The following is a 144,179-nucleotide window of genomic DNA, read 5'->3' on the forward strand; positions in this document are numbered from 1 at the left end:
CTCTTTCTCTCTCTCTCTCTCTCTTCTCTCTTTCTTTCTTTCTTTCTTTCTTTCTTTCTTTCTTTCTTTCTTTCTTTCTTTCTTTCTTTCTCTCTCTCTCTCTTTTCTTTCTTTCTTTCTTTCTTTCTTTCTTTCTTTCTTTCTTTCTTTCTTTCTTTCTTTCTTTCTTTCTTTCTTTCTTTCTTTCTTCTTTCTTTCTTTCCTTTCCTCACCTGAGAATATGTTTCCATTGATGTTTAGAGAGCATGGAAGAGAAAGGGAAAGACAGAGAGAAACACCAATGTGAGAGGGACACTTCAATTGGTTGCCTCCTGCATGAGCCCTGACCTGGGCCCCGGCCAGGGAGGAGCCTGCAACCTAGGTACATGCCCTTGATAAGAATTGAACCCGAACCCTGTGGTCCATAGGCTGTGGTTCTATCCACTGAGCCAAACCAGCTAGGGCAGGATATGACATTTCTAAGCCCCTCCAGCAACGGACCTTCGTTTTTTCCTCCAGGAGTGTGGTGGAAAAACCCTAGATCACCTTCTTGGATTCTTATTGCCCAAGTTACCAAGAACACTACAAGTGGCAGAGTACAGGAGCTTAGCCAATGAGCGGTCAGAAAAGGTGTTTCCTCTGCAGCTCAGGCACAGAGGCGGAACTGCTGGCGAAGGCTTGCCCTTGGCCACTAGCGGACCCTCTCCCTCTCCCTCTCCCTCCCCCTCTCCCTCCCCCTCTCCCTCCCCCTCTCCCTCTCCCTCTCCCTCTCCCTCTCCCTCTCCCTCTCCCTCTCCCTCTCCCTCCCCCTCTCCCTCTCCCTCTCCCTCCCCCTCTCCCTCTCCCTCTCCCTCCAGTCCACTCTCTCTAAAAAGCAGTGAAAAAATATCCTCTGGTGAATATTAAAAAACAAAACCAAACACAGAATAACAGGCCTCCTCCTTGGAGATGCTGAATATGTAGGCCTGAAAGAGAGAATTCTTGGCTCTGTGAAGATCCCTACATGAATTTTATTAACCATATTTGGAAAATTAGCCTAGCCACACCAATGATTCAAGTTTGTGCTTTTCTGTGTTCCAGGGAAGAATCAAATGATCTTTTGTTTTATTGTGTCAAAACAAAATTTTGCATGTGTTAAATACATAATTCTTATTCAAATACATAACAGCAGATGCAAAAGTTCTGTTTAACTCAGTAAAGAAACTGGCAGGATGATAATGCCATTCAAAGGAGATTGCCAAAGATGAAAGCCTGAAGTAAAACTGCTAAATTAGATAAAATCTGGCTAATGTCCTATAGGACAATAAAACCATCACTTTTTGAATTGGTTTGTCTTCTAGACATAAATTAGTTACATCTTTAAAAGCCTAAAAATTCTTTTCATCTTCTCACTTTGCTGATCATTATATGTAACTTCCCAGGGCTGTAAAATGTTAAAATATATGGAACTTATTTAATTGTAAATAGTGTGTCAGAGCTATGTGTTTCATAGAAAAGGAAATGATCATTCTGTGGCCTCTAATACCCCAATTATACTGAAAGGACTTGCTGTCAATGTTTTACTCTGGGCCTGTGCTCGGCCATGAAGGCTGCGGGCCAGCCCCCCTGTCCCTGTCTGTGTCTGCTCTGGCTCCATAAGGCCTGCCCAAGCCACGGTGTGGCAGCTCAGGCCAGCCCCCATCTCTGTCAACATCTCAGCTCCAGGCCTCACCTGCGTGCACAACTTCCTCCTGTCTGGTCGTGACTGTTAAGGCATCCCAGACAAATTTTCATATTACCTCTTCATATATATAGATTGCCAGACTAATTGCTACCTTGATGTGTATTCTTTTATAAACAATAAATAAAATCAAATGTTAATTATATTTTTAGGACTTGGGGAAAAAAACCACACTTTCTTTACTTTCAATTACAAATGTTGAATATAGATCTGGATTTTCTCTTCCTGACATTCGTATTTTCACTAAATGCCATCATCTGAGCTGTCACATGTGTATGATTTATTTTAGAGGAAAATGCATTTAAGAAAGCAACTTTGATGGCAAACTGGCAAAATCAAGGAATGGAGTAACAAGTATCTAAAGCATTTTCTTTTAAGCACAAAGTTAGCATTTATTTTAACAGGCACTTTTCTAAAATTGATTGTACTTTTTTGTGTCTTCATAGAAAGAATTTTCTAATGAAACCCTTATCTTGATGCTTGAGGATTATAATTAGGGATGTTATTCTATTCTTTTAAATAGACTACCCTAAAATTACTGGATTATATTACACTAAAATCCCTAAGCATCTATGATTTGCAAATACTGTACTAGTTTTTCAGAATCTCTGCAATTTCCTTAGTGAGTCAATGCCTAAGTAACTTCTTTCTTTTTTTAAAATATATTTTATTGATTTTTTACAGAGAGGAAGAGAGAGGGATAGAGAGTTAGAAACATCGATGAGAGAGAAACATCGATCAGCTGCCTCTTGCACACCCCCTACTGGGGATGTGCCCACAACCAAGGTACATGCCCTTGACCGGAATCGAACCTGGGACCCTTCAGGCTGCAAGCCGACGCTCTATCTACTGAGCCAAACTGGTTTCGGCTGTAACTTCTTTCTTGTAACTGCAAGTGAATGTCCAGAAGTCATTAATACAACACAAGCTTTACTTCTGAAAAAAACATGGGGTTTGAGCACAGGTTATATACCATGGAACTTCAGTAAATTAATAAAACCTCAGTTTTATCATCAGTAAAATGACTACAATAAGAAAATAAGAGAATCTAACATATAGTGTTGTACTGAATTTAACTTAAATAGAGCATGTAAAACTACTAGAGTAATAATTGGCAGTCAATAAATGTCATCTATTGCTAATACTATGACTTTAAAAACAGTGTTTATTAGATTGCATATTTGAGCTGCAATCTGATTTGAAAAGTCTACCATGCAAAGACTGATGTAAAAAATTTCTGCAAAAAGTTGCAACTGAAAAATCCTTGAGTTAACAAGAACATTTTTTAGTCACAGAGATGAATTCAGTAAAAATCTGAGATAAATTTGGAGATTTATTATGAGGATCATTCATATAGGGCCTGTAGAACATGGTAGGAAACCTGATCTCCCTCCCCCACACCCCTTAGTGTGACAAGAAACCATTACATGAATTTTAAGTAGTGGAATGGTCATGATTTGGTTTAGGATTTTTTTTTTTTAAATTACTCTCAGTGCTCTTTGCATAAGTGAAAGTAGATTTTAGGGGTAAAATTGGCAGGTTTAGGGAGTTTTAGGAATTAGGAGGTCCATGGGGGAGAACTGCCAAAAGGCATACTTTCACAAAGAACTAAAGGCACCACAGCCTAGAGGGAGAGGAAGATACCCATTCACAGAAGATAAGGGGAAAGCCACAGGGAGTAGAAAACCAAAAGGGAGAAAGAGGAAAACAGATTTTTACAGAGAATAGAGAATTCTACCACAGGAGGAGGAGAAAAAGAGGGGAACCCCACGTGAGGCTTGAGCTCTGAAGCTGCTTAGTGACCAATCAGAGGGGATATCAGGACACAAAGAACTGCAGGCTTTAAAAACCTTAGTAAAGAGGGACTTACTGGGTGTCTCCTCCGCCCCGTGTGGTAGTCTGTACTTATCCTACCTAATAAAAGAGTAATATGCAAATTAACCATCACTCATCTACACCCACAAGCCACGCCCACTAGCCATGCCCACCAGCCAATCAGGAGCAGATATGTAAATAAACCCAACCAAGATGGCTACAGCCATAGAGAGCAAGGTTTCCCAGGCAACGGAGGAAGCCAAGCTTTCCACCTGCCCTTGCAGGCCTAAGTCTCCACTCAAGCTACAAAGTTTCAATTATAGAAGGTAAACAAATCCAAACAGAAATGGTGGCAGCCACGGAGCTGGAGAGAGCAAGCCAGGGTGGAGGAAGCAAAGCTTTCGGCACACCCTGGCCAGCCCAGGCCTTCGCTTAAGGCTACAAAGTTTCAATTATAGAACGTGAATTAACCCCAACAGAAATGGCTGCCAGGGATCGAGCAGGAGGCTTGGCTCCACTCCAGGCTACAAAGTTTCAATTGTAGAAGGTAAATAAATTCCAGATACCAAGGCCTCCACTTGTGTTGCCAGGGGGTGTGGCCGGCCTGCAAACCACAACAGGCCCCTTGCTCAGGCCTCCCCACGCCCCAAGGGAACCCCCACCCTTATCTGTGACACGCTTCAGGGAAACCAGCTGGCCCCCACCCCTGCACCAGGCCTCTATCCTATCTAATAAAAGAGTAATATGCAGATTGACCATCACTCCAACACACAATATGGCTGCCCCCATGTGGTCAAAGATCCTGCCCCCTTGTGGACACAAGATGGCCACCACAAGATGGCCAGCAGGGGAGGGCAGTTGGAAGGTACTCAGCCTGCAAGGGAGGGCAGTTGAGAGGTAGCAGGCCTGCAAGGGAGGGCAGTTGGAGGTGATCAACCCTGCAGAGGAGGGCAGTTAGGGGTGACCAGGCCAGCAGAGGAGGGAAGCTGGGGGCAAACAGGCTGGCAGGGGAGCAGTTAGGCATCAGTCAGGCTGGCAGCAGAGTGGTTAGGGGGTGATCAGGCTGGCAGGCAGAAGCGGTTAGGGGCAATCAGGAAGGCAGGCAGGTGAGCAGTTGGGAGCCAGCAGTCCTGGATTGTGAGAGGGTACAGGCTGGGCCAAGGGACACCCCCCCCCCCACTCTGTGCACGAATTTCGTGCACCAGGCCTCTAGTTTCCCAATAAATTTCCACCTTTTGCCTGTGGCTTCATTCTTTGAATCCACCTAGACAAGGACCCAGGAAGGAAACCACCTTTGCATCCTGCCCAGAGGAAAACCACGCATTTCATTAGAAACTGTATGTAGTTAAGAGTCTTAGGTCACAGTAACCGGTTTTGCTCAGGGGATAGAGTGTCAGCCTGCAGACTGAAAGATCCCAGGTTCGATTCTGGTCAATGGCATGTACCTTGGTTGCAGGCACATCCCCAGTAGGGAGTGTGCTGGAGGCAGCTGATCAATGTTTCTCTCCCATCAATGTTTCTAACTCTATATCCTTCTCCCTTCCTCTCTGTAAAAAAATCAATAAAATATATATAATTTAAAAAAGAGTGTTAGATCACCACAGGAGGAATGAACACACAAAGCCAGAATGGTGAGGGATTATGAATTTATTCGATCATCTGCACACCAGGTGGCTGAGCCTGGATGGCTCTAGCACCCAGTGATGGAAGTCAGTGGCTTTTAAAGGACTTTTGGCGTTTTTTTTTTCTGGGCAAAGAATTCTTTGTGCAAATCTGGAGGGGAAATAATGGAATGTGGTCACAGCAAGTGAAATGTGGTCTTAGCAAAGGGAATGTCCATATGAAATAGGCTGAAAAGCCAGTTCCCAGGGAGGTGGTGGTGGGGGATCGATTCAATTATTTGATCAGACCTAACAAAGAGTAAAAGTAGGAAGACAACAAGAGGTGCAGTATAGGTAAAAAATAAAATAAAAATAGTGGCAATGCATTTTAGGATGCATTTCATAGAGACAAAAAGAAACAGATGTTTTTCTCTTATGTTTCATTGCTTGGATTCCATAAGTTTGATTTCTGAGTCTCTATGGGAGGTATAGTCTTATCTGTATTTTCATGGTTGGGAGATTTCCATGTGTCCTTGTTTTCCTGTATAAATATATGTATTTATATATCACTACTTTATGATTATAATATCTCCACGTGTTTATTGTGCCTCTTCTAAATTTATAGGTTAAAATTCTAACCTTCAGTACTTCAGATTATAACCTTATTTGCAAACAGCTTGCTAACATAAATTGACAAAATTGGATGAGATCATTCTGGAGTAGGATTTGGCTCCTAGTTCAATATGAGTGGTGTCCTCGTTAAAAAAAAAAGCCATGTGAAGAGACATACATGCGCACAGGGTGAATGCCATGTGGAGATTAGAGTTGTCTGCCCCAAGACAAGAAGCTACCACAGAGGCCCGGAGCAGACCCTTCTCTAGTACCTTCTGAGGGAGGCCCTGCCAATGACACCTTGATTTCCATTTCTAGTCTCCAGAATCATGAGACAATGAATGTCTGCTGTCCTAAGCCACCTGGTATTTGGTATTTTATTTGGGGGAAACTAAGGCAGAGAGGTTATATAATTAATCTGAGATCACATAGCAGCAAATAAGAGAGGTGAGGCTTAGCTCAGCCATCTGACTCCAGAGACTGAACTGTTAAGAATGATGCAGCGATTTCTGAGAAAAGTGGGAAAAATATTAGACAAGGTGCTGGGGTTCTATAGGTACCTTTGAGAAGGCTAATTCCAATGTAACCCTGACATTTGAGGTGGGGAGGTGGCTAGCAGTCTGGATCTGTGCCAGCAAGCCCAGTGTACGTTCTTGATAACCTATAAGGAAGTCATTGCCTCTTCCCCAGAAACTGGTCCTGCAGAACCTGTTATCTAAATGCTCACATTTCACAGAGGCCATAAACTGTGAACAGTGCACAGCCCCGGGCAGGGGCGGGGGTTATTAGTGCTGGCGCCAGGCCAGACCATTAGATATGGCCTGGAGACCCCCAATACCTGGGGCCTTCTTGCAAAGCCAGCAAAATGGACCAGAAGCATAATCCATACTTGAGGGACAAAGACACCAGAAAGATATAAAAGAGAAGTCCCCTGCATGTTACCTTGCTCACTTGGGAAGTTATTCCGCTGAGTCCACCGGCGTAAAATAAACAGTGTAACTCCTTTTTTCTAAAGCCTTGCTTGGTTTTTCTCTGGTCTTCTGCAGCACCTTGTTCTTAAGGCAAATATTTGTATTAATTAGAAAATAAAATATTTGAAGCAAAAAAAAAAAAAAAAAAGGAATGATGCAAAACTGTCTCATATGTAACATTAAGATATTCTTTTAAGTGTAATGAATTATTTTCTGTTTCTACTTTTAAAATAATGATGCATAGAAATTATGAGTCTTCAGATAACATTGGAAATATTTATAAGAAACTTGTATTTGAGTTGATTATTTGGGCTTTAAATATAACTAAAAATTCATTAGTTGGAATGTATAATCTTTACACTTATGATAAATTTTACATTTTATGAAAAAGTATATGACAAATAAGTTTTTTAATAAAATATTTCAGGGTAGACTATCATTCATTAAATGTTAGGTGCTCTTAAAAACTTGAGAAATTGGTTACTCTCAATCTATTTTTAAAGGTTTTTGTCAAACTATGAAATTTAGAAGAAAGCCTTCTGTGTCCTAATACAATTGCCAACTCATCTTTAATGTGGTATACAGATATGTGATGTACCAATTATATGTTGATTGTGAGCTAGTTTTTAGTCATTCTCTTCCACTTTATAATTATTAAAAGTTTAAACACAAAATATACATATTTCCATCTGTATTGCTTGGAAGATGCAGGATCTAAATGAAATTTAAAACTTTAAAGGGACATTACAGTGGCCTTATGCAAAATGTACTTGTTTTCTGGGCTGTCTTGATTGTTAATTTTCTTCTCATGCTGTAGATTTAACATAAAACATAAAGATCATATTATATTAATGTTGAGTTGTATTTTATAATTACTCAACTTTAAAAGTATTTTTTTCCAACGAATTCAAAAGTGACCTTAATATTAGCTTAATCGGAGAAAAAAGTGTTCTTATTTTAGTGACAAAAACAGGCATCCATAAATAAAATAATCTCAGAGGTCATGAAATGGTCTACTCTCACCATCTTATGGTGTAAGAGGAGGAATTTGGGGCTAAAAAAAAATGAAATTTTGGGCTAAATTTCCAGAATAAGTTAGTGGCAAAACCTACAATAATGGTATACTTATTTCTTAACATTCAGATTTTGCACTATCCATTGCATTATGCTGCCTGTCATGACTTCACTATAGTAGGAAATGTTTTTTAAAAAAATCTCTTCTATATCCTGTCTATTTGTACCACGCCTTCCTTACTATTTGAAGATGTTCTAATGGTTAGCGTTGCTACTTAAAAAATTCAATTTTTTAAAAAACATTGTTTTTGCTTCTACACTGCATTCTGTGTTTTATAGTTTTCTTTTTCTTGAGAATGTATTTTTATATGATAAACTTACCTTAAAATAAAATAAAAATCACTTGTCCTTTTTCCCCATTTCTATATCCATTGCCCTCCAGATATGCTCCCTAATTAGTCAAATGGTTGTCACCTAATTAGCTGAACTCTAATTCTGATCTGTCTGCTCATTATCTTCACCTTGAGTGAGACAAGCCCTCGGGATATGAAAGCTTGTCATCATAGTTTCAGACTGTGAAGGGTTATAGTTCACATAATCATGAACTTTTATTTGTCATTCAGCCTTTTTCTTGCTTCTTGCTAGGATAATACCACTTGCTGTAAAAATATATTTATCTGTCTTAACCTTTCTGACTCAAGTCAGCTCACAATTTCCAAAACTAGATCACAGTCACAGGTGCAATTTCTAAGTTTAAAACAAAAACAGCTATTATAATTTTAAACACTCTATATTGACTACATTTTTTAAAGGAATAAATGACAAAGGAGTGATTAGCATATCTCCTCTTCATACATATATTTTAAAAAATTATTCCAACCTTATTGGTAAAAATATATGTAAGAGGTTGGATAATTGGGTTGAGATACCTAGAATCAGATGGTTGGACATAAATATAGTGATGGGGCCATCTCAATTTCAACCATGCTGTCCATTTTCTGGAGACATATTTCTCATTATTTGATTTGAGAAATATAATCACTCTTAGCATAGTGTCTCTCAGCAGCAACATGGTTCCTCATTTCTTGTCAGGCTGTGCAAAATCATAACCAGAAGTAGACCAATTAAATTTTCAGTTACATATCATCTGAATGTGGGTAGTGACCCTGAAAAAGCAAATTGCATTTAACTAAATAATTATATACTTTTGTAAATCTTTATAGTTATTCATATGCTTCACTGAATGGGTACCTTATCTGTTTTCAGAGCATAGCTGGTATCATCTAAGGAAAAGGAGATAATATATCTGAATAAAAGTCCTTTAAACATATGGTTATTCTGCAGAATTATACACCTAAATCATAGAGATTATTTTCACAATTGAAAGAAATATTGTTTAATGCACACTAATGTGCAACTTAGGGAAAATAATCATTGCAGGCCATATTGCCTTTAAAACAGAATGCTTATTAGGGAGAAGTAGTAGTTTGACATCTTTTCATGCTGCATTTTGCCAAACTCTTAGTAACACAAGTAATTTTTAGCAATCTCAGGTGTGCCTCCTCCCAGATTTCAGAAAAAGTTATATTTACATGGCTAAGTAATGAACACCTACTAAGCATTCAGAAAACTCTTCCTAGTTGATTATCTGATCAGTCTTGATGAGTTCTATTCCTTTATTCATTAATATATTTGGTGAAAAATTTTCCTAGAAAATGAAGGAAAACTGTTTTTGCCAATTAAGGTATTAGCTAATCATGTAGTTAAATGAAGCCCAAAAAGCAGAGTCAAATTTAGGTTTTCAATAAGTACATAAAAATTTACTCAAAAAAAATCTCCAAAATTTTTGTTGCCACATCTTCTCTTTAGCTGGCTAGGATTCATAAAATTGAGGAGAGAAGTATCTGGCTTTGTTTGAATATTTTCTCTTTTCCTTACATAATTTTTACCCAAGATATATTCATTACACTAAAAATAAATCAGGAATTACAGATAAGAAAAACAAAAAGAAAAAGAGAAAGAAAAAGACATCATCCTAAATCCAACCATACAAAGTTGAACTCCAATCATTTTGTGTAAATAATTTCAGATATCTTCCCATTACTTTGATTAGATATACTATTGGCATCACAGCACACTCTGTTTAATATCTGCATTGTTGCTAAATAATTTAACTATTTTTCTCTACCAAGGGATATATAACTACATAATCATTCTGCAAGAATGTATATACATTAATAGTCTTAATATTCCATAATTTTGATAACCAGACTCTTATTGTGGACATTTAGTTGTTGCCACACTTATACTACAAATATAGTTACAAATAGCCTTTATATATATATATATATATATATATATATATATATATATATATACTGATTTATATAAAATTAAATTTTTAGAATACACTGTGTTAGTTTTTTAAATTATTTTTTGACCCATTTCAGTATTATTGTAATATTTAAAATACTATTTCCCTAAATATTCAAAACCAAATAAGCAGTTTGTCAGTCATTTCAAGAACAATGGCATTACAAGAAAAGTTTATGTATTTTATACATGCTTCAGAATTCAACAGAGAATCTTTTAAAAGATGTGTACTTGGTATCTAAATTATTAAAATTAATGACACTATAATTTCATCATGGACATTTAAAAAGTGAAACTGGCATTTTATTTTCCTGTGAGTACATGGATTTGAATAATACAATGATTATGAATACAGTTTGGTGACACTGCCATAATTTTACTCATTATTGCTTTTAGACAATCAATGAAAAAATTAGCATAGTGATAAAATCAAATAATACCAAAGTATTATTACAAAAATTGTTTTCAATTTGAGTCTCCCCGAAATAAACTTCGAGTCATTTGTCACCAAACCACACTTTGTTTACCATTGACTTAATGGGAAAAATTTAATATGTAGTCCATGTAGGTTGAAGAATCACTGCCTCATTAAATACTTACTGAGCACATTTTCAGTAACAAAGCAGTGGGTCAAACTGGTGGCTGCCTTTTAAAAGGCATGAATAGTCAATTATTCATAGGAGGTGGGTGATAAGGCTGCCTGTCTATATGAACTCTGCTGCTCCTAGACCTGGACTCAGTCACAGACCCAGGCAGCCACCCCTTACTAAGAGAGAGGGGGAGAGAGAGAGAGAGAGAGAGAGAGAGAGAGAGAGAGAGTAAGAGAGGGGTTGCACAGGTCTAGGCAGGGACAGTGCCACACATTGGCTTGTACCAGAGAATTTCCCAGGAGGACCAGGACCAAAACACCAAGGATCTAGATTCAACAACATTGGAGCAAAATCTATAAACTCTACAAATAGTAGACCCAAAAGGTCTTTGTTTTTTTCTATTTTATTTTCATTTTTCTTTCATATCTCTTACTTTTTTCTCTTTCCTTTAATTCTATTTTTTCTCTTCCTCTTTTATTTTTGTTATTTTTGTTTTAAAACTTTTACTGTTTATCTTTTCCTATTCTATATTTTATTTTATTCATTATTATTACTTAACAATTTTTTATTATTACTTCATTTATTTTTTTTCTTCTTTATACTTATTTTTTCTCTTTCTTTTCTTTCATATTTTCTTTTTTCCCTTTTTTTCTTCTCTCATTCTCTTGGTCTCCTATCTTTTAGTATTCTTTCTTTCTTTCTCTCTCTCTTTGTTTTTTTGGTTCATTTTGTTGTTCTGTTTTGTTTTCAGTTTGGTCTTGTTTTGTCTTTTTTGTTGTTGTTGTTCTGTCAGCACCTGTAAAACAGTTGGCATGACATGGTTAGAGTTGAGCCACACAGTCAACAAGCCTAAGGGATGAGCCCACTAAGGAGCAGGACAGTAACAATTAAGACCAAAATACAACTGGAGGGCCCACATAAACTATACAATGGGCATTCCTAGAACAACCAGCTCAGAAGACCAATAAGACTACACCACTGATTCCCACAAGAGGCCACCCCAGCTAGACTGCCGGGCATAGCAGTCTTATCCAAAACACAGAAAAAAGTACAAAGAAACAGCAAAAATATGCAAACAGAAACAGGACTAAGTGAAAAAAGAGAAGGAATCTCCAGAAAAAGAGCTAAATGAAATGGAGGCAAGCAATCTATCAAAAACAGAGTATAAAGTAATTATTTTTAGAATGCTCAAAAGCACAAGAAAGGACATAGACGCCTTAAAAAACAATAAATCAGAAATGAAGAATGATATAGCTGAAATAAAGAATACAATGGAAGGAATTATGAATAGGTTAGAAGAAGCAGAGGATTGAATCAGTGAATTAGAAAACATGGTGGAAAAAAATCACTCAATCACAGCAAAAAGAAAAAACAGTTACAACGCTTGAGGACAGTTAAAGAAACCTTTGGGACAACATGAAATGGACAACTTACACATCATTTGGGTGACAGAGGGAGAGGAAAGTGACCAAGGTATAGAGAACCCATTTGAAGAAATCATGACAGAAAACATCCCTAACTTGGTGAAAAAAAATGTCACAGAAGTTTAGGAAGCACAGAGTTCCAATCAAGAGGAACCCAAATAGAGCCTCATCAATAGACATCATAATTAAAATGGCAAACATTGAAGACAATGAGAGAATCTTAAGGGCAGCAAGAAAGAGAGTTACCTATAAGAGAGCTCCCATAAGGCTGTCAGGACATTTCTCAACAGAAATAATATATGCCAGAAGAGAATGACATGAAGTATTCAAAGTAATGAAAACAAGGATATGAAACCAATATTATTCTATCCAGCAAAGCTATCATTCAAAATTGAATCCTGTCTAATAAAAGAGTAATATGCAAATTGACCATCACTCCAACACACAAGATGGCTGCCCCCATGTGGTCAAAGATGGATGCCCATATGTGGACACAAGATGGCCACCACAAGATGGCCAGCAGGGGAGGGCAGTTGTGGGCGATGAGGCCAGCAGGGGAGGGCAGTTGGGAGGTTACCAGGCCTGCAAGGGAGGGCAGTTGGGGGCAATCAAGCCTGCAGGGAAGGGCAGTTAGGGGTGACCAGGCTGGCAGAGGAGGGAAGTTGGGTGCGACCGGGTCTGCAGGGAAGGGCAGTTGTGGAAGACCCAGGCCTGCAGGGGAGAGCAGTTGGGGGGGACCAGGCCTGCAGGGGAGCATTTAGGCATCAATCAAGCTGGCAGGGGAGTGGTTAGGGGGTGATCAGGCTGGCAGGCGAAGCAGTTAGGGGCAATTAGGAAGGCAGGCAGGTGAGCAGTTGGAGCCAGCAGTCCTGGGTTGTGAGAGGGATGTCCGACTGCCAGTTTAGGCCTAATCCAGGTCCTAAACGGGCAGTCGGACAACCCTCGAGGGGCCCCACATTGGAGAGGGTGCAGGGTGGGCTGAGGGACACTCCCCCACCCCCATGCACGAATTTTGTGCACCGGACCTCTAGTATGAAATAAAGAGCTTCTAATACTAAAAATAAAGGAGTTTATTATCACCAAACCAGCATTGCAAGAAAAGTTAAAGGGACTACTTTAAGAAAAAGAAGAAGTAGAAAGAGAGAGGAAGATAGGCATAAAGAATAAAATGGCAATAAATAAGTACCTATTAATAATAACCTTAAGTGAAAATAAATTAAATGCTCCAATGAAAAGATATAGCATAGCTGAGTGGATAAGAAAACATGACCCATATACATGCTGTCTAGAAGAGATTCACCTCAGAACAAAAGACTAACACAGGATGAAACTGATGGGTGGAAAATAAATATTTCATTCAAATGAGAATGAAAACAAAAAAGCTGGGGTAGCAATACTCATATCTTACAAAACAGACTTAAAAACAAAAACTATAAAAGAGACAAAGAAAGTCACTATTTAATACCAAAAGCACCAATCCAACAAGAAAATATAACCCTTGTTAATATATATATATGCACCCACTACAGGAACACCTAAATATAGAGTAAACTCTTGATAGACTTTAAGGGAGAGCTCAACAGCAATACAGTCATAACACGGTATTCTAACACCTCACTATCATCACTGGATAGATTTTCCCAATTAAAAAACCAACAAGGAAACAGTGACCTTAAACTACACACTAGTTAAGATGAATTTAATTGATATTTACAGAACATTTCATCCCAAAACTACAGAATATACATTCTTCTCAAGTGCACATGGGTTGTTCTCAAAGATAGGCCACATGTTAGGATATAAAATAAGTCTTTACAAGTTCAATAAGATTGAAATAATATCAAGCATGTTCTTAGATCAAAATGAAATGAAACTAGAAATCAACTACAATAAAACAAAAACATTCAAACACATGGAGGGTAATACCATGTTATTAAACAATGAATGGTTGCAGTGAGATAAAGGAAATATTAAAAGCTTACTGGAAACAAATGAAAATGAACATACACCAACCCAAGTTTTATAAGACACAGCAAAAGCAGTCTTAAGAGGGAAGGTCATAGCATTACAAGAATACCTAAAGAAGCAAGACAAATCTCAAATAAAAAAATCTAACCCAACAAATAAAAGAACTAGAAACAGAACAACATGAAAAGCCCATATTAAGTAGAAGGAATCTTATATGATAAAGGGGTAATATGCAAATAGACCAAATAGCAGAACAACGGAACAACCAATCAAAGCGTAATATGCTAATTATATGCTAAAGCTGCTATGATGTGCACTAACCACCAGGGGCAGATGCTCTGACCGGTAGGTTAGCTTGCTGCTGGGGTCCGGCAGATTGGGACTGAGCAATATGGGCAAGACATGCACTGGAGCCCTCCTGAGGTCCCTCCCCAGCCTGATCATGCTCTGGTGGGGTCCCTCAGCCTGGCCTGCACCTTCTCGCAATCTGGTACCCCTTGGGGGATGTCAGAGAGCCAGTTTCAGCCTGATCCCCCACAGGCCACTCCCCTTGGGAGGATGCCAGAAACAGGACTCATGGCTGGCAAGCACTGCTGTGGCAGCACTAGCCTCTCCCAATCAGGACTGATTGGGCACGAGCCAGCGGCAGGAACAGTGGGCGAGGATGAGCGGGAGCGGCAGGAAGGAGCTGCATGCGGTGTGGAATGCGGGTTTCGACCCGATCCCTGAAGGCCACCCAGAGGGACCCCCCCTTGCACGAATTTGTGCACCGGGCATCTAGTTATATAAATGACATTGAGTCTAAAATTTTATATATATCTATTCAATGAAACCAGGAGCTGGTTCTTTGTAAAGATAAACGAGATTGATGAAACTTTAGCCAGATTCATCAAGAAACAAGAGAGAGAACACCAATAAATAAAATCAGAAATGAAAGAGCAAAGTAACAATTGACACCACAGAAATACAATGAATTATAAAAAAATACTATGAACAATTATATGCCAACAAATTGGACAATTTGGGCAAAATGAAAGAATTCCTATAAACATATAATCTTTCAAAACTCAATCAGGAAGATTCAGAAAACCTGAATAGACTGATTATAACCAATGAAATTAAATCAGTAATAATAAAAAACAAACAAATAAACAACAACAAAAACTCTCAGGGAAATAATAAAGATCAGAACAGAAATAAATGACATAGAGACCAAAAAAACAATACAAAAGATCAATAAAACCAAGATCTGGTTTTTGAAAGGATAAACAAGATTGATGAACCTCTAGCCAGGCTCACCAAGAAGCAAAGGGAGAGGACCCAAATAAACTCAGAAATGAAAGAGTTGAGGTAACAACTGACCTCACAGAACTACAAAGGATTATGAAAAAAATAGAGGCCCGGTGCACGAAATTCATGTATTGGGGGGGGGGGGTGTCCCTCAGCCCAGCCTGCACCTTCTCCAATCTGGGACCCCTTGAGGGATGTCCGACTGCCCGGTGGGATTGGGACTAAACAGGCAGTCAGACATCCCTTTCACAATCCAGGACTTCTGGCTCCCAACCACACGCCTGCCTCTGCCTGATTGCCCCTATCTGCTTCTGCCTTCCAGCCTGATCACCCCTAACCACTCCCCTGCCAGCCTGATCAACGCCTAACTGTTCCCCAGCTGGCCCAATTGCCCCTAACTGCCCTCCTATGCTGGCCTGGTCTTCCCCAACTGCCCTCCTCTGCTGGCCCAGTAACCCCTAACTGCCCTTCCTGCTGGCCTGATTGCCCACAACTGCCCTCCCCTGCAGGCCTGGCCCCCCCAACTTCCCTCCCCTGCAGGCCTGGGTTCCCCCCAACTGTCTTCCACTGCAGGCCTGTTCCCCCTGCCAACTGCCCTCCATTGCAGGCCTGGTCCCCCCCCCCCAACTACCCTCCCCTGCTGACCTGTCTCCCCAACTGCCCTCCTCTGCCAGCCGGTCACCCCTAACTGCCCTCCATGCTTGCCTGATCGCCCACAACTGCCCTCCCCTGCAGGCCTGGTCCCCCCCAACTGCCCTCCCTTGCTGACCTGGTCTCCCCCAACTGCCCTCCTCTGCCAGCCTGGTCACTCCTAACTGCCCAGAACTGCCCTCCCCTGCAGGCCATCTTGTGGCCATCTTGTGTCCACATGGGGGCAGCCATCTTGTGTCTTGGAGTGATGGTCTATTTGCATATTACTTTTTTATTAGATAGGATACTATAAACAATTCTATTCCAACAAACTGGACAACCTAGATGAAATGAACATATTCTTAGAAAAATACAAGCTTTGCAAACTTAATCAGGAAGAATAAAAAAACCTAAACAGGCTGATAACTACCAAAGAAATTGACACAGTAATAAAAAAAAATCTTCTAGCAAATAAAAGCCTTGGTCCAGATGGCTTTACAGGGGATTTCTACCAAACATTCAAAGAAGAATTAAAACTATATTCCTTAGACTATTCCAAAAACTTCAAGAGGAAGGCACACTTCCAAGCTCTTTCTATGAAGCCAGCATCACCCTAATCCCAAAACCAGATCAAGACACCACAAAGAAAGAGAACTACAAGCCAATATCCTTGATGAACATAGATGCTAAAATCCTCAACAAAATTCTAGCAAATCAGATCCAGCATTACATTAGAAAGATCATACACCATGACCAAGTAGGATTTATTCCAGGGATGCAAGGATGGTACAATATCCACGAATCAATAAGTGTGATACATCATGTAAACAAATTGAGAGACAAAAATCACATAATAATATCAATCGATTCAGAACAAGCATTTGACAATATCCAACACCCTTTCTTGATAAAAACTCTCAGCAAAGTGGGAATAGAGGGATAATACCTCAACATAACATCATACTCAATGGAAAAAAAAAAAAAACTATATTCATTTCCCCTAAGAACAGGAACAAGACAAGGATGCCCACTTTCACCACACCTGTTTGACAGACATAGTACTGGAAGTGCTAGCCATAGCTATCAGACAAGAAGAAAAAATAAAAGGCATCCAAATTGGAAAAGAAGTAAAACTCTCATTATTCGCAGATGACATGATATTGTACACAGAAAACCCCAAAGACTCCATAAAAAACTACCAGATTTAATAAATGAATTCAGCAAGGTAGGAGTGTACTCAGAAAACTATAGGACATTGAAAAAAGAGATAGAAGAAGATATAAACAAACGGAAGAACTTACTATGTTCATGGATTGGTAGAATCAACATCATTAAAATGTCCATAGTACCCAAAGCAATTTATAGATTCAATGCAATCTCCATTAAAATACCAATGGCATATTTCACAGACCTAGAAAATCTCTCCAAAAATGCATCTGGAATAAAAAAAGACCTGGAATAGCAACAGCAATCCTGAGAAAGAAGAACAAAGTTGGAGGGATCACAATACCAGATATCAAGCTGTATTACAAAGCCACTATTTTCAAAACAGCCTGGTACTGGCACAAGAACAGACATATAGACCAATGGAACAGAACAGAGAACCCAGAAATAGACCCAAACCATTATGCTCAATTAATATTTGACAAAGGAGGAAAGACCATACAATGAAGTCAAGACAGTCTCTTCAATAAATGGTGTTGGGAAAATAGGTCATATACATGCAAAACTATGAAACTAGATCACCAACTTACACCATACACAAAAACAAACTCAAAATGGCAAACGGACATGAATGTAAGACGGGAAGCCATAAAAATCTTAGAAGACTCCATAGGCAGCAGAATTGCAGACTATGTCATTGCAATATCTTTACAGACACAGTTCCTAGGGCAATGGAGACCAAGGAGAAAATAAACAAATGGGTCTACACAAAATAAAAAGCTTCTGCACAGCAAAAGTAACCATTAACAAAACAACAAGAAAACCCACTGTATGGGAGAACATATTTCTCCATGTTATCACCAATAAGGGTTTAATCTCCAAAATTTACAGAGAACTCATACAACTTAACAAAAGGAAGATAAACGATCCAATCAAAAAACGGGCAAAGGACCTAAATGGACACTTTTCTAAAGAAGACATACAGAAGGCCCAGAGACATATGAAAACATGCTCAAAGTCACTAATCATCTGAGAGATGCAAATCAAAACAACAACGAGGTACCATCTCGCACCTGTCAGAATGGCTATCATCAACAAATTGACAAACAACAAGTGCTGGAGAGGATGTGGAGAAAAAGGAACCCTCCTGCACTGCTGGTGGGGATGCAGACTGGTGCAGCCATTGTGTAAGACAGTATGGATTTTCCTCAAAAAGTTAAAAATGGAACTCTCATTTGACCCAGTGATCCCACTTCTAGGAATATATCCCAAGAAAACAGAAACATCAATCAGAAAGGATATATACACCCCTATGTTCATAGCAGCACAATTTACCATAGCTAAGATTTGGAAACAGCCTAAATTCCCATCAGAAGATGAATGGATTAGAAAACTATGGTACATCTACACAATGGAATACTATGCTGCTGTAAAAAAAGCAGGAACTTTTGCCATTTTTAACAGCTTGGATGGAACTGGAGAGCATTATGGTAAGTGAAATAAGCCAGTGGGAGAAAGATAAATATCACATGATTTCACTCATATCTGGGATATAATGAACAACATAAACTGATAAACAAAAATAGATCCACTGACAAGGTAACACTGAACCGACCATCCAACCTCAAAGAGAAGGTAGGGGGTGTGGCTTGAGATCAACCAAGGGACTTGTATGCATGCATATTAGCATAATCAGTGGATACAGACACTGGGGTGGTGGGGGCTTGTCTTGGGGGATGGAAGTGGCCGGGGGGGGGGGGGGGTGGTCAATCTTGGGAAAAAGGAGACATATGTAATACTTATACCAAAAAAAAAAAAAAAAAAAAGAAAAGAAAAAAGAAAATATGGACAAGTGACCTAAATAGACACTTCTCCAAAGGGGACATATAAATGGACAATAGACATATGAAAAAATGCTCAACATCACTAATCATCAGAGAGGTGCAATTTAAACGACAATAAGATATCAACTCACACCTACCAGAATGGCTACCATCAATAAATCAACAAACAATCAGTGCTGGCCAGGATGTAGAGAAAAGGGAACCCTAGCTAGTACACTGTTGGTGGGAATGAGACTCGTGCAGCCACTATGGAAAACTGTATGGATTTCTTCAAAAAATCAAATATTGAACTGCCATTTAACTCAGTGGTCCCACTTCTTGGAATATATCCTAAGAATCCCAAAACACCAATCAGAAAGAATGTATGCACCCCCATGTTCATAGCACTGCAACTTATAATAGCTATGATCTGGAAACAGCCTAAGTGTCCATCAGGGGATGAGTGGATAAAAAATGGTGTGGTACATTTACATAATGGCATTCTACATGGCTGTACAAAGGAAGGATCTCTAGCCCTTTCTCCATTGATATAAAATGAATTGTGACTGGCTTAATCAAATACCACAAAAGATATAGTCAGTGAAATTTTCAGAAAATGAAGCTTAATGTGTTTGCTGTTCTCCCATTTATCTCTGAGGAGATCTTTCTATTCTGTTCTAGTAGATGACTCTGAATTGCAAGATTTTTATCTTCTGTGGCCTCACAGTTTTGAGCCTCTGTTGCTTCTGGAGGGCTCTACCGCCTCGGCTGCTTGGGGGTGAGGTTTGTTTTTCACTCAAAGTAATGGCGACGCCTGACCTCCACAGGTCCAGCCCAAGCACCCCTGCCGGAGTTCAGTCACAGAGGGAAACTGTGTTTCTACTGCATCAGCTCTTGGCCTGCAGCTAACAGACTCCTGAAGCCAACTCCAGGGGCAACAGGAAGTGAGATTTGGGAGTCTAATCAGTGGGAGGGCTCTGAGATTTATTTTCTTTCACTCATATATGGAATATGAAACTGAAACTTATGAACACAAACAGCAGTGTGGTGGTTGCCAGTGGGAGGGAAAGGTGGGAGAAAGGGGTCCTAATGTGAGGTGACAGGAGAAGATTTGACTTTGGGTGGTGGGCACATGGTCCTTTATACAGATTTTGTAACTTAGTAATCCACACAAGCAACCTCTATGTTCATGATGACTAATGTCTCCCCAAGAAAATTTAATTAAAAAAAGAAAAAAATGAAGCTTAATCGGTGGATTGGTGTATTCTTATGATTCCTTTCTATTTTTCAATATTCCAATAAAATTTTTAGTTGGCAGGGAAAATAGAACATGACTGAAAATCATACAATTAAATCATTGACAACTAAGACTTATGACCAACCTATTTCTAAAATCAGATATTTTTTTATTAAGTAGAAACGAGAAACGTATAGTAGGTATATCAAGAAACATAATTGCTGACTTGTGGATGTTACACTGCCTTTATTAGGGAAGCATTGTTTGCCTGGTGGTAGTTAAAAAGGCTCAAACCTTCCCAAAAGATTATTGCTTTCTGGTTTAGAGATGCATTATTTTACCAACTATAAATCCTGGGCAACTAGAAATGAATTATACTTTTCATCCTTATCAGTTTTTTACCTTTGCAAAAACTTTCTGAGACTTCCCCACTCATATTCCATCTGTCAGAATGCTGAGTAGGGACTGCTAGCCATGGTTTTCATCTGGAAGTTATAGCTCTAACACATAAAATTTATGGGAAAAGCAAAATCAGACTGAGCCATAGGCAATATTTTTTCAAATTAAAATATCTAGAAGGCAGGCTAGTGAAGCAACAGCACCCAAACCTGGGGAGTTGTCCTGTGCAAATTTATTAAAGAAGTCAGACTTTATATTAAGAGATGTATTAGTGTCTGTAGATTGGAGAGCAGAGTGCTACAAGCACCCAGATGAATAGTGGCAATAGTAAAGAAATAGTGGCATATTGCCTTTCTTGGCAAAGGTTGGTTCTTTTGGGACATATATTTTAGCAAAGATAAGTAAGCAGAGAATATGTAAAAAATCCAAAATCTGGTATACTAGTATATTTTGAAAAATAAGAGAATGGAAGTATTATATTAATGACTTATAGGAAAAGCTGCCCAAATTAATCAAATAAAATAAAAGTATTTAGATTAGATTTATGTTAATAAGAGACAAGAAAATATCACTCCTATGAAATGAATGTGAGACATCATAAAGCAATATCCAGAAGAATGACAGCAGACCAAAGATTCATAACATCTTATTGAGATGCAAACACTCAAATAAAAGTAGATAAACTAAAATTGAAAATGTGATAGCAAGCTTTAGTTGGTTTTCTCAGTGGTTAGAGAATCAGCCCCCAGTCTAAAGGGTCATAAGTTGGATTCCACTCAAGGGCATGTACCTGGGTTACAGGCTAGATTCCCGATGGCATGCGGGATGCAACCAATCTATGTGTCTCTCCTACATTGATGTTTCTCTCTCTGGGTCTCTCCCCTTCCCTTCCACCCTCTCTCAAAAAATCAGTGGAAAAAAATATCCTCATGTGAGGATTAACAACAACAACAACAAAATCTAATAGCAAAATTATGATCCATTCACTGAGAAAAATTGCAACAATGATTCTCTGGGCATTTTTAGAAGTTAGAATAATAAGTGTAAGGCCTGTAATACAAACCTTCTAAGAATGAGATGGCTGCCAATGAAGAAAAGGAAAAAAAAAATTGATACAAACTTATAATGTTAGCTTATTGGCCTAAAGAAAATAACAATAATCAAATATATAATAGAAAAAAGACAACTTACTGATTTGATAAATTACCTGGGTAGCTATCCCAAAAGTGCTTACTGAATCTAGAGAAAATTAGTGAAAAGAGAATCATCCCTCTCACAATCTGGGAGCACTGGCTCCTAACTGCTCACCTGCCTGCCTTCCTGATTGCCCCTAACTTCCTCTGCTTGCCAGCCTGATCACCCCTAACTGCCCTCCCCTTCTGGCCTGGTTGCCCCCAACTGCCCTCCTCTGCTGGCCAATTTGATTCTGATTGGTTGGTTTCTATGCCAGCATCAAAAGCTCCACCTCCTAGGCAGCCATTGGCTCCCCATAGCACCCAGATTTAGTTCTCATTGGTCGGTTCCTATGCCAGTCAAGCGTCAGAAGCTTTGCCCCCTAGGCAGCCATTGGTTCCCCACAGCACCAACCTTTGGTTCTGATTGGTTGGTTCCTATGCCAGTCAGCATCTCCAGGCCTATCTCTGGGCCTGATCAAAGAGGCAGAGCTTAATAGCAGCCCCCACAGAGGCCTGGAGAGAAAGAAAAGCCTGGCTGCTGGTGAAGATCAGAAAGAAAGAGGGAGAGAAAGAGAGAGGTAAGTGCACTGGTCAACAGCTGCCACTGAGGTTGCAGATCAGACCCTGACTCACTTTCTGAGTCTCAGCCACCTTGGCAGTCAGTGCTGGGTCACCAGGCTGCAGCTGGGCAACCCAGCACTGACTTCCGGATGGTCTCCGTTTGGTTGTGAGCGGTCTTTACAATTCTGAGCTTTTATTATTAAGATTCTACTTTAGACATTAGATTACAAACATTGGTTTCCTTAATTTTCATAGTAACTTCAATAGAAAATTCTACTTTTTCTTCATTTTATGTGAGGTAATTGAACCTCAATACAGATAGGAAAATTGAGATTATTCATAGTTTGTTGTCTTGAAAGTCTCCTTCATTAGCATATTTTATAGATATTTGTGCAATATGCAGGCAATGGAGATTCATTTTCATGTAAATTCCACCACTGCCTTTAAAATCTTAATTTGGAAAATTGAAATTCATTGTACTCATTCTAATTCACAGCATTTGCCTATAAAGCAAATAACATACTGTACTAGTAAACATGTTTAAAAAATGTTATATCTTGGAGCAAATAATATGAAGATTTCTGAAATTTGATGTATAATGGAATCTCATGAAAACCAGATCATTCCAGCAACACTTTCATTGCCTTAATTTTTCCTAGACATACTCAGTGAATAGAATTGAAAATAATGGAAGTTGCTGTTTTCTAACTAGTATCATCAGTGAAACATCTATCATGTATAAAAAATATGTTAAACTCAGATTTCTTAAATAGGAATGTATAGTTTGTTTTAGGCATACTGCAACAATGACAAGGACAAGATAGGAAAACTCTGAAAACAGAATTTTGAAAATGCCAGTTCATTGATTAGGGCTCAAAGTCTAGGACTGATACACTGTGGCACTTGTATCTGGCATCAGAGTAATTTTTCCTTTTTTGAGAAATACAACCCTAGTTTCTCTACAAGTGGGTTTCTGTACAGGGCTTTTTTGATGCCCATGTGACACGTTGAATGGCTTCTCCCAGAGCAAGTAACACAGGTGATAAAGGCAGAAATTTTAATGTATTTTTGGACCTAGCCTCAGAAGTCATATAGCATCGTGTTCAGAAACTCTAATAGGCCTGCAAATCATCCTTGTTCAATGTGGGAGAAAATTACAGAAGTAAGTACATAACAGGGTGAGAATCACTAGAGGCCATCTTGAAGAATGGTTAGCCCAGTCCACTTTCCAATAATTCATGTCTACCCCCTTACGTAAAATCTACTTCTTCTCTTCAAATTCTCATCAATTTTCAACTTCAGCTCAAATGCAGGATCTGTCTTTGAAGATAGGTTTAAGTGTGTATACAACATCTCAGGTATTGTGCCTAGGATGCAGGTCCTCCTCACCTGAGAACCTGTGACTTAAAGCCACAAGTTATAAAAGCCATTCCCTCCACCAAACCCCCAAACTCAGTATACAACAATGAAATAGTCGTAGAATTACTGACATAAACCTTCTTATTCATAAAGGGGAAAATAGAAAACACACAGTAGTCTCTGTTCCATAATATAATTCTGAAATCTGTAATTTCTGAAATCCACAGTGGCATATATTACCAATTCACAGATTAGGGCTTAAAGTCTAAGAATGATACACTGTGGTTCTTGGACCTGCCCTCTGAGAAATTTCTCCTTTTTCATGAAATATAGCCCACTTTTGCTGAGTGGCTTTTTTTCTTTAGCCTGGCTACTGCCTGTAGAATTTTGATGTCTAATAGACATTTTTTGTTTCTTCTTTGCTTTTTAAAAATTGAGTCATAATTGACATATAACATTGTATAAGTTTAAAGTGTACAATATATTGATTTCATAGATTTATATATCTACACTAATAAAATAGAAATATGCAAATTGACCATACTCCCATGATGCCCATAAGCCAATCAGGAGTGAGTATGCAAATTAACCCAACAATGATGGCAGGTTAACTTGCATATGCAGTCACGGAGTGGCTGGGTGGGGCGGGATGCCTGCTATGATGGGGAGGGCGGGGGCAGAGGGAGCTACAGGAGTGGCGCTCCACTGGGAACAAGGACTTGAAGGCTCCTGGGGGGCAGGGATCGAAGCCAGGGGGAAGGAAGGCCTATTCTTGCACAAATCTTAATGCAACGGGCCTCTAGTTGCAATATAATCATCATAGCATTAGCTAACACGTCTGTAATATCATAGAATTATAGAATTATCATGCTTAGCATAATTAGTCCTCAAGGTCCATCTATGTTGTTGCAAATGGCAGGATTTTCTTCTTTCTTACTGCTGAACAATATTCCAGTGTGTGTGTGTGTGTGTGTGTGTGTGTGTGTGTGTGTGTGTGTGTGTGTAACATATCTTCTTTATCAATTCATCCATTGACAGGCATTTAGGTTGATTCCATATCTCGGCTTTAGTGAATAATGTTACAATAAAAATGGGAATGCAGATGTCTTTTTGATATTTGTTTTTGTTTCTATACATAAGTGGGATTACTAGATCATATGTTAGTTGGTAGTTCTATTTTTATTGTTTTGAGCAACCTCCCTATTGCTTATAAAATTCCTACAAGAAAATATAAGGAAGAGTCTCCTTGACATTGGTCATGGCAATAATTTTTTTGGATATGACATTAAAACACAACAACAAGAAGCAACAAAAGCAAAAACAAATAAGTGGGACTACATCGAAGTAAAGAGCCTTTACACATCAAAAGAAACAATCAAGAAACTAAAGAGGCAACTGAAAAAATGAGAAAAATATTTTCTAACTATATATTGAATATGTGGTTAATATCCAAAATATATAAATAACTCATACAACTCAATAACACAAAACTCAAATAATTTGATTAAAAATGGGAAGAAGGACTGAATATACATTTTTTTGAAATGTCAACAGGTACATAAAAAGATACTCAGCATTACTAAGTATCAGAGAAATGCAAACCATAACCACAATGAGATATCACTTCAGACCTGGTAGAATGGCTATTATCAATAAGAAAAGCTATATCCAATGTACACAAGGATGTGGAAAAAGGGATCCTTTGTGCATTGTTGCTTGGTAAACATGTGTCATCAAATAAACAGTTTCAGTGTAAAATACAATTTTTAATAAAATTATGAATTTGAATTAATATAAATAAAACTTAAAAATTGCTGTACATATTCTGATTATTTTTTCTAGGAAAATGTATACTAATCCTTTTCTTTACTATGTTTCTCATATAATTCATCTCACCACTGACAGACTATCTATCCAAAAGGTAGAACCTATAAATTATACTTTTGGGGCAGACACATAATGGAGCATGATTATATTTTACTGGCCACTGTTATGTGTATGTATACTCAGCGAACACCCACCTGATGTAATTTCTACATTCTCAAAAAGCCAAACTGCTACAGTTAATCTCACTTGCTAGATTGACATTCTGTCCCCATTTCTTGCTCTAATCATCATCCTGTAAGACTAGTTATTTTGTCACTGAATACGTGAAGAGAGATACAAGTATGACATTGAGACTTTTAACACATTTAGCCATTAGCAACAGTGGGTGTACTTTCCCGAATTAGTTGATTATGAAGGGGTCAGGGCCTGAATTAATGTAATACAGGCCAGTGTAATGACTATGGTAGTTAGGTAATGTTGACCAAAAATTGCTGACTTGCATGAACACCAGGACAGGAAAAGCATAGACATCAAGAGGTCAGAGTGAGGACACTGAGTTCTTCAAGTTGGATCCAGGGATGCTGGAAGGGAGGTGAGAGGGCACTGAAAACAAACTTGGCCTATTTCAAAATTTTGCCTACAGGTGTAATGCACCACTGTAAATATCTCCTTCACTGTGTTGTACCTGTCACACCTGTCATTGTGGCTCATCATCATTACAGTCTATATCTTTTTGTGTGAGAGAGAAATCTGGTTGCTGCTAACTGCCCATTCCTATGCTCTTTAAAAATCTCCTTGCATTTCCTTCTTCATCTCTGATTTTGGTCTTTAATTACCCCTCTGTGTCTCCTCTGCTTAAATGCATTAACACTTGACTTTATAATTGACTTCTAGCTTCTCTCATTTCTCCCTTGTTGATATCCCACTTAAAATTAAATATCTATTGGCACGTGTGATTTCTCCCTACTTGAAAAAATAAAAAAAAATAATATTCTAATGGTAAATGTAAATTTTTAAGAGAAATACAAATACCAGTAATCAATGGAAAGAACCATGTGATTGCTGGATATCAAGTATAAAATAATTGAATGTGTAACTGAAAAGACAGACAGATTTACATAATTTTATATAGATATGTTTGTTTTCTAACTAACTCAAATGTGCCAATTCTGATATGAAAATTCCATTGGAATGAACTAGCCATAAATAATAATCAGAATCTGAGTATCATCACATCCGATCATGTTATTCTAGTTCTGGTCATTTTAGAATATCAAGAAATATTCTGTTCACAAAATTTATATTTTACCTGTTCAATTTTTATTTAAATACATGTCAAGAAAACTGATTTTCTTTTTCTAGCATTAAGAGTAAATTTTAAGTAGGACTCATAATGTATGGAAAGAATACCTCATAAGTGTGACCACACAACTGCTCACAACAAAAGTCTATGAGTCACCCTAGCTGGTTTGGCTCAGTGGATAGAGGCTCGGCCTGTGGACTGAAGGATTCCGGGTTCGATTCTGGTCAAGGGCACATGCCCAGGTTGCAGACTCAATCCCCAGTGGGGGGCATGCAGGAGGTAGCCGATCAATGATGCTCTCTCATTATTGATGTTTCTATCTCTCTCTCTCTGTCCCTTCCTCTCTGAAATCAATAAAAATATATTTTAAAAAAGTCTATGAGTTATACTTGATTTTCCCCTCACCTTCACATTCAACCCACTAGCAAGTGCTTTGGCATTACTTCTTTATATTTTAAATCTATCAATTTATGTCTAATTATAGTGCCACCACCTTAGGCCAAAATATCATTATCTCATTTCTGATGTCCTACAGTAACTGTTTATTTTATTTTTGTTTTACTCCTTCCATGTGTGATGTTTCTCTAAACTCCTAATTCACCTAGGCAGTCTTAACATTTCTCTTGAAGTTTTGTGAAGTCTATGGGCCATATCACAGAATAATTGCTTTTAAAAATAAAGTATTTTGCATTATATGGAAAATAATTACATTTAAATATTCCTAAATTATTTGTAAATCAGTTCACGTCAATGTCCTGTTTAATGAATTCTCATTGAATTAAAAGAAAAACCTAAAGTACTTATCATGACCAACAAGATTCAACTGTCCTATCTCTCTGATATCTACCATCTAGTCCCTTGTTACCAGTCTCTAGCTAAATAAATTTTATTTTCCATCAATACTCAAACTCTTTTTGTAATTATGGTGTTTCAACTTGATGTTCCCTATTTCTGTTTTACATGCCATCTGAAATCTGTTACCAGTAAGTATTCCTTTTTATGATATACTCAGTTTCCATAAAATACTGGTTTGTAAAGTGTTGGTTGTAATTTTATTGATCACATTGGTAACAATAAATTTAAAACAGTCATTGCTTTCAAAAGTTGAAAGCTTTATTCCAAGTACCTTTAGATTTTTTAAATTGTGTGCAAATTTTTAATACCATGTGTCATACATTTGGACATGATAAAAAATCAATATAGTTTCTTGATAAGAGTTACTGAAAAATTGAAATAGAAGAGAATGCAGTTTTTTATTAGTCATTAGAAATTGCTTTGTTTATAGTCCTCTAAATATAAAATTATAGACATACTAATAGCCATGTTTTTATTATATATGGGAAACCCCTAAACTTTAATATTACTTTGTAGTATAATCAAGTATATAACAAACAAGTTTATCCTTTAGTGTATGCTCTGGTTGAAATTATAAATTCATGAAAATATATCATTGCTTAATTGGCTAAACTCAACAGTATGTACTAATCATCAATGACAGAAAAAGGTATTAAAGCCACTAACTACCTGCAAAGTTTTGAAGGGTAGTTCAAGAAAGGGGGTTAAGCTGGGCAAGAGTTATTTATGAAGAGTCAATGGAGAGAGCATGCTGAAGCATTCATTAAAATAATAAGGGAACGCTCCTAAAAAAATCACATTTTAAGGGCATTTCCTTAGGGTCAGAATTTAAACTAGTGCCATTGTTTTGATGTGGTTTATTTAAACTTAGCCTGGTATTTAAAATATTAGGCATAATATGATCAGGAACAGAAAATTGTTATGTTTGCTGTCAGAAAACAAACAAACAAACAAAGCAAACAAAAAACAGCTAACATCACATTATAGTTCAAGTTTCAGATGAAATTTATTAAGATATATTTATCTAAAATGATAAGAGTTTTGACAATGCTGGAAAAGTTTCTATGTGATTTTACCGCATTTGATTTTGGAGATTAAAGAGCAAAATTTCTCATTTTGCAAATTGTGATATGAGTAAGAAGATCAATATTTTGTATATGAAATAGACTACAATTTATAGTGTATCCAGGTGTTCTTGCTAATTCATCTCTTTCCAAAGTGCATAGTTATGCCTGGAAAACTAATCCATGTGTTTTTATCTCATATATTCTATATGTATACCTAAATAAAGAACAATTCTGTTCATATAACCCCAAAGTTCTATGAATTTAATTTGGAAGAAAAATGAATTAATGCTTTGATTGTCACAGCTATTCTGTTATTTCATCAACATAATATAAAGAGAATAAGTATGAATTAACACAAACAACAATGTGAGTAACAGAGGCCTTGGAACTATTAAAACTTATATGTTCAACTAGAGGTACGCTGCATGAAATTCATGCACTCGGGGGAGCGGGGGAAGTCTCTCAGCCCGGCCTACTCCCTCTCATAGTCTGGGAGCCCTCAGGGGATGTCCTACTGATGGCTTAGCCCACTCCCCATGAGCCCAGCTTCTGGCTGAGCGGTGATCCCCATGTGGGAGCACACTGACTACCAGGGGGCAGCTCCTGCATTGAGTGTCTGCTCCCTGGTGGTCAGTGCACATCACAGCAACTGGTTGTTCCACCATCGGGCTGAAACTGGCTCTCTGACATCCCCCGAAGGGTCCTGGATTGGTCAGGCAAGGCCAAGGGACCCCAATGGTGCACAATTGGGGGCTGGGGAGGGACGCAGGAGGTTGTCCAGCCAGGGAGAAACAGTGGGAGGGCTCCAGGGCATGTCTGGCCCATCTCGCTCAGAACCAATTGGCCAGACCCCAGCAGCAAGCTAACCTTCTGGTTGGAGCATCTGCCCCCTGGTGGTAAGTGCACATCAAAGAGAGTGGTTGAGTGGCCTTAGCATATCATTATCATATTACGCTTTGATTGGTTGAATGGCTGACCAGATGATCAAACACTTAGCATATTAGGCTTTTATTATATAGGACCAGAGGCCTGATGCACGCAATTCATGCATGGGGGGTCCTCCCTCGCCCACCCTGCCCCCTCTCATAGTCCGGGATCCCTCAGGGGTTGTCCTACTGATGGCTTAGGCCTGCTCCCTATGGGCCTAAGTCATCAGTAGGCCTCCCTCTGCAGGAGACAACCTGGCTGATCAGGGGAAGACACCACCCTCATGACCCCGCTGCTGCTGCTACTGCCAGCTGCCACAACCGCCAAGGTGATTTCATGAACACGGACTCCAGTCCCTTCACCACAAAAAAAATGACAACTTTCTTTAGGCATTTTCAAGATGTCTCTTTCATAGGATATGACATTTCTTTCTTTTTTTTAATTCTCACCTGAGGATATTTTTCCATTGATTTTTAGAGAGTGTGGAAGAGAGGGGGAAAGACAGAGAGAAACATCAATGTGAGAGGGATACTTATATTGGTTGCCTCCTGCATGAGCCCTGACCTGGGCCCCGGCCAGGGAGGAGCCTGCAACCTAGGTACATGCCCTTGATAAGAATCAAACCCAGACCCAGTGGTCAGCAGGCCGAGGTTCTATCCACTGAGCTAAACCAGCTAGGGCAGGATATGACATTTTTCAGACCCTCCAGCAGCAGACCTTCATTTTTTCCTCCAGGAGTGTGGTGGAAAAATCCTAGATCACCTTCTTGGAATCTTATTAGGCAAGTTACCAAGAATACTGCAAGTGGCGGTGTACAGGAGCCAGTGAGTGGTCAGAAAGGTGTTTTCTCTGGAGCTCAGGTGCAGAGGTGGGACTGCTGGCGAAGGCCTGCCCTCGGCCATGAGTGGGCCCTCTCCCTCTCCCTCTCCCTCTCCCTCTCTCTCTCCCTCTCCCTCTCCCTCTCCCTCTCCCTCTCCCTCTCCCTCTCCCTTTACCTCTACCTCTACCTCTCCCTCCAGTCCACTCTCTCTAAAAAGCAGTGAAAAAATATCCTCTGGTGAGTATTAAAAAACCAAACCAAATGCAGAATAACAGGCCTCCTCCTTGGAGATACTAAATATGTAGGCCTGAAAGAGAGAATTCTTGGCTCTGTGAAGATCCCTACATGAATTTTATTAACAATATTTGGAAAATTAGCCTAGCCACACCAATGATTCAAGTTCGTGCTTTTCTGTGTTCCAGGGAAGAATCAAGTGATCTTTTGTTTTATTGTGTCAAAACAAAATTTTGCATGTGTTAAATATATAATTCTTATTCAAATACATAACAGCAGATGGAAAAGTTTTGTTTAACTCAGTGAAGGGACTGGCAGGATGATAATGCCGTTCAAAGGAGATTGCCAAAGATGAAAGCCTGAAGTAAAACTGCTAAATTAGATACAGTCTGGCTAATGTCCTATAGGACAATCAAACCATCACTTTTTGAATTGGTTTGTCTTCTAGACAGAAATTAGTTACATCTTTAAAAGCCTAAAAATTCTTTTCACCTTCTCACTTTGCTGATCATATGTAACTTTCCAGGGCTGTAAAATGTCAAAATATATGAAACGTATTTAAATAGTGTGTCAGAGTTATGTGTTTCATAGAAAAGGAAATGATCATTCTGTGGCCTCTAATGCCCCAATTACACTGAAAGGACTTGCTGTCAATGTTTTACTCCGGGCCTGCGATTGGCCACGGAGACTATGGGCAGGCTCTCCCTGTCCTCTCCGGGCCTGTGCTAGGCCTCGGTGGCTGCGGTCCGGCCACCCTGTCCCTGTCCATGTCAGCTCTGGCTCCGAGGGGCCTGCCCAAGCCATGGCTGGCGGCTCATGCTGGCCCCCCTGTCCCTGTCCGTGTCCGCTCCGCCTCCAGGGGGCCTGCCCAAGTTGTGGCGCAGCGGCGGCGGCTCGGGCTCGCCCCCCTGTCTCTGTCTCCCTCTCCGCTCCGGGCCTCACCTGCGCGCGCAACCTCCTCCTGTCCGGTCGTGACTGTTACGGCATCCTGGCCTAATTTGCATATTGCCTCTTTCTATATATAGATAATTTAGTTCAGGTAAAATGACATGAATATGTGAAATTCAACATTTTCTTGTCTTTATCAGTCCTGCATTAGTAATTTACAAAGATGCTTAAGAAAATGTCTATAATTGCTAAAGAGGCATTGGGTTATATAACTAAAAGTAAACTGTATTGCTTATATGTGCTAAATTGGAGATAAGCAGGATAGAAGCTAGTTTTATTTTTGAAAGGTCAGGGTCACAACATGTGGTCATTTTTTGTGTGTGTGTGTGTTAACAAAGCAGAGTTGATAATCAGAATTTAAATGGTTTGAAAACTAATGAAATATTTCAGGGCTGTATCTGTGCACTACCAAGCAGATTCTGAAATTTCTTAGCATAGGTTTTTAAAATGAGGAGATTATTGGAAATACTCTGTATATGCTCTGTTACTAGCATTTTATTTTTATGATTATATCCCCACGATTCTAAAACTTGGCTGTTCTCACACAATTTGTTGTCATACGCAAAAAATTATAAATAAATAAATCTATAATAATAAAAGCGTAATATGCTAATTAGACCGGACAGACGAACGACCTTTGGGATGTCATTCTGTGCTCTTTCTGCTCTTTTTTGGGGAATCCAGTGACACAAATGTTAGATCTTTTGTTATAATTTCATAGATCCCTGTGTCTCTATTCGTTTGTTCCTGTATTTTACCTTTGTTGTTCAGATTTGGTAAATTCCTTTGTTGTACTTTACAATTTACTTATTATTTATTCTGTTATCTCCATTCTACGATTGAATCCATCTTTTAAGGTTTTTTATTTTATTCATTTTATTGTTCAATTCGTTTATTTTCATTTGGTTCTTTTTTATATCATTTACTTCCTTGCTGAGACTTTCTATTACCTCATTTCTTTCAAGCAGTTTCATAGTTGCTTGCTGAACCATTTTTATGATAGTGACTTTAAAAACTTGATCAGATAATTCTAATCTTGTTGTCATCTTAGTGTTTATATATAATTGATTGATTGTATTTAAAAAATATATATATTTTAATATTTTATTGATTTTTTTACAGAGAGGAAGGGAGAAGGATAGTTAGAAACATTGATCAGCTACCTCCTGCACACCCCCTACTGGGGATGTGCCCGCAACCAAGGTACATGCCCTTGACCGGAATCAAACCTGGGACCCTTCAGTCCGAAGGCCGATGCTCTATCCACTGAGCCAAACTGGTCAGGGTGATTGATTGTATTTTTGTATGCCTCCTTGTTGCAGCCTGGCAAGTAGGCAAGCCTAGGCTGCCTCTTTGGTCTTCGGTGGCATGGCTCAGCGTCCAGGTACAGTTTCTCTCTTCTCCGGTGTTTAGGTAGGACAGTGCTTCCTGAAAGTTTTCTATCTTCCTAAGCTGGGCTGTCTCTTCCCAGGCCCACTGACTTTAAAAAAAAATCAAAACAAACTTGTGCTCAATTCTGTGTTTCTAGTTTCTTTTTTCATTTTTTTTTTTTTTTGAGACATAAGATCCCTAGCCGATTTCTGACTTCTTTCCATCTGCCAGTGTCTATATATTCATCTTTATATGTAAGATCTCGAAGTTTTATTTGTACTTAGAGGGCAGGCAGGCAAAAGTATATCTGTTCCTTCTTTTTGGAAATGAACGTCCTAAATCTATTGCTTTTTAACTTTTGCTGTCTGTTCCTAATTTCTGAGAATTCTTTTTGAGTTTGTGTATATTGCTTTATTAGAGCATCACTGATCTTGTGTAGTTATATGTTTATTTATAATTTTATTTTCCTTTCTCTTAGCTCTATTTAGTTAGAATATCATTGCTTCTACTTGGCTGTTTTGTTCTTTCTTTTATATTAGAACTATTCTGCAAACAATTGATTACTCTTGTCTGCCTACTTTTATTTATGTTTCCATTAAAAGCTAATTAGAAGTTCTAATAGAGTGCAAAGGGCTTGTTAGCTGATTGGATTAAACACAGCGTGATTAGGCAGGGACTCATCTATTTCTCTAGAGTCCTCTAAATACAATGATTTGTAATTTTCCTGTTTGGTCATATGACACAGAAGTAGTTGGGCCATTATATTATGAAAACTTACAGGTAAGAGTAAAGAAAGAAGAAAAGAGAGAAAGGGGGGAGGCAAAATATATATTTGGAGAACAATGTGAATATGTTTATTTGTTAATTCAGATTAAAGGAAAAACAAAATGATAAAAGTGATTAAAGCAGAGGAAATGATAGAAAGTAGAGAGCATTCTTGGAAAAGAAAGGCAAAATAAGTTATATTTTCTATTGTCATAATGGACCAATAACAATAAATACAGATATAGTAGAAGTGGATAGATAATAATTATTAATTCTATTAAATAAGAAAATTATGAAAATAGACCCAATCCACATAAACTAGAAATAAATATATTAATATAGAAAAATAAACAATCTCCCATCAATCCATGAAAACAGAGTCAAATAATACTAGTAAATAACATGTTGGTATATCCCTTTTTATCAAAATTAAAATGTGTGAGGCATGGATATTATTTTATTTTATTTTTAATAGTTATTTAGACAGTAACTATCCTAGGGGTTGGGATATAATGCATTTACATTTAATTAAATATACCAGTCACCATTTGGTTGAGCAGAAATCATATATTGGATACATTAGTGATTGTGACTGTGTACCAAGAGTCCATGTATTTAAAGAAAAATCACATTAGAATTTAGGTATCTGGAAAAATAATTTATTTAGTTTGGATCTAATTTTTAGTATACTTTTATTTTATTTTATTTTTTAACAGTTTTAGGTTCACAGCAAAATTAAGCCGAGTTGTCATATACCTCCTGGCCTCACCTATTCAGAGCCTCCCCAACTAGCAACATGCTACACTCAAGTGGACTTTAGTCACAATTAATGAGCCTACACTGGCACATCATTGCCTCCCAAAGTCTATAGTTCCCATTAGAGTTCACTCTTCATATTTTACATTTTGTGGGTTTTGACATGCTTATAACAAGTTATATCCACCTTTACACCATACTGTAATATCACACAGAGTATTTTCACTGCTCTACAAGTCCTCTGGGTTTTGCCTATTCATCCCTACCTCCCCCTCAGCCTGGAAACCACTGACCTTGTAACTGTCTCCATAGTTTTGTCTTTTCCGGAAAGTCATATAACTGGAATCATATAGTTTCATTCACTTAATATTATACATTTAAGGTGCCTCCATATTTTTTCACAGGTTGGTATTTCACTTTTTAACACTGAATAACATTCCATTCTCTGTATGCACTACAGTTTGTTTATCCATTCACTTATTGAAGGGCATATTGGTCACTTTTAAGTTTTGGAAATCCTATATAATAAAAGCCTAATATACTAAGTCTCTGGTCGTCTGGTCAGCCATTCAACCAATCAAAGTGTAATATGATAATGATATGCTAAGGCTGCTCAACCACTCGCTATGATGTGCAGTGACTGCCAGGGGGCAGACAGTCGACTGGCCGACCAGTTGCTATGATGTGCACTGACCACCAGGGGGCTGACGCTCCAACTGGTAGGTTAGCTTGCTGCTGGGGTACGGTGGATTGAGACTGAGTGAGACTGGCCGGACATGCCTTGGAGCCCTCCTGCGGTCCCTCCCTGGCTGGCCAACCTCCAGCATCCTTCCCCAGCCCTGATTGTGCACCAGTGGGGTCCCTCAGCCTGGCCTGCCCTCTCTCGCAATCCGTGCTGAGGGACCTCCCTGGCCGAGTGTGCGAATTTCATGCACTGGGCCTCTAGTTATGAATAAAGCTACTATAAATATCCCATGCAGGTTTTTGTATCTACATGTTTCTGATTCACTTGAATAAATACCAAGGAGCCTGATTATTGGATCATGTGGTAAAATATGTTTTATGTTGTAAGAAACTGCCTAAATGTCTACAATAGTGGTTGCACTATTTTGCATTCCCACCAGCAATGTATGCTAGTTCCTGTTGCTACATATCCCTATTATCACTTGGTGTTATAATATTTCAATTTCTAGCCTTTCTATTGCTGGGTATTTGTATCTAAGTGTTGTTTTAACTTGTCATTCCCAAATCACATATAATGCTGAGCATCTTTTCATTTGTTTACTTGCTATCGGTATATATTCTTTGGTCAGGTGTCTGTTCAGCTCTTTTGACCATTTTTTAAATAGAGGTTTTCATTTACTTAGTATTGATTTTAATAGTTATTTTTATATTTTGGATAATAGTATTTTATTAGATATGTCTTTTGCAAATATTTTCTCCCTACTGTGGTTTCTCTTCTCATTCTCTTGACAATGTATTTCACATAGGAGAAGTTTTTAATTTTAATGAAGTCAAACTCAATTATTTATTTCATCACCAAACCCAAAATCATCTGTACATTTTAAAACATATTTGTAAGACAAATTGATAATATATATCAACAGATAATTTTTTAAATTGGCTTCCAGCAGTCCAATCAAAGGTTGACTCACAACAGTGATATTTTACAGAAAGGGAATGGTTACATAATATTTTTTAGATTAGTTACAAAAATAAAGGAATTCTTGGTTAAATGCCACTTAGCTATTTGGGTGCTGGAGAAGGTACTTCCTTATGTAACTGGTTGCCAGTTAGGTTTTAACTCCATGTATTTGAATATACATCCCTCCCCCAAACACACACACACACACACACACACACACACACACACACACACACTTTTTTCCTTATTTAGAACTGATTTTATTCCTTTGGTGATTGTGAATCTTTCTTCCTTTTGGAGGAAGAAAGAAATAATTGTTGTCCCCTTTGTACTCTTTTGTACTTCTTGACAGCATACAGGCTATACACTGTCTGTCAGTCACTTTTCTATTTATTTATTTATTTATTTATGTATTTATTTATTTATTTATTTTTATTGATGTTTTACAGAGAGGAAGAGAGAGGGATAGAGAGTTAGAAACATCAATGAGAGAGAAACATCGATCAGCTGCCTCTTGCATACCCCCTACTGGGGATGTGCCTGCAACCAAGTTATATGCCCTTGACCGGAATCGAACCTGGGACCCTTGAGTCCGCAGGCCGATGCTCTATCCACTGAGCCAAACCGGTTTTGGCACTTTTCTATTATTTTTATACTACTTTCATATTACTTCATATATATAATTATTTTCTCATCTTCCAGATACAGATTTCTTCAGGGTAGTACAAGAAAACTCTATTTTACTAATTTTCAGATTTTGTTGCAGCCATCACTGAGTTAAGTAAGACATAACATTTGAGCATGGTATAGCCAGCAGACAGTGGGTACCCTGCAGGGAAGGACAGGATGGAGAGAAGGCTGACTACTGCATGTCTCACCAAGGCCACTTACTGTAAAGGCTTAGCAAAAGTTAAGGAGAAACAGAGTATATAGAATTGGAAGAATTATTTCCTCTGGTAGAGATCACTGAAAATGAGTACTTGTTATGTGGTAATTGTGGAGCAATGAATGCTCTCTGTGAAGACTTGATTTTAAGAAGAATAACATGAATCTAGAGAGGTAGTCATGATGGCAAGTATTCAAATAAACCTCAGGTAATGTGCTTGGGAAAATGTCCTCCAACCAATAAGAAAGTTTAAAAACTTATTAATCAAGAAATGTAAATATCTGATTGATATTAATATATTTAAATAATCATCAGATTTCCTAATATCAAATAATTTCATTCAACTGTCAGAAAAATAGATGTTTCAATGACATGTTAGTCTTTCATAAAGTCTATATAATAAAAGGGTAATATGCAAATCGACTGAACAGTGGAACAACTGGTCACTATGATGTGCACTGAGCAGGCAGGCAAGTGAGCGGTTAGGGTCGATCAGGCAGACAGTCAGGCAGAGTAGTTAGGGGCAATCAGGCAGGCAGGCTAGTGATTAGGAGCGAGCAGGCAGGTGAGCAGTTAGGAGCCAGTGGTCCTGGATTGTGAGAGGGATGTCTGACAACAGTCGGATATCCTCAGGGGGTCCTGGATTGCGAGAGTGCACAGGCCGGGCTGAGGGATCCCCCCACCCCATGCACAAATTTCATGCACCGGGCCTCTAGTATTTTATAAAAAGTTTTCCTGGAGTCTCTAAAATTATCTAAATTACCAAAATATATTAAAAATATTTTCAAAATTATAATTGAACAGAAGCAAATTATTTCTTTTCAAATATTGATAGATTTGGTCTTAGATTAAACCCTGGATTTCTATCATAAGACTTTCATATCTGAGGAGTGTCTAAACCTTTTATATAAGGACAAGTTTGTTATAGAATAACAATTATTTTGCTGCCCATCTGGACTTAAATTATCTCTAATAAATAATTTAATCTAGAAAACATTAAGCCTGGAAGATGATATTTCCAAGTTAATTTATTTTGTGTGATCATTATGAATTACCAGGTGTTTTTTAAAAATGTATTTTTATTTCAGAAAGGAAGGGAGAGGAAGAGAGAGATAGAAACATCAATGATGAGAGAGAATCATTGATTGGCTGTTTCCTGCATGCCCCCTACTAGGGATTGAGTCTGCAACTGGGCATGTGCCCTTGACCAGAATCGAACCAGGGACCCTTCAGTCTGCAGGCCAATGCTCTATCCACTGAGCTAAACTGACTAGGGCATGAATTACCAGGTTTTGCTATACAATTTTATTTACAAGGAGCTTTCTTATTAGAGTCATGGGTGGGTCTTCTAATCACTGTCATAAGGATTCTAGGTATTCACTGTTTATAAATAACATCTAGTCAAATTTGTTTTTTGCATCCCATGCTATTCACAGTTTTGTTTGCAAAATTGCTTTTTTGAAGCTCAAGCCCGAGTGCCTTCTTCCTGATGCAAGTTTAACATTTAAGGTTTTGGTCATTGACAATAAGCTTCCTAGCCAAGCCAAATCCTATCACATTTTTCATTTTGTTTTCTAACTTGCATTTTATATGTAGTTAACATGTAGCAGTTATTTATTATATGTAGTTTTTATTGATAAAACATATTAGTAGAATTTTTTAAATTTTAACTATCTATGAATCATTTCAAAACAGATAACTTAGAATGCTAGCGTTAGCATATTTTAATTCTATTTATAGATATTTATTTAAATAAAGCAACAATACCATAACAACACTTATGATATTACAACTCTGTGTGATGTATGACTTATCAATTTATTATATAAATATATGCTATTTTTCTCAGCATTCACTAATTAATTTATAAAATATTTATATTGATAAGGCAATTTATAAACTGAGGAATAGACTTTTAAAAAGAGGAAGAAATATTCAAAAATTTTATTAAGTTTTAACTTGAAATACACAAAGTACTCATTTGTAATCAAGGGACAGTGAGGGAAAGGACAATTAATTCATAAATATATAACCTGATTTACTAACAGGAAAAATAATTCAGAAGTAGAGTAAAAATAATGTTTATGTACTTACATCAGGTAATTGTTTTGGTTTTTTTTCATGTGAAGGAAGAACTAAAAAATACCGAAAGTATATGGTGAGGCCACTACTAAATATGCAACAGGATTGCATCATATATATCCTATGCACATACACCATTAGATATGTATGTATGCAATCCTGAGAACTCTGACTTATACAAAGCTATCTTCATCCCTATGGCTAGAAAGGCAAAGGGAGCTTGCAGTGTTAGCAGAGATCAAGTGCTGGGAACACACAGCTGAAGTTGGAAACCTGGGTGGCAGAAGCTGGGCGGAGGTGCTGAACATAAGAAACCAAAGGCGTGGAGAAGACTCAGTCACTGCCAAATATGCTCCCCGATGCAGATGCAGTGAGTGAGAATGTCCGAGCTTCCTCCTTCTTCATGTCCTCTAATCCCCCATCAGGACCTCCCATTGGCTGAATAGAGCTGGAAGATAGATAGCAAATGAATCAGGAAAAGTATTTCCTAGCACCATACAACACAGAAAGTGAGGGGTGGTGAAGATGAGCTGCTAACCTATTAAAATGGCAAAGTACTGCTCTAGAAGATGTACATTTGCATTGAAATTCATGAGCATAAAGAAAGAAAGAATGTTGAAAACATTTGGAGCTCTTTTCAAAGTACTATATAGTTCAATCTCTTGAATAATATAAACCTTGCTATTTTACATTATTTTATAATATAGACCTTATGCTACCATATTACATTATAAAGAACCAGGGGAAAATATTGCAGAGTAAAAGCATCTGCAAAGATACATAATGAGTTTGGCTAAATGGGAAAGCAAGTAGCTGTTGAGTAGTGATTAAGTGAGTAGGAGCATTAGATGAAGCATGAGATTTTATGCAGGAGTCAGATTATGCAAGGCCACATTAAAGATGATGAAATTTATCCGAAACACAATTGCAAGCTGTTAAAATGTTTTAAGCAGGGAATATGATCATATTTTTCTTTAATGAGATCAATTGTGGTCACCATGTGGGAAATGAATTGGAAGAGTGTGTAATGGTAATCAGAAATCAGTTAGGAAGTCATTGCGGGAAAAGGGGATGGTGTCTTGGCAAGTGTAAGAAAGAAGAAAGAATAGGGAAGGTTAAGGAAATGTTTTGGAGGACACAGTGGTAGCCTGAATAATGGCCCTCCAAGCTGTTCATATCCAACTTCCTGAAACCTGCGAACATCATAGTTTATATAGTGAATGATGTGGTTAAATTAAGGATTTCGAGATGGGGAATTATCTAGGATTATCGGAGTGGCCCAACAGAATCATAAGAGTCCTTATAAGGAAAAGGGGGAGGCAGGTGAATCAGAGTCAGAGAAGAAGATATGAGGATAAAAAAAACAGGAGAGAGAGAGAGAGAGAGAGAGAGAGAGAGAGAGAGAGATCTGAAATGTTACACTGGTGTCCTTGAAGATGCAGGAAGGGGCCACATGCCAAGGGAGGCAGGCAGCCTCTTGAAGCTGAAAAAGGCAAGGAAATGAATTCTCCTATGGAGACTTCAGAGAGAACCTGCCAACACCTCGATTTTAGACCTCCAGAACTGTAACAGAATAACTTACTTTTTTTTTAAACTATTAATTTTAGGGTCATTTGTTATCACACCAATAAGAAACCAATATAGAAACTCGGAAGATGTTGGTGTTGCTTTGTATGTGACGGATGAAGGAGAGGAGAAGTGCCCCGAAAATGCCTCCCTGGCTAGTATATGGAGCATCTATACGAGTGTGGGAGACTGGAGGAGAAGTATTTTTAAATGTGCACACGTTAAGTTCGAGATACTCATGAGATGACCAAGTGGTGATGTCAAGTATGCCATTGTCTTTGTGGGTAGGGAGCCCAGATGGAAAGATAATTCTGGCTATATACATGTTAGAGTTATGCTGTAGATGAAATTTAAAATCATGGCAATAATTTAGATTCCTTATGAAGGAAGTGATGTGTGAGAAGAGGAGGCCCACTGTTGAACTCTGAGACCTTTCAACCTTTAGAAATTAGAGAATACAGGACTAGCACATAGTATGCTAAGCAAAATAAGCCAGTCAGAGAAAGACAAATACCATAAGATATCACTAATATGTAGAATCTAATGAACAAAATAAACTGATGAACAACATGTAATCAGAAGCATAGATACCTAGAACAGACTGGCAGGTACCAGCGGAGAGGGAGGTGGAGGGTGACTAAATAAAGAAGGTGAAGGGATTAGCTAAAGAACATATATGAATACTTCATGAACATGGACAGTAATGTGGAGAAGGCCAAGACAGGGGAGTCCGGGTGGGTGGAGGTGGGCAAAGCAGAGGGGATGGGGACATCTGCAATTATATCAACTTTAGAGATTTTTAATAAAAAATCAGAAAGGAAGAAGAAAAATAAATGTCTGGTTTAATGGAAAGCAACATGATAATTTAAGGGAAAAAAATACATTGTGGAAAGATCATTAAGATGTAGAGAAAACAAAATAAATACCTAAACCTTTAGGAAGTTTGTGTATAAATGGAGGCACATTACTTTATCTTCCCAGTTTATCTTGCACAATAAAGTGAAGACAAATGGAAGTCAAAGTCTGACCCAAAGAAAAAGGAAATATCCAGGGTTGTCCAGATGCCCCTTCCCTTCCTGTTGTGCATGGAGGACTGCAAATACCTGGGCACTACTTTTAGCTTTCTACTTTTACCTTCTTGGGGGCTTGAGTTAAAATACATTTTCTTAGAAGAGTAATTTTTAATTATATCCTAAATCTGCTAAATAATAGATCAAATTCCTATATGCATATAACTAGCTGTGATTCTGAAAGATAATTGTGAGTAAGGTAAGTGTGATGGTTAATTTTACCAGTCAACTTGGCTGGGGAACTTTGTCCAGATACTAGATTAAACATTATTCTGGATATTTCTGTAAGGTGTTTTTTGGATGAGATTAACAGTTGAACCTGTGGACTTTGAGTAAGTAGATTACACACCATAATGTGGGTAGGTCTCAACCAAACATCTGTAATAGTACCAACAATAAGTGATAATCCTATATAATAAGAGCCTAATATGGTAAGTGTCTGGTCATCCATTCTACCAATCCTACCTTATAATAGACAAATATGCAAATTGACCGCACCTTTGCTATGCCCAAGCCATGCCTACCAGCCAAGCCACGCCCACGAACCAATCAGGACGAGTATGCAAATTACCCCAACAAATATGGCGGCTAATTTGCATATCAAGACAGCGTAGAAAGAAGCCAAGAGATGCTGAAGGGAGCAAAGCTGCGGAGAAGCAAGCAAGCTGGGGGGAGGAGAAGGGAGGAGCGGAGGCAGGGCCGGGGGAGCAGGAAGGAGAGCGGGGCGGGCTGGCGGAGAAGGCGGGCCGGGGGACAAGGGAGGAGCGGAGGCGGGGCGGGCTGGCGGAGAAGGCAGGCCGGGGGACAAGGGAGGAGCAGAGGCGTGGCGGGATAGAGTGCAGCAGGAAACCCTATTGCAGGATTTTTCCTGCAACGGGAACGCTAGTCCTATACAATAAAAGGCTAATATGCAAATCGACCGAACGGCAGAACGAACAGTTGTTCTGACTACCAGGGGGCAGATGCACAGCACAGGCGATGCACCCTGGTGGTCAGTGTGCACCCACAGGGGGAGCGCCGCTCAGCCAGAAGCTGGGCTCGTGGCTGGAGAGCGCAACAGCGGTGGCAGGAGCCTCTCCCACCTCCATGGCAGCACTAAGGATGTCCGACTGACAGCTAAGGGGAGCGGGCCTAAGCCATCAATTGGACATCCCCCGAGGGCTCCCGGACTGTGAGAGGGTGCAGGCCAGGCTGACGGACCCCCCAAGTGCACAAATTTTATGCACCAGGCCTCCAGTCAAAGCATAATATGCTAATGATATGCTAAGGCTCCTCAACTGCTCGCTATGAAGTGCACTGACCACCAGGGGGCAGACAGTCGATGGGTTGACCAGTTGCTATGACATGCACATCGCCTGAGGACTCCCGGACTGCGAGAAGGTGCAGGCTGGGCTGAGGGACCCTTCTCGAAGTGCATGAATTTCATGCACTGGTCCTCTAGTAATAATAATAAAAAGAAATGAAGCATTGGCTCTCTTTTTCATCTCCAGCGTGATAATCAATCCTGTACATTGTTATTGGACAGTCTCCACAATTATATGATTCACCTTAAAATAAATATCTTTCTCATTCTCTTTCTCTTCTCCCTTTACCCCCATTCCCTCCTCTTTCCCCTAGAGTGGACAGAGCACAGTCTTCTGTTGAGGGAAAATTACTCTTCCTCAATGAGGGACTTTTTTTTCAATTTAATAGTTTCTTTAGGGCAAAATCAGTTTTTATTTTTCCTCTTTTAAAGGAAAAAATGAACAAGGTATATAGTTCAGATCCAAAATCCAGCTTGGTTCTATTTTTCTTTTCTTAATTCTGATTTCAAGTTAAACTGTGTTACTCAGTGTCATAGTACAGTAACATGTATAAATGAATTTATTTGATTAGTTAAGTTAAACCCAACTCTTCCTTCCCATGTATCCCCTGAACTTCCATCAAACATGTTTGGGCTTCTTGATCTTTTAAAATAAAAATGTGCCCAGCCAGTGTGGCTCAGTGATTGAGCTTTGAACTATGAATCAGGAGGTTATGGTTAGATTCCTGGTAAGGGCACATGCCCAGGTTTTGGGCTCCATTCCCAGTGTGGGGGCTTATAGGAGGCAGCCTATGGATGATTCTCTCTCATCATTGATTGCCAGGACTGACCAGCAGCCCCTGAGTGACAGATGAATAGATTACTCCAACACAACATTTTCTGTGAAAGAGAGGCTAAAGGACTGCTTGGCTAAAGGAACCAGACAGCCTCAATTGCCTGCCTTGTTAGGCTTTTATTGTAGCAGCAGTTTAAGATAAAGTTTATCTTTTAGACACAGTCAGCAGGGTAAGTAATATTGGGAGGACACATGTGTTTATAATGTCCTTAAAGCAAGGACATCCAAAAGATTAAGTTTAAGGATTCCAGTAAACACCTGGGGGGTCTGTTCGTGCACAGACTTGCTTGGAAAGGTCAAGGAATAAGCAGGGGCACCACCTTTGGCACTCTCCTAAGTTGGAATTCCGATAATCAGGGCAGGCAGCCTTCTGCACACTTCCCTTTTCTCAGAATGTCCTCCTTACAAACTTTCCAACCAAGTCTTATGCTTCCCCACAATTGATGTTTCTGTCTCTCTCTCCCTCTCCCTTCCTCTCTGAAATCAATAAAAATATATTTAAAAAACCAAAATTTATCTTTCATTTCTACAGACATTGAAATTCCACAAGCTTGGATGGTGTGTCAAAGAATCTCCATATCTTACATTTATTAGTTAAATGATGGGTTAATCTACTTTATTATTTAGTGGAAGAAGATTGAATCCTAGTGTTTCAAATTGCCATTAAAAAGGAATAAAGAAGTCACTATTTAACAAGAAAACTGCTTTGGTAAAATAAACCATGCCTTGGAATCATTGCCAATGTAGTAATGAATGAACCTTGAGGCCCCACTAGGTTTGCTGAGTTTCCACATCCACATCTGTTTACTCTTAAATAAATGCTTTTCTCTAAGGAGTCAGCAAAATAAACTTATACTTGATTCTATAATTAGTTTGCTTTCTCTTTTTATAGTTGTTATTTTGAATATTTATTAGGTTTACCACCTTTATTCAAGATAGCCCATTTAAATCGTTTTTCTGTAATTTACATCTTAATCAAAATGTACTTAACGTATTAGTCCAAGTCTATTAGTGAAAATTAATATACTCCTCTGGTAATGTATTTCTTAGCATTGTCATTTATGACAACCACTGGTAAATCTAAATACTGCTCAGTATCCCTACAGAAAAGATACTTACTCAGTGACCTAGATTTTTCCCCAAATAATAATTGTAGGCTACCTGACTGATTTTTTTTTTTTGTATACCTGTTTGATTGTTTTTTTTCTTTTACCCTCTTCTGTCATATCTCTTAGGAGCTATTCAGTTTGTGAATTTAAGAGAAGTTGACATTTGAATGGCTCTTTCTGAATGCCAATATAATGAATTATTGCCATTGGAAATGTATTCAAATTGATGACTTGCATAAATGGGACTATACTTGACCCATTTCTATACCTAAAAGTATGTATTATTATATATGTTCTCCAATAGTCGTGTATTGATTTTGATAAGTTCACTTCCACATAAAGTGAAAAATAATTTATAAAACAAAAATAAAGCTGTTTGACATATATTTTTCATATATAAATAATAAACTAGCAAATATCTATTACATGGAAAACAAAAAACAGAGTTCTATGGGTGAATCATATAATTTTTAATCAAACATTAGAATCTAGATAGTTAATAAAGAGATGATAATAATTAGGCATAAAATGATGTATTGGGATTACAATTAATAAATAGAAGCTTACTCTTTTATAAATATGTCATACCGATGAAGGTAGACTTAAATTTTGAGTTATATATGCATTTTAATTACCAACTTAATATATAATATTAAAATTTACATGAACTTTCATTAAAGATATAATATCACCTGTTAGAGTATATTATACAAATGTGAAGACTGATGGATATTCTACTATATTTTCAGGTTATTATATATATAGTTTTAGATACTATAGACACCTTTCCATGCTTCTTGATCAGATTATCCTATCTAATAAAGAGGGAATATGCTAATTGACTGCCCCACCCTCAAAGATGGTGGCGCCCACAGCCAATAAGAAGGGAATATGCTAATTGGCTTCCCTGCCCTCAAAGATGATGGCACTCACAGACAATAAGGAGGGAATATGCTAATTGACTGCCACGCTCTCAAAGATGGCGGCGCCCAGTCCCCTCAGCCCCACAGCTGCCCAGCGCTGGCCCAAGACGCAAGCAAGTCTTGGATGGCGGCTACCTAGCCGCCCAGGGCTGCCTGAGGCTCAGGTAACCAGGGCCGGCCGAGGCTCGTGCTGCTGGCAGTGGCAACAGCAGAGGTGTGATGGGGGCATCGCCTTCCCCTGATTGCCAAGTCACCTCCCGCCCCTGAGGGCTCCCGAACTGTGAGAGGGGGCAGGCCAGGCTGAGGGACCCCCCCTCCAGTGCATGAATTTTCATGCACCGGGTCTCTAGTCTGTAATATAAGTGTGGGTCTCTTAGATTTGTTTAGACAAGGTGACACCTTGATAAAAAAACATTGTTCTTCATCTGAATTCCAAATTCTTGATCTCCCATTTAAACTATACCAGTGTGTTTTTTTGAGATCTTGTTCTGAATTTCAGTTTATACAGCTTTTAAATATGAATAATACCTATTCTCTTCACTTTCTCGTGTTTATGAAAACAAAATATGATATATGAATATAAAATAAATACAAGTTATATAAGTAAAAGAGGTGTTATTAAATCTTAAAAGCTCTCATTACAAGACAAAAATTGTAACTATATATGGTGATGAATATTAATTAGACTTATTGTAGTGGCCATTTTGCAATATATACAAATATTGAATCAGATTGACATCTGAAACAAATATAATGCTATATGTCAATTATACCTAAATAAAAAATGAATAAAATAATTATATATAATTTCCATGAAAAAAAAATGAGGCACCAATATTTAGTGCCTTATTAAAAAACCTTAACGTTATGAAAAAACCCCACCCCTCAATCTCTTTTATATATTACTAGAGGCCTGGTGCATGAAATTCATGCATGGGAGGGGGGTCCTCTCAGCCCAGCCTGTACCCTCTCTAATCTGGGATCCCTCGGGGGATGTCCAACTGCCGGTTTAGGCCCAATCTGGGACCACTGGCTCCTAACTGTTCACCTGCCTGCCTGCCTGATCATCCAAAACTGCCCCCCCTGATGGCCTGATCACCCCTCAAATGCCCCTCCTGCTGGCCTGGTCACCCCCACTGTCCCTGTGCCGGCCTGGTTGCCCCTTACTCCCCTCGCCCCACTGGCCTGGTCGCCCCTTACTTCCCCTGCTGCTGGCCTGGTCACCCCAACTGCCCCCTGCCAGCCTGGTTGCCCCTCACTGCCCCCCTGCTGGCTGGGTTGCCCCACACAGCCCACTGCTCAGTCATTTGGTCGTCCCTCACTAAGCCCCCTCCCTGCCTGGTTGCCCGACGCACGCCTGTTTGGTCATCATTCAGTTTGGTTGTCATCCATGTTGCGACAGTCGCTTAGGCTTTTATATACAGTATATTGATGATAATATTCAGGGAAATAAAATCTAAAGATAGTATGTTTTTAAAGATATCTAGCTGACATTCATAACATAACTGCTTTCTCTGTTAACATTACTCTTTTTTTTTACTTATGGCTACTGCTGATTTAATTAGTGTATTTTGATAACATTTTCTATTTTGCTTAAGCCTTAAGCTAAGACAAATTCACAAGAACTTCTACCCTCATTGCTCTCTCTTTATTATAGGAAATTTTGGTTGTAAGAATACTTCCATCTTTAAGATTCAATGTAAATATTCAGGTCTTATAATATCTATAACAGTGAATAAATACTTTAATTGAATAGGTTTTTAGAAAACTTATTTGTCTAAGTTTTATAGATAATGTATTGACATGTCATGGAATTATAGAATGCCCAGAATTAAATAAAGTGTAAAACTGTAGAGATTATTGGATTTCTGTTTTACAGTAGCCTCCATTTTTACCTTCAGTGTCTAATGAATTTCTTTATTTGTAGTACCAGAAGGTCACTATAGAGAAAGTGTACACTATAATCAGAAAATGTTTAATAAAAGTCAACTTAATACTAAATGGCATTTCTTTAAATACTGCTTCTGTTGAGATTAATACTAAAAGTTTAGAAAAAAGTTAGATTTAACTCCAGCTTTAGTTATTATTGTTAACCATTAAAAAGGTAGTATTAGGGATGACATTTTAAATTATGTTAACGTGTTATTATGGCTAAATTGTGTCCCCCAAAATGTATATGTTGAAGCCCTAACCCCATTACTTGAGAATAAGATTGTGTTTGGAGATAAGGCCTTTAAAAGAGGTAATTAAGTTAAAATGGGATCTCTTGGGTAAAGCCAAATTCAATCTGACTGATGTCCTTGTAGGAAGAGGAAATAAGGATACATGGAGTGACACTGGAGGTATGTGTGCCCAGAGAAGGAAGCTGCGAAGACTCAGCAAGGTGGCCCTCTGTAAGCCCAGGGAAGAGGCCTCAGAGGAAACCAACTGTGCTGGCACCTTGATCTTGGACTTTCAGCCTCCAGAAATAATTTTTTGTTGTTTAAGCCACCCTGTCTGTGGTATTTTATTATGGCAGTCATAGAAAACTAATATATATATATATATATATATATATATATATATATATATATATATATATATATAATTATATATATAATTCTTTAAAGTGCCTTGGAAAGAAAGGAAGTAAAAATAAAAAGCCAGCCTTCTTTTAGAAGCAACCCTTGACATCTCTTATCACTTAACTTTTATTATAAGAAGGACATCTTTAAAAGACAGCATGAAAATAGAGGTTTAATAAAAAGTTATATGGCTCTTCTTTGAGAGAGAAATAATGAAAAAAATGACCCTTCTTCGGTGTAGGAGTAATGTGGATGAAGTTGCAATAATGTACAGCTTAGGGATTCCGCTGGTTACCAGTGTCTTTTGGGCAAAAGTTCAGACAACTCAGAAAACTGTCAATATCATGTTTTAGTTTTGGTCTTTTTGGAAAGTAAAAACAAAACAAAACACAATTCTTATGAGAGCAAGGACTTAAACCAAATTATTTTTAATCATCTGTGGACCAAATTCCCAATTTACTTTATTAAAGTATTAAGACTGATTAGTTTCAACTAGAATCTATTTCCAAGCCTCCCTTGTGGCAATTTCATAGTCCACGAGATCTAATAATAAATTTTGTGTCCAAATTCCAGATCATCTCATTAAAGACAAAGCTTCTAAACTACAACTTTCAATTAGCAGATAGAAGCTTACAAGAGATTATTTCTGCCACCTTACACACTACACAAAAATGGATAAATTAAAAAATGATCCTGAAGAGCGTTTTGCTAAGTGAAATAAGCCAGTCAGAGAAAGATAAATATTACATGATCTCACTCATTTGTGGGATATAATGAACAACATAAACTGATGAACAAAAATAGGTTCAGAGACATGGAAGCATCAAACAGACTGTCCAACCTCAGAGGGAAGGCGGGGCGACGGGGGGTAAGAGATCAACCAAAGGACTTGTATGCATACATATAGGCATAACCCAAGGACACAGACAGTAGGGGATGAAGGTATGTGCTGGGGGGTGGGAATGGCCAGGGAGAGGTCAATGGAGACATATGTAATACTTTAAACCAGTGGTTCTCAACCTTTCTAATGCCGCGACCCTTCAATACAGTTCCTCATGTTGTGGTGACCCCCAACCATACAATTATTTTCGTTGCTACTTCATAACTGTAATTTTGCTACTGTTAATGAATAGTAATGTAAACATCTGTGTTTTCTGATGGTCTTAGGCTCTACAGCAGTGGTTCTTATCCTGTGGGTCTCGACCCACAGGTTGAGAACCGCTAGCAGGGTCGCCTAAGATCATCGGAAAACACAGATATTTACATTATGATTCATAACAGTAGCAAAATTATAGTTATGAAGTAGCAACAAAAATAATTGTATGGTTGGGGGTCACCACAACATGAGGAACTGTATTAAAGGTTCGCGGCATTAGAAAGGTTGAGAACCACTGCTTTAAACAATAAAACACACACACACACACACACACACACACACACACACACACAAAACAAAACAGTGTAAGCTTTTAATCCTGTCAGATAGCTGAACATAAAGAAGCTTAACTCCAGAATGTAAGTTATCATTTCTACGAGAGAAGTGATCCACCTGTGCTTTCATTCTAGTTGGAACAGTGGGGCAAAGAAGAATATGCTGTAGATGGGATTAAGGAGACCCTAATCATAATTTAATCATGTTTAACTGGCCTCCACTGGCCAGCATGAAAGATTAAAATCTGCAGGAACCTCAGTCACTGAATACTCCAGTAGCCACTGGCAACATTTTCCTATGGACCTTTAACAAGTGCACAAAGATAGTGGACCAAAATCTGGAATCAGGGTGGAAGAGCTGAGAGAGGAACCCTCAGAGTCTGACCAGACCCTCTGTAAGTGAATGGCAATGGCCTGCTACAAGCTGCTGTCAGGAAGACATGCACAGCAGCCCTGTAAGAAATGTTGGGCCCTCACTGCGTAAGGCAAGGTTTTGAAGGGGGCAGTGCCCTTCTATTCTTCTGAGGAATAGAAAGCATTTGATGGGATGGTAGAACAAAAGAAAACTACAGTAACCCCCAAACTGGAATCCACATTGCAAAGTGTTAGGAAAGTTAGTGTTTATTGACTTCTCTCCATGGTGTCTTAGATGAAGATCAAGTACAGATGCTCCTTGATTTATAATAAGGTTATTTCCAGATAATCCCATTGTAAATTGAAACTACTGTAAATTGAATATGCATCTAATACACCTAACTTACTGAACATATCTATGTTAAATGTACTCAGAACACTCACATTAACCTACAGGTGGGCAAAGTCATCTAACACAGTACATACACTGTAGAGTATTGGTTGTCTACCTTCAAGATTGTATGGCTGACTGGAAGCTGTGGCTCACTGCCACTGCCTGACATCACAAGAGGGTATGTACCACATATCACTAGCCCAGAAAAAAAAACAAAATTCAAAATTCAAAGTTCAGTTTCTACTGACTACATATCACTTTTGCACCATTGTAAAGTTGAAAACTCATCAATCAAACCATCATAAATTGTGGACATCTGTAGTGAACACCCAAATCTTCACTGTGCTCAGATCTGTGCTCTACTGGAGGGATAAGCTCTGATGCAGCCTTCATAATATTTGAAACTTGTGGTGAGCTGAATCAAACCAAGGCAATTACAAAGCCAAACTCACCTCAAGTACAGATTTGATTGACTCAGTTACTCATACTAGCTACCTGAAAGAAACAGGGGCATGACTTTTCCTTAGAATAAATAATATTTACTGCAATCTCTACATTTTTAAAGAAAACTATCTAGCATATGATAAAAGCAAATAAACAAAGCAAGAGAATTAAACCTATTGTTAAGAAAGAAAAAAGTTAACAAAGGCATACTGAGAGATGACCTAAATAAATGAATCATCAGTAACAGAAATAGACAAAAATATTTGAAAAAAAGAATCTTCATTCTTCTCTTGATTCATACAAAGATTAGCTCCATGTGAATTATATAAATCTTTATGTTAGTATTAACTGTGGAAGAAATTATCCATTATTCATATTAATGTTTACCTGAATATAATAAGTCTGTTCACTTTGGATAGAATTTCAATAGCTTTATTGTGTTGTGACTAATCAAAATTTGCTTATAGGAGATACCAGTTATTCAAACATGGCCATAAGTCAACCCATCCTATCTAATAAAGGGGGAATATGCTAATTGACCATCATGCCCTCACAAGATGGCAGTGACCACAGCCAATAAAGAGGGAATATACTAATTGACTGCCACACCCTCACAAGATGGCGGTGCCTACAGCCACAAGATGGCGGCGCACAGTCCCCTCAGCCCCACCTCATTCATCCTCAGTCCCCTAGTCCCCTCAGCCCCACCTCATCCAGCAAGAGTCCCCCAGTCCCCTTAGCCTTGCCTCATCCAGCCTCAGTCCCCCAGTTCCCTCAGCCCCATAGGGGAAGGCAGTTGGGGGTAATAGAGCTGGCAGGGGAGGGCAGTTGGGGATGATCATGCTGGCAGGTGAGTGACTAGGAATCAATCAGGCTGGCAGGGGAGCAGTTAGGGAGCTATCAGACTGGAGGCAGAGTGGTTAGGGGCAATCAGGCAGGCAGGCAGGTGAGTGGTTAGGAACCAGCAGTCCTGTGGAATTGGGCCTAAACCGGCAGTCAGACATCCCCCAAGGGGTCCCAGATTGGAGAGAGTGCAGGCTGGGCTGAGGGATACCCCCTTCCATGTATGAATTTTGTGCACCGGGCCTCTAGTTATATATGTTAGCTCTGAAACTTATTTTAAAATGTGTTAACCTATGTATATACAAATATAAATCCGATGGTCATTATACATGTTGATCTTTATACCAATCCTTCAACATTTTATATATTTAATTTTTTTTTTTCATAATAAATGTACAACAAAAGAATGTAATACATTATTTTCTTCAAGGAACTATGGCTTATTGTAGTAATAAGCTTGAAATAAATAAGAACAATGTCAAAATAGTGCAATGGAGCCTAGTGGGAACCACAGTTAATCTTGTAACTGATGAAATACTGATATACAAATGGTTAAAAAGATTAATCTAATGACTTCCTGTTTCCATTGTATATTAAATATATCACTATCTTAGAATTCATAGAAAATGTGCTTAAGTATTCTAGTTAAGATCATTTGTGTTTTATAGTGTAATAAATACTTTTAAATATATTTTAGTCATGTATATAATTTGTAGTATTTGTAAAATATGTTTTTTGTGTTTTTTAATTATAAAAACTATATGGGTTTATATTTAATTTATAAACTATGTCAAGAATTAAGTTTAGAGGCTAGATTACTGTGAGAAATCCAAAACTAATTTCAAAGAAATTCTATTTATTCTTAGTTGAAAATTTAACTTGAAAAATGCACTCACCCAGAAAAAAAACAAAAACAAAACTTATATTACAATAAACAAATACTAAATAGAATGACTATTGTGGATAATAAATGAAAGAATGGCAAAAACAACATGATATAAATACACTAGTGTGCATCATTATTTGAGAAACCATCACGAATGGTTTTCATAAAATTCAAAACACAAAAAATCATTCAAAAATTAAGTAAAGGATTGTCACTTTATCTAAATTCATTTTACATTCCCATCTTTCTCTGTGTTCAGAACTAGCATACAATGTTTTGAAAAGAAAGCAAGGTTTTAGAGATCACAAACAACCAATTTCACACTGCAAGCAGTCATAAACAGAGCTAAATTCCCTTTAGTAATAAACTATTTATCTTTTTGCTTCATTGAATTCAAAGAAAAGCATGTTTTATAGTTTAAGCAATTAGCTTCTCACACTTCTTTTTCTATTCTAGAAGGGAAGTTATCAGAAAAACATGGGATTGCTATAGAGCTATCAGAGTTAGTCTTATTGTATAAAATTTCAATTTAGCAAAACATGTAAAACCCTAAAGACAGTTAAGACCCAATATAGGGAAACCATTATGCTTTCACAGTATGTTTATTTTGCATTGTTACTGACCCAATTGATTTTCTGCTGAATTTAAACGAGTGGGTATTAGTTCCAGAAATTATCCTGTGCTGTATATTCATTACCAAATCAATGTTATGGTTTGCCTAGAAAATTTCCTGAAAAATTCTGTCAAACTCACAATGTAGACATTTTCTAAGTCTGACATCTATATTTTGCTTTCAAAAGAAGCTGAAATGTGATAAATTTAATAAATATATACCTCATATCCTAGGAAAGGTTAGACATTGATTTGTTATAAAATGACTACCCATTAGTATAACTATACTTTTTTTGCCCTACACTTATTAAAATAGGTGTCTATTTTAATATCTGTAGATTATAGCATAATTTATAAAATAAGTCATAGATGCATAAAAGTCATTTATATAAAATGGGGATAAAAATAGTTTCAAGAAGAGAGAGTTTGGAGAAAATGGTGATCTCATGGTGATATTATTGCTCCCCCCCCCCATTTTAATTATATTTTTATTGATTGTTCAGAGAGGAAGGGAGACGGGGAGAGATAAAACATCAATGATGAGAGAGAATCATTGATCAGCTGTCTCCTGCATGTCCCCTACTGGGGATCGAGCCTGCAACCTGGGCATGTGCCCTGACCAGGAATCGAACCATGGCCTTCTGATTCATAGGAGGACACTCAAACACTAAGTCACACCAGACAGGCTATTGTTCCTTTTTATCTCCCAAATTCTTCAATTACAAAGTCATTAGAATAGTAAAACTAAAGAACCTTATATCTTTAACAAAACTTGGTGCCTGAACATCCCTACAGACCCATAAATACATGTGGGTGGGGACAAAACACTGGTAACTACAAGACTTGGATTGTTTCAATATCTGTATGGGAAGAAGCACAAGGAACTAAACTTGGCTTCTGCTGAAATTTCCAGTTACTGAAAAACATGCTGAGCTAGTCTGAAAGACCAATGAAAACTAGACTAAGTTACTCAACATTGTTTTTATGAGTAATGCTGGACTTACTAGTACAGTGCTGGAGCATTTTGAACCTTATAAACACTCTAACACAACTCAATATCTTGGCAAGATGAAACTTCACACTATGGGGACATTGTAGGAAATAGAATCCAAATTGAGCAAGACAGGGTCAATCAGGCAAAAGAACAATAAGTTCCCTATAAAAGGCATGCAGGAAAACAGACGTGACAGATTTCATAAAGTGCAAAGTATATATATATTTCATTTTGAAACCATAAAAGAAGGCTCTGACATGAAAATAGAGTTTTAGGAAAACATGATGTTAGGATGCAGGTAAAAGAGTGATTAGAGAAAATTAGAGATAGGAATGTTCTAAAATCAATGACATAAGATTCCACTTTGAGATATAATAAATGAGAAAAAAAGCTAATACAAAAACAAGTAGAAGGAAGAAATAGTAAAGATAATACCAGGAACCAATGAATAAATTAAAGACTGAAAATTAAAACAAACAAACATGGTTCTTCAAAAATATCAATACACTTGACAATCTCTCCCCTTACCCTGGTTAAAAACAGAGAACATGAATAAGCAAAAGCAGGAATAAAATCAAGAAATTGTCAGCAAAGATCCTACAGACATTAAAATAATGATCAGAGAATACTGTAAGCAACTTTCTACCAACAATTTAACAACTTAGGCAATATATTTAAATTTGTTGAAAATATAATTTACAAAAAGTTATGTAAGACAATAAAACCTGCATAGATTTATAGCTGTTAAATAAATTTAATTTATTGTTAAAAACCTGTCCAAAAGAAAAATTTAGGCCTGGAGGCTTCCACTAATTAATTCTATTAAACATTCTAGTAAGAAATGGCATTAATCTTACATCATTTTTTTTTTTCTGCAAGTAGGAAAGGAGGGAATATTTTCCTACACTATTATAAAGCTAGCATAACCATAACAGAAAAATCTAACAAATCATTACAAAATAAAATTGCAGACCAATAATTCCCTTGATTATCAGCATAATTGTCTTTAAAATATTAAAAAAATCAAACTATTTACTAGTTGTAACAGTTAATAATGTGGATTTTTTCAATAGATGGAGTTATTCATATGTTGATATATATGCGATTTGATATGTATGCTATTTTGTTATATAGACAGCAAGCTTCAAATCTTCATGTGTCAAATTTGGTGAAGGTGTTAACATCATAGATATTTTTATGCTTAAAAATGTAGAATTTCATGCCAAAAAAAGAGCATTTGTGGGAAGTTTTAATTCATTACTTTATTTTGAAGAAAAAGTTATCGTATACTTTGGGAAGTTTATGGTGAACATGCTCCATCTCAAGATACTTGTGAACGCTGGTTTAAATGCTTTAAAAGTGATGATTTTGATGTGAAAGACAAAGGACGTCCAGGTCACCGAAAAAGTTTGAAGACCAACAATTACAAGCATTATTGGATGAAGATGTGTGTCAAACTCAAAAACAACTTGCAGAAATATTAAACGTTGCTCAGCAAACAATTTCCAATCATTTACAAGCAATGGGAAAGATTTTAAACAAAGGAAAATGGGTGCCACATCAACTGAACGAAAGACAAATGGAAAACCGAAGTCATCAGTAAAATGTTGCTTCAATGGCTCGAAAGAAAGTCTCTTTTTCTGCATCAAATTGTTACTGGTGATGAAAAGTGGATTTGTTTTGAGAATCCCAAATGCACAAAATCATGGGTTGATCCAGGTCAACCATCAACATTGACTGCAAGGCCAAATCGCTTCGGAAAGAAGACAATGGTTTGCGTTTGGTGAGATCAGGAAGGTGTGGTGTATTATGAGCTTCTAAAACCAGGTGAAACCATTAATACTGATCACTACCAACAACAAATAATCAATTTTAAACATCTTGCCTGGGAAGTATTAATCCACCAACTGTATTCACCAGACCTTGCTCCTTCAGATTATCACTTGTTATGATCAATGGCACACGCACTTTCTGAGCAGCACTTCAAAACGTACGAAGAAGTGGATAATTGGGTCTCTGAATGGTTTGCCTTAAAACAAGAAAAGTTCTATTAGGATGGTATCCACAAATTACCTGAAAGATGGGGGAAATGTGCAGCTAGTGATGGACATTACTTTGAATAAAGCACTTTGGATGTTTCTCTTGAAATTATCGTGTTTTCTTTGATTACAAAATCCACCATTATTAACCGGTACACCTAGTAGATAAAGGATAATATACCTTGCCCAAGTAGACTTGCTGTGTCAGTCCCTTCCTGCCCCTCAAACTCTTGGAAGCAACCACATCATGTATTAGCTCTGTACTGCAGTGACAAATACAAGGAGCAATTCGGGACATTAAAACATTATTTTTCCTAGAATTTCAAGATTGGTATAATAAAAGACCAATAAAAGTTATTAAATACTTATTATGTTTTCAGGCAATATTATAAGTTCTTTACATGTATCAACTATCACCATAAATATTGATAAAATTGAGACATAATTAATAAGTGGCAGGAGAGTAATGTAAATGGAGAGATGTTACCTCCAGAATCCATACTCTTAATCACTATATTATGTTGTAACCAAATTGGGCAAAATATACACTGAATGGCCAGATTATTATGATCTCAGAATGCATAATAATCTGGCCACTCAGTGTATATCCTATATAATAAAAGGCTAATATGCAAATTGTCCCCTCGACCAGGAGTTCGACCAGCAGGCAGGCCTGCCAACCGCCCATGTCCCCTCCCGCTAGCAAGGCTGGCTGGACCCCACCCATGCACGAATTCATGCACCGGGCTTCTAATACACTGAGTGGCCAGATTATTATACATTCAGAGATCATGATAATCTGGCCACTTGGTGTATATCCTTTCCTTTATTTAGGTCTTCATTAATGTTGTTCAATAAAGTGTTATAATTTCAATAAAGTATATTCCATATTATCACAATAACTTTTAGTTATATTGAAACTGTATCTTTCTAAAAGTATATACTCAAAGGGCACCATGAGGAATTCTTACAATGAGGTAATATTTCCATACCTCGAGTGTAATAGTGGATTCTTGATTTTGGACCCCCATGTTAACATGCCATCTGAGATGACCATCATGAACTGTATTTAGTCTAATACAGCACACCACAGTGTCTAGTAGGCCATAAGCACTGCATCATCAAATGGGTGTTTATATATGAATTTGGTTCAAGCAAGAGTTGAAGGCACAAAATGTCTGACCATGTTGCCCAGTAACCAATGATTTATATTCCTGCCACAGTGCCTATTTCCACTCAACTGCCTCTGTGGATTCATGGGAAGGAATGGTTCTGAATGATTTATTGGTAACATATAAAAGTGGACAGCTAAAGCACTGCAGATGGCACTGAGGTGGCTCTGGTGAAGCAAAATCTTCTCAGTGGGTAGAATATCAAGTAGTACAAGTTGTTTATTTTCCATGGAAGATGAGATGATCAGACCTTCACTGACTCATATGTAGTGGCTAATGCTTTGACTGAATGATAAGGTGTGCAGAAGGAACATACTTGGAAAATTGGGGAAGGGGTATGTGGATAGAACTCTCCAAAGGGCACAGAGTATGCAGATATTTGTCTTAAGTGAATAATCTCTGTAGGATAACCCATTCTGTAGGCATCAGTAAGCTTCTTCCCCAGCCAACCATGTCTGTGCTCAATAAGTAAATGAATAAAGTTGTCAGGGCAGTAGGAATAGAGTATGCACATGGGTTCAACAGCATGGACTTCTAGTCATTCAGGTTTATATGCTTAGAACAACTGCTGACTGTCCAACCTGTCAACAGCACAGACCAACAATTACTTCCCAATGTGGCACAATTGTGGTGTAACCTGGCATCAGACTAATTACAAATGAACACGTCCATCCTCACAAAATACTAGTAGATCCTTATGTGATATGGATTTGCCTTCTTTACACTCAGTGCTTCTGTCCAAACCACAACATATGGATCCCTACATGTCTTACTCATAATCCTGGTATTCAACAGTGTTACTTCTCACCAGAGAATTTATTTTATTGCAAACAAACTGTGGCAGTGGGCTCCCGCTTGTGTGTTTCACTGGCCTTACCATGCTTCCTATCACTGTGAATTAGCAGCCTGATAGAACCACAGAATGGCTAATTTTTGAAATTAAGCCTTTTATTGGGACCATCTTAGATTTATAGAAAAGTTGCAAAAATATTACAGAGAGTTTGCATATGTCCTTCACCCAGTTTTGGTTTAGTAAACATAACGTTCAGTAATGTTATGTTATATTACTAGGGTACATTTTTCAAAACTACAAAAAAAACTAATTTGGGTACATTACAATGAACCAAACTCCAGACTTTATCATTAGTTTTTCCTTTTCCAGGATACCACACTGCAATTAGTTGTCTTGTCTCCTTAACCTTCTCTAGTCTGTGACAATGTTTCAATTTTCCTAAGTTTCATGACTTCCTAAGGTACTCATGAAGAGTACTGGTCACTTACTTTGAAGAATTTTTCTCAATTTGTGTTTGTCTGATGTTCTTGTCATGACCAGAGTGAAGTTTTATGGGTTTTAGTAAAGAGTGCTCTTGCTACAGGGACACATGGTATCAGTGGTGATGCTAAACTTGATCATTTCATTAAGGTTAGTGCTTTCCAGATTTCTTTACTGTAAAGTTACTATTTTTCCTTTCCTATATTCTAACTTGTATCTAGCCCACCCTAAAGGAGTTTAGGGAGATAATATTCACCTTCTGGAGGAGAGAATATTTACATATATTATTTGTAATTCTTCTGTAAACAAAAGTTGTCTTTTCTCCACCTGTATTTATTCACTCATTTAACCATTTACTTAGAACACTATGAACTCATGTATATTGATGTTATACTATGGGCTATAACCTAGCACTGTGTTTTTCATTTTGTTGTTTAAATGATTACGGTTGTGGCCATTGGGACCCTTTTCATGTAGTTCCTGTCCTTTAGACATACCCTCATCCTTTTGTATTTTTAGCACTTTCTCTTGTTTTCATACTACAAGATACTCCAAACTCATCTTGTAGTTTTGATGACCCAGCTTCATTTTCAGCCATGAAATAACCTTTTAAAAACTCAATTGCAGCACCAACCGTGTGGTAAACCCTTGAGAGGCTGGGTTAATAAACATCACCAAAGATGTATAAAGGGGTTTTGAATGTTTTTTTGAGGGTAAAGTTACCTTATATTTGGGTATGCCACAGATAGTTGTATCAATGTTACCTGGAAGTGTGATTTCATTGTTGGGTTTATTGATATTTTAGTTAAAGGATATTTTAGACTCATAGAAACAGAGACCTGACTGTTGATTGCCAGAAGGCAGGGGAAATGGGGACTAGATAAAAGAGGTGAAAGGGTCCTAACCGGTTTGGCTCAGTGGGTAGAGCGTCGGCCTGGGGACTGAAGGGTCCCAGGTTCGATTCTGGTCTAGGGCATGTACCTTTGTTGGGGGCACATCCCCAGTAGGGGGTGTGCAGGAGGCAGCTGATCTATGTTTCTCTCTCATCGATGTTTCTAACTCTCTATCTCTCTCCCTTCTTCTCTGTAAAAAAATTAATAAAATATATTAAAAAAAAAGAGGTGAAGGGATTAAGTACAAATTAGTAGTTACAGAATAAGTCACAGGGCTGTAAAGTATAGCACAGGGAATAAGGTCAATAATATTGCAATAACCATGTATGGTGCCACATCATTACCGGAAATACCTGGGGGAACACATTGTAAAGTACATGATTGCCTAATTACTACTAGACAGTATGTTGTACACCTGAAACCAATCTTACCTTATAATAGAGAAACATGCAAATTGACCGCACCTCCGCTATGCCCACGATTGGGCCGGCAGGAGGCTGGGGGCGGGACTCCGGGTGGCATATCCGCTGTTGAGAAGATCAAGATGGCGGTGCCCAGTGGTCGGGCCCATGCCACCGCTCCGGGGGTGCCTGGGGCCATCGGCACCCCGGGGGGGCGTGGCCGGGCCCATGCCACCGCTCCCAGGGGTGCCTGGGGCGATCGGCCACCTAGGGGGGCGTGTCCGGGCCCCTCCCGCCCCTCCCGGGGGTCTCAGGGGGCGATCGGCCACCTGGGGGGGCATGGCCGGCCCCTCCCACCCCTCCCTCCCCTCCCGGGGGTCGCCGGGGCGATCGGCCACCAGGGGGGGCGTGGCCCGGCCCCTCCCGCCCCTCCCAGGGGTCCCAGGGGGCGATCGGCCACCTGGGGGGGCGTGGCCGGGCCCCTCCTGCCCCTCCCGGGGGTCCCTGGGGGCGATCGGCCACCTGGGGGGGCGTGGCCGGGCCCATCCCGCCCCTCCCGCCGCTCACGGGGGTCCCAGGGGCCGAGGCTTTCCGGGCCTTGGGCACCAGTGGGGAGCCTGCACCGATCACAGGAAACCACTGGGGGTCGGCTCCTGTGATTGGTAGCAGGGACGCTGGGTGCGGCGAGCCCAAGGCCAGGAAAGCCTGGGGCGGAGGCTTTCCCGGCCTTGGGCACCAGTGGGCAGCCTGCATGGATCACAGGAAACCACTGGGGGTCGGCTCCTGCGATCCTTAGCAAGGATGTTGGGTGCCAATGAGCCCAAGGCCACCGCCCGGGGCCAAGCCCCGACCGTGAAAAAGGCAGAAGGCGGTGGCCACAGCCAAGGCCTGGGTCCCTGGTGCCGGCAGAAAACTGGTGCAGGCAGCCAGGTGAATGAAGGTCTATTGCACGAATCTTCGTGCAAACGGGCTACTAGTATAAAATAACACTGAAAGAAAACTACAAATGAAAAATTAAAAAATAAATAAATTAAAAATAATAGTTCATTAAAAAGATATGTGCTACAAATAATTAGGCAGAAATAAAATTTGATTGCTGTTGTTTGTATGCAAATGAATGCATTACAGTCATGCTCAAAACAAATAAAAATGTATGTCTTTATAGATACCTTTCTTGTAATCAGTCCTGAATGAACTGATGACAGTGCCACGAAACCAACAGAAATGAAGAAATTCATGAAAGTTTCATAAACAACCCCTTGACAGGCAATTGTTATATAACAACTACATATCAATGAATTTCTTGTATTTTATTCATATAACAGATTACTAAAAGTTATATATAAAATTGTTATTTTTCAAGTAATAATAATAGTGTAAAGTGAAATGATGCAATAATGCCCTTTGTGTAGCTAAGAATTTTCTGGAATAATCATAAATTTGATACATATATGTGTTTTCTGGGGGAAAGGTCTACTCTACTGCTTTCATTAGATTCTCAAGGTGCCTGATAAAATTTTTTAGGGACTACCACATTTATTTAATAAATGCATTATATTCTAACAGAAACTAAAAGTCAAAAATGAATTGTTATGGGTTGAACTGTGTGCTCCTTCCCAACTCCAATGCTGAAACTCCAGTACTTCAGAATGTTACCTTTTTTGGAGACACCTTCTTTACAGAAGTAATCAAATTAAAAGGAGATCATTAAAGTAATACAATATGACTGGTGTTATAAGAAGATTTAGACACAGATAGGTGTAGAGAGAAGATGGTGTAAAGATCTGGGGGTGGGGATGAAAAAGAGGCTCCATAGTAAATCTTACTGAAAATAACCTCACAGGATGATCAGATCATAAATTCCTAACTGTGCAGGTCATGGTGGATAGTCACACCTCAAACCTGTGAGAAAGTTTATCTTTGTCTTAGGCAAGCCTTGTCCATTGTTTCTGTGCATCTAGTTAACACACCTTTGAAATGCCAGAGTAAACTCCTTTTTAGAAAATTCTGAGGAGTAACCAAACCATCTTGTTGACTATTCTCTACCTAGCTTTCTCCTACCTTCATGTAATCTTTCTTACAGTCCCTCCAAATGTATAAGAGAAACTAAAAATGTGTCACTCTCTAAAACATTTGAGATCTTGCTTTTTGGTATGTCCTCAATTTAGCTCAAATAAACAACATTTTTTAAGTTAAGTGTGTTTTTAATGAGTATCTAGAAATAGGGTGGGCTTGAAATGTGTCAACTAGTTTTCCAGAAATAATCTTTGCTGCATAGCTCCAGGATAGGATGGTCTGCAACAGGTACTCTGTGCATTATCCTATCTAATAAAAGAGTAATATGCAAATTGACCGTACATCTGCTACACCAACCAGCCACGCCCACCAGCCAATCAGGAGCAAATATGCAAATAAACCCAACCAAGATGGCCACGGTCACAGAGAGCAGGAGGGAGGTTTGGGTTTCCCTGGCAATGGAGGAAGCCAAGCTTTCCACCTGCCCTTGCTGGCCTAGGCCTCCACTCAATGCTACAAAGTTTCAATTATAGAAGATAAATAAATTCCAACAGAAATGGCTGTAGCCACAGAGCAAGCAGGAGGCTTGGCTCCACTCCAGGTTACAAAGTTTCAATTGTAGAAGATACATAAATCCGAGATACCAGGGCCTCTGCTTGGGTCACCGGGGGGTGTGGCCAGCCTGCAAACCACCACAGGCCCTTCGCCCAGGCTGCCCCACGCCCCAAGGGAACCTCCACCCTGATCCGGGACACCCTTCAGGGCAAACCAGCTGGCTCCCACCCATGCACCAGGCCTCTATCCTATCTAATAAAAGAGTAATATGCAGATTGACCATCATTCCAACACACAAGATGGCTGCCCCCATGTGGTCAAAGATCCTGACCCATGTGGATACAAGATGGCCCCCACAAGATGACCAACAGGGGAGGGCAGTTGGGAGGGACCAGGCCTGCAAGGGAGGGCATTTGGGGTGATCAAGCCTGCAGGGGAGGGCAGTTAGGGGTGACCAGGTAGGCAGAGGAAGGCAGTTAGGGGCAAACAGGCTGGCAGGGGAGTAGTTAGGCATCAATCAGCTGTCAGGGGAATGGTTAGTGGTGATCAGGCTGGCAGGCAGAAGTGATTAGGGGCAATCAGGAAGGCAGGCAGGTGAGCAGTTGGGAGCCAGCAGTCCTGGATTTTGAGAGGGATGTCCAACTGCCCGTTTAGGCCCGATCCCACCAGGATTGGGCATAAATGGGCAGTCGGACATCCCTCGAGGGGTCCCAGATTGGAGAGGGTGCAGGCTGGGCTGAGGGACATCCCCCCTCTGTGCACAAATTTCATGCACCGGGCCTCTAGTCTGAAATATAAAGGATGACCACAATCTTTTTATGCTGGGAAGTTTGATGCAGGGTACTTACTGTGTGCTGTTACAGCTCATGCACATTGTCACTGATCTGCTTACTCACTTAGTTGTTCTGGGGTTCAGCATCTTGTTTTACAGCTCTTTCAGGTCCCAATGGATTTATTCCTTGAGCATTTCCAAGTCCTAGGCCAGAGCATGCAACTCTGGGGCAGTAGTAGCCAGGATATGAGCTTCTCCTTGTCATTTTGGATGTATTCCTTCATTTTCTTTGGATCCTGGTACAGGTGCTTATCTCTGTGATGAAAGCTTATCCTGCAGGTTACCTGAAACCTGAGGATGGGGGCTGGTAGGCAATGAGAGACTGACACAGATTCTTTCTTGAAAGTTCCATTTGCCCTTTTCTCTTCCCAGCTTTGCATTCATCTTTCCTTCATAGCCATTTACTCTACTGACCTCAGCCCCACCACATGATGAAAAACAATGACTATGTATAGTCTGTGAAAAGATATGTAATGCAGCCCTGGCCTGTTGGTTGGAGTGCTCATTTGGTTAGAGCACTGTCCCACACAGTAAAAGGTGGGGAGTTCAATTTTCTGCTAGGGCATATACTAAGGTTGCAGGTTTGATCCCTGAGTAAGTGTGGGAGACAACCAACTGATGTTTCTCTCTCACGGTAAAGTTTCTCTCTCTCATATTAATGATTTTTTCCCTCTGTCATAATAATCTCTCTCTCTTTCTCTCATCAATTTTTAAAAAGATATATAAAGCCAGACCTTTGTAAGGTCTAATCTCTGTAGTCAACTCTCTATTTATTTTATATCATTTCTCATAATTCTATTTCTATAATCAAATCCTCACTGATGAACTACATATATGGAATATGCAGTTATCTAGTTATCCATATATTTTCAGCAGCAATATGAGCCTTCCCCTACCCTGTCACTACTGTGTCATGGAAGCTCTGAATCAGAATAGTAAGTGGGAAAAATAATTCAAATCTATGCTATTTCACTACAAAGCTTATATCCTTAACTATTGTGTTAGAAACAACACATATTTTTTAAATAAATGAATTAATAATTTAACAAATATATTAAGGAAAATTATAATTTATTTATTTAATTACCATAATCAGTTAGAATTTCTACTAGAATTTATGCATCTAAAACATCAACCTAAAATCTTAATATTAAACAGGTAGCTTACTTATTTTCAATAATGACTCTATTTTATGAAGCAAGACTTAATGGATAGAGATAAATATTAAGTTTTTGGATAATTATTGGAAGACATAAAACTAATCCTTAGATATCTAACTGCCATACATAATAATGTAAATATTAACTCTTTTGGGAGGATGGTTGGTTATATACATTTAAAAATATTTATTATCTCCAATATGGTTTAAACTGTAACATTTCTGAGGCATCCATGAGTGTATGCACAAGTGTGTGTGTGTGTGTGTGTGTGTGTGTGTGTGTGTGAAGTTATCCTGCTGAACAATAAAAAGTAAAGACATGTAGCTATAGATCAGCCTTGTGAAAAGAGCCCAAAAGGAATAAATCTTGGAATCTCCATTATCATATGCCCACTGTGGACCATATGTCCCAGTTGGAACTTTCTGCTAAATATGCAATACCAAAGTGCCCTTCATTCTCCCTCATCCTCCCAACAGTGTGTGTGTGTGTGTGTGTGTGTGTGTATACATACATATATATATTAGAGGACCGGTGCATGAAATTCGTGCACAGGGGGTGGTCCTTCAGCCCTGCTTGCATCCTCTCACAATCTGGGGAACTTGTCTGCCAGCCTTCCTGATTGCCCCTAACCACTCTCCCTGCCTGATTGCCCCAACTGCTCACCTGCCTGCCTGATCACCCTTAACTGCCTCTGCCTCTGCTCTGCTACCACAGCTTCATCTGAAAGGACATTTGGAATGATGTCTGGAAGGTTGTTTGGCTATTCGGTCTAATTAGCATATTACACTTTTATTATTATAGATAGTTGCCTTGCTCCAAGCTGTAAGGACCTGCTTGTCATAGAGATAGAACAGTTTTAATTTTTACTCTTGATTATGGCAATTAACTAACACAGATGGCCACCAAAAAGTGACTTACCAAAGGTTGTTTAGCAAACGGTGCTGTTAAGTCCTCTTCTGTGAAAACGTGCATGTTATGCATTGTATCTGCCTGGCTACATAAAAGAGTGAAGTTTCTGTCTGTCTTTGCAATCATATGAGCAAATTGTGTGAGACCCCAGCCTAGTCTGGTTTGGTGCTCACAGAATAATAGAGGTCTTTTTTTTTTCTTTGTTCCATTGGTGGATATTTCCTAGAAATTGCAGGATATCTTCCTTTTAATTTTTCCTCCACACTCCGACTTTACTTATGTCTCTCACCTTTGCTTTCCTTCCATCCCCCACCCGAAACAGTTACTTGCTCCAGGCTCACTTTGCTCCAGTGTCTAGGAGCTCACGCAACACATCTGCCACCAGAATTATGATTCCCAGCATTCCTGGTGCTCCCCATGCTCTGGGCTTCTGCTTCCAATTCAGGAGCTGCCACCAGAACTATGATTCCCAGAATTCCTGGTGCTCCTCGCACTCTTGGTTTCCGCTTCTGGCCCAGGGGCTGCAGAAACCAAAAGGACTGGGAACTCCAGCCTGTTCTCCCACTCTGCTCTCTGGCCAGGCTTGTCCAAACCTTCCTGCCCGCTCTCCTGCTAGCTCCATGGCTCTGGCAGGTGCTGCCATCTTTGTTGCATCAATTTGCATATTCTCTCCTAATTGGCTGTGGGCACTACCATCTTTATCACGAAGTGATGATTAATTTACATATTACTTTTTTATTAGATAGGATTTTTTCTCATTCTGGAAACTTTGGATCAATAATTACTCTCTGTGGGAATCGAACCTGCATTACCACCATTTGTCCACCATCCAGAGCTGAGGGGTCAGTGCCGACATGTACACATAAGGAACTCTTGGACATTGATATTTGGTCTCAAAAGAACTGTTGGTCCAGAAAGAAACTCACTACAGACGGATTCATTTGCCTGTCAGCATAACTATTATTGCTCATCTCACATTCAGTTCATATATCTCTAGTGACACATGATCTCGCTCATCTAGGGGAAATGATGAACAACATAGACTGATGAACAAGAACAGAACCAGAAACAAGGAGGCATCGATCCGACTATCGGGCCTCAGAGGGAGGATAGGGGAGGGTGGGGGGAGGGGGGAGAGATTAACCAAAGGACTTGTGTGCATGCATATGAGCCTAACCAATAGTTAAGTTCAACAGGGGGTTGGGGCATCCGTGGGGAGGGGTGTGGGATGGGAATGGGGGGATGAGGACAAATATGTGACACCTTAATCAATAAAGAAATTAAAAAAAAAATTACTCTCTGTGTTTGATGATGGATTCAAGATCATGGGATTTGAAAGTCACACTGAGGTTAAAGAAAAATAAGCTTCTTCAGATAGTTGTAGACCTTAGGGTCAGTGCAGAGTGGCTGAATTCAACAGTTTTTTGAGGTTTTATTTTTTGAGAGTCTTTACCTTAAATTATGAGGGTCACCTCATAAAAACCTAACTTTTTCCCCAATGACAACTCACATTTTATATAGAATGTAAATTCTTTTTTATCTATGAATTAAGTGTAATATATGAAATCTGAACACCTGAATAAGTTTATATGCATATGGAAGTAAGAAATGTAGGAGGTATGGGCTGCTCTAGTATTTTCTTCTCCAACCTTAGGGGCCTCTTGTGTAAGTAGTGCCATTGAGCCTAATAGGCCTTTAGTTCCTATGTCTAAGCCATAATAAACATCAGAGTCACCAATGACCTCTTGTAGAGGACAGAAAGTTTAGAAAACTTCCCAGGAGATGGAGGCATTTGGGGCCTCCTCCCTTTCCAGATATATTAAGTGGAGGTGGCCTTTGATATGTATTTAGGTTGCATATAGAACATAGGAAAATAATAAATAAAGCCAAGTTCAGCTAGAACTCTCTGTAAGAACATGTATAATCATAATATATGGCAATTATTCACTGTGAATATATAGTATTTTAAATAAGAAATTTAATGAAAATTATGGTCTAAAATGTATAGGTGACTCATGCAGTGTTTTTTGTTTTTGTTTTTTAGAGTGATGAAAGCAGAAAAGGAAGGATTGTCATTTGCAAAATAGAGATAGGAATGATTATTTCCTATCAACAGCACACAAATGTGTGGATCATTAGAGATTGATTTCACTTGAGGGATAAAGCCTGTAAAGTTCTGAGCATCTCGATATGTTCTAGATGACCTTTAAGTCACTTTCTTAGCTTCCGATTCTATTGTCATTATTTTATCCTGGAGATTAGCTATATTCTATAAAGGCTTTGCTTAGAAAAATAATCTGCTCTTGAAGTAATAAAATTTTATATTGACTAAGGAAGACATAAAATTTGTGTCTTACTAGAAACTGTAAAATATATTAGAATATGTTTCTCCTAAAAATTAACAAACTCAGGAGGAAAAAAATCTACAATATCAATTATATTTTATAAAAATAAGTTAAAGTAGTTAAATTATATTAAGTCCCCAGGGATGTTTTGCATAAAGGTTATGTCAAAATCTTTTAGCTTTCATATTAAAACAACTGTGACATGTAATTTTTGGTGAAACTGTACAAATGGTAAAACAGCCCATGCTACATTTAACTAATTTTCACAGCTTTTATTTTACATGCTTTTTAAAAGTGGTATGGAAATAAAAGCAAATTAATTTAGAATGTTTTTTGAGTACAAGATAAATGATAACTCTAGAATCATTCTAAAATTAGAATGAAAAAGAAATCTAAAATTCTCTCCAAAATTAATTTTTCATTTGCTAACGGTCATTTTAATCAAAGTTTATATTTAGGGACATGTAACATTAAATAAATTAATTTATTGCCTTTGGGACTTTTTATTATTCAAGAAAGTATATGAAGCAATTAATATGTAATACTAATATTCTAAAAGATATGAAAGTATATTTCTACCTCTTTGCACACTAGAGTCTTGAATATCTTATACAAATTGTTGCTGTGCAAAATGTCATTAGTTTATTAATGACCTAAATTAATATAATTTTAGTTTGAAAAGAATAGGCTTGACATTTAGAGAGACCTTTGCACATTTGTTTCATATTGACTTCCAACATTCACCTAGTAGCCTGTTTCTGAAATTCAAATAACATATGAGTCAACAGATTTCCTTTCAGCCTGCTATAATAGCACTAGAGGCCTGGTGCATGATATTCATGCACTTGTGGGAGGGGTCCCTCAGCCCGGCCTGTGCCCTCTCACAGTCCGGGACCCATCAGGGGATGTCCACCTGCTGCGGAAGTGGGAGAGGCTCCTGCCACCACCACAGTGCTCGCCAGCCATGAGCCCGGCTTCTGGCTGAGTGGCACTCCCCCTGTGGGAGCACACTGACCACCAGGGGGCAGCTCCTGCATCGAGTGTCTGACCCCTAGTGGTCAGTGCACGTCATAGTGACTGGTCATTCTGCTGTTTGGTAAATTTGCATATTAGTCTTTTATTATACAGGATATTATGATCTATATATTGTGTTTACAACAAAACAAAATAATGTTGCAAAACAAATTTCTCTACTCATTTTCAAGGCTTCAGATTTCACTTATAGCTTAAGGATTTCAAGATCTTTTTTGTTTGTTTTCTATTACTCTTAAAATAATTTGAGATGGTCAATAATTAAACTTCACCATAAGCACGACTTAGTAACATGGATAAGTAAGAAGGTCATTTAATAAAGAAAAATATTTAAAAGTGGTTTTGAGATATACTTATTATTTAAAATATAAAAGAATACCTTATAGAGAATTCTGATAATTAATTAAAATCTAATATATAAGTAATATAAATATGACACTATATATGTTTCTTGTAAAGCCTTCAAACACAAGAAGACACCTGTGCATATTAAACATCTGTACATGGAGGAACATTTGCAACTCAAGTTGAAGGACATTCTTATGTTGTACTTCAAAATTATACCAGAAATGACAATGAGAAGTTCTATAATTGGAGTTGCATGCTTTAAAAAAAAGAAAGGCAAGTAGAGGCAACTATTTTCAACTATCATAATAGCATACATTTCTAATAACATAGTGACAAATGATATTGTTATTATTTATGTACTAGAGGCCCAGCGCATGAAATCATGCGTGAATAGGGTCCATAGGCCTAGCCTGCGATCAGGGCCATGTCTGACGTTCTTTGATGCCCCACGATGCTCCGTGATGCTCACTCGCTGCCCCATGAAGCTTCATGATGCTTGCCTCCGCTGCCCTGCACTGCTTCGTGAAGTTCCCCGCCCCTGGATGCTCTGCAAAGCTCTCCGCAGCCGTCCTGTGACGCTTATCGATGCTCTCTACCCCGCAACGCTCCGTGATGTTCGCTGCTGACCCACGATGCTCATCACCCCTCGTCGCTGGATGCTCACTGCGGCTCACTGCCTGCTGCTTACCACTGCTCAACAGTCCCCAATCCTGCCCTGCTGCCACCCCACCCGTTTGCCGTGGTTCCCCGTTCACCATGCTGCGATCAGAGCCTGCTGGGCGGAGGGGGAGGAACTGAGAGGTGGTCAATGCACCTCATGGTGACTGGTCGAGCGGTTGTTCTGGTCGTTATGCTTATGGTCCTGGCCTTTTATTATATAGGACACATTATGTATTAAGGGTGTGATGTGGTAAATAATATGTTCAACATATATCTTCTGTAATATATAATGTATCCCAAAATATGTATACACACATATTGAATAATTATAAAGGTAGTGCTTATTAAAATATATTTCATTTTCAAAATTGAGCCTTCAGCTGTTAAAGTGTGTATACATTTTTCTGGCTGGGACATCCTGTATGTTGTATATGTTTTGCATATCAGTATAGAACATTGTATATTATTTAAATATTTATGTGTTATTAATTATACATTAATTGTATATGCTTATTTTTAATCAAATTTTAAAATAGAAAATAATGTATTTGTATCTTTGATGTTAATATATTAAATCACATTATTAGTATATTACTTTTTGATACATAAACATTACACATGAGTAAAATTTCTTTGGAAATACACCTAATAATAAAAAGGATAAAGTATACTTTTGTGTTTCACAATTAATTCATTCATCCATGAGTAAATATTTTATGCAGGAATGAGATAGATTTAGGAAAAATTTTATTATTAAATTTCATTTTTATAACGTTAGTACTAGGAAATGCTCAAATACTTAAGTAGATGGAAATGAAAGGGATTTCATTATAGTAACATTAAATATTTTTAAATTCCTTCCAAGACTTTTGCCAAAATTACATATTAGTTTATCAATGAATGTTATTTTTTAATATTTTTATTATAATTTACAAATTACAAAATTCACTTGTTTTGGGGTACAATACTGTGTTTTAAGAAACACATACTGTCATGTAACCACCACTGCAATATGTAGAACGAGCACTGATATGTTTCTTTATGTAAAGTTTTGCCCTTTCCTAAATGTCATATAAATGGATCATACCATATACAGCCATTTCTAGTCTGCTATTTGTCATTTAGCATAATACACTTGAGATTTCTTATGTCGCATATATCAGAAGTTTGTTTTTCTATTATTAGGTGACCCCATTTTATGGATCTACCTTAATGGGTTATCCATTAGCCAGTTGGAGGACATTTGGTGTGTTTTTAGCTTTGGGCAATTAGTACCAAATCTGTAAACATTCTCATAGGTTTTTGTGTAATCATAAAGTTTTATTTCACTTGCTTAATATTTAGAAGAGAAATTGCTGGATCATATGTTAGGTGGGAATTTATAATTAACATTGAAGTTTTTTCTAAAGTGGCTATATTATTTTGCATTTCCACTTGCAATGATGGAGTTTTAGTTACTCTGCATCCATGCCAGAATTTGGAAAAATCATTAAAAATCTATTGACTATCAGTATATATTTATTTCTATATTTTTGTTCTGTTTTAATGATCTATGTGTCTATCCTTTTGCCAATACAAACGGTCTTGTCTACGATAGCTTTAGATTACATCTTGAAATCATGCAGTGTAAACCTTATAACTTTATTCTTTTTCAATATATTTTTGCCTGTTCTAGTTCATTTTGAAGGAATTATTATTTCCATAAAAAGAAATCTATCCTGGATTTTTATTGGGCTTGCAATATATCCATAGTTAAGAATAGTGATATGGATATCTTCACACCATAGAGACTTCCAGCCTAAGAACATTGTGCATATCTCTATTTAGGTTTCCTTTGATTTCTTTCATCAGTGTATTATAGATTTCAGCATACATATCTTTGCATATATCTTGATAGACATGACTATTTCATATTTTTGTTATAAAATGATATATTAAAATATTTAATTTTCAATCATTGTTCATGTTTAAAATATAATTAATTTTTGTATATTGACCTTGTACACTTTGATATTTTTAAATTTACTCATATTATTTTAGAAGAGATCCAAGATGGCAGCAAAGTAGAATAATATTATACTCACCTCCTCTGAGGACCATTCAGGAATTTAAACCAAAATGTAGAACAATAAACTTGAAAACCTACTGAAGACTAGCTGAATGGAAGTCTTATATCCAAAGATTTACAGAAGCCACATCGAGATTGGTAAGAAGGGCAGAGATGCAAAAAGGTCTGTCTCTGCTCCCATGGGCAGCAGCAGAGGTTACCGATTCCCCCTGAGGAGTGGGGGTGTCAACCCCACCTCAGGCTCCCCAGTCCAGAGCACCAGAGGGAGAGGCACCCACATAACATGTGGCTATGGATAGCAGCAGGGATTCTGCCTGCCACAGAGAGACAGCAGTCTGCTAGAGACACAGGTGCCCTCCAAAAGGGCCAACTCCCAAAATCTCACCATCAGCCACTCACCTTGGGCTCTGGCAGAGAGAGGGTGAAGTGGACTGAAGCTGTATGAGGAGAGACTGGGGTTTGTGGCTTTGGGGAGAGAGCTGAGGGGACAGCCTCGGGGACTCCTGTGCTGAGTCACTCTCCCATACCAAAGGTGCCATCTTTCTTGGGTGGAGCATTCCCCTTCATAGGGCATCAACTTGGGGAAAAGCATTACCCTATGCTCTGGACTTCCTGTTGCCCGAGCATGCATAGTTCACTCCCGGCTGTCCAGTCAGCTGCCTGGGCTGGAGTGCAGAGGTCTGGGAAGACTCAGTGGTGTGGCTTTGGGGTGAGGGTGATTCCCTTCACTTTCCCGGGAACATGACTGGCACCTCCCGCTAACCAGAGATTTTTCTAGCCCCACCCTGTGGGATCCAGGTAGGTCCATCCTCCAGATTCCTATGACCTTGTCCTTTTGTGCTCGGTCTCCTGGCAGGATCTCAGACAGACAGACTTGTGTGGCTCTAGGACAGGGTCCATTTTTCCTGACCAGTGCAAAGCCCTCCCTTCATACGGCCAAAATCTTGGTATGTATGGGCCTGAAAAACTCTGCTTGTCTCACCTTGATGAATCCCTGAGAACCCGGCCAACACAGTATCTGTGGGCACCTACATGGGACATTTGCTGAGTGGCCTCAAACCAAGCACTGGCATTGAGTTTGAATCTGTGTTAATCTGGTGAACACCACACACTTTTACCTGCTGACTCACTGAGAACCCACCTCATGCAACTCAAGTACCACCAGAGGCTCTAAAATCCTCAACCAAATTAGCAAATTGGATCCAGCAATACATTAAAAAGAACATAAACCATGACCACGTGAGATTTTTTCTGGAGTTGAAAGGCTGGTACAGTATTTGCAAATCAATAAACATGCTATACCACATAAACAAAATGAAGGAAAAAAATAACACGATCATATCAATAGTCACAGAAAAAACATTTAAAAAAGTCCAGCACCCATTTATGATAAAAACTCTCAGCAAAGTGGGAATAGAGGGAACATAACTCAATGTAATAAAGTCCATATGTGACAAACTCATAGCCAACATCATACTCAATGGGCAAAAGCTAAAAGTGTTTCCCTGAAGATCAGGAACAAGACAGGGATATTTGTTTTCACCTCTTATTCAACATAGTACTGGAAGTCTTAGCCAGGGCAATCAGACAAGAATAAAAAATAAAAGGCATCCAAATTGGAAAAGGAGAAGTAAAACTGTCATCATTTGCAGATGACATAATATTGTATATAGAGAATCCTAAGAACAAAGAAATTAGTTCACCTTACACCATACAAAAGAATAAACTCAAAATGGATTAAAGACTTACTTTTGGTAAAACTCAAAACCATAAAAATCCCAGAAGAAAACATAGGCAGTATAATCTGGGACATTTCTCATAACAATATATTTTTTTCTGATATGTCTCCTTGGGCAATGGAAACAAAAGAAAAAATAAATGGGACTACATCAAACTAAGAAGTTTTCGCACAGGAAACAATCAACAAGCTGAAAAGACAACTCACTGATTGGGAGAACATATTCACCAATGATACATCTGATAAGGAGTTAATATCCAAAATGTAAAAAGCACTTATACAACTCAACACCAGAAACAAACAAAACAATCCAATTAAAAAATGGGCAAATGACCTGAATAGACACTTCTCTAAAGAGGACATAAACATGGTCAATAAACATATGAAAAGTTGCTGAATGTCACTAATCATCAGAGAAGTATAAATTAAGACCACAATTAGATATCACCTATACCTGTCAGATGGCTATCATCAATAAATCAACAAACAGTAAGTGTTGGTGAGGATGTGGAGAAAAGGAAACCCTATTGTACTGTTGATGGGAATGCAGATTCGTGTATCCACTGTGGAAAAAAAAAATAGACTTTCTTAAAAAAAATAAAAAATGGAACTACCTTATGACCCAGTGATTCCACTACCGGGACTATATCCGAAAAAACTTGAAACAGTAATTTGAAAAAATATATGCACCCCTATGTTTATTGCACTGTTATTTAGTCAAGATTTGGAAACAGCCCAAATGTCCATCAGTAGATGAGTGAATAAAAAAGGTGTGGTATATTTATACAATGGAATACTACTCAGTCATGAAAAAGAAGAAAATCTTACCTTTTGCAACAGCATGATGGACCTGGAAAGCATTATCCTAGGTGAAATGAGCCAGAGACAGAAAGACAAATACTAATTGATTTCACTTATATGTGGAATCTAATGAACAAAATAGAAAAACAAAATAGAAACTGACTAATAGATACAGAAAATAGACTGAGTGCTGTTAGAGGAGTAAGGGGTTGGGGTTCTGGGTGAAAAAGGGAAAGGGATTAAGCAAAAAAACCAGAAAAAAACAAAAGCAAAAACAAACAACAAAAATCTCATAGACACAGACAACAGTCTAGTGTTTACCAGAGAGAAAGGAGGTGGGAGGAGGTGAAAGAGGGTAAGGGGGGGATAAATGGTTAGGGAAGGAGACTTGATTTCGGTTGGTGAACACACAATACAATATACAGATGACGTATTATAGAATTGTATACCTGAAATCTATATAATTTTATTAACCAGTATTATCCGAATCCTATATAATAAAAGCGTAATATGCAAATCGACTGAACATCGGAATTACCTGTTGGCGGGGGGCAGGGCCAGTGAGCAGGCGGTGCCAGGCCAGCCAAGGCACGTGTCAGTGGGCAGAGGGAGGGGACAGCGATCAGGGCGGGAGGGGCGGCGGTGACCAGCCGTGGTGGAGGGGCGATGGGGGGGATAGCACCAGCTGCTTGCCGGCCAGCGCCGTCCCCTGATTGGCCCTCCCAGTTGCCTCCCACAGAGGGAGGCCAGACTGCGGCTTAAGCCCTCAGGAGTGGGCCTAAGCCATCAGTCGGATATACCCTGAGGGCTCCCAGACTGCGAGAGGGCACAGGCCAGGCTGAGGGACCCCCCGGAGTGCATGATTTTCATGCACTGGGCCTCTAGTAAATTCAATAAAAATTAAAAAAGCATTTTCAATAGGTTTGCCTTTATTTTTGAATTTGGTTTGCTAATATTATTGAGGAATTTTGCATAATGCATCAGGGATATGAGTGTGTAATTTTCCTTTTTTGTGGTTTCTTTTTCTGGATTTGGTACCAGGATTATGCTGGCTTTTTTTAATAATGAGTTTTTTTCTGAATATAACTAGTTTACATGGTAATTTGTTCGTTAAAGCCAATGTTTTCTTATTGTTATTCTATAGATGATGTACTTATTGATGTAATTGAGTATTGATGTTTCCTACTATTATTGTAATTGTGTTAGTTTCTTTTATTATATATATTAATATTTGTTTTATATATTTAGGTGATTTTTTGTTGGGTGCAAGAATATTTATATATTACTAGAGGCCCGGTGCATGAAATTTGTGTATGGGGGCGGGGGGTTTGTCCCTCAGCCCAGCCTGAACCCTCTCCAATCTGGGACCCCTCAAGGGATGTCCAACTGCCCGTTTAGGCCTGATCCCAATAGGATCAGGCGTAAACGGGCAGTCAGACATCCCTCTCACAATCCAGGACTGCTGGCTCCCAACTGCTTGCCTGCCTGCCTTCCTGATTGCCCCTAAACGCTTCTGCCTGCCAGCCTGATCACCCCATAACTACTCCCCTGCCAGCCTGATTGATGCCTAACTGCTCCCCTGCCAGCCTGTTTGCACCTAACTGCCCTCCCCTGCAGGCCTGGTCACCCCTAACTGCCCTCCCTTGCAGGCCTGGTCTCTCCCAACTGCCCTCCCCTGCTGGCCATCTTGTAGCAGCCATCTTGTGTCCACATGGGGGTAGCCATCTTGTGTGTTGGAGTGATGATCAATTTGCATATTACTCTTTTATTAGATAGGATATCTTCTTGTTGGATTAACAAGTTTATCAATATATATACACCTTTTTTTTGTTTCTTTTTACAGTCTTTGTTTACAATCTGTTTTGTTTGATGTACTAGTAAGTTATATTGCTACTCCAGTTTTCTTTTTTATTGTATTTGCATGTACTAAATCATATAGCCAAACTAACTATCGGATTTGATGCATTTTCCTTTAAGAGCCACACAGCTTCTCTAGATTCCATTTCCTTGTAATGAATCATTGGATATCCTGGATATCTAGGGTATTGGGACTCAACCCAACACCCTAGATATCCAATGACATTTTAGATGGAGACATTTTCTTGTTATGTATTTGGTTGTTTCTATAATTATCCTCAGTTAGCCATTAGCTTTAAATTCTCTGCTTTATCTTGTGCTTTGCTTAAGGACTGGTTGCTTGAGAGTTTTACTTAATTTTCTCATTTCATTTTTTGACTTTAGTCTTTCCCTATGAGACTGCTTTTAGATTTTCTCTTTATTTTTTTTTCCTTGCCATTAGTGGCAGACTACTGTTGTATGTTTCCTGGTGTTTGCTAGGCATTTTGAGGTAGGATGAGGATAACAGAATGCTTTCTGTTTTCATTCTGCCTAAATTACATCCAAAGCCTCGTGTCTCTGTGTCTTGACAATGGTTTGTTTTTTATTTATTCTGTATGTGTGCAGTGTTTGGATACCTCCAATTATCTGGTGTAAAAAGGGTTTGTTGCTTCTTTGCAAGGAGTAGAAGTGTTTTTATATTTTTCTCACAATAGTTCTTACCCTACTGCATTTAGGGTGACAGAATTTGCTGCCTCATAGTTTAAGGCTCTGTAAGGTAGAAAGGGGTGAAGAATATGGTAAGAACTGTTTCTTCCCCACCCTCAGGGGCTGAAGTTCTGCTCTTCCAGGTCTTCACCAAGAGGGATGATTTATTTCTCTTCTGCCCCCAATTTTCTTGTGAACAAGCGGTGAGGTTAGCTGGGAAGAGCTTGTGAGTGTGTGTGAATTTCCCTCTTGCCTATGGATCTCAGGATTTCTACACTATCTTCCTAGCTTGCATTCGGTCCTTAACAATTTGTTAACAATTTTAATTGCATTATTTTTACCAGAGTTTATGGTGCCTGACATTTATTTCTCCAATGCTCTGTCCCAGATGGGTAAGGGCTTGCATCCCATCTATCTTTAAGAGGATATTATCAATTTCAGTTTAAGGACAAATTGCTTTCTATGACGTTAACTTTCTAATGTGTTAAAGAAATGTCATTATTTTGTTGATTATCTAACTTTCCTTGTATGTGGTAAGAGAACTGTCTTTTCCAGAGCTTGATTATTATTTTAATAACATATTAGCTGACAAATTTAAGTCCTCCTCAAAACTTATTGAAAATAATGTATAACATCATTTGATTTAAGAAAGTATTTTAATCTGTTATTAGCTATTCATATAATCATTTCTTAGTATAAACACCAGTATTTTGAAATATTCTGTTTGTAAACTATTGCAGAATTAATGATCAGTGAAAAAATCTGCCTTTTTCCTTAATATGGGAAAAGACTACTGTGAAAGAGGCAAGAAGATAGAGGGAGGATTACAAACACAGATGTTTAAAGAAATATTGGTTTTAGGGAATATTACATTTGAAAATTGTTTACCTGGAATTCAGTCCTTTAAAATTATGCAAGACACACTTTCTTTAGAAATGTTTCTGTGCCTCCAGAGATGGAATAGCCTATTTTTTGAGTCATGAATTAAGTTAATGCCAAGGATGAAAAGAATACATGGCACATCATTAATTTTCAATAAATATTTGCTATTTTATTATTAATAAGACCAATCTAATGGTGGATTAGAATGTCGAGGATGGAGAATGTAAAAACAGTGAAATAACATAGCGATAGCATACTGATTATTTGAATTAATTCAGCTACACAGTTAAACACAACTGGAGATAATTGTTTAATTATCGTTTCCATTATATATCTTTGCTAAGTATGCAGAAAAGGCTTATGGCAGTAATTCATACTTGATGTTACCAGAAGATATCAAAGCCAAAGATATTTAATGTTGTTCATTAAGTGATTTTTATATTCTCTAGTAGGTGGTAGAAAAATAAATAAATCAATGATCCTGAATTATATACTTGTTTTACTAAAAGACTATTTCAACTATTCATAAATATGGCACATATGGGTACTTTCAGATGATTAAAATATTTTAAAGTTTCTCTTTATTCATGCATATATTAAAGCAGGTACTTGACTATATCCCTGAAATAATAGCCATAAACAATGAGGAATTTGACCTTGAGGTAGAGGATGTTGTGAACAACCATTAAACTGTTTTTCACTTTTATATGACTTCTATAATTGAATCAATTTTGAGGAAGACTATATCTCATGAATAAATGTTCATGAATAAATTAACTGTAAAATACGCATTCAAATTAAATAATAATATATAATTGATAGAACTGTGAAGTACTCTCTATCTAAATGTTCACATAAGTCTTTCAAAGATAGTAATTTTAATATGGACGTAATACATTTATGATTCAGTTCACTTGTTTAATGAGATAATTTCTGGAATATGTGATTAGGGATGCATCAGTGGTATTTAAAGACTGCTTATCTTTTCCAAATGCTTAATGACCCAATGGCCTTTCCATAAATACCTATATGACCCTCAACTGTATGATGGTTAACTATCAACTACTTGCACCTCTTCTCATATTGTAATCTGCTTTTATGAAAACCCAGTTCTTTAAGTCGCCTCAGTTATACTTCTTTGACAACTACTCTCCTTCACCATTGTTCCATGCATGTCCAAAAGGGCATTGACTTTTGTCAATGTTTACCACCTGAATGTTTTTTTAAATGTATTTATTATTCTTTGTTGACTCACCATTGAATTAAATTATACCTATAACAATCGTATTTGGCATATTGAAACAGATATGTTTGCTCTGTGTTCTTCTTGAACCAGAATTTATTATTCAGCAAATGGAACAAACATGATTACATTTTTATGCCTTTGAATTATGTGATAGGAAGAAAATACATAATCCCACTATGGGTATAACTTGTCTTATAAGCATTCTACCCTCCACAGATTAATACAATTCCTATATTTTCTGTGATATTTAGTATACATTTTTATTTTAACTTTTTCTAGTTTTATATTACTCTTAGAATATAAGTTCTTGGGAAATAAACTTTATTTGTTTTCATTCTCAGTGCAGTAAAAAATAGCTGATCCAAAATAAGTATTCCATAATTATTGGTTGAATTAATTATTTAATAAAATCAGAATTTTGATTTAGAATTTATCACTTTCAACACAAATATGATTTTTTCTTAGATTACTTGATTTCAATCTTGCTATAACATTTAATATTCAAGACCATGTGGTATTGGTGTAATGGTATACAAAGGAACCAAAAGAAAAGAATGTGAGTAAAGAAATAAACCCACACAATTGAGTATTGATAAAGTTCTAAGGAAAAAGGGTAGTCATTTCAGTAAATGGTGCATAAGCAATAGCTACCCATAAGGAAGACAACAAATCATGACCCGAACCTCACAACAAGATAAAATTTAACAGTGTGGCTCAGTGATTGAGCATTGATCTATGAACCAGGAGGTCATGGTTTAATTCCCGATCAGGGCACATGCCCTGGTTGCAGGCTTGATCCCCAGTAGGGGGCATGCAGGAGGCTGCTGATCAGTGATTCTCTCTTATCATTGATGTTTTTATCTCTCTCTCTCCCTTCCTCTCTGAAATTAATAAAGATATATTTTAAAAAACTTACCTTGGAATGGCACATAGATCTAAACATAAAAGCGAAAATTAAAAACCAACAACAAAAAAACTCACCAAAATCTTATGAAGATACCATAACATTTCAAAAGAAGCATAGGAGATCATTACCTGGTAGATGGAGATGGGATGTCAATGAACAAAGCTGAATAAGAAAATTGCTGAGGGTGATGGAAATTTCTGATATCACAATGATTGTGGCTTCATGGGATTAATCACTTATTAAGACTCATTCATCTGTACACTAAAAATGGATGCATTTCATTATAAGAAATGCTTTAATAAAGTTGGTTTTTCAAAACATAATATACTTTAAAGATGTACAGTTGTTTTCTATATATTATTAGACAATAAATTTGTTTAAATTTTATTATGAGATACCACACATACTTTAATAGCAAAAGTAAAAAGAAGAGATATTGATCCATGCAAAGACTGATGTATTTCAGAAGGGGAGGAGAGAACAGGAAGAGACTAAACAAAGAACTTATATGCATATATGCATAGCTCATGGGGAGGGGGCAGAAGTGAGTGGAGGGGATCAATGGGGGAAGAAAAGGGGACATCTATAATACTTTAGAACAATAAAGTTTTTTTTTTTTTAAAAAAAAGACTGGTGATATCAATTGTATGTGAGCATTTAGAGCAAGTTGAACACCTCATACTTTTATGATTGAAGTATAAAATGAAAACAGTTTGACAGTTTCTTAAAAATAAGCATATATTGACAATATGACTAGTAATTCAATCCCACATTCACATATCCATCTAATACAAAACACACACGCGCACACATACACACCTCCTCATTATTCATGGATTTCATATTTACTAATCTACCTACTCACTTTCACTAAAATTTTTTTTATTTCAAAAAGCACACTTGCAGCACTTTATGTTCATTCACGGATATACACAGAATAGCAAAAATGTAAATTACCCAACATGCATATATTTGGCAGCTTCAGTTGCCATAACAAATATCATATACCAGGCAGCTTAAACAACAGGAATTTATTCCCCACACCTCTGGAGCCGGGAAGTCCAAGATCAAGGTGCCAGTAGGGTCAGAGTCTGGTGATTGTTTTCTCCTTAAGTTACAGCCTTCTTCTTGCTGTGCCCTCACTTGTCCTTTCTTGGCTGCAGGGAAAGAAAGCAAGCTCTCTGAAATATCCTATCTAATAAAAGGGTAATATGCAAATTAACCATCACTCCATCACAAAGATTGTGGCACCCATAGCAGCCAGGGCGGGGCGCTGGTGGTGTTGCCCCGGCAATGCAAGCCCAGTGTCTTGCACCCCAGACATGTGGAGGGAGGGAGGGGCCTCTGGTCAGAGGCCAGGGCACGGGATGCTGGCGTAGTTGCAGGCTGGGTTGAGGGACACCCCCCCCCCGTGCATGAATTTCATGCACCAGGCCTCTAGTCTTCTTATAAAGTGCTAATCCCATCAGGTGGTCTGGCCAGCACTATCCCAGCTGAGGTTGAACAAGGAGGTGTTTTACCTCTTGTTTCAGGTCTCATCTATAATAATAGCATTGTAATATGCTAATTAGACCAGACGACCTTCCAGATGAAGCCAGGGCTGCGAGTGAAGCCCGGGTCCTGGGTGCCAGAGGGAAGTCCGTGCTGGCAGATGGGTGAAGGAAGACCTACTCTTGCACAAATTTTGTGCATCGGACCTCTAGTACTGTAAATAAGTATGTTTTTTACATTCTGTTTAATGTCACATTCTTTGATTATTGTTGGTGACTTCATTTTTAAATGGCCCCCAAAGTAGTGCTGAAGCATTGTCTAGGGTTCCTAGGTCCCAAAATTATTTGAACACAGATAGTATTTATGATAGCTTTATTCATAGTATTCTGAAACTGGAAACCACCCATGTTTTTATTAAGACATAATAAAAACAAATTGTGTTATAATGCAATATACTAAATACAATATCAATACATACAACAACTAGGGTAAATCTCTAAAGCATTAAAAGGAATAAAAAAAAACTGAACACGGATGACTATTTTCTGTATAAATCACTTATATGATATTAGGGAAGAAACAAACTAAATGTAATGACAGAATATAAATTAATAACTGCCTGGGTTGAGAGTTGGAAGATGGCATTCATTGTAAAACGTCAATAGGGAACTTTTTAGGATGCCTGTGGTAATTTCAAGAGCATATACTTTTATCAAAATTCATACAACTGTATATTCCAAATGGGTACATTTCATTGTATATAAATTATAATTACATAAAGTTGATTTTCAAATGATATAAAAACAAGTTGAAGACTGAAATATGGTCAGAGGGGAGATATATTTAATAATATAGATAAAAGAAAATCTTAAATTAAGTAAGATCAGCAAGTATGGATGAGGAAGCTTAAATTTTTAATCCCATCATTCTCCAAGATTCTGCATAAGTATAACTCAGGAAAGTAGTAAAGGGGCCTTTCACTATTTTTCTCTTTTGATGAAACAGGATCTAGAATGTTACTTTTAAAAACACTGCTCATTATATTGAATTGTAGGCTTTAGGGAACACACGCACATAACACAGGCATACACATACACACAAACACCTGCACGTGCACAGACACACAGACATACACCGTTTTATACCCTAGTGTCTAACAGAGCACTTCGTAGTATTTGTTAAAATTAATTTTCTTAAACTCCAACTAGTACCAGCAAGATTTTGTAAAATATCTTTTTTCCAAAATGATCTGAAAAACTTGTTTCCTGGTAAACATCTTAAAGGATTTTCTGCATAGGTTTGGAGTCCACTGCTTTTGATATAGCCTTGGGATCCTTTAAGATTTGCTTTGAGGATTAAAAGTTATAGGAATTATAGGCCTGGGGTTGATTAAAATTTCTTGGAAACATTTTAGTTTTTTGATCTTTTTAGTATCCAGTTATTTCCACATGAAAGTAACCACAAACAAAGGCCCTTGTTAGATAAATTTTTTAAATCAGAAATGTCATGTATTTATTGAATCTAATACCCCAATACCCAGTTTAGCACTTCTTCACTGACTTAATTGTGGTCTACCTTCAAATCCCCTTATACAATTAGGTTGTTTCAATAGAAACACCTTCAATCTGATCTCTCCTGCTTTGTCTGACCAAATGTCTTAATGGGAGATGTTTGAAAGAGGCATAATTTACAATAGCTAAGATTTGGAAACAGCCTAAGTGCCCACCAGTATATGAGTGGATTAGAAAACTATGGTACATCTACACAATGGAATACTATGCTGCTGTAAAAAAGAAGGTATTCTTACTATTTGCAATAGCATGTATGGAACTGGAGAGCATTATGCTAAGTGAAATAAGCCAGTTGGAGAAAGATAAATATCACATGATCTCACTCATTTGTGGAATATAATAAACAACATAATCTGATAAACAAAGATAGAATCAGAATCATAGAAGCATCAAACAGACTGTCCAACCTATGAGGGAAGGTGGGGGGTGAGGGGATAAAAGATCAACCAATGGACTTGTATGCATGCATACATGCTGGAGGCTAAGAACAGTAGTTAGCATAATAAATGTGAGAAGTTCCTCAGAAGGCTGATGGACACCTTCAGCAGGGCTGAAGATCTGCCTATTATTACCTGCTGCCAAACAGCTGAGAATAATTCCCCTAATCTGATAATCCTTTATTGTTTAACAAACCTTACCTTTAATATGTGTGTCTGCTTTGCTAAAAGGCAAAATGTGTGAATAAAAAGCTGTTGGTCCGGAAACTCAGAGAGCCACCCGACTAGAGGGTGAAGCCTCCGCCTGGTTCCCCCAAATGCCTTCCAAATTTATATTTCTTGTTTAGTCTCTATTCATTTATGAGCAGCCCTTCTCCAGATTCCTGAACCCTTGCTGCGAAAAGACTGAGGCACATATGAGCATAAACAATGGACACAGACGGGGTCGGGGGAGGAGGGAGAGGTGAGGGCATGTACTGGGGGATGAGGGTGGGCGGGGAGAGGTCAAGGGGGGAAAAGGAGACATATGTAATACTTTAAACAATAAAGAATATAAATTAAGAAAAAAAGAGGCTTAAAACCTTATCTCTGTGAAGGCTGTTCTTCAGCCACTTTGTTTACATTTATCTCTCCTTGTAGGGTTTGTTAAAACCTTCACTCAACATCCAACCAAATCAATATTCACTCTTTTTCCAACCATTTTGAACACTGTTACGAAGTCTGTTGACATGAATCTCTTTATTTTATCACAGGTTATTGATTTGAAAAGATGATGGCATAAAAAAGGTCAACAAAGGTCAGGGTTCACTGCTGGAGACTGAAATCATTCTTGATATTAATGGAAAGAGGTAACTTAATAAAATATTAAATTGTTGAAAGTCCTGGAAGTTACTCAGTAGGAGGTCAAAGGGGAGAATGGATATATGTAAACAGAGTCTAATTTTGTATGTTCATACCTATGTTCATTTATTTTCTTTTAAAATCCCACCATTTGTATATAGTGGTTAAAAAACACAGCCAGTTTTTTAAAAATTATATTCTGAGGTTAATTCACATCACATTGAGTTATGCCCCCTCTCTATGTTAGGTGACCTATATGTCTCCTTTATCATTTTTATTTTTTATTTATTTATTTTAAAAAATATATTTTATTGATTTTTTTATAGTGAGGAAGGGAGAGGGATAGAGAGTTAGAAACATTGATGAGAGAGAAACATCAATCAGCTGCCTCCTGCACACCTCCTACTGAGGATGTGCCTGCAACCAAGGTACATGCCCTTGACTGGATTCGAACCCGGGACCCTTCAGTCTGTAGGCTGATGTTCTATCCACTGAGCCAAACTGGTCAGGGCTCCTCTTTCATTTTTAGAAAGAAAAATACTGTATATGTGAAGAAAATATCTAACTCACTTAAGAATTTTATTTTATTACTTTGGAAAAATTCATAATATTTAAGTAGAAAAATTATCAGATATAAAAAAAAAAATCTGAGAACTAAAATTTGCCTTTATATCAAACTCATAATTTCTTCTTCCCACATATCTTTTCTGAAAAAATGAAATACAAATATTGTTATAAATAGTAATTTTCAATAAATGTCAAAACATTAATGCTTTATAACTGAGTAATTTTCAGGTTAATAGATATTAATGTAAGTATACATAATTATTAATAAAATATATTTATTATGCATGCTTATTTTAGTCTATTATTATTGAACTAGAGGCCTGGTGCACGAAATTCGTGCATGGGGGGGGGGGTCCCCTCAGCCCAGCCTGCACCCTCTCACAATGCTAGACCACTGGCTCCTAAGTGCTCACCTGCCTGCCTGCCTGCTCACCCCCAACTGCCCTCCCCTGCTGGCCTGCTTGCCCCCACTTCCCCTCCCCACTGGCCTGCTCGCCCCCAACTGCCCCCTGCTGGCCTGCTCACTCCAAACTGTCCCCCCCCCCCGCCGCTATCCTGATCACCTCCAACTGACCCCCACTGATGTCCTGCTAACCCCCAACTGGCCCCCCTGCTGGTCTGCTTACCCCCAATGGCCCCGCCCCCACCAGCCTGATCACTCACAACTGCTGTCCCATCCTGGCCTGATCACCCACAACTGCCCTCGCCTCTTGGCCTCTAACCACCTCTACCTCTGCCCTGCCACCATGGCTTTGTCCAGAAGAATGTCCAGAAGGTCTCCTGGAAGGTCTTCCAGTCTAATTAGCATATTACCCTTTTATTAGTATCAATATTCACTCTTTTCCCAACCATTTTGAACATTATTATGAAGTCTGTTGACATGAATCTCTTTATTTTATCACAGGTTAAAATAAAGAGGGGGCTGGCTGGGTTGCCTTGAAGGATGTCCCAGATAAGGGTGGGGGTTCCCTTGGGACATGGGGCAGCCTGGGTGAGGGGCTGAGGACCATTTTCAGGCTGGTCAAGCCCCCCAGTGGGGACCCTCAACCCATGGAGGTGTGGCCAGCCTGGGTGAGGGGCTGAGGGCTGTTTTCAAGCTGGCCACACCCCCTTCAGTGTAGGGTCCCCACTGGGGTGCCTGGTCAGTTTGGGTGAGGGGCTGGTGGCTGTTTGCAGGCTGGCCAAGCCCCCCAATGGGAACCCTCATCCCATGGGAGTGTGGCCAGCCTGGGTGAGGAGCTGAGGGCTGTTTTCAGGCTGGCCATGGCCCCTGGTGATCCAGGCTCCCAGCCCCTCCTTTCTTGCTTTTTATTTTTTTTCAGCACCTCCTTGAATGGAGGCCAGGGCTGGCTGGAAACAGGTATCTGGGATTTACTTAACTTCTATAATTGAAACTTTGTAGCCTTGAGCGGAGGCCAGGGCCCGCCAGGGTGGGCAGGAAGCTTGGCTTCCTCCATCGCCCAGGGCAACCCAAGCCTCTTGCTCGCTCCAGTTCTGTGGCTGCTGTCATCTTGGTTAGGTTAATTTGCATACTTGCTCCTGATTGGCTGGTGGGCATGGCTTGTGAGCCTAGCGGAGGTACGGTCAATTTGCATGTTTCTCTTTTATTAGATAGGATAATATTTCTATTTCACGTTATAAACTTCACCATTATTTGCATCTATTCATACAGTAAGACCGTGTCAACAAACTAGAACCAATAGGCCCCATAGAGCTTACCTCCTACTTTGTAAAGTTTTATTAGAACACAGGCTTTGCTTTCATGCTACAATGGCAATGATGAGTAGTACAACAGAGACCATTGACTCACAAAGCCTGAAAACAGTTGGCCTTTTATAGAAAAAAATGTTCTGAACCTTGATTTATAGATTTTCTCTGGAATCTAAGACAAAAAACTGGTTGAGTAATTCCTTTAGAATATGTTAAATAATTATAAAAGAAGCCCTTAGAAAAATAACTTCCTAATAGTCACTTTCAGCTAGAATTGTCAAGGAAGATGAAACATATTAAACACAACTTCAATTAGTTGGTATTTTATTTTAGGAGAGTTTAATCCTTGTCCATTATTGTTCCTGAATGCACTCAAGTGACCTCAAAGAGGAGGTTAAATCTAATATGTTATCATCTAATATTATAGTGAGAAAATTAATTTCTAGAGAATGATAATTATATAGATAGACACACTCACATGCACATACATGCACAGACATATGTGCTTACACACTCATACATGCACTCACACTTACACATACAAACACTCAGGCACATTTTTTTCCAGAATGAGCTCATTCTTTATCAACAATGAGCCCTAAGCAAGTGAGCCCTTTCTTGCTTTTTACTCAGTTATGCATGACATCCCACAAAAATACAGCATCCCAAAGAAAAAAAATAAAGAAGCTAAATCAATCTTGATAGAAAACCAATGATCTCTATTCATAGAGCATTGAATTTTGAAGACCAAAAGAAAAATGTTTATCATTTCTTTGTGAGATTCAGAGACACTGCCTCCCCATATGAATTCAACTCTAATCTTTCAAGTTTAGTGCAAATGTGGGTATCTAAAATGCTATGACTTTAAGTGGTTTTGAGTTCTGTAATGAAAAGTTCGAACACTGTTCTCAGGTGAAACACTTCCTGGCAGAGCTTCAAGGAGAGAATATGTGATTGTGGGTAGATTAAAAATTCTGACTGCACTAGGTTGTCCTTCTGTGGGATAGGCTTGCTGTCAGTGCTGCGTCAGGAAGAGTGACAGATCTGTTTCCACAGCTTGTGGAAACCTAAGATAGACCAGGCCGTACACTTTTAACGCAGGATGTTATTTTCTTAGGCACCAGATAGCAATATTGAAAGGACATTATTTACCCATTTTACATTCTGCCATAGTTAAAATACATGGTACTTTTATTTATTATCAATTAAGGAATTTTAAATGATAATACAATTATCATGTTTTTAAAAATATATCTTTATTGATTTCAGAGGGAAAGAGAGAGGGAGAGAAAGAGGGAAACATCAATATTTTCCTTGGTTTTAAAGGTTTCCAGTTTATGGAACAAATACCCTGATGGTAAAGAGATCACTTTTGTGAATATGATGTATTTTTGGAACTTGAACAAAGTTTACCAGTAAAGAGCACACAAAGATACAATGGGCATTTAATTTCAATATTTAGAAATGAAGAATCTTTTAAAATATAACAGATGTGAGGTCTGTGTACAAAGAGAAAAAATAGAGTGTCTCACTGCCTGTTTGCACCAGGCTTCTGGAACCCTTCAGAGAGCGATGGCTGAGCCATCGTGTTGAGGAGGAAAAGTTGGGGTTCAGCCTTTGGCAATATCTCAGCTGAAGTAACCTGTGACAGATTGGCTTCCAGTAAAGTTTGGTATATGTAACCAACTTGTCCTTTTCTATATAAATCAATTACTTATACTATTTTCCAAGTAGGGAAGAGACTCAAAAGGTGAAGGAGTTGTTGAGAAGAGAAAATATGCTTAGTATTTGGGATTTCATTGTCTTTGTAACTCCTAATTAACTTGATTCTTCTAACTCTGATATACGTTTGAAATACACATGCCTGGAGAACTTGAAACACCAAATGAAAGAGCAATATTTTAGTTATAGAAATATGAATTATGGAACTTGAATTGCTGGTTGAAATATTACCCATAGTTGTATAATTTCAATATATATCATCAAAGTCTCCTTCAGTAATATTGTACTATTCACATTCTAATTATCATGGTGGTGATCACTTTTGAAATATGGTGTTTGTGCGCTACCTCATTTAATTTTCTTCTTGTTATAGGTATTTTCTTTTCTGTATCAGTTTTATTGAGATACTAGTGGCCCAGTGCATGAAATTCATGCACGGGGGGGGGGGGGGTGTCCCTCAGCACAGCCTGCACCCTCTCCAATCTGGGACATCCCTCTCGCAATCCAGGACAACTGACTCCTAACCGCTCACCTGCCTGCCTGCCTGATCTCCCCTAACCACTCTTTCTGCTGGCCTGCTTGCCCCCAACTGCCCACCCCCATGGGCCATGATCACCCCCAACTGCCCTCTCCTCCTGGCCTGATGGCCCCTAACCATCTCTGCGTCGACCCCGCCACCATGGCTTTGTCCGGAAGGACATCCGGAAGGTCTCCCAGAAGGTCTCCTGGTCTAATAGCATATTACCCTTTTATTAGTATAGATAATTTGCTTATATCACTATATCTTGTTTTAAATACTAGAATATAAAAATGATCCTTTTGTACTCTCCATATGCATTAATTTTTTTAAAACAACCTAGTCATATCAATTTTTGATTAGGATATTGATATTTGGCCACTGACTTATAGTACTTTTATTTGTAAAAATAGTTTTTATTTTCAGCGCATAGTTATTTTTACATATGCACTTTCATATTATAAAGTAATATAAATACAATTCTTTTTAAAACTCAGTGGTATAGATGTGAAATAGAAAATAATGATGCCAGAAATAACGATGCCTCTTCGGTGTTAGTGTTAATTTTGGCTGTGCATAGCATAAATAACTCCCAGTAACAGTGACTGTGAAGTGATATAGTTTAATTCCTCTGCCATATAAAAAAGTACCGATGGCTACACATGTTGGTAGGGTACCTAGGTTAAAACCAGTTGTGTGGTTTGCCATTTAAGAAAAGTTCCCCATGGCTTGTTCACCCATGATGTCTTTTGGGTGCTTTACATTAATAAATTGGTGCATTAGATTACTTACTTTATACTTTGTGTATAAACTTTATTTGGTCACATTATATTTTCTTTATATATATACAAATATGTGATCAATATGCTAATATTAAAATATATGTTTATGCCTCAATAAGAAAAGCAGCCCATTAGGGGACTTGATCTAAAGAGGGAAGGTGGGAGGGACACCATACTAAAGTTGTGTCTTGTTTCTTTTCTAACTCACCACAGGCGTCTCTCACAAATTTTTTTAAAAATATCTTTTCCCTATGTTGAAAAAGCTGACTCTTATTCTAAGTCCAAAGTGTTACTCAATACCTCTCTTATTCTTGTATAAATTTCTCCAAGTCCAATTCTCATGATCTAGTCTTTACACATATATTCCTACTGCTTTCTTTCTGGCTCCCCAATCCTAGCCCTATAACAACTCTTTCCCTGGGTAGATGCAGTCTCGTGCTTCTATCAGAAATTTCCTAATCAATTAGAATTGGAGGCAGACTTGCTATCCAGTTCCTTTTACTAAGGGAATCTTGATACTTAGAAGCTTAGACTGAGGAACAAACTGTAAACTAATGCACCCATTACAACTCAGCTTTTAAAATTTAGATGTCCTGTTGTATTCCTAACACTTATTTAAGGTCTAAACAACCTAATTCTTTTCTGTAGGTACTTTGGTTTGTTGTTCTTCCTTGGTGGTGGGGTTTTGCCATGAAAACACTGGAGGCCATTTTTGGAGGAGGGAGGTAATAAAGGAAATAGGGCAATAAGAAAATAAAACAAAAAACTTGTTATAATTTATCCAAATTTATTTTTTTGTGATTTAAAACAAATGCTAGACTGATGACATTTTTTTTTTTTAATGAGATGCCTTGGGAAACCAGTATTCAATAAAAAATTAAATCTAGATAATATTTAAAGAGAAGTTTTTAGTACTAATTTTGGTATATTATTTTCTCCCTATTTTTAGATAATTTTGGTAGGTAGCTACAATTAGCTGCATTGAGGATTGCTGAGCAGTTTCATGAAAGTTAATAGAGGAAGTTAATAAATACTTTGATAATGCTTATATATGCCTTCTAAAATTAGGAAACATTTATGTAATAAATATCTTTTCATTTTGCAAAGACCTTTGCCTATATTATGCCTATGATTGCATTACTTTAAATATTATTTTAAAAATAATATATACTAATAAAAGGGTAATATGCTAATTAGACCGGATAGACCAGATGTCTTCCGGACATCATTCTGGACATCCTTCCTGAAAAAGCTAGGGGTGTGGCAAGCCTGCAAACCACCTGCGGCCCTTTGCCCAGGCTGGCCCTGCCCCCCAGTGGGGACCCCAACCCTAATTGGGGGAGTGGCAGGTTTGCAAACCCCTGGCAGCCCTTGGCTCAGGCCAGCCCCACCCCCTATCGGGGATGCCAACCCCAATCGGTGGCATGGCTGGCCTGAAAACCCCCGGTGGTCCCTCGCCCAGGTCGGCCCCGTCCCCCAGTGCGGACACCAACCCCAATCAGGTGCGTGGCCAGCCTGCAAACCACCCACGGCCCCTCGCCCAGGTTGGCCCTGCCCCCAGTGGGGACCTCCACCCTGATCCGGGACCCCCTTCAGGGCAGGCCAGCTGGCTCCCACCCATGCACCAGGCCTCTATCCTATATAATAAAAGGATAATATGCAAATTGACCCTAATGGCAGAACGACCAGAAAGACCGCTGGACCAGTCACTATGAGGCACACTGACCACCTTTTGGTTTCTTTCCCCGGCCGGCAGGCTCCGATCGCCTGATGGCCACCCACGGCGGGGGCAGGGCCGGCAAGTGGGCAGGAACAGTCAACCTCTGCGTCCTTTCCCCTGCCATCAGGCACAGATCACCAGATGGGAAATGGGGAACTGGGGGTGGGTGGCAGCGGGGGGCAGGGCCGGCTGCAGGCAGCTGTGGAAGATGGCCCTGATTGCAGGCCAGGCCTAGGGACCGTACCTGTGTATGAATTTCATGCACCGGGCCTCTAATTTGAAAATAAAACTCTATTATATGCATTGATGTTAAGGTTTCTGACAGAAAATAGTCTACAGTATAGGGTTATTGTATGATGAAAAATTGAAAGGAATTTTGAGGTAATCCCTGAAAATGTAATAAATGTTAGATTTTCTACTAACATAACAAAGACATAATTGATGTTGAGACTTAATATGAACAGTGTAATTCAAATATTTGGATTAGTTTGGGCACATTTACATTTTTATTTACAAGTAATATAAAACTTGTTTTATATTTCAACCAATTCTACTATTGGAATAAGACATTACTTAAAGAATTATTATTTAGCCCAGAGTGGCTCAATTGGTTTTCAGTTCCATTCCCAGTCAGGGCACATATCTGGGTTGCAGGCTTGATCCCAGGTTGGGGTAGAGTACATACAGAAGGTAACTGATCACTGTTTCTCTCTCACCTTGATCTCTCTCTCTCTCTGTCTCTCCCTCTCTCTTTCCCTTTTTCTCTCTAAGTATGTCCTCAGGTGAAATTTTTTTAAATAAAGGAAGGCCCAGCCACGGTGGCTCAGTGGGTGAGTATCAACCTATGAACCAGGAGGTCAGGGTTTGATTCCTGGTCAGGGCACATGCTTAGGTTGCAGGCTTGATCCCCCGTGTGGGGTGTGCAGGAGGCAGCCAATCAATGATTATTTCTCATCATTGATGTTTCTATCTCTCACTCTCCCTTCCTCTCTGAAATAGATCAATCAATAAATAAGTAAATAAAAATAAAAACTCCTTTAAAAAATAAGAAAAGGAATACATTTGCTTTAAAAAAACAAAATATAATTATTCTTTATATTTCCTTTTTAAAATATACATTTGAAGTTAATTCTGGATTTATTTTTATAATAGACTTTTTATTGATTATGCATTAAAATAAGATTTATACACATTTGTGTAGTAGCTAGAATGGTGATTGGGACTCATCTGAGCATTAAGGAATAAATCTATTTATATGCCTCCATGGACTAGATGGGCATATAGTAAATATTTATATTTTAATCTTATACATTTTTATGAGCAACCCACAGGTTGAGAACCGCTGCTGTAGAGCCTAAGACCATCAGAAAACACAGATATTTACATTACGATTCATAACAGTAGCAAAATTACAGTTATGAAGTAGCAACGAAAATAATTTTATGGTTGGGGGTCACCACAACATGAGGAACTGTATTAAAGGGTCGCGGCATTAGAAAGGTTGAGAACCACTGTTCTAGAGGCTTCCTGCTCTCCTTGGTTTGTGGCCCATCCTCCACCTTCAACTCAATCAGCATAACATGTTCTAATCTCTGTCTCTCTCTCTGTTATCATACCAACTTTCCTCTAATTCTGACCCTTTCTCCTCTTATAATAACTTTAAATATTTTTATTGAATTTTTTAGAGAGGAAGCGAGGAAGAGAGAGAGAGAGAGAGAGAGAGAGAGAGAGAGAGAGAGAGAGAGAGATGTGTTGCCTCCCAAAAGTGCCCCAACCAGGGATTTAACCTGCAACCTGGGTATGTGCCCTAACTGGGGAATCAAAGGTACCATCTTTCAGTATATGGGATGATGCTCCAGCCAGCTGAACTGTACTGGCCAGGACTTATAATGACTCTTGCTATCACTTTAGACCCTCCCCAATAATCTTAGATAATTTCCTAATCTCAATAACTTTAATCAATCACACCTATCTGTGAAATCATTTTGCCATGTAAGGTAACATATTTAGGACATCTTTTAGAACATCTTTTTAGAATAAGGGTTTTATACAACCTACAACAAAGAGCCATTTCTTACCTACAAGATAAAGACTAATCTCTTTAATATACCGTAACTGTGTTACATAATATTATTTCATTGTGTAAGTCTATGTATATTTTAGTAGTATATTGCCTTATTTTCTCTTGCTTTTGTACTAAGAAATATTGTTTATTTTCAAGAAATAAGAATTCAAAGAACCTATTAATCTTAGTGCCAGAATAATAGACTTTTCAATGAAATCATTTTCCTATTTTGGAAATTTAAATAAGGTATTTTTTTTAAAGTAGATAAGAGGAACTAAAATCTCTAAGTGAAATAAGTGGGAGAGGGAGGAATAAAGGCAAGGATATAAGTTTCCCAAGGACAAAGGAACGTAAATTGGCACAGTCACCATGGAAAAGAGTATGGTGGTTCCTCAAAAATTAAAAATAGAGTTATCATATGACCCAGCAACCCCTACTCTGGGTATCTAGCCAAAAACTGAAAAACATTTATTTGCAAACATATATGCACCTCTATGTTCATTGCAGCATTATTTACGGAGGCCAAGACATGAAACAACTGAAGCATCCTTGGATAGATGATTGGATAAAGAAGATGTTATTCAGACAGATGATGGTGACCGGCAAGAAGGTAGGGAGGGAGAGTGTATGAGAGAGGGAGGGAGTGATAGAGGAGTGTGTGGACGTGTGTGGTGTGTGTGTGTGAGAGATAGGGACAGTTAGATCCTGCAGGTCTTCCAAGGGCTGCCAAACCAGGCAGTCTTAGATGGCAAAACCCTGCTGCCACCGTGGACACTCCAGGGGTGGCCAGCACGGGCACAGAGACCATGCCATCTTGAAAAACAGAACTGCTTGAGACTAAGATCCTAGCCTCACCCTCACCCAATCTGGTCTCAGACACAAACAACGACCCTACAGCCACTAGGAACAAAGACCTGTGACCACAGCTGCAGACCCACAGACACCAAGAATCCAGACATCCCAACCACAGATTTCTGTGAGTCACAGAGCCCATCTCCCTCCCCACAGGCTCCCTGCAGCGCCATAGGAACTGCTGGACCAGCCCTGCACAAGCACGCCTCCTGCCCACACAGGGCGGTTCCGGCTCTGCTGTCTGAATTGAGCCTTGTTGTGCAGACACTGGGAATCTGTTTCCTGCAGAGCGCACTCTTGCGACCAGACTTCATGTCCACAGAGGGCAGCAGTGCCACCTGACTTTGATTCTGGGAAAGCGCACATGGAATTCTGTGCAACCAGTCCCCCAAGCAGACCAGGAACCCTGATTCTCTGTGTGAGAGGCAGCACTGAGCACCAGTCACTTGACTCTGTTTCTCATCACACGTGCCTGGGATCCCTGATTCCCAGTGCATGCACACTAAGAGCCAGTGACTCCAATTCTCGGCACATGGCTACACAGCGACCCTAATTCTGAGTGCCAGGCCACAACAAGTAACAGAGACTCTGATACTAGATTCTCGGCACAGTCACAGGGGAACTCTGACTTCTGGCATGTCTTAGGGGACTCTGATTTTTGGCACACGACAGTGGGTTCTCTTTTTCAGCGAGGTGCAGGCAGAGTTCCTGGTACTAGGTGTGCACACAGGCTGCACTGAGTGACAGTGACTCTGATCCTGGGCGAGGAGGCTTCCACCAACCCACAGCAGCCACACGTCCTGGTGTCGGAGCTCTTCAGTGACACTCGGGTGGTGCGAAACTCCCACTGCACACAGCCCAGGCCCCCGCAACTCAGCGTTTGAACCTTCTGGTGATAGCTAGAATGGGGAGACAGTGAAACCATCCCCAGAGGAAAGAAAAAGAGGAATCATCAAGAAAGGAAATAAGTGAAATGGAAACATGCAACATGACAGAAAAAGAATTCAGAGTAATGGTTGTACAGTTCATACACCAGATAGATGAGAAAATCAACAACCTATGCAAAAATCCGGAAGAAATCAAAAGTGATATAGCTACAATCAAAAACACCATGGAAGTTTTCAACAGTAGACTAGAAGAAGCAGAGGACCGAATTAGTGAGTTAGAAGACAAGGTACAGAAATAAGCCCAATCTGAACAGCAATGGGGAAAAAAATTAAAAAGAAGGAGGAGAGCCCAAGGGAGCTTTGGGACAACATGAAACGAAGTAACATACGTATAATAGGGGTGCCAGAAGGACAAGAAGAGCAGCAAGGATTAGAAAACCTATTTGAAGAAATAATGACAGAAAACTTTCCTGATATGGGGAAGAAAAAAGTTACACAAGTACAGAGAGTCCCAAGCAAGATGATTTACAAAAGACCCACACCAAGACACGTCAGAATTACAATGGCGAATATCAATGACAAAGAGAGAATCTTAAAGGCTGCAAGAGAGAGACAGAGAGTTACCTACAAAGGATCCCCCATCAGATTATCAAATGGTTTATCAACAGAAACACATCAAGCAAGAAGGGAATGGAAGGAAGTATACAAAGTGATGCAAAGCAAAGGACTGAGTCCAAGAATATTCTATCCAGCAAGACTATCAATCAAAATTGAAGGGGAAATCGGGAGCTTCACAGACAAAAAAAAAAGGTAAGGGAGTTTATCACTACCAAGCCAGCAATGCAAGAAATGCTAAAGGGAATGCTGTAAAAAGAAGAAATAGAAAGCAAAGAAGGAACACAGGCATAAAGTACAGAAATGGATAAAAACAAGTACCTAGCAATAATAACATTAAATGTAAAGGGATTAAATGCTCCAATCAAAAGACATCGAGTGACTGAATGAATAAGAAAACATGACCCATATATATGCTGTCTACAGGAGACCCACCTCAGAACAAGGGACTCACCTAGATTGAAAGTGATTGGATGGAAAAATATCTACCAGGCAAATGGAAATGAAAAAAAAGCTAGGGTATCAATACTTATATCTGACCAAATAGACCTCAAAGTCAAGACCATAACAAGAGACAAGAAAGGCCACTTTATAATTCTAAAAGAATCTATACAACAAGAGGATATAACTTTGGTAAACATTTATGCACCCAATGCAGGAGCACCCAAATACATTAAAAAAAAATTCTGGAAGTTATCAGGGGAGATATTGACAGCAATACAAATATAGTAGGTGACTTTAATACCCCATTAACATCACTGGATATATCCTCTAACACAAATTAGCAAAGAAACATCAATCCTAATTGACTCACTAGATCAGATGGACTTAATTGACATCTTTAGAACATTCCACCCCAAAACTACAGAATATACGTTCTTCTAAAGTGCACATGGAACATTTTCAAAGATAAACCACATACTGGGACACAGGCAAAGTGTCTCCAAATTCAAGAGGATTGAAATCATATCAAGCATCTTCTCAGATCACAATGGCATAAAATTAGAAATCAACTACAGTAAAAACAATCACAAAAATTCAAACACTTGGAGGCTGAATAACATACTATTAAACAATGAGTGAGTTACCAAAGAAATCAAAGAAGAAATAAAAAATATCCTGGAAACAAAGGACAATGAAAACACAACAATCCAAAATCTTTGGGACACAGTGAAAGCAAACCTGAGAGGGAAGTTCATAGCATTACAGGCCTAACACAGAAAACAAGAAAAACTGGTAATAAACCATCTAACTCTGCAACTTGAAGAATTAAAGAGAGCAACAAGAAAAGCCCAGTGTGAGCAGAAGGAAGGAAATAATAAAGATCAGAGCAGAAATAAATGATATAGAGACCAAAAAAACAAAACAAAACAAAACAAAACAAACAAACAAACAAACAAACAAAAACTATGCAAAAGATCAATGAAACTAAGAGCTGGTTCTTTGAAAGGATAAACAAAATTGATGAACCTCTAGCCAGGCTCACAAAGAAGCAAAGAGAGAGGACCCAAATTAAAGAAAAACCCAGAAACGAAAGAGGTGAAATAACAACAGATCCCACAGAAATACGAAGAATCATAAAAAAATACTATGAGCAACTGTACTTCAACGACCTGGTCAACCTAGAAAAATGGACATATTCCTAGAAAATATGACCTTCGAAAACTCAACAAGGAGGAATAAAAAAATCTGAATAAGCCGATAAGTATGGAGGAAATTAAAGCATTAATAAAAAAAAACTTCCAACAAAAGCCCTGGACTAGACAGCTTCACAGGGGAGTTTTATCAAACATTGAAAAAATAAGTAAAACCTATCTCCCTCAGACTATTCCAAAAAATTCAAGAGGAAGGAACACTTCCAAGCTCTTTCTACAAAGCCAGCATTACCCTAATCCCCAAACCAGATAAAGATAATACAAAGAGAATTACAGGCCAATATCCCTCATGAACATAGAGGCCAAAATCCTGAACAAAATTCTAGCAAATGGAATCCAGGATTACATTAGAAAGATCATACACCATGACCAAGTGGGATTTATTCCAGGGATGCAAGGTTGGTACAATATCTGCAAATAATAAATGTGATACACCACATAAACAAACTGAGAGACAAAAAAAACCACATATAATCATATCCATTGATGTAGAAAAAACATTTGATAAAATCCAACACCCTTTCTTGATAAAAACTCTCAGCAAGGTGGGAATAGAAGGATCATACCTCAACATAATAAAAGCCATATATGACAAACCCATAGCCAACATCATACCCTATGTGCAAAAAACTAAAACCATTTCTCTCCTAAGAACAGGAACAAGACAGGGATTCTCACTCTCACCACTCCTGTTTGGCATAGTACTGGACGTACTAGCTATTGTGATCAGACAAAAAGAAGAAATAAAAGGCATCCAAATTGGAAAAGAAGTAAAACTGTTTTTATTCACAGATGGCATGATATTGTACATAGAAAACCCCAAAGACTCCATTGAAAAATGATTAGACTTAATAAATGAATTAGGCAATGTAGCAGGATACAAAATTAATGCCCAGAAATCTAGGGCTTTTCTATACACCAATAATGAACTCACAGAAAGAGAAATTAAAAAAGCAATTCCATTTACCATTGCAACAAAAAAATATTAAGATATCTAGGAATAAACTTAACCAAGGAGACAGAGGACCTGTACTCAGAAAATTTTAGGACACTAAATAACACGAACAAATGGAAGAATATACCATGTTCATGGATTGGTAGAATCAACATCATTAAAATGTCCTTACTACCCAAAGCAATCTATAAATTCAATGCAATCCCCATTAAAATACCAATGGCATACTTCAAAGACCTAGAACAAATTCTCAAAAAATTCATCTGGAATAAAAAAAGACCCTGAATAGCTACAGCAATCTTGAGAAAGAAGAGCAATGTTGGGGCGGGGGGGTCACAATAGCAGATATCAAGTTATACTATAAAGCCACTGTCCTCAAAACTGTCTGGTATTGGCACAAGAACAGACATATAGACCAGTGGAACAGAACAGAGAACCTAAAATCTGCACAAGCCAGTATGCTCAATTAAAAGAGGCAAGAGCATACAATGGAGACAAGACAGTCTCTTCAATAAATGGTTTTGGGAAAACTGGACAGATGCTTGCAAAAAAATTAAACTAGACCACCAACTTACACCAAACACAAAAATAAACTCAAAATGGATAAAGGACTTAAACGTAAGATGGGAAACCATAAAAATCTTAGAAGAAGCCATAGGCACCAAAATAGCAGACATTTGTCGTTGCAATATCTGTACTGATACAGCTCATAGGACAGTGGAAACTAAAGAGAAAACAAACAAATGGGACTACATCAAAATGAAAAGCTTCTGCACAGAAAAAGAAACCATCAACAAAACAATAAGAAAGCCCACTGCATGGGAGAATATATTTGCCAATGTTATCTCTGATAAGGGTTTAATCTCCAACATTTACAGGGAACTCATAGAACTTAACAAAAGGAAGATAAACTATCCAATCAAAAAATGGGCAAAGGACCTAAATAGACACTTCTTAAAAGAGGACATTCAGAAAGCCAAGAGACATATAAAAACATTCTCAAAGTCACTAATCATCCAAGAGATGCAAATCAAAACACAATGAGGTACCATCTCACACCTGTCAGAATGGCTATCATCAACAAATTAACAAATGACAAGTGCTGGAGAGGTTGCGGAGAAAAAGGAGCCCTCCTTCACTGCTGGTGGGAATGCAGACTGGTGCAGCCACTGTGGAGAACAGTATGGCATTTCCTCAAAAAATTAAAAATGGAACTGCCATTTGACTCAGTAATCCCACTTCTAGGAATATATCCCAAGAAAACAGAAACACCAATCAGAAATGATATATGCACCCCTATGTTCATAGCAGCACAATTTATGATAGCTAAGATTTGGAAACAGCCTAAGTGCCCATCAGCAGATGAGTGGATTAGAGAACTGTGGTACATCTATACAATGGAATACTATGCTGCTATAAAAAAGAAGGAATTCTTACCATTTGCAGCAGCATCGATGGAACTGTAAAGCCTTATGCAGAGAAACATCAACAGACTGTCTAACTACAGTGGAAATGCTGGGGAGGGTTGGGGCGGGCAGGTAGGAGATCAATTGAGGGACTTGTATGCATGCATATAAGCATAACCAATGGACACAAGGCACTGCGGGGGGCGGGGGGAGTGAGGGCATGTGCCGGGGGCTCGGGTAGGGGAGGCTGAGGGAAGGTCAATGGGGAAAAAAAGGAGACATATATACTACTATTTGTACTTTAAACAATAAAATAAAATTTTAAAAAAGAAGATATTGTTCATATGTACAATGGAATACTACTCAGCCTTTAAAAAAAAGATGAAATACTGCCATCTGTGACATGGATGGATTTTGAGAATAACATGCTGAGCAAAATAAGTCAGACAAAAAAGTTAAGAACAATATGATTTCACTCATATGTGGGATATAAAACTGAAAGCAACAAATGTACAAACAAAGGCAACTAAATACAACTAAATTGTGGAACAATTACCCTGAATTACCAACTAAATACAATCTGAAGTGGAATCTCATAACCAAGGATTAGCAGAAGAAGCCATCTAGGGACTGCACCTGTACAGCAGTTTGTAGGCTGTGGTTGAGGTTGAGCCAGTCTGAAGGTCAATCCCAGACACAAATGGGCCAACAGCAATCAAGAGCCAGCTAGAACAGGAGGGCCCACATAATCCCACAAGGACATTCCTAGAACACCCAGCCCTGAAGATCAAGAAAACTGCACCACTGGGTCCCACACGACACCTACTTCATAAGGCCATCCCAGGAAGTCTGGAAGTCATATCAGTTCTATCTAATATATAGAAACAAACACAAAGAGACAGCCAAAATGGGGATAGAAAGAAACAGGCACCAAATGAAAGAAGATGGGGAATCTCCAGAAAAAAAGAGCTAAATGAAATGGAGCCAAGCAATTTATCAGATGTAGACTTCAAAGTAATGGTTATGATGATGCTCAAGGAACTTAGTAAGAACTACAGCAGCATGAAAAAGAACATAGAAACCATGAAAGAGAACCAGTCAGAAATGAAAAGTACCATATATGATATCAAGAAAACACTAGGCCCTAGCTGGTTTGGCTCAGTGGGTAGAGTGTCAGCCTGTGGACTGAAGGGTTCCTGGTCAAGGGCACATGCACAGGTTGCAGGCTCAATCCCCAGTGGGGGACATGCAGGAGGCAGCCAATCAATAATTATCTTTCATCATTGGTGCTTCTATCTCTCTCTTCCTCTCCCTTCCTCTCTGAAATCAATAAAAATATCTTAAAAAATAAAAAAATATATTTACAAAAAGAAAACACTGGAAGGAATAAGAAGTAGGTTGGATGAAGCAGAAGATTGAATCAGAGATTTGGAAGACAAGGTAGAAAAAACACACACAAGCAGAGCAGCAAAAATGAAAAAAAAAGAATAAAAAAGAATAAAGATAGTTTAAAGAAACATTGGGGCAATCTGAAACATAACAACATTTACATCACAGCGGTCCCAGAAGGAGAAGAAAGATAGCAAGTGATCAAGAACTTATTTGAAGAAGTAATGACTAAAAACTTCCATAACCTAATAAAAGAAAAAAGAAAAAAACTAATTCTACCTCCCTTGTTATATATTGATCTTTTTATTCTGCAATTTTGCTGAACTCACTTATTAGTTCTAGTAGTTTTTTTTTTTTTTTTAGTGGATTCCTATCTTATAAATAAGGTCATGTTATCTGCAAATGGAGATAGTTTTACCTCTTCTTTTCCAAATACAAGTCTTGGATGTGCAGAGAGTCCCATAAAAGATGAACCCATTGTGGACCACACCAAGACACATCATAATTAAAATGCCAAAGGTTAAAGACAAAGAGAGAATCTTAAAAGCAGCAAGAGAAAAACCGTTAATTACTTAAAAGGGAGCTCCCATAAGACTGTCAGCTGATTTCTCAACAGAAACATTAAAGGCTAGAAGGAACTTGCATGAAATATTCAAAGTGATGAAAAGTAAGTACTTACAACCAATACTATTTTACCCAGCAAGGTTATCATTTAAAATTGAAGGAAAAATAAAGAGGTTCCCAGACAAGGAAAAGCTAAATATATTCATTACTACCAAACTAGTATTATTAGAAATATTAAAGGGTCTTCAAGAAGAAGGAGAAGGAGAAGGAGAAGGAGAAGGAGAAGGAGAAGGAGAAGGAGAAGGAGAAGGAGAAGGAGAAGGAGAAGGAGAAGGAGAAGGAGAAGGAGAAGGAGAAGGAGAAGGAGAAGGAGAAGGAGAAGGAGAAAAGAAAGAAAGAAAGAAAGAAAGAAAGAAAGAAAGAAAGAAAGAAAGAAAGAAAGAAAGAAAGAAAGAAAGAAAGAAAGAAAAAAAGAAAAAAAGAAAAAAAGAAAGAAAGAAAAGAAAGAAAGGTAAAATAATGAAATTACAATAAATAAGTACCTATCTATAACCACTTTAAATGCAAATGGCTTAAATTCTCCAACAAAAAGATATAGGGTATTTGAATGGATAAGAAAGCAAGACCCATATATATGCTGTCAATAAGAGACCCAGGCCTAGCCAGTTCTCTTCAGTGAATAGATCATCAGCCTGTGGAATGAAGGGTCCCAGATTCAATTCCCATCAAGGGCACATGCCCAGGTTGCCAGCTTGATCCCCAGTAGGGGGCATGCAGGAGGCAGCCAATCATTGATTTTCTCTCATCATTGATGTTTCTATATTTCTCCCCGTCTCCCTTCCTCTCTGAAATAAATAAAAATATATTAAGAAAAAGAGACCCACCTCAGAAAAAAGATATACACTGACTGAAAGTAAAGGGATGGAAATATATATTTTCTGCAAATGGAAATGAAATAAAAAGCTGGACAACAAAACTTACATCTTACAAATTAGATTCTAAAACAAAGGTTATAATAAAGACAAAGAAGGACACTACATAATGATAAAAAGAGCAATCCAAAGATAGGGAATAACTCTGGTAAACATTTATGCTCCCAACATAGGAGCACCTTAATATAAAAAGCAAATCTTGATGAACATAAAGGGAGAGACTGACAGTTATAGAGTCACAGTAGGGGATTTTAGCACCACCTTGACATCAGTGGATAGATCTTCTAGACATAAAATCAACAAGGAAACGGTGGCCTTAAATGACACACTAAATCAGATGCATTTAATTGTTATCCAGAGTATTTAACCCCAAAGCAGCAGAATATACATTCTCTTCAAGAACACATGGAACATTTTCTATATGTTAGGACACCAAACAAGTCTCAATAAATTTCAGATTGAAATCATATCAAGAATCTTCTCTGACAATAATAGGTGGTGAGAGCTAGGTAGAGGTGGGTAACAGAGAGGAAAATGGGGACTGAGAGAAACTTTGCTTGGGGCAATGGGCTCATGATGCAGGGTGCAGATGATGTTTTATTGAGTTATACACATGAAACCTGTATGATTTTGCAAACCAATATCACCCTAATAGATTAAATTAAGAAAAAAAAAAAGAAATGATGCCACTGCTTGGCTCCTCTACCCCAAACATCTCCTCAGACAACAGCAGGAGGGGGCATGTTACTTACTTCCTGACAATAGAGCCAAACAGAACTTGGAACCCTGGTAATCAGACAGCCACACTCTAACACTGCCCCTAACCAGTTCACTTCGCTAGAAACAATTGCACTGACAAGATGTTTTCTTGCCGCATGCTCATGCCCCAAGGGGTGGTTGTATACTCCACTATGGCTGTCCCTTGGTCTGCTTAGATGCCTTTGGCCAGTTTCATGGTGAGACCCAGAAATAACACAGGGAGGCCCAAGGTGGTTTTCTTCTGGCCAGGCCACCACCCTGACCTCATCTGAGCAGTCCTACGTCTCCTCCGCGTGTGTGTGTGTGTGTGTGTGTGTGTGTGTGTGTGTGTGTGTGTGGTGTAAGGGGTTTCACATAGGGAGAGTCTGAGTCTGCCCTGAGCAGGAACAGAATAAGGGGGAGGTGGTTCAGTCACATTCAAACCCCAGGTCAAGGCTGGCTGTGTAGATATGGAGTGTGGGTGGCACCCTCTGCCTGAGGTTTATCCTGAGCCCTGGAGGTGAATATAATTTCCCCCGGGTGGAGGTCTGTGCAGACACAGTGCTGGGCCTGATATGGGAGTACAAGATTCAGTGGGCAGAAACATCAACAACTAGGACTGGTCAGGGCTTAAGGCCTCTTGACCGGATACAGGTCACTTTCATTGCAGAGTCCAACCCAGGACATCAAGAACCAACAGCTGGTTAACAAAGACACCTGCCTCATCTCCATCAGTAAGGGGCGGGTGAGGCCCACCACAGAAAGCCAGTGCAGGCCTGAAGAGAGTGTGGCCACCTGAGGGTCTGGGGAATCAAGGGCCATGGATGGATAGAAGACTCCTTTTTTGAATTCACCCAGTCTCCCCAGGAACCTCACAATTTCCGACTTCAACCTGGAGCACCCTGCCCATGTTAAACAAAGCAGGCCAGATGCCCTGGAGCCCAGGAAGCAGAGCCCAAATGAGGTAGGAGAGGTACGGTTGGAATGGGGGTAGAGGTGCATGTGGCTTATGTGAAGGAGTTGGTGCCAGACACACAGGGAGCACACCCAGTGGCAGGCCAGGAGCAAACACTGGCCTCAGACCACCCATTTGCTGGACTGCCTGCAGGGAGGATATCCTGTGGTGGATCCTGGGCTGCGGCTGTGTTCTGTCTTTGGGGGACAAGTGGGAATGCAGGCATGTGGGTGATACTTTCTTCTCTCACAACTCCAGCACCAGCCCACGAGGCAAAGCCAGCTCCTGCTTCAATGCCTGTTGTATATCCCTAGGAGCCCGATGCAGGGGCAGAGCTGTAGGCCACAGCAGACCTGTAGGAGCATCCACCTACAGTGGTTGTGCCATGTCCAGCAGTTGTGCCAGAAGTCAGTCAGGCAATGGCTGGCTCTTCCTGGCCCAAGACAAAAATGAGAAAAATGCAGAAATCTAGAAAGACAAACCACAAGCTGGAAAGCATTTTTCACAACCCAAAACCAGAGAAAGGTTGGACATCTCTGTTGTGCAGAAAACTCTCAAAAGTCCATGTTTTCTAAAGGGCAAAAGGCAAACACCTGCACTTCCAATGAGAGGCAATGCGCATGCCTCTACCTGTCAGAGGTGCCTGCTTCCCCAATGGGGCCACGGGCCCTATCAACACTGGGGAGAGAGCACCATCACCATCAGACGGGCAGGCTTCTGGTCTGGTGGCGACCAGGCTTGGAGACAAAGTGAGGAAGCAGAGGCCTCAGCAGATGCCCTGGAGAGAAGTTGAAAAAGGCCCCTCTTCTGGGAGAACAGTGTGCAGGACCTGTCAAAGTTCCATAGCTGCACACCTGCACCGACAGTGCTCATCCTAGGAGGTAACTCGACTTAAATTCTCGCACAATTTTTCCAAGACGTATTTTTGAGACTATCCATCATAACACTGGTGAAAGAGCTGAGAATTACAAAAAACAATGATGTCTTTGGAGAGGAGATGGGGTTCACCAATCTCAGTCCACATGGGCTAGGGAAGCTGAGCAGCTGCTAAAGGTGGTACAGCGGTCTCTCTGTGCCTCAGGGGTCCTCTCATGTTCGACACTTGTACAAAATCTGCATCCAGAATCCCCCCTGATATACCACATACATGTGATTTCAATAAGCAGACATGCACATGTAAAAATGAGTCTGCATGTGATAGAGACAGACAAATAATAAGAGAAACAGAGTCTGAGAGATACCCAAAAAGCCAAACATGGGGGTCACCTCTGGGGTGGGACTTTCAAATCTCTTAAAGAATTTATGATAAGAAAAATAAAGGATGACTTGTTTTTTTATTGTTGCCCACCAATTCATTGTTTCAAAAAACACATTGGTCTGGATTAATGGATACAGTAATTATAATTGTTTCTGAAACAAGGTTAGGGTTTTTGAATAACTTGTGTATATAAGAGTTATATTGATTGCAGACCATGGTGGAATTAGACTAATCTTTGGGGAATTTTTCTGTGAAAAAAATAATGATGGGCACAGTATTATAGATACAGTATTATTCAAGGTACTTAGATCAACACACTTTCTTATTTTATGCCCCAATCAAAGTACAATGGTACTATCTGTTAAGGACCACTTATAATGATGGAAAAGTAATTAATAGTAATGGTTACTTGATTGCAATGATGGCTGAATGAATTAGAAGAGATCCAATTACAACAAAGTATTAAAGTTAAAAATGATACATCTAAAAAATGCTAGAGGTGAAATAACACGAAATAATAAAAAACAGCATAGTTTGCTTTTTATTATAACTTCATTCATATTGATATTTTTATTTCCAGAGAGTAAATATTTTTATTTCATCAGTAGTAAAAAACTTATTTTTTCAGAAGATTGCTTACTGGCATGCTCTGTTATTAAAACATCTGTAAATGGTCAAGCTATATCTTTATAACTACAATATTTAATTTTTTGGTCATCTATGCTAAAATGTCATATTGAACCTTTATGTAAATAAAGAGAGGAAATGATATCTTCAACTGATTTTTAAATATATATATATATATATATATATATATATATATATAATCATTTGACCATTCTGTAAAAGGGAGGAAAAAATTCTGAACAGCCTATGTGGCTCAGAAGTTTTCATTTATTTAAAATTAATAATACAATTGCATTACAAAAATCAAGCAAATGAATTTAAGTTTATAAAGAGTACAATAGGGAGACATAAACTAGAAAAGGAATTCACTAAGAAATTACATTCTGAAGGATCATTAGGCTCCTTATTATTAGGGTTAGTAGGCAATTGATGAAATCTTCAATAAAATTGAAATAGCTAAGGGCTTCAGGGAGTTCAGTTAGTGTGAAATTCTATTCCCACTTCTATATTTTCCTGTCTAATTTACATATCAAATGAATGCTTTTTAGATTTAAATGATACTAAATCTCCAGTTCTTGAATTTGATTCTAAGGATGTACCCAGAGTTTAAAATAGCATAAAATGTTGCATATTCTATTTTTCATAAGCTGAATTTCATAGTGAAAAATGGATCTGGATCTGAATTTTTGTTTTATCATCAACCTTTCAAGCAATTGCTGTGTTGTTAGACAGGAAAGATAATTGACTTTATTGCTATTTAAGTTGGTGAATTTAGCTATTATTTGTTACACAAAAAATGTATAAGCAGTTCTCTTAGATCAAGGCATATTTTTTTTGTTTTAAATGATTCTATAAATTTTACTTAAATATTTAAACAGTACATTGTACGAGTATATTGAAAGTGTGATATTTATCAAGATGTTCTCAGAAGAAAAATGTTTTGAGATCTGTATAAATAGCTTCAAGTGGTTTGACAGTATTCAGAAAAGTGGTAGTAACATTCTTCTCTTTAGACTTACTTCACAAATTTAAAAATATTATTTTAACATAATCATATCAGGTTGCTTTTTAAAAATATGTTTTTATTCTTTTTAGAGAGAGAGAAAGGAAGAGGCAGAGAGAGATAGAAACATCGATGAAAGAGAAACAGCATTCATCGGCTGCCTCTTGCATGCCTCCTACCAGGGATCAAGGCCCCAACCAGGGCATGTGCCTGACCAAGAAGGGAACTGGTGACCTCTTGGTTCCTGGGTTGATATCCAACCACTGAGTCACACTGGATGGGCATGTTATTTAAATCAATACATTTAAATTTTTTTCTCAGGTTCCAAAAAAGCCATAATCCATTGTTCAATTTTGTCAACAGAAGGGAGCTAATTTAAAACAATATATTTTCCAGTATTTTTCATGATATTTTTTTAGATTGCATATTTTGGTTTGTAATCATCTATACTAAATAAAAAGGTAATATGCTAATTAAACTGGATAGACTGGATGTCTTCCGGTTGTCATTTCGGATGTCCTTCCTGACAAAGCTGGGGGCGTGGCCAGCCTGGAAACCGCCTACAGCCCCTCGTCCAGGGACCCCCCACTCCATGGGGGCATGGATGGTCTGCAAACTACCTGAAGCCCCTCGCCCAGTTTGGCCCCACCCCCAGAAGGGACCCCCACCCTGATCGGGGTCGGGGCTGGCCTGCAAACCCCACAGCCCCTCACCCCGGCTGGCCCTGACCCCTGTGGGTACCTCCTACTCCAATCTGGGGCCCCCTTCAGGGCAGGACAGCTGGCCCACACCCGTGCACCATGCCTCTATCCTATATAAAAAAAGGGTAATATGCAAATTGACCCTAATGGCAGAACGACCAGTACGACTGCTGGACCAGTCACTATGAGGTACACTGACCACCTCCTGGTCCCTTTCCCTGGCCAGCAGGCTCTGATTGCCTGATGGCCACCTGCATTGGGGGCGGGGCTGGTGAGTGGGCTGGAACAGGCACCTATCACCCGATGGCGAATGGGGAACCGGGGGCATGTGGCGGGGCAGGCTGCAGGTAGCTGGGGAAGATGGCTCTGATCACAGGCCAGGCCTAGGGACCATACCCACACATGAATTTCATGTACCAGGCCTCAAGAATATAACAAAAGGCTAATATGCTAAGTGTCTGGTCTTTTGGTCATCCTTCCAACCAATCAAAGCATAATATGCTAATGATATGCTAAGGGCGCTCAACTGCTCGCTATGACATGTACTGACCACCAGGGTAGGCACTCTGACGTGTAGGTTAGCTTGCTGCTGGGGTCTGGCTGATCAGGACTGAGCGTGACAGGCCAGACATGCCCTGGAGACCTCCTGTGGTCCCTCCCTGCTGGCCAACTTCCCGTGTCCCTCCCTGGTCCTGATCGTGCACTGGTGGGGTCCCTGGATCTGGCCTGTGCCCTCTTGCAATCTGGGACCCCTCAGGGAATGTCGGAGAGCTGGTTTCAGCCTGATCCTGTAGGCCAGGCTGATGCATGAATTCATGCACGGGGCCTCTAGTAATTTATAAAGCATCATGTCCTTTAATAAAAAAAAAGCATTATTTATAAATAATCTAAAAATATATAATTTTCTCAGAACTGTGTACCAGAACATAAAAGTGGACATAATCTAGTACCATAAATGCCAAATTTGTAAATTTCTAATGAAAGGTAAAACAAAACAAAAAAATAAGCACTACCCCAGAGAGTATCAAGTGCTTACATCCCTGTTGTATAAAATAAATATAATTCCAGATATAATATAATTTTAATAGTCACTAACCACCATTATAAAGTAAAAAGGAACCAGTAAATTTTATTTTAATAACTAAAAACTACCTTCAATAACTTAAAAACTACCTTCAGTAAGATAAAGTTCCTCCAGGAGTAAAAGCACAAATAAGTTCATTGGTAGATTAATGATTTAAAGGTACCTATGATTTTATTTATTTATTTATCTATCTATTTATTGAGTCTTATGAAATTTTAGTATATTTCCAGTATAGAATATGGTGGATATATATATGAAAGATTGCCCTCATGTTTTAAAAGTCCTTATGATTTGAAATTATGAAAAACACAACCCCCTCCACCAAACAAACAAACAAACACATCCACTGAAGAAACTGAAATTTGCTGCACTGACAGATGATGTTAATTAGGTGTTCTGCAAACCTCTCTCATTCCACAATATAAACAGGTTTATATGTCTTACTTATTGTAAAAAATAAGAAAATGATTACCAGCATACTCAAATGATGAGAATTAACCCCAAAACAACCATAAAGCTAAAGAACACAACCACATGTTGTGTAAGAGAAAACTAAAACAGTAATTTTAAAAGTCTAAAAATCAAGGGATATACAAAGATATATCAGGCAAATGAACCAAATAAACAGCAGCAGCAATTCTGGAATTAATCAAAGAAAAATTAATATCTAAACATATTAAACTTGAAAATGAAGGGATCTTTTTCAAACTAAAATCACAATTCATAATGAAGATGTAGCATGAATATCTCTACACATCAAATAGCATAGGAACTACTTTAATGAAGCAACATTTAAAGGAAATGCAAGGAACTAACTTACAAACACACTGAAATGCATGTCTTAAACTAGACTCAATAGTTTGAAGAAGTGGGTACAAAATATGTAAGCACAACTAGAGTAAAATTCTACTGCCTTTATCCATTTCCTCTAATTTTGCAAGGCACATGCACATAAACCTCTTTCTTGTATCCTCTACCAAAGCAAGGCTTTATGAAAATAAAATAAAATCTTGAAAATCAATGTTCCAGTAGTCTAGCTACCAATTGAATAGCTATGATGTGAACCATTTGGCTCTCTGCATGAACTCAGTAAGGTACTTACTATATTTGGAAGATAAAACTTTATTTTTCATACGCTACTTTTTATTTATTATGATGTTATTGAATTTTATTAAAACTATCTTGTTCAAAGTTTCTTATGAAACAATTAATGTAATCAATTATTCTGAGATATGAATGCAAGAAATAAATATTTCCCTTTGAATAATTAGAATGCCCTTTATTAGACAGTTCACATTTAGTACTGTAATATATTTGCCTCCTACCTTATCTTGTAGAAATGTTGAATTTATGGTAAGTTTTCTGGCAAAATACCTTCCCAACACATTTATCTGTTCCATTTGTTTCAGCATACACTTTAGCTTAATAAACCTATAGTGCCTGAATTTTATTTTTATAAATTAACTCAAATTTTATTTGGAGCCATTTGTAGGATAAATAAATGCTCTAAATGAGATTTCAAAACAAACAAACAGAACATTATATAGTACAAACATATCCCCAGTGTCTACATTAATTCATCTTTGTCCTTTTATTAATTAAAATTAATATAAATATAATTTCATCTATATTGTTGTCTGTCTACTTCTCCATTTGAGGACTATTTTCTTTATTGTGCCTTTTTTCAACTTCATACTACCTTTGTTTATTACCACATGTTGTAAATAGCCATCTTTGATGTGTATTCTCTCTTTTACACAGTTATCTTCTCATTTTCTTGCTTCTCCTCTACTTATAAAACTTATTTTATGGAAATATTTTACCCACCTCTAAAAATTAATATAGTTATCTTTTTCTGATTGGCTTATTTCACTTAGTATAAGACTCTCCAGGTCCATCCAAGCTGATGCAAAAGGTAAGCTTTCCTTTTACACGGCCCAGTAGTTTTCTATTGTGTAAATGTACCACAGCTTTTATATCCACTCATCTACTGATGAAAACTTGGGCAGCTTCCAAATATTGGCTATTGTAAATAACAATGCAATGAACATGGGGGTGCAACTAAAACACTATTCTTTTGAATTAGTGTTTTGGGTTTCTTCAGATATTATTCCCAAACATGGAAAGACTGATTCATAAGGCAGTTTCTTTTTTAATTTTTTGAGGAAATAACATAATGCTTTCCATGGTGGCTGCACCGATCTGCAGTCCCACCAACAGTACATGAGTGATTCATTTTTCCCACATCCCAGCCAAAACTTGTTTGTTGATTTATTGATTATAGCCATTCTGAAGGGTGTGAGGTGATATATCATGATTTGACTTATATGTGGAACCTAATGAACAAAATAAGCTGGCAAGCAAAATAGAAGCAGACACAGATACAGAGAACTGACTAAATGAGAAAAACACACACACACACACACACAAAGCTCACAGACATACAACAGTATGGTGATTACCAGAGGGAAAAGGGGTTGGGAGAGGTAGGAAAGGATAAAGGGGGGATAAATGGTGATGGAAGGACACTTAACTTGGGGTGGCGAACACACACTACAATATTTAGATGATGTATTATAGAATTATACCTATATAATTTTATTAAACAAATTCATCCCACTGAATTCGATCCTATCTAATAAAGAGGTAATATGCAAATTGACCATCACTCCAACACACAAGATGGCTGCCCTCATGTGGTCAAAGATGGCTGCTCCCATGTGGACACAAGATGGCTACCACAAGATGGCCGGCAGGTAAGGGCAGTTGGGAGGGACCAGGCCTGCAAGGGAGAGCAGTTGTGGGGGACCCAGGCCTGCAGGAGAGGGCAGTTAGGGAAGACCAGGCCTGCAGGGGAGGGCAGTTGGAGGGGACCAGGCCTGCAGGGGAGGGCAGTTGGGAGGGACCAGGCCTGCAGGGGAGGGCAGTTGGGGGTGACCAGGCTGGCAGGGGAGGGTAATTAGGGGCAATCGGGTTGGCAGGGGAAGGCAGTTAGGGGCGACCAGGCTGGCAAGGGCAGGCAGTTAGGGGTGACCAGCCAGCAGTTGAGGGCAGTTGGGGGTGACTAGGCCAACAGGGAAGGCAGTTAGAGGCAATCAGGCTGGCATGGGAGGGTAGTTAGGGGTGACCAGGCCAGCAGGGGAGGGAAGTTAGGGGCAGTTGGGCTGGCAGGAGAGCAGTTAGGCATTGATCAGGCTGGCAGGGGAGTGGTTAGGGGATGATTAGGCTGGCAGGCAGAAGCAGTTAGGGCAGGCAGGCAGGCAGGCGAGCAGTTGGGAGCCAGCAGTCCTGGATTGTGAGAGGGATGTCCCAGATTGGAGAGGGTGCAGGATGGGCTGAGGGTCCTCCACCCCACCCGTGCATGAATTTCAAGCACTGGGCCTCTAGTAACAAATAATAAAGTTTAAAATATTTAAAATTAATATAATTATAAAAATTATTCTTAAAATAGAAAAACTAACCCTTCTTTACCATCATTTTCACACAACTGAAACTACTTTTAAAGGTCTTCAATGATAAATTTTAAGTGTCATATGCAATGCTATTTTCTCCACTTTTACCTTTTAAGATATCTAAATTCATGGTTTTAATTTCTTAACTTACTTTTTTCTCTCCAATCTATAATTGAAAGTGTTTGATATGTATTTGTTCAGCCATTAGATGGTATATAATCAAGGGAATGAGAGGAAACAATATCTTAACTTTAATCTTGATTTCTTTTTATTTAAGCTAGTTTTATTTATTTTTAATATAATTTTATTGATTTCAGAGAGGAAGGAGAGAGAGAGAGAGAGAGAGAGAGAGAGAGAGAGAGAGAGAGAGAGAGAGAAATCAGTGAAAGAGAATCATTGATCAGCTGCCCCCTGCATATCCCACACTGGGGATTGAGCCTGCAATCCAGATATGTGCCCTGACTAGGAATGGAACCTTGACCCACCACCTCATGGTTCACAAGTCGACACTCAACCACTGAGCCATGCTGGCCGGGCTAGCCTAGTTTAATTTTTTATGTATTTACTATGCTAGTGTAGAACTGTTTTTTCCAATTACTAAATTTTGAGGTTCTTTTATTTGTTTTTTCTATTCAGGTTTAGTCAACAAACTCTATCTAATATTGTGTTTAACAAACCCCTAGCTTGCCTTTCTATCCCATTTCTTCTTCCTAAAGCAAGTCTTAATGCTATTGGCTTGAATTAATTTGATAATCAAATTTCTGATTTCTAGTTATAATTTTTAAATGTTTTAATCCAAAGTGTCCTTATAAATTTACTGAATTTTTTTTCCTAACATCAATTCAAATGGTAACATTTGCCTAGCCTAAAATATTTATGATTAGTAGTGGTCTTACAAAACCCCCAAAATCTACAACTGAAGATGTTTATGATTTGCGTTCATAAAATATAGCTAAGATGTCATTTCTTTAGTTCTTATGCAACCCATGTCCTCTATAGCTTGAAGTAGTAAAATTAATTGAGTATTCACACTGTACCAGATGTAATTATGGGCACTTAAGTGATAAATCTCTAATCATATCTAGAATTGATGATTAAGCTTTGGCATAGAACATTTAAGTTACTTGCCCAAGGTCACACAAGTATTTAATTGTAAAATTGTAATATGATTCCTGGCATCTGGCTTGAAATCCTGTGCCTTTTATCACTAATTTAGGTTTATAGGTACCATTAGGCAGATGCAAATTGTATTGAGACTATAGAACAAAACACCTCCATAAAAAAGGATAATATATAATTTTATATACTTCCTGAAACGCCTTGCTTTATTAGTTATACAATTTTACCTATTACCTTACATGATAAAGATCCTAACTGCAATCTATTTTAAGTTTTAAAATAAATTATTATCTGATGTTAAGTTTTAAACATATGCTTTTGCTAAGATTATATGTATAATGATTCAGGACACCTGGCCAAATGAGTAAAATAACTAAAAGAAGTTGAGGCTGCATTATTATACACATATCTATTAGACTGAAGTTTTGCAATTTTCAGATAATTGTAATGTGTTAGTGTGATATCTTGTCACTCTGCCATTATGTTTAATATTACCACAAACATGGTGATACCTCTAGAATTATCATGCCACTATCCTATTTCTCTAATCTTAATATTAATCAAGGTGTTCCAGTTTCTATTCCTCCCTCATCCCATAGGGTGAAAGTGAAACAGCTGTTGCCAATTCACAGCATATGGGCTTATCTTTGTTATTGCAATATCTTTCCATCTGAGTACTTAAGAAGCTCTCACAAGAAAGCGTGTTCCCTCATAATCTAAATAACTAGAACATGAAAAGACCTACTAAAAGATGCATAATTTGTCAATTGCATTCCCTTAAAATGTTCTGGAATTTAAAGATGCCTAAAAATGTAGAGTCACTACTGCATGTTTTCCTTGAGGTTTTAGTGAAAACATGTTAATTACATATTTGCATGGCAAAGCCATATGTTTCATGGCTGCCTTTTGGCATCAAAAGGAATCCCTTTGATATCAGCGATTGCTTTGTGGAGGTTTGGAAAATGCCTGCACTAAAATGGTTGAAAAAAAAAATCAGTGATAAATTCTTCACGATGAAACAATTTTTCTTTAGTTTTACTTTGTCAAATCTGTGTTGAGCAATGGAATAGTAGCAAAACTTTTTTTGGTCAGGTAATCAATATTTTTTATAATTAATCTTATTGTATTAGATTTTATTTAAATGTAAAATTTAAATCTAATATACTCTGTTAAATTGCAGTCACTGTAGTTTAACAAATTATTAGTGAATGCTAGTAATATTAGTGATTAGACATAATCCTTCATGGCTACATACAAAGATTGTTTGACATAGCCTTACAAATAATTATATCTATTACTTATGTTATTTCAAATTAAAGCACTAAGTTAATATTATACGACACCAGAATAAGAGCTCCTTGAGAGTAAGCATATGTTTTATTTATTGCTATATTTAACATATAGAATTAATATATAATATTTCAAGAATATAACTATTTGCTGCATGATTTAGCAAAGTAGCAGGAATATCATTAAGAAAAATTAGATCATGATTGGCAATATTTTTTTCTCTCTCCAATACCTACAGCATAATATCATTCATTAAATTAAACAAAAAGTTTCCCTTAATGAGTATATTTATTGGGTGTGAAATTTGTAATTTATTAATAAAATCATTAAAATTATGAAGATATTTTAGAATAAATATCTTTCTCATTAGTGTGATGCATTTTAATAATTTCAAAATATTTTTCAATTATCTCAGAAAAATTAACTGGTTATTTCTGAAATAATTAAATTGAAAAAAAAAGTGGTAATTTGAATTTTGGCAGTCAGGTGATGAGAAAAAAAGTAAATGTAGAATATTTCTGGGTAAAAATAGAAGTCAATAGAAAAATATAATGTTTTTTATTAGCAAGCAAAGTCATAAAAGATGAAAATTAACCTAAACTGTTACAATAAGAACAAAAATCAAAATAGAATACCTTTTTCCTGTTTTAAATTTTGGACCATAACCAAGAGCTGACAAGGCCCATGCTTCTATGTATTGACATTGAATTTCTAGAAGAGGAAAACATAACAGTTCCAAACATGAACACGTGGGGCAGCAACCAGAATGCAAGAGAAAGGACGTGCTTTTCTTGGAAAGCTAAGATGCTATGGCCTGAGAAGAAAACATGAACAGCTTCTGAAGTCTTCCACATCAGCCAGAAAATAGAAGGGTACAACAGTGGTGTTGCTGAGATGAGAAGCTTCTAAAAGTAGAGGTCATTAAGGAATCCTATATAATAATACTATATAATAAAAGGCTAATATGCAAATAGACCTAACTGCAGAACAACAGGTTGCTATGATGCGCACTGACCGTCAGGGGGCAAATGCTAAATGCAGGAGCTTCCACAGGGGGAGCATCGCTCAGCCAGAAGCCAGCTTGTGGCTGGTGAGTGCAGAAGCGGTGGCGGGAACCTCTCTGACTGCCAGCTTAGGCCTGCTCTCCACGGGCTCTCATGCTGTGAGAGAATGCAGGCTGGGCTGAGGGACCCCCAAAAGCACGAATTTCATGCACTGGGCCTCTAGTCCTATATAATAAAGGGTTAGTATGATAATTTGATTAGATGGTGGAATGACCTTTCAGAACAACCTTCCAGAAGGACCAGTGGGCAGGGGACAGGTCCGTGGGGCCACGAGGCAGCGGGGGCTGTGAGAGCCAAGGCAGCTGGGGCTACGAGGGCTGAGGCAGCCAACGCTGCGAGAGACAAGCCCCTTGCTCTAAATTCGTGCATCTGGCCTCTAGTTAATTATAAACATGTCCTAAAACACATACAGTCAATGTATAGTTTCATACTATTTTTTTTGTGACGTCTCTTTATTTTAATACTAGAAGCCTGGTGTACAAAATTCATGCATGGGAGAGGTCCCTCAGCCCGGCCTGCACCTTCTCGCAATCCAGGACCCCTTGGGGGATGTCTGACATCCCTCTCGCAATCTGGGACCTCTGGCTCCTAACCGCTCACCTACCTGCCTGCTTGATGGCCTCTAACCACTCTGCATGCCTTCCTGATCGCCCCTAACCCCTCTGCCTGCCTGCTTGATTGCCCCTAATCACTTTGCCTGCCTGCCTGATTGCTCCTAACTGCTCACCTGCCTGCCTGATTGCACTTTTATTATTATAGATTATCTGTTGATAATTACTTTTGTTATTGTAGGTTTTTTTCAAGAAAAAATGGTGTAATATGATGTCAAACACACTATTTTTTGAAAATAGTAATGGGGTTGAAGAAATGTGAAAAAATGCAAATATACAGACATACTAAGCAATTGTGTATTTTAAAATTAAAGTAATACTTTAACAATTATCCTATCTAATAAAAGAGTAATATGCAAATTGACCATCACTCCAACACACAAGATGGCTGCCCCCATGTGGTCAAAGATGGCTGCCACCAAGTGGACACAAGATGGCCACCACAAGATGGCCAGCAGGGAAGGGCAGTTGGGAGGGACCAGGCCTGCAAGGGAGGGCAGTTGTGGGCGATCAGGCCAGCAGGGGAGGGCAGTTGGGAGGCACCAGGCCTGCAAGGGAGGGCAGTTGGGGGCGATCAAGCCTGCAGGGGAGGACAGTTAGGGGGGACCCAGGCCTGCAGGGGAGAGCAGTTGGGGGATAACATGCCTGCAGGGGAGGCCAGTTAGGGGTGACCAGGTCGGCAGGGGAGATCAGTTAGGGGCAAACAGGCTGGCAGGGGAGCAGTTATGCATCAATCAGGTTGGCACGGGAGTGGTTAGGGGGTGATCAGGCAGGCAGGCAAGCAGTTGGGAGCCAGAAGTCTTCGATTGTGAGAGGGATGTCCGACTGCCCGTTTAGGCCCGATCCTACCAGGGCAGTCGGATATTCCTCGAGGGGTTCCAGATTGGAGAGTGTGCAGACTAGGCTGAGGGACACCCCCCCCCATGCACGAATTTCGTGCACCGGGCCTCTAATATTAAGTAACTAGGAGCCCAGGGTGGGATTTGAAATTGCGTGGTGCTGCTCACTCTCAAGTCGTCAGTCTGGCCCTGCCTCCCTCCCCGGGCCCCGCAGCAGCCGCAGCCACTGCCGGTCCGGCCCTGCCTCCCTCTCTGGCCCTTGAAGCATCTGTGGCCACTGCTGATCAGGTTCTCCCCCAGCACAGGCATGGGGAGGCCCCTGCCGCCCCGTCCCCGACACTGCGTGAGCAACCTCCTCCTGTCTGGTCGACCCGTTATGGTATCCTGGTTAATTAGCATATCACTCTATTATATATAGATACCATTATACTAAATAATACTGTTATTATAATAAGCATCTATATGTTATAGATATGTGTTTATATGTAAACTAAGCATATATATGTTTTTTGTCTATAACAATAGAAAAATTTCAAGTTTTCAACCTTGGAGAAACAGATTATGTATAAGGTATTGTAGACATGGTTTATATTTTAATTGAATTCAAGCCTATTTCTAAATAATATAAATTTTTAAGAGAACAAAAAGCTTAAATACAGGGATATAGCCTAATATAAATGTCAAAATTTGCCCATCTGAATCCACTAAACAGACATGCTTATTGGATTTTCCATTGTTATAAAACACAAACCTCCAGTTAAATTACCTTTATTTCTGTCTCATTCTCAAATCTTCTAAACCACAATTTGGAAAAAAAAGTATAAAAATACATCGAGAAAGAAGAACACCAGAGAAGGCATCGGCATCATTGGACAGGAGTTATCAACATGATTTTGGAAGATCGAACAAATGAGGAGAAATGGCTGAGGTAGCAGCATGGGGTGATTTGAATTGCAAATGTATTCAGAGAGATTCTGAAGAGAAGGACGCTGATTCTACCTACAGAAACTGGGAATGTTTTCAAGAATTGGGGATAACTAGGCTCTGTGGTTTTTCTGTGCTATAAGGCAGCGGAATGCGCAAGATTCATATAGGTGAGTGTGAGGAACAATCAGTTTGCTCTGTATTATCTGGCTTGTAGTTCAGGCATTTCACTTTTGGCTTATATATTTTTCTTCTTCACTAGATTATAAACTTACAGGGAATACAGCCCTATACTTTTTATAACCTTCCTTCATTGTAATTTGGACATAGCATTTATTGATTACATAGGAAATACATTTAAAATGGTATAGATAAATGTGTTTATTTCTTGTTCATTTTGAGACAATACTAATAAAATGTATGAATAGAAGTAATATGTAACTCCAGATACTCCCAAAAAAATAAAACCAGAGAGAGATTATTAGAAGTCAAATATATATTTAGATAAAGTGGTTTCAGAAATAGTAATAATAAGCAATGAGACTAGGCAGGGGAACAATGAGCCAGAAGCTAATTTCCCTTTCCCAGTTTCCCTCCCAAACCCATGAACAGTGCAAGGCTCGGTATTCCTGAATTCCTGAAGTAGCAGAGAAGTGGAGCAGATAGGGAATTGATGTTGATTTTTTAAATTTATAGGTGGAATAATGGATTTCTAATAATCTTTTATCTGATATGCACAGGACACTAGCAAAATAAAAGGTATAAAAGCTTATACAGAATAAAAAGCTTTTTGACATTCTTAAATTTGAGGGTTTCTCAGGCTCTCTATCTTGAATCACCGAAAAGCACATTCCTAACAGTTGAAAAATCTTGTTTTTAACCTTTGTCATTTTAATTGTTAGCATTCTACTGCTAAATATTTATGAACAGTCAATGATTGCTAGACATTTCAAAAATATCCCTAGTGTGAAAAAATACTGATCATAAAATATACTGCAAGAAACAAAATAAAGGTTAAAAATCACTATATTAAAAAAGATAACACATCTATGAAATAAAAACACAACAGAAAAACTATCAATGTCTGAAAGTATTTCTTAAACATTTATGATATATTTGATAAAATTAAAAAAAAAGAATCAATATACCAACAGAATAAATAAAATTGTGGGAACAGGACTAGTCCATCAAATTTGTATTGGGGGAGAGGGGAGGCAAAAGGAATTTCTACTTTATATTATTTTATCAATGTTATTAATTAACATATATAAAGTAAATATAATAAATTTTTTAAAATGGCAATTCTAGGTGTTGGATCCATGTCTTTTACATTATTTATTATAGTTTTTCTTTAATAAAGCAAAAACATTTAAATAAATGATAAAGCAAATATGCCTTTTTTGTATAGTACAACATTGTTACTGTAGGTTTTAAGGACTACTTGTATGCTGATAACTTCTTTCATCTCCAGAAAAATCCTCTCTTGTAAATTGTAAACTCATGTACCAGTTACCTAAAAATATTATAGGCATTTCAAACTTTACATGTCCAACATTGATTCCATGAATTTCCCCCCAAACCTGCTTCCCCTGCAGTATCCTTTATTTCAGATAATGACAACTCCATTTTCCATATGTTTAAGAGTCTTAGATAGAAAAACTTATTCATTCTTGATCTTTTTTCTTTATTTTGTATTCCATATACATTTCATCAGAAAATCCTATTGGTTTTATTTCCAGAAAAAAAAAAATCTAGAAATCTGTCCTCATCATCCCAAATGCCACAAACTTAATTAAAGCCACAGTTACCTCTGGCTTGGGACATTGTAATAGATTCCTAACTGGCATTCTATCTCCCTCTTTCCATTCTTCCGTGTTTGATCTACACAATAGCCAGAATGGTCTGCTTAAAACCAAGTGAGCACATATCACACAGGTTCACAGCCTTTAAATGGCTTTTTGAATTATTTAAAGTAAAAGCAAAAATCGTCAACAGGACCTAGCCCTGAATGATTTGCTTCCCATTACAGCTCTATGTCTTCAACCCTTTCCCCCGCATTGACACCTCCAGCCACTACAGTTTCCCCATGTGGTTCCCAGACATACCAGTCAGCCTCTGCCTCCAATTTTCATACTTGCTAATCTCTCTGATATAAGTGATCTTCTCAGAACAGAATTACTATGGCTGGCTAACTAACTTTCACATGTCTTCTCACAGTTGCCTTCTCAGTGAGAGTCTTTGTGACCACCCGCCTTCATCCCATGTCACCCTCTCATATGATCAGTTTTCCCTGTTAAAATAAAGACTATATTAGGGAAAAGTTTATGGTTTCTGCCACTGCTCTTAACTCAGCATCTAAAACTGCCTAGAACTTGGCGTATTTTTAACATAGCTGTGATGAGTCAAGGATCTTTTAAAATGTAATTAGGTATGTTAATTACCTGATGATGAATATTGGGAGGCTTTTATGTGTGTGTATGTGTGGTTTTTTTTTATATCATTTTCCAAAAGTTTTATAATTACCTGATGTTGGGAATTTCCCAATGCCTTTATGGTTCAACACCAACTTTAAAAAAAGCCAACTCAGGTCTGCTGAATGTTCATCTTAATTCTGCCCTCTACTCCCAACAGACAGACATAGTGGATTGTTTTTAAGGAGCTGAATTATCCGTGCAATTATGCCCAACTTCCACAGAATATTTTGTATTCAAAGGCTCCAGAGCAACTGAACACTAGTTAGTGTGCATTAGGCATTTGATTTTCGTTATTCTTTTTTTGGTAAATACATAATTTCTAAAGATCAACTTTATTATTTGACATAGAAAATCAAAACAAATGGCTTTTTAATGTAGACAGAAATTAAGTGGTATAATAAAGAAAATATGCATTGACTTTATCCTTAAGAAATACTTTATTAAATACTTCCTGGAACAGAGAATAAGTAGAAAAACATTAAAATAGTCTCCTAACATTATAGTCAGATAGTCATTCCCATATATAAGAAAATAAAATGTCTTCCCTAAAAAATACAAAAGAAAATCATAAAGCTGCCAGTATAATTATGTCCCCAGAAAGAATACAAGAAAAAAGTGCTTAAGGACACACAAAAAATGAAAAACAATGAAGCCATTATTAAAAAATAGAAGCCCAGTGCACGAAATTCGTGCACAGTGGGGAGTTGTCCCTCAGTCCAGTCTGCACCCTCTCCAATCTGGGACTCCTGGAGGGATGTCCGACTGCCCGTTTAGGCCCGATCCTGGTGGGATTGGGCCTAAACGTCAGGATTGGGCCTAAACGGGCAGTCGGACATCCCTCTCACAATCCAGGACTGCTGGCTCCCAACTGCTTGCCTGCCTGCCTTCCTGATTGCCCCTAACCACTTCTGCCTGCCAGCCTGATCACCCCCTAACCACTCCGCTGCCAGCCTGGTTGATGCTTAACTGCTCCCCTGCCATCCCGATTGCCCCCAACTTCCCTCCTCTGCAGGCCTGATCACCCCTAACTGCCCTCTCCTGCAGGCTTAATCACCTCCAACTGCCCTCCCTTGCAAGCCTGGTCCCTCTCAACTGCCCTCCCTTGCAGGCCGGGTGCCTCCCAACTGCCCTCCCCTGCTGGCCATCTTGTAGTGGCCATCTTGTGTCCACATGGGGGCAGGATCTTTGACCACATGGGGGCAGCTATATTGTGTGTTGCAGTGATGATCAATCTGTATATTACTCTTTTATTAGATAGGATAGAGGCCTGGTGCATGGGTGGGGGCCAGCTGGTTTGCCCTGAAGGGTGTCCCGGATCAGGGTGGGGTTCCCTTGGGGTGTGGGGCGGCCTGAGCGAGGGGTCTGTGGTGGTTTGCAGGCTGGCCACGCCCCCTGGCAGCCCAAGCAGAGGCTTGGTATCTGGAATTTATTTTCCTTCTACAATTGAAACTTTGTAGCCTGGAGCGGAGCCAAGCCTGCTGCTCCCTCTGGGGCAGCAGCCATTTCTGTGGCAGTTAATTCACCTTCTACAATTGAAACTTTGTAGCCTTAAGTGGGTGAGCCCGGCCAGGGTGTGTGGAAAGCTTTGCTTCCCCTGTTGCCGCCGGCAACCCTGGCCTGCTCTCTCAAGCTCCATTCTGCCGCCATTTGTTTGAATTTGTTTACCTTCTATAATTGAAACTTTGTAGCTTGAGTGGAGGCTTAGGCCTGCAACGGCTATGGGAAAGCTTGGCTTGCTCTGTTACCTGGGTAACGTTGCTCTCTGTGGCTGTAACCATCTTGGATGGGGGTTAATTTGCATACTCGCCCTGATTGGCTGGTGGGCGTGGCTTGGCTGGTGGGTGTGACTTATGTAGCAGAGTGATGGTTAATTTGCATATTACCATTTTATTAGAGAGGATGATTGCTCAAAAAAAGCCATAATTTTATTTTAATGTCTTAGCACACTAGCATGCTTCTGTTATCTAATTAACAGTCTACATATATAGGTAGAATATATCAAGTTGGTTTTTATCAGTGCTATTAACAGATCTTTATCAATTCAGTATTTATTATGCAGTATCCTTTGAAGTGTACTTGTTCGTCAGGGAATTTAACATTTTCTGTTCATTTTGCTATATTTTTAAATACCCTTAAAGGGGAACTTCAATGGGAAACATTTTTCATGAAAGATGATACACTTTATTTAAGACACTTTTTTTCTTCTTTTGAGATTTCAAAGCAAAGAAAGAGAAAGGAGTTTCAGATTAAAAAAAGAAAGGAGGGTGAAAATAAGACAAAATGAGAATAAAAAGAAAAACCAAAACCCCTGAACTAGTTAATGCTTTCATTATTGCCTGCATCTATAAGTATAAAGAACTTGAGTTAATTTCAACATAATTCCTTTTTATTTCATTTGTTGTAAATTTAAAGTAAATGTACCTTAACGTAGTCATATCTTTCTAAGATTCTAAAATTGTTGAGCTAATAAAAACTTTTCTCCTTTTTTATTCCACTCACTATCTTATTTCTAAATACATTTCTGTTACTATTCCTTTTTCAATGAAACACAAATTTTAGAACTCACTTCTGTGTGAAAGAATGCAAAAATACCCACCATTGTGATAGTTTTATTTTGCCTAACACTTCAAAATTTCAATGGGAAACATTTTGTTTAATATCTTAGAACTTAGATGTGGTGAGGTAAATAATCCAGAATTAAAATATTATAAAAGTGATCACTTCTTTTTTCACCAATGCCCTAAAAAGAACAGGTGAGAAAAGCCTGGGAGGTGAAGAAGTTATGGAATAAGGTGTTTTCAGAAGTCTTGCTGACCATGTTGATTTCTGGAATGTAATTTGTGTTACTGAATCTGCTCACACTTGAGACAGGGCTATGGGAACATATACTTCTAGTCAAGAGCATGTACCTCAGTTGCAGGCTCCTCCCTGGCTGGGGCCCAGGTCAGGGCTCATGCAGGAGGCAACCAATTGAAATATCCCTCTCACATTGATGTTTCTCTCTGTCTTTCCCTCCCTCTTTCATGCTCTCTAAAAATCAATGGGAAAATATCCTCAGGTGAGGAAGAAAGAAAGAAAGAAAGAAAGAAAGAAAGAAAGAAAGAAAGAAAGAAAGAAAGGTCTTATCCCATGAAAGAGACATCTTGAAAATGCCTAAAAAGTTGTCATTTTTTTGTAGTGAAGGGACTGGAAGAGTCTGTGTTGATGAAAACACCTTGGTGGCTGCAGTAGCCAGCAGTGGCAGCAGCAGCTGGGTGATGGGGACGGTGCCTTCCCCTGATCAGCCCGGTTGCCTCCTGCAGAGGGAGGCCAGACTGCAGCTTAGGAGAGGGTGCAGGTAGGGCTGAGGGCCCTCTCTCCTGTGCACGAATTTCGTGCACCGGGTCTCTAGTTTAAAAATAAAATCATTGAAAATGATCACTATGATAGTCTGAAAAATAGCCCCCTGAGATGTGCACATTCTCATACCTGGGGATTGTGAATGTTACCATATGATATGATGAAGGATTTTGAGATGCAAAGGTTATCTTGGATTATATGGATAGGCACTAAATGCAATTGTAAATACTTTTATAAAAGAGTGGCAGAGGTTTAAATATTAGGAGGCTTTTGAAAATTTTATAATGTAGTCTTGATAGCTTTTAAATTTTAATTTTTTGCACTATAATATGAATGCTTTACATTCATTACATGTTACACAATTTTATCATGAGATGAACTACCAATAAAAATTTTAGTTAACACTTTAGGAACTGCTTTTTGTCCAGTACTATTAATTTTTCTAGAATATTAGCTTATTTCAATTAGCCAATTTAAATTAGCCTGAAAACTTGACTACTATTTTACTGTCAAATTTATTACTCTAACAACAATCTTATTTTACCCTGTAAATATTAGTGGAAAAGATTATTTGCCTTCTTGAGTAGGCCCTGAGCATTCCTGGTGGTAGGCTGGATTTAGATATCGTAAACCCACTTCCCCACACCATGGGTACAAGACAACTCAACTAAGTCTTGTTGCAGTGAGAGGGCAGCTGCTGTCGGCCAAGTCTCTGTCTATTACCCGAGTCCAAATTTGAGCTGGGTATGGGAAATTAACAGCCATGGGGGCAGGAGACTTCCCTCAGACGGGGTGAGGGTTCAGGCCCCTGCAAAATTGGGGGGGTGAGGGTCTATGCCCCACCTCTGTTGACCCCTAAGTTCTCTCCTGATGGCCCCTCTGCGACTGTGCCTGTCTTAGGTTGTTTCTTCCCTGATGAATCTTACCCGTCTCTGGCTAACCAGCCATCCTCTGGGGCAAAGCAGGGTGATGTGAAGTTCAGTTCTGTCTCCTTGGTAGCCTATGCCCCTGTGGCCTCCACACCCAGCACCTGCCTTGGGATCCCCTCGCCTTCTGGTGGGGCCCCAGCACTGATCACATATCTTGGGGAACCCGGGTTTCTTCTCCAGGGAGGACCCAGCTCTCCCCACTGGGCGAGAGACATACCCATGGTACCAGTCATCACGAGGCTTCAACCTCGACATGAACAGAAAGCTCAGGCAACAGCTGTGGGCAACTGGATTGTGAGAAGAGGTTCCCTCTTGGCCAAAAGGGCAAGAGGGACCAATATCCTGTAAGTAAATTACATCTAGAAAATTTGTACTTTAGAAAATTAATTTTAATGCTAACAGCAAGACACCCAAGACACACATGGTGTCAAACAAGCCAGAGGAAAATCATTTGGGCAAAAAATGCAAAAGGATCCCAAGTCAAATTTATAGAAAAGATTCCTTTATTAACTTTTGGTTGAGAATATGTTTGTATATTTTCAGAAAACAACTCCGAGACCATGTGGATTCCAGCAACAGAGAGGAATTGACAGGACTACTCCAGCCATGAAGACAGAAGAGAAATAGTCCAGAGATGGAAGACACCGATGTCGCCTTGCCGTACTAGCAGTCAGCAGCTGTGCATCCCTGCAGGTTGCCCAGGACCAAACCAGAAAGGGTTGGTCCTGCATTACCACCATCCAGAACTGTAATGTCAGTGCTGACATGTACACATAAGGACCTGTTGTACATTGAAATTGGGTCTCAAAAGAACTGTTGGCCCAGAAAGAAACTCACTACACACTGATTCATTTGCCTTTCAGCATAACCACTATTGCTTGTCTCATTTTCGGTTCTTATAAGTGTATTTCTAGTAGCACATGATCTCACTCATCTAGGGGAAATGATGAACAACATAGACTGATGAACAAGAACAGACCCAGAGACAAGGAGGCATGGATCAGACTGTCAGACCTCAGAGGGAGGGGAGGGGAGGGTGGGGATAAAGGGGAGAGATCAACCAAAGGACTTGTGTGCATCCATATGAGCCTAACCAGTGGTCAAGGACAACAGGGGGGAGGGGGCATGTGTGGGGAGGGGTTTGGGATGGGAATGGGGGGATGAGGACAAATATGTGATACCTTAATCAATAAAGAAATTTAAAAAAAAAACAAACAAAAAAAGAGTGGCAGAGGGAAATATAAGACAGAGAGGAGTCAATGAGACCAAAGAGGCATGACTGGAGTGAGGCAGCCACAGCCACGGAATACTGGCAGCTCCCAGCAGCTGGAAAAGCATGGAATGAATTTCCTTTAGAATTTTTGGAGAGAACATGAGCCAGCAGAAATCTTGATTTTTAGCTGATTTTGGATTTCTGCCCTTTGAATTTTGAATGAATAAATTTCTCTTGCTTAAAGCCACTAAGTTGGTGGTAGTTTGTTACAGCAGTTATGGGAAACTACTACAATCACTTTGGCTTCACTTGGGCCATATACTTATTTTTGAATTGATCATTGTAACTCATAAATAAATTGCATTAATTGAGTTATGTATGCATAACTTGAGCTGAAATATCAGGTGGACTGGAGTACCATGGACTGAAAGTCAAAGAAATATTTTTAAATTGAATTTATTGGGTGTCATTGTTAATAAAATTATATAGGTTTCAGGTATACAGTTCTACAATACATCATCAGTATATTCCATTGTGTGTTTAGCACTCCAACTCATGTCTCCTTCCATCACCATTTATCGCCCCCTTTACTTTCTTCTACCACCTCCCATACCCTTCTCTCTGGCAACCACCATATTGTTGTATGTGTCCATGAGTCTTTCTTTATTTCCTTTGCTTAATCTCTTTTACCTTCTGACCCAGCCCTGGGCCCCCTCCCCTTTAAGAGCTGTCCATCTGTTCTCAGTATCCATGAGTCAAGCAGCCAAGGTGTCCATCAGTAGATGAGTGGGTACAAAAAGCTCTGGTACGATGGAATGCCACTGAGCTGTGAAAAAGAACAGCTCACCTTTTGCAAAGGCATGGATGGACCTGGAAAGTATTATGTTAAGTAAAATAAGCCAATCAGAGAAAGACAAGTACTGTATGATTTCACTTTTATGTGTAATTTAATGAACACGTATGGCTTTCCACAGTAAACAAGGTGCTGGTTTAGTTTTTGGGTGAGTGGAGGTTGGGCATTTATAAATAGCAGTTGTATGTACACCAAATATGGCTAGTATAATCCAGTGCTCTATATGGCTACCTATGGGCTTCAAACATGTGTTGGTGTGGAGACAAAGTTCGTTCTTAGGGAACATAATGCTGCAAAATGATTGAAGAAAGGTAAAGAACTGTCCATCATTACTTTTCCTTATCATCATCCTTCTTCCTCTCTCTCCCTCCTAACCCCCCTTTCAACAGATACACTGCTTTGCACAGAGATGGCATAAAATTAATCTGAAGAGAAAAAAAAAGAGAGATAAAATAGAAGGCAATTTATTTATTTAAAACCAGTTTTTCATCTTGATGTTTGGATTCCTATGGCTATGGATATTACTTTTTACTCTGTCTTTAATCCTAATCTTTTTCCAAACTATAAAATGCATCTATATTTTTTGCTGGATTACTCCACTTGGAAATAAAAATATGTCTAAAATATGGGACCCATGAAACTGGGCCCCGTTTTTTTTTTCCTCCTCTGTTGATCAACACATTAAACTTTGTATACTTTAAATCGAAAGTCAGTATCTACTTATTTTTTTCCCATTCTATACCTAAACTTTTATCAATTTTGATCACCTCTTCAATCACAATGATGTTTCTGTTTCTCTTTACCCCTAACCAATGAAGATGATCAGTAGTCTATACCTCCATTTAATTACTGTCCTGATTTCCTAACTTATCTTTCTGATCTTACTCTTGTGCTTACCCAACCAGAAAAGTATTAACACATTAATTTAAAAACATATATAAATGCCTATGTTTATTGCAGCATTATTTACAATTTCCAAGGTATGGAAGCAACCTAAGTGTCCACTGACAGTCGATTGGATAAAGAAGTGATACATATATACTATGGAATATTACTCAGCCATAAAAAATAAAATCTTATTTGGGACAATTTGGATAGACCCAGAGGGTATTATGCTGAGTGAAATAAGTCATTCAAAGACCAATACCATATGATTTAACTTATATTTGGAATCTAAAAAACAAAATAATCGAACAGAACAGAAACAACCTCACAGATGCAGAGAACAGGCTGATGGTTGCCAAATGGGAGGGGGGCTGAGTGGCTAGGTAAAAAGGGTGAAAGAATTAAGAAGGACAAATTGGCAGTTACATGCTAGTCACAGGGATGTAAAATACAGCATAGGGAATATAGTCAATAATATTGTGATAACTATGTATGGTGTCAAGGGGGTACTAGACTTATTGGGTGGATCACTTTATAAGTTACATAAATATCTAACCTCTATGCTGTACACCTGAAACAAGTATAATATTGAATGTCAACTTTAATTAAAAATTAAAAAATTTTAAATATACATAAAGTACATCTTGTGTAACAGTTTACTTACTGAAATAAAATAAATTTTTATTAATACAGAACTTAGTTCGACATACTTAGATTGGCATTCAAGACACCTCAAATCTGGAGTAGGCTGTCAAACAATTATTATGTGAATAAATTTACAGTATTGATAAAATTAAATAAAATAATTTCCTATACTTGAATTACTATCGTGTTCAAAATGCTTAACATTTTTTACACCTGCCTCCTGTGAATCCTATGTTATATTTTTCTATGTAAATTTTATTTATCTTTTAGAACAGTGTTCCCAAAGTGTAGACTGAACTTCATCTGCTTCAGAATCATCCTTAATGCCCTTAGAACACTCACTCAGATTTCTGTTCTAAATCTCAGGTACGATGGGAAGTTCTGATCCTTGCCAAGCTTTCTCAATTCTTTTACACACTATGGTTTATGATTTTCTGTTTCAGAAGTTGACTCAAGCTTAATTTCCCTCTCAAAGACTTCTCCAGTCATCACAACTCACCTTAATGTGCTTTTTAAATATTTTAGTCCTAAGTGGCATATATATTTTAAAGCATGCATCATTTTTATTTCCAACATTTTAAAGAACAGAGGCCAGTAATTGCTCATTTAAGATTCTAACATAACCAAAAACATATGGACAGTTCATCAAATTCTCTAAATCATAGAAAAATCTCTTTAAACAATATACATCTTCTAGGATACTTATTAAAATACTAGAGGCCCAGTGCATGATTGAATCATGCACGTGTAGGGTCCCCTACACACTTTCGCTTTCGATCATGGGGGAGCTGGGTGCCTGTCCGCTGGTGCACCAGGCCTTTCAGAAGCCTCCAGCGTGGCAGAGGCTTCTGAAAGGCCTGGTGCCTGAGTGGACAGGCACCCAGATACCCCGCTTTTGATGGTCCACGGTGGGACGTGAGCTCGCTGCCCCAGAGGCCCCTTCTGTGCCACAGCACAGCCATGGCACAGACGCTGAGCTCCAGTCGCCGCTGGCGACGAGAGCTCAGCATCCTGCCGGCCCAATCAGCCACCCCGGCCACCCCGAGTCCCGCCACCCCTGCGCCTCCTGGCCAATCGCGGGCATAGGTATGGTCAATTTGCATATTTGTCTATTATTAGGTAGGATTACAATTACTAAACTTTATTCACAGAAAATACTGAACATAATTTAATGATTTTGAGCTTAAATTAAGTATACTTTACATTTATATCTGATGTCTTTTCTATAGTTATTTCTAAATTGGATATTATTAGTATCTCCATTTTGTCAGTTAAGAAACTGAGCCTTTATGAGTCCTCTAGTTTAAAATTACTTATGTTTTCCCAACGTCAGTCATAAAGTTGATAAGTGTGCCTCTGCCTGGACTTATCCTAATATATCTAACTCTAAACTTCATGCACTTTGCCATTAGGAGACATTGTCTTATCTGTGTCATTCTATGTTGAACTAGTTTAAGGAGTTGGCCAGCAAAGCAGGTGTCCAGAGCATAGATTTAATAGGAATGATAAAATATTATTGTAAACATATCGGTGTTATTGTGCCCCTTAACTGAGGTTTGCCCATAGAAACTTCTATATAAATGGTTGAATGTACATTGACAAAATTTTGACAGATTCAGACAGTATAACAAAAAGAAAACTTTTTTTTACATGTGGCAAAAGACTATTGATTTTTTTGACAGAATGAGTGTGAGCACATGATTAGACTAATATATATGAGAATAATTTATAACTAGTCATCATCTGAAGTCAGAATTCAGATTAAAACCAAATAATACACATATATCGTGTTACTTAAGGGGAATGGTCTGCTTTGTTACCTAAATTTTAAACAGGTTATGTAATGTTTCTCACATAGTTACTTGGCCAAAAAAATCACATACAAATATTATAATAAATATTTATTTAAAATATAAGACAGAATTATGTATTTTGTATTTAATAAAAATATTTCATTTTGCTGCTATTATCCAAATATCATACATAGATTGATAGAATATAACCTGAATCAAGAGCTACACAAGTGATCTTTCAAGGATCCCACATATTTCAATCCATCCCTGAATATGTGCTTATTCTTTGGAGCTATTATTATGTTTAAATGTGACATTTGTTGCTATACTAAATTGCCAACAGAAATACTATTTTTTTCAGCCTCTGTAGTCTTCACTCTTTCCTCACTGTCAAGGTATCAGCTGTCACTTTCTTGAATCTTCATAGTGACTCTAGCAGCCACATAAAATAGATAAATGGATACTTAGATGCCATGTACTCAAGCTCTTGACAATGCTTGTTTATCATATGATATATTGTTGAATCCAGATAAGTCAAATAAAAAATATCTATATATATATAAAAGCCTAAGCGACCGTTGGACCTTTTGACTGGTAGCTATGACATGCAATGACCACTAGGGGGCAGATGCTCTGACCAGTAGTTTAGGTTGCTGTTGGGGCCCTGTTGGCCCCAAATCTGGCTCACCTGGACCCAGAGAGAAGAGAGAAAAGTAGGGTCCCTTGGCCTGGCCAGCAGGTATCTGGCCGAAACTGGCTCTTCGACATCCCCTGAGAGGTCCCGGATTGCGAAAGGGTTCAGGCCAGGTTGAGGGGCCCCACTGGTGCACAAACCCATGCACAAGCCTCTAGTAATAATTATAAACATATTCAACTAAAGGAAGCACTTGAGAGAAATTTTCTTTAAAAATTTCATGAATTCAAGCATATAGTTATTATGTATCTACTTTGTGTCCTCAGAAGATTTGTTTTGGTTATTTATTTGTAATTTTTGTTGTTTTATAGAGTGTTGTGTGTGCATTTGGTTTACCTTGGCAATGGAAAAATACTGTATATGTACACATTACACTAACTAGCATATATAGGGTTCAATATTAGTGCTTAATAAATTGTTGAATAGATAAATGAATGGATTATGTTATTATAAATTTCTTTAGTTAACTCAACTTTGCCTATAAGTGAGAAGATATTGCCCACATTTGATAGGTAGAGGATCCAAAAGACATGGAAGATAAATAGATTTTGAGGGTCATAATCCATACAAATGGCATACATTTGAAGTACTTTTGCATACAAGTTTCTCAATTCACAGACTATGGGTAGTCTTAATACATACCAACAGGAAAAAACACAACTGTTCAGGAAGCAATATATGGAAGATAACAATACAAAGTTTAGGCAAATTTTATGTCTTGTAACTTTAAGAATACCTGACAGAAAGAGTGCAACCTGCATAACTCATTATATACTGAGACAATATGAAACCAGTTACAAGGTTCTAAAAGAAAAGATAATAGGCTCAACCTAATGCATAGGCATGCATCTTTTCCTATTTAATAATGTTTTCTTCTGACACTTTATTTTCAAAGTACTTTGGAAAATATTATAATACTTTACTATATATTCAATGCATGATAAGAATAAAAACTTTTCTGAAGTGTGTATATGTCATCTTATAAATCACTCTCTTAGAAGAGTATATACATTCTGAGAAAACACAGCACACATAGATATAACTTTGAATATAGATGCACAATAATAATAATTAATTCATGTTTTATATGCAAACCCTTTTTATTCAAAGTATTCTTGATGATATTGTGATATTTGTAGATCAACCTACTTATACGCAACTAAAATAACAATATTCAAATAAATAAGAATTCTCCCCACTTCATCATAATAGAATATATTATTATTATCTCTCCCTAGGATTTCAATCACATTTAGAAAAGAAAATATACATTACAGAATAATGTTATTAAAGGAACTTATTTCCTCTTTTAATGATTGAAAATAGTTGTAGTTTTGACCTCCATACCAATATATAATTTAATTAAAAATATCATAAATTATGAACAGTGGACTATTTATAGAAATGTAATCTGGCTTTAAAAGGTTAAAAGTATAAATGTAAGCTAGCATTATAAGCCAGTATATTAAATCTCAGTAGTGTGTGTGTTTTAATCCTAACATGAGGACACTTTTGAAATAATTGATTTTAGAGAGAGGAAGAGAAATATTGATGTGAAAGAGATACAGCAATTAGCTGCCTTCCATATGGATGCATCCTAACCAAGCATTAAATCCCCAACCTAGGTATGTGCACTGACTGGGAATTGAACCCACCATCTTTCGGTGCTCTACCAACTGAGCCAGGCTATCATAGAGAAACATTCCAAAAGAAGGTCAGGATCTGTTCCAGAGACAGAGAAGCATCGATCAGATGCTCAAACCTCAGAGGGAAGGTAGCAGAGGGTGGGGATAAGGGGGAGAGATCAACCAAAGGACTTGTATGCATGCATATAAGCCTAACCAGTGGTCACGGACACCAGTAGGGGAGTGAGAGGGGGGTGGGAGGCAATGAGGAGATAAGGACACATATGTAATACCTTAATTAGTAAAGAAAAAAATACACACAAAAAAAGAATATCTTTGGAAAACAAAAACAAAAACAAACCACAACAAAAGCATGTGTGCGTTCTAGCTGCTCTAAGGTGTGTAATAAAGAATTAATTAGTGTTTCCCCCACCCCCGAAAAAAAACCCACACACACCAAAAACAAAAACAGAGGATCATAATGGAGACTTGCACTTGAATAAAAATTGTGACATTAGCTCAAAGACATAGACATGACTGGGCTCATGATGTGTTTTAATTTGTTTTGATGACTAGAAAAAAAACACACAGTAAAATGCAATTTGCCTTTAGAACTGTTAGTGATACAACTTACATGAATCCTTAGTTTAAAATTAAAGATTATTTTATTAAGTAAAACAAAATTTATCCCATAGGACTGTGAGTCAGTAATACCAAGCTCTGTATCTGCAATGTACTTAATTCCCAGGATTGTTACAAAAAGTAAATGAGATAATTTCTATAATCTGAATCTTATCTACTTTCATGCAGATAATATTTAAGAAATTTTAGCAATAATCATTACTACTGTGAGTCAAAACATAAATTTATTTTAATTCCATGTCTTTCAATCTAATCAAATAAAAAATAGTCTATTTGTAAGAGACTTGAAGTTGCTTATCCATTATCCATTCTATTTTTATTTCTTATTAACAAAAATACATTTTATAGTGTAGTGCTATGCTCAGCTAAATAGTGACAAGTCTATTACAGATTAAGAAAACTAACAAATACAACAAAACCTTTTTGTGAGGATTAAGGAAAAGTTCCTTAGAGATAATTTAGTCTTTTGCTCTTTATCCTTCTTTTTCCTTCCTGTTAGACTAGTATGTGATGGCAGGGACAGAAGTAGATATTTGACACTATGAGAAAAAAAGACCTTGAGGATATCTAAGATCACCAACTGCCTACCTTAGACTTGTCATTATATAAGAAACTAAATCATTTAATTCAGTATAGTCAAGTCTGTTATTTGCAATTGCATACAACAACTCATTAATTATTTGCCTTATGGAGGCAAAAAACCACCAAAACAACCCACACAACTTAATATGTTTATCATCTGCAATTACCAAAACATTGTTTACTAAAACTCCCTTTCCCTCTTCTTAACATAACATTATTCATTTTAGCAACATGATGTTTCAGAAACAGTATGAAATCCGTCTTGTCATTTCAGGAAAAGTAGGTCTCTACTTTTTATAAATTAATATCAAAGGAATATTGTAAGATTAACACTAGCAAAAAAAATACAATGAACTATCATTCACACTGATGGTTTAAGATCCTAAGGGCAGGGATCTAAGCCTCTGCTATAAATAAATACCAAAAACTACCGTTAATTTTCAAAGGGAACCAAAGATAGTTCCACTGGGATATCATACTCTGCAATGAGAACACAGAATTATTGGATGTATCCTTTTTCAACTTTCACAGCTGTTAAGAAGAGTAGCCAATGGTACATTGACTTCCCATTAGAGTTAGTAACCTCCAGAGAGACTATGAAGGCAGAGAGCATTCCACAAAGTTGCTATTTGATAAGGGTCATTGGTGAGTATATTAAGTTTTTTCTCTGTGATTTCAGATGGAGAATTTGCAAAATGTTATGACTGCTTATTTGCCATTGAGAGGCTGTGCTGGAGGTTTCATTTATGAATATGTTACAAGCTCATATTGCTTCATGGGAGATAATATATTTTAAAATTTAAGGAAGAAACAGGCCAAGATGCAAACCCAGCTCTACTCAGGGGAGGAGTACCAATTGTTTAGGTTCATTACCTGAGTGAATAACAGGAAACTGCTGAGCTTCTGTGTTAATGTTGATAAGGCAGCCCGTTTATTTTGAAAGTTTATGTGCAGAAGATATGCTACAACTTCTATTAATACTACCAAAAGCAAGCACCCTTGGAACAATCAGCTTTGAAGTATATACTATCTACACATTTGATGTAGCATTTTAAATGCAGAATTGAATTGCACAATCATATATATATACCCACAGAAACCTTAGCCTTCAATCTCAACAGAATTTTCTTTGTGTGCAGTATCTTATTCTGCAATAGAGAAAAAAATGGCTTAGCTTAAGACTGTGAACAGTACCTTGGAAGGGCATCAACAGTTCTTACATTAAAATATATGCATTAGGATCCATAGAATGCTGAGAATTTGGCAACTATTTTATGCTACTTTAAAGCTCAGAAATAGAAGAGGTTGAGTTCCTATCTTATTCAAGACATTGTTACAAGATGAAAGATATAAAGTTGTGAACTGTTGTTAATATAAAGATCGAAAATCTTTTTTGAATCATTTGAAATATATAGTCAACCTTTTTTTTCAATCAAATTTAATTTGTTAGACTGAAGACAATGACTAGATTAGGGCAGATTCATTAAACCAAAGTTGGAGAGCCCCTAAAAAATCCATATCTGGGTTTTTTCATTAAGAAATCACTTGAACTAGTTTATGAATTAGAATTTATAAGTGCATATACACTTTTTTTTTTCAGGAAGAGAGTCCAAAGCTTCTAATTGAATGCCCAATATATAACCTACCTCTTGTCCAAAATTACTGTAAAATCATTGGTGTAAAATAATTTACTTCAGAATTTTTCTCTATTATATATTACTTTTGTTATTGCCACTAAGCCACTGGTAGTGCTACTCCATGAGAATGAGCAAGTGGTGAGAAGTAAAGACCCCTGGGAAAAATTTTGAAGGATAATATTAAAGTAATCAATATTAACAAAAACATAATATTTGTGGTCTCAAAGACTTTATAGATGGCTTTTGAAGTATTCATACATACACACCAAGTGCCCATTCCCCCAAAGACTGACACCTGTGAGTATATTTACCTGTATATTTAATTATCTTAAATATTTTAGAATTTAATTAGAATGGGAATGATTGCAAGAGCTGTGGGAGAGACATTTCAAGGGATAAAGGAATGAAGAGTATTATGGAAAACAGTAGGACTTTATAACTCAAATAAACCATGACTATGTTTACAGACAAAGTGAAGTTCTGAGTATGAGGAAGGTGATAAAGGAGGCTAGTGGTTGTTGCAGGAATTAGCAAAAGAGACTGGAAGAACTTAAGCATTAGTTCCTACTATCAATCAAGCTTAACTAAATTTGAGTTATAGAAACTATTTGTAAAGTTATTTTACTTAAAAAGTATATAATTATTTCAAATATTAATGTAAATCATGGTAACTGAGATACATTATTAGATCCTAGTCCTATATAATAAAGAGGTAACGTATTTTCCGGAAAATACGGTAGTCCAATATATCTAATCCATTATATCTAATCCCATCAATATAGTCCAATATGCCGTATTTTCCAGCATATAAAAAGACTTTTTAACCCAGGAAAATCTTATACGCCCAGTCATCTTATACGCCTGAAAGTATGGTAATATGCAAATTGACCCTCACACCCTCACAAGATGGCTGCCTACAACCAGACCGGCAGGGGGGTTATTGAGGGATGACCAAACGACTGAATAGCAGGCTGCATGGGGCAACCAGGCTGGCAGGGAGGGGAAGTTGGGGGTGACCAGGCCAGCTGGGGGGGGGCAGTTGGGGGCGACCAGTCTGGCAGGGGGGGCACTTGGGGGCAATTAGGCTGGCAGGGGGGGCAGTGAGGGGTGATTAGGCCAGCAGGGGGCAGCTGGGGGCCACCAGGCCAGCGGGGGTGGGCAGTTAGGGGCAACCAGGCTGGCAGAGGGGGGCAGTTGGGGGCGACCAGGCTGGCACGCAGAGGCAGTTAGGGGCAACCAGGCAGGCAGGCAGCTGAGCGATTAGGAGCCAGTGGTCCAGGATTGTGAGAGGGATGTCTGACTGCTGGTTTAGGCCCGATCTCTGGGACATCCCCCAAGGGGTCCTGGATTGGAAAGGGTGCAGGCTGGGCTGAGGGGACCTCCCCACCCCACTCAATGCATGAATTTCATGCACTGGGCCTCTAGTATGAATATATAAAACTATAGTAAAATCTTTTCTGACATTGTACTTTTAAATGTGTTTCTTACTAGTAAAAACTCAAAAGCATATATTAGGTAATGTAGAAATGAGAAACAGGATTAATTCAGAAATTATAAACTCCTTGAACTTATAACTTCATCTTTAAAATAAGATGTAGGTTTGATTGTATTTTTAAATTAGCCAAAACATATATTTATCTATTTCTGAAGCTAAGGTGAAAATTTTAATTATCATATTTTAGTACATATAAAATAAATTTAAAATCTATTTCAGAGCATTTCATATTCTTGTTACTATGGTTAGGGTAGTAATGCATAGTCATATTTCAATTATGACTTGGTGGAAAACACTATTGTTCTATTTCCATTAGCCCAATGTTTTAGAAGGAGCAATAGCTGCTTTTGGACATCAAGGTATTCTCTAGTCTATTGAAGCAGTACTTATCCTACATAATAAAAAGGTAGTATGTAAATTACCATCACTCCGCTATGCCCACGATTGGGCCAGCGGGAGACACAGGGGGCGGGACTCGGGGTGGCTGGGGTGGTGATTGGGCCGGCAGGACGCTGAGCTCGCGTTGCAGCACAGACGGGCCTCTGGGGCAGCGAGCCAGGGCGTTTGGAGGTTTGGAGGCTGCGCGGGTGGGCGGGCGGCACGGCTCCCGGGGGAGGAGTCTGGCGGCAGTTGGGCCGCAGGAGCACATGGCGGTGTCCCAGTGTCCGCAGAGGACATGGGTTCCCACGAAGGCAGAGGAGGCGGTGGCCGCAGCCTTCCTGGGCGGGAGGCGAAGGCAAGACCCCTGCCTGGGCTCCGGCCGCAGGAGGATCACGCCCCCGCCCCGCCTCGCCCTAGGGGCCCAGGGACTTAGGAGCTGCCAGCCACACCGGGTCCTGACCAGCGGACAGACAGCCTACATGTGCATGATTAAATCATGCACTGGTCCTCTAGTCCCATATAATAAAAGCCTAATATGCAAATTTACCAAATGGCAGAATGACAGGTCGCTATGACATGCACTGACCACCAGGGGACAGACGCTCAACGCAGGAGCTGCCCCCAGCCTGCAGGCCCTAGGCCAGCCAAGGCGGGTGCCAGTTGGAGGGGCCCCCCAATCACCCCACCGGTCGCCCTGCAGAGGGAGGCTACTGGCAGCGGCGGCAGGGGCATGGCCGGCAAGCAGGCGGTGGCAGGCCGTCCAAGGCAGGTGCCAGTAGGTCCCAGGATCACCCTGCCGGTTGCCCTGCAGATCAGCCCTGATCACCGGCCAGGCCTAGGGACCCTACCCATGCATGAATTTCATGCACCAGGCTAGTTAAATAGTAAAGTACTGCCTATTTGGAAATTACTTACTTTTGGAAACTGCATCAGATGTCACAAGTTACCAGAATAGTGTTAACTTACTACTTCAATGCATTACTTTGTACTTGCTGGTATGAAAGAGTAGAGGCAGCCTCCGAAGACTCTGACTTATGACTAGGGATAATCAAGGTCAACTAGGGAACATTGATCTTAGTACCACAAGTTCTTAGAAAGAACTTATGAGCCTTTAGGCATTTCATTAAGTGAATAATAAGCTTTTTAAAATTTAAATGGAAACTTTAACCATTTTTAGTCTTAAACTTTTTTTCTGGTTTCCCTCTTCTAACAGTTGAAAATACTACAAGATTTTTTTTCCTATAGCTTTAGCAGCAATAGCATTCACAGTATGTTGCCAAATGAGTTGTAATCATATAAAGGAATTACTAAATTACTGATATTATACAGAAGGCTTTGAATTAAATAAAATTAAGGTCTAAAATAGAGCTTTTAGTGGTATTTGTTTTTTTATTAATTTGCGTCTTTCCAACCGAGTTATATGAAATTAATCCTTCTCTATACATATATAATATTTCCAAATACTGATCTTATTGCAGCATATATAATCGGAATAAAAAGGTCCCTTGGTAACAGTGATTCAAGGAACTTTTAAGAGCTTAAAGGACAAAGACAAATACTGTATGATCTCATTTGCATGTGGAATCTAAAAAAACCCCAAACTCATAGAAACAGAAACTAGATTGATGATTGCCAGAGCCAAGAATGGGTGAAGGTGGTCAAAAGGTACAAATTTCCAACTATGAGATAAATAAGTTCAGGGATATAATGTACAGCATAGTGGCTTAACAAATAAAGTTTATCTACAGCCAGTGTAAGATAATGGGGGTCTGCTTCTACCACATTGTGAGACTGAATGGTGAGTAGACATGCTCAGCTGCCTAACAATGTGGGCATGAAAGGAGGAGTCATCTTCTTTGTGGGCTGTGACTACCCAACCACCTATGTCAGAGGAGGCTAATTGACCAAGTATAATTCAGAGCTAGTGTTTTCCTTGATCTAGTTGTTTACTCACAGCAGAATAGGCATTGCAATAATAACAACATTAACATTTACTGAGAAGATATAACCTGCAAGAAGTTTCCAATTGTTTTGTGATAACACACAAAACCCGTGAGGTAGGCATTATTATAAACTCTATTATACAAATGAAGATACTGAGGCAAAGTGAAAATAAGTTACTTCCCAAGATCACACTGGTAGTAAATAGTAGAGTTCAGAGCCCATGCTCTTAACCAATATGACAGTTTGCCTTGCTTATCTACATGTTTATCTACATACTGAGGTGCAGAACAACATACAGCAAAATATTTTTGAAATCATGTCAACAAGGCATCAATAGACTACATGAAAACAGGGCTGAGAAATAGAAACAGTGAAGATAAAGAGGGATTCTGTGGAAGGCTAGTCAAAGATGTTCAAAGGCAGTGATGGGCAACCTTTTGAGCTTGGTGTGTCAAACTTCGCCAAAAAACTGAGCTTAACTCGGGTAGTGTGTCACTTTGAGGAAAAAAACTAACTCCAAGACTCTAGTCGCAAATGTTTCATCCTCAGGAGCAGCAAATGTTTCATCCTCGGCATGTGGCCGCGTGTCATCAGAAATGGCTACGCGTGTCAGTGCTGACACGCGTGTCATAGGTTCGCCATCACTGTTCAAAGGAATGTTGAAGTCATTAAAAAAATGAAGTTCTATATTCCTTTCTGCCAATTACATGGGATGTTGACCACACACTCATGTTTCTTAAATAGAAAGTCTTCTCCTTTCTAAATTTGCTCATATTAAAAAAATATATATGGAAGGGTCCATATAGTTACTGCTAATAAATTGTAATTTAAACAATTTCCAATAATGGGTATAAAAACAGATTTCAACCTCCATCCCATGTTTATTATATTAAAACTAGAAAGGAAATTAATTAGAAGAAATATTTTAGAGGCTGTGAATGGACATCAGGAGATTGGCCGCCCAGGGAGGGACTGCAGGAGGTTGGTTCCAGGGCGTGTCCAGCCCGTTTCGCCCAGTCCCAATCACTGGACCCCAGCAACGAGCTAACCTTCCGGTCACAGCATCTGCCCCCTGGTGGTCAGTTCACATCATAGCAACTGGTTGAATGGTCAGATGGTCGAACGGTTGAACTAAGGTTGGACACTTAGCATATTAGGCTTTTATTATATAGGATTGACAAGGATACAAGGAAAATGGAAAAAAATGACAGCATATATCTCGCAATTTTGTTTTGCATATTATATATCACATAGGTTAATGTATGGGATATTACTGAAAGAGAAATAGTTATCCATAAATTTTAGGCAAATAATAGATGTCAAAATGTTCATATAATATTTGGAACTGGATTTATACCATAAATTTTGCCTTAAAATGCATAAGTCCAATGCAATACTTGCATTTGAAGATAACATATATAACATGGTAATAATTTTTGGATAAACTATTACTTTCTGATGATGCCATGCTATAACACAAAATGTCAAAACAAAGTTAAATGATGCCTCTTAAAGGCATTCTTTTCCTTTAAAAGTTATTATAATTTTAATGAAAGGGTGTAAGCTTACAAGTGATGTTGAAAAAAAGCATTGGTATTAGGGCTATGTAGTGGCATTTTTGAGGGCATTTCCAGTGGACTCTTGGTCAGCAACAGATTCAACTGGTTATTGGGTTTGGTGGAAAGAAAATTTACCTTTAAGATGATGACTTTCCAGATGTGAAGGATAAATTTGAAAATATCAGTGGTACTTGTTTTTATTTTCTGTTCCTCTAGCATAAACAGGATTATGAGTTAAAATTTCTATTAGACATTTTTTCTCTTTTGCTTTCTGCATACTGATTCTCAGTGAAAATTTTCCTCTTGAATACATAAGCTTGAATAAATAAATTATTTCAAAGTATATTAATTTTATTTAACTTTACCTATTTTTCCTACTTGTTTTACTGAAAAATTTCCTTTATTGGGCGTACCATGGCTATGTACATATCTAGGGATTCTTTTAAGTGATTTGTGCATTGCTGACATTTGTATTTTATCTGATTATTTGAATATTCCTCTCTTTATTTATCTAGGTTTTGATTCTCAGTCTCATACCATTACATCTGATTGGCTAACCCTTCATCATATCTGGAAAACTAGCTTTTTAAAAAGATTGTGGAAATACAGAGTTTAGTTTTTCCATATGTGCCATCAAGAAGACACTTCAAAAGGGAATTAGAATAAGTATTGAGGTAGCCAACAAATGGTATACACAAAAAGTTGCAAAGATTTTTTAAAGAAAAATATGAAATATTACCATTTGTGACAGCATAGATGTACCTAGAAGGTATTAGGCTAAGTAAAATAAGTCAGATAGAAAAACACAAATGCCATGTGATTTCACTAATATTTGTCATCTAAACAAAACATAACAAATGAATAATCAAACCAAAACAGAAATAGACCAATAGACTCAGGACAAGCTGATGGTTTCCAGAGTGGTGGGGATAGGGGAATAGGAATTGAAAAGAAAAAAAAAGAAAGAAAAACTTTGCACCCCGAAAAAAACAAAAAAAATCTTCTAAAAATTTCATGTTTACACATCAACCTGTAGCAAATATATTTAATAGTTTTATAGCTTCAAAAATTACTTCTTATACAGCACCACCAAATATATATATATAGAGAGAGACAGTATATATATATATATATATATATATATATATATATATATAGAGAGAGAGAGAGAGAGAGAGAGAGAGTATATATGTATATATATATATATATATATATATATATATATATATATATATATATATACTGAGTGGCCAGATTATTATGATCTCTGAATGCATAATAATCTGGCCACTCAGTGTATATCCTGTATAATAAAAGGCTAATATGCAAATTGTCCCCTTGACCAGGAGTTCGACCAGAAGGCATGATGGCCAACCTCCCATGTTCCCTCCCCTTGGCCAGGCTGGCTGGACCCCACCCATGCACGAATTCATGCACCAGGCCTCTAATATATATATATATATATATATATATATATATATATATATATATATATATATATATTATACTGCACCTAGGGATCTTCATGCATTCAGAGATCATAATAATCTGGCCACTCAGTATATATATATATATATATATATATATATATATATACACACACACACACACACACACACACACACACACACACACACACATATATACTAGAGGCCCGGTGCACGAAATTCGTGCACGGGGGGGTGTCCCTCAGGCCAGCCTGAACCCTCTCCAATCTGGTACCCCTCGAGGGATGTCTGACTGCCCATGTAGGCCCGACCCTGGTGGCATCGGGCCTACACGGGCAGTTGGACATCCCTCTCACAATCCAGGACTGCTGGCTCCCAACTGCTCGCCTACTTGCCTTCCTGATTTCCCCTCACTGCTTCTGCCTGCCAGCCTGATCACCCCCTAACCACTCCCCTGCCAGCCTGATTGATGCCTAACTGCTCCCCTGCCAGCATGTTTGCCCCTAACTGCCCCCCCCTTTAGGCCTGGTCACCCCTAACTGCCCTCCCTTGCAGGCCTGGTCCCTCCCAACTGCCCTCGCTTGCTGGCCATCTTGTGCCAGCCATCTTGTGTCCACATGGGGGCAGGATCTTTGATCACATGGGGACAGCCATCTTGTGTGTTGGAGTGATGGTCAATGTGCATATTACTCTTTTATTAGATAGGATAGAGGCTTGGTGCATGGGTGGGGGCCAGCTGGTTTGCCCTGAAGGGTATCCTGGATCAGGGTGGGGGTTCCCTTGGGGTGTGGGGCGGCCTGGGTGAAGGGCCTGTGGTGGTTTGCAGGCTAGCCACACCCCCTGGTGACCCAAGCAGAGGCCCTGGTGTCTGGGATTTATTTACCTTCTGCAATTGAAACTTTGTAGCCTGGAGCGGAGCCAAGCCTCCTGCTCGCTCCATGGCCGGCAGCCATTTCTCTTGGGATTGATGTATCTTCTATATTTGAAACTCTGTAGCCTGGAGCAGAGGCCTAGGCCAGCCAGGGCTGCAGAAGTTTTGCTTCCTCCATTGCCTAGGGCAACCCTTGCCTCCTGTTCATTCCAGCACAGTGGCTGCTACCATTTCTGTCTGGATTTGTTTACCTTCTATAATTGAAACTTTGTAGCCTTGAGTGGAGGCTTAGGCCGGCAACAGCAGGCGGAAAGCTTGGCTTCCTTTGTGACCGGGGAAACCCACGCCTCCCTCCTGCTCTCTGTGGCTGTAGCCATCTTGGTTGGGCTTATTTGCATATTTGCTCCTGATTGGCTGGTGGGCGTAGCTTGTGGGAGTGGCTTGTGGGTGTAGCAGAGTTAGGGTCAATTTGCATATTACTCTTTTAT

The sequence above is a fragment of the Cnephaeus nilssonii genome (assembly GCF_951640355.1).
Source record: "Cnephaeus nilssonii genome assembly, chromosome: 3".
Lineage (NCBI taxonomy): Eukaryota > Metazoa > Chordata > Mammalia > Chiroptera > Vespertilionidae > Cnephaeus > Cnephaeus nilssonii.